This window comes from Cnephaeus nilssonii (assembly GCF_951640355.1).
Source record: "Cnephaeus nilssonii genome assembly, chromosome: 6".
Lineage (NCBI taxonomy): Eukaryota > Metazoa > Chordata > Mammalia > Chiroptera > Vespertilionidae > Cnephaeus > Cnephaeus nilssonii.
Window position 1 is genome coordinate 4,260,318 of NC_137077.1, and position 136,153 is coordinate 4,396,470.

General features: G+C 43.7%; 1 protein-coding gene across 2 annotated transcripts; it reads right to left on the reverse strand.

The window, feature by feature from the left end:
• Window positions 1–12,690: 12,690 nt before the first annotated feature.
• On the reverse strand, window positions 12,691–80,948 carry EP300 (EP300 lysine acetyltransferase). 2 transcript variants are annotated; one of them, XM_079774126.1, is made up of 31 exons: window positions 80,560–80,948; window positions 64,079–64,698; window positions 55,360–55,536; window positions 53,978–54,239; window positions 52,585–52,698; window positions 51,091–51,336; window positions 49,108–49,201; window positions 48,426–48,563; window positions 46,427–46,544; window positions 45,604–45,778; window positions 42,186–42,263; window positions 41,658–41,767; window positions 40,011–40,148; window positions 38,731–39,168; window positions 37,055–37,234; window positions 36,674–36,818; window positions 34,594–34,712; window positions 32,912–33,151; window positions 32,408–32,496; window positions 30,780–30,860; window positions 28,657–28,713; window positions 28,060–28,137; window positions 25,820–25,887; window positions 24,605–24,755; window positions 24,353–24,499; window positions 23,622–23,735; window positions 22,676–22,841; window positions 21,325–21,489; window positions 19,942–20,103; window positions 16,441–16,722; window positions 12,691–16,005 (listed from the first exon to the last, which is right to left on the reverse strand). In XM_079774126.1, exons 1-31 carry the CDS (start codon window positions 80,651–80,653, stop codon window positions 13,810–13,812), a joined length of 7,242 nt encoding a protein of 2,413 aa, XP_079630252.1. In that variant the 5' UTR covers window positions 80,654–80,948; the 3' UTR covers window positions 12,691–13,809. The 2 variants fall into 2 exon arrangements, with proteins under 2 accessions (XP_079630252.1, XP_079630251.1); XM_079774125.1 differs by lacking the exon at window positions 37,055–37,234 and having other exon boundaries at window positions 80,560–80,797.
• Between the last annotated feature and the right edge of the window lie 55,205 nt (window positions 80,949–136,153).

Genomic DNA, 136,153 nt, shown 5'->3' on the forward strand with positions numbered 1-136,153 from the left:
TTATTTCTTCAAAGGCCCTATCTTCAGATACAGTCATAGTCATAGTGAGGTACTGCGCGTTAGGACTTCAACATGTGGATTTGAAGGGGGGGACATAATTCAGCTCACAGCACGTGACATCTGTCTGATCCCGCACAAACGGCTAACTTGAGGCAGTTTTTGCATTAGCTCGCACTACATTCCTTTTGATAATGTCATATCTATTCGAAGCTGAGGTTTTTGGACATGGTTGTGACAAAAAGCAAGTATTGTGTACAAATTAATATGGAACAAGAAATGATAATGGCAGTGTCCTATGTGATTCTGAGGTTCAAGAAGGTGTGCGGTGTCCCAAAGGCATTAAGTTCTTAGGACATAAATACTGTTTCTTTGGACTTATCTTCTTTTTTTAAAAAAATATTTTTATTGAATTCAGAGAGGAAGGGAGAGAGAGAGATAGCAACATCAATGATGAGAGAGAATCATTGATTGGCTGCCTCTTGCACGCCTCGTACTGGGGATCGAGCCCACAACCCAGGCATGTGCCCTCTACTGGTATCAAACCTGGGACCCCTTCAGTCCACAGGCTGATGCTTTAACCACTGAGCAAAACCAGCTGGACTTATCTTCTTAATGAACAGACTGTTAGTTATTTCTGTAGGCCTAGGAATATCATGAAACAGTTATTGAAACATCAAAGCCACTGTGAATGAAGAATACTTGGGAACCTTTACTCCAATAAGTTAGTGGATCCCAGAGATCAGAAACACCAGGGGAAATTTTTAATTATACAGATTTTGTTTCAAGACCAACCCCAGACCTATTGAAAAAACATTTGGGAGTTGATCCTAGGAACCTGGGTCAGTTTTGGGATCCTCTGGTCTAGTCGAACTCCTTCATTGAGGCCTACAAAGGGATATTTCTTGCCAGAGGTCATACAGCAAGTTAGGGGCTGAGCTGGGACTAGAATCCAGATTCTAATGGAATCCATCAGATTTTTTTCCTCTTCATCAGTATTTCTGACACCCACATGTGCAAATGTTGTCATGACCATCTGTTACTTTGATGAAAGATATCAAAGAATTAATTAAACAGATATTCCATGTTCATGGATAGGAAGACTCAATATTGTCAAGATGTTATTTCTTCCCAACTTGATCTATATAGATTCAATTCAATCCTAATCAAATTCTCTCAATAAAATCCATCCAGTTAAGCCCTATCCAGTTTGGCTCAGTGGATAAAGCATCGGCCTGCGGCCTGGGTTTGATTCCAGTCAAGGGCACATGTCTGGGTTTTGGGCTTGATCCTCAGTAGGGGGCGTGCAGGAGGCAGCTGATCAGTGATTCTCTCTCATCACTGATGTTTCTATCTCTCTCCCCCTCTTTCTTCCTCTCTGAAATTAAAAAATATATTAAAAAAGAGAGATTGCCAGTTTGACAGATTGCCAGTTTGATTCTTGGTCCGGGCATATGCCTGCATTGCAAGCTCAGCCCAAGGTGGGAGGCAGCCTATCGACGGTCCTCTTTCATTGATGCTTCTCTCTCCCCCTCCTCCTTTCTAAAACCAATACAAATATTTTTTAAAAAGTAAACAAAATTCAGTTCCCTAGTTTCACTGGGCATCTTTCAATTACTCAGTAGCCACATGTGGCCAGTGGCTCTGTATTGGACAGGGCATATCTAGAACTTTTCCACCATCACAGAATGTCCTATCTAGAGTTCGATGCAATGAAGTGTATAAACGCAGCACATGGCATGGAGTTCAACAAGTGGTGGCTGGGATTGGTGGCCTGGGGGTGGGGGGCGGGCACAGGGGAGAGATTAGAGAAGAAGGGGCCCGTGGCCAGGAGGTTTGTCTAAAAGACAGGATGTGTCTTTGTGAATCAACCCACCATCAGATTACAGCACCCCGGAGGGGCCGTGTGCTGTGTGAATGGAAAGATTCCTCCGAGCCTCACTGAAGCTTGCAGGGGGCAGAGAGGGACTTCACCTGTGCTGGAGGGTGTGGTAGGGTAGGCTCCATGGAGAAGCTGAACCTTGAGCTGGGCCTTGCTCTAGTTCTTTAAGAAGGAAACCATCCAGACCTCTCCTTGCACCGGCTGTTCCTTTGTTGCTGCTTCTAACTTCAGATTTTTTCCTGGAACTCCTCAGCTGCAAGGGAAAATCTGGGCCAAAGTTCTGACCCCCTTGGCTGCCCTTGTAGATTTTCTCTGCACTCCCACTGGCTAGGGAAGGAAGAAGAAACAGGGCTGATGTAAAGAGCATCAGGGATCTCTGAAGGTGTTCGTGCAATGATTCTCCCGTTTCCATGGCAACTGCTTGACCAGGCCAACACTGTGATGGCTTATACAAGAATTTTCAGGCCCTAACCGGTGTGGCTCAGTGGATAGAGCGTCGGCCTGCGGACTGAAGGGTCCCAGGTTCAATTCGGGTCAAGGGCTATGGAGAAACAGATGAATGAGAGAGTGACTCTTTAGGAGCTCACAATCTAGCGGAGAGAGATTCAAACGCAGAAAGTTATCATGCAGTGTGATAGATGCTTACAGAGTGAGGAATATAGATGTCAAGTGTTCTGAGAGCATTGAAAGGGAACATGGAACTAGGTCCTGAAGGATGAGAGGGGATTGTTCACCAGGAAACAGTGGCCAAGGCATTGAAGACAAAGGGAACAGGAGCGCAGGGAAGAGAAAACACATCCGAAGCACGTTTTAATGAGAAAGAGTGGATGCTTTCTGGGTTGGAATTGTTGCAAGATGATGTTGGAAGAAGGTGATAATGGAGAAGTAAGCAAGACCGGATGTGAATGCCATGCTAATTTGGAATTTGGAATCTGACCTATAGGCAAGCTATGTTCTAGAAAGTTCTTAATCAAGAGAATGACAAAGGTAATCTGGACGTGGTTAGGAGTATGCATTGGAGGGAGAAGGGCTGGAGGTCAGGAGACCAGTTTGGAAGTTACCATAATAGACTAGGAAAGAGAATCTCTGAGGGCCTGACCCAGCTCAGTGTGGGTGGACAGAAGGGGACATTTCATGAATGACTCAGAATAGGCAAGACTTGGGTGGGGGAACTAATATGAGGGAGGAATACAGGAAGACTTCCTGGTTTCTTAGTTGTGCAGCTGAGCGTCAGTGGTCATTGATGGCCCCCAGGGCATGTTTAAGGAGTAGGTGACGGGCCTGGTATAGGGCACATGGAGTTGGAGGTGTCTACAGCACATTTGAGGTGGAGCTGTTTCCCTTACCTTTGGGGAAAGTGTGGGCCTGAAGCTTATGGGCCAGATCTGGGCCCAAGATAGAGGTTATTATGTAAAACTTAGAAAGTGGAGGAGGTCAGCCAAGAGAGGAGCAGCAATCTAAAAAACACCAATACTTGAGGGATTGGCCAAAATTGTGATGTGGATTAGAAAAGGAGAAATAAAATATTTCTTTTTGCAGATGACATGATGGTCTATGTAGAAAATCCCACTAGGCCTAATAAATGAGTTTAGTAAGGTTACAGGATACAAGATAAACATACAAAAATCAATTCTATTTCTATATACTATTCATGAGGCTGAAAATTTAAGAACCTTAAAAATAGAAATATCCGCCGAAACTGGTGTGGCTCAGTGGATAGAGCGTCGGCCTGTGGACTCAAGGGTGCCAGGTTCGAATCTGGTCAACGGCATGTACTTTGGTTGCGGGCACATCCCCAGTTGGGGGTGTGCAGGAGGCAGCTGATTGATGTTTCTCTCTCATCGATGTTTCTGACTCTCTCTTCCTCTCCTATCCTCTCTGTAAAAAATCAATATATATATATATATATATATATATATATATATATATATGAATATATATAAATTATATATATATATATATATATATATATATATATATATATATATATATAAATAAATGTCTTAAACATCCCCAGTGGGGAGTGTGCAGGAGGCATCGGATCGAAGTTTCTAACTCTCTATCCCTCTCCCTTCCTCTCTGTAAAAAATCAATAAAATATATTTTAAAAAAAGAAAGAAAAAGAAATTAGGTGTAAATGTAAGATAACATGTCCAGGACTTGTATTCTAAAAACTACAAAATGCTGATGAAAGAAATCAAAGAAGATCTAAATAAACAGACATTGTATTCATGGATTGGAAGATTCAACATGGTAAAGATGTCAATTCTCCCTCAATTGACAAACAGGTTTATCACAATTCCTATTAAAACTACAGCAAGATTTTTAAAAATATATATTTTTATTGATTTCAGAGAGGAAGGAAGAGAAAGATAGAAAATCAATGATGAGAGAGAATCATTGATCAGCTGCCTCCCAGCAAGGTTTTTTTGTAAATCTATATAAGGTTATTCTAAAATTTATATGTAAAGGTAAAAGAACTAGAAGAGCCAAAACAATTCTGAACAAGATTAATGCAGTGGGAAGAACCACTCTATCTGATTTTAGACTTATAGCTACATTATTCAAGACTGTGGTTGTATTGGCAGAGGGATAGACCGACAGATCAATGGAACAGAATGGAGAACCCAGAAATAGTTCCACACAAATACAACCAAATGAGTTTTTACAGTGGTGGGGAAGCAATTCAATGGAGAAAGTATAATTTTTTTAAAATATATTTTTATTGATTTCAGAGAGGAAGGGAGAGGGCGAGAGAGAGAGAGAAACATTAATGGTGAGAGAATCATTGATCGGCCGCCTCCTGCAGGCCTCCTACTGGGGATGGAGCCCAGGACCCTTCAGTCCTCAGGCTGATGCTCTATCCACTGAGCCAAACCAGCTAGGGCCAAAAGCATGATTTATAAAAGAAAAAATGATAACGTTATTGGAGTTCATCAAATGTAAAACTTTACTCTGTAAGAACCCGGCTAAAAGGATGAAAAGACAAACCATAAACAGGCAGAAAGTATTTGCAAACCACATATCTGACAGAGATTCATATCTGGAATATATGTTTTATTTTCTGTTAATTGCTGGTATATAGAAATGCAAGTGATCTTTGTAAATTTTTCTTGTATCCTGCAACCTTGTTAAATTCATTAATTAGTTTGAGTAGCTTTTTTATAGATCTTTAGGGTTTTTTACCTATATGATTATGACACCTTTTCTACTTCTTCCTTTTCTACAATTTTGTCTTTGATTTATTTTTCTTGGTTTATATTGCTGGCTAGAATATCCAACATATATGTTGAAGAGAATTGGTGAGAATGGAGATTCTTCCTTCCTTCCTAAGAGTAGGGACAAAGCATTTGCTCTTTATAGTACATACTAGAGGCCCGGTGCATGAAGTCATGCATGGGTGGGGTCCCTTGTGGTGACCTGCGGGGATCAGGCCCCAGCTTGCACCCCAGGCTCACAGCCCCAGCTCATGCCCCCAGCCTCGCAACCCTGCAGCCCCACCTGGCACCCCACTGTGGGCTGGCGCGGCCTTCTCACCTCCACCATCCTGCCTGCCGGGTGCTCAGTTGGGGTGATTGGGCCCCTGCTCGCACCTGCCTTGGCCTGCTCACCTGCTCCACCATCTCACTGCAGTCCTGGGTCGGCAGCGCCTCCAGTGCCGCCCACTGCCGGCACAACATCGCAGATGTCTGCCATGGTCCATGCCGCCCCCTGGTGGTCAGTTTACGTCATAGTGAGTGGTCAAACTTCCAGTTGAACAATTTGCATATTAGGCTTTTATTATATAGGAAGGATGGTGTTAATTGTGGGGTTTTTTGTAGATGCACATTTTTAGGCTATGAGGTTCACTTCTATTCCTAATTTGTTGAGTTTTTATTATGAATAGGTGATCTATTGAGATGATCATATTGTTTGTCTCCTTCGTTCTGTTAGTATGGCGGATTAGACTGATTTTTGAATATTAAGCAAACCTTGAATTCTTGGGATAAACCCAACTTGATCATGATACAGTATTTTTTTAAATATATTGCTGGACTTAATTTGTTAATATTTTGCTTAGGATTATTTCATATTATGTTCATGAGGGCAATTGGTCTTTTTAAAAAATATATATTTTGTTGATTTTTTACGGAGAGTAAAGGAGAGGGATAGAGAGCTAGAAACGTCAATGAGAGAAACATCCATCAGCTGCCTCCTGCACACTCCCTACTGGGGATGTGCCCGCAACCAAGGTACATGCCCTTGACCGGAATTGAACCTGGGACCCTTCAGACCGCAGGCCAATGCTCTATCCACTGAGCCAAACCGGTTAGGGCGGGCAATTGTTCTTTAATTTTCTTATAATTAAAAAAAAATTTGGCATGAGGGTAGTGTTGATTTCATAAAATTAGAAGTGTTCCTGCTATTTTCTGAAAGAATTTGTATATGATTTATATTATTTCTTCCTTATATGTTTGATAGAATTCATCATTGACATAACCTTGGCTGTCCTGGAATTTTGTTTGTGGGAAGGTTTTAATTATAAATCCAATTTCTTAAATAGATTAGGAGCTATTCAGATTTTCCTTAGCCCCAAACCTTTCATTTAGTCTGTATTTTAAATTTGCTTGGAACAGGAACAGGACCCGTGTCATATGTATTAGTTAATTTGCAGCCATCACTAGGGCTTCTCTCCAGAACAGGAGATGACTTTGATTTTCTGATAAGCCTCTTACTGACTGAGATCTTGTGCACGTTGTTTCATCTTAGCTGTAGTTTTCTCATTTGTCTGTTGGGGCTGTTGGGGGATTTAGTAACTAAGTCAGTGAGAGCACCTGGAATACTGCCAGCCCCCAGTGGGTCCCTTCCTAGGTTGATAGGTTAGACACAGCACAATTTGTGGCTTTGAGCTCGTCCCAGCTCTTCTTTTTTTTCTTTTTTTTTTAAATAAATCTTTATTGTTCAGATTATTACAGGTGTTCCTCTTTTCCCCCCCTATTGCTTCCCTCCACCCGGTTCCCACCCCACCCCATGCCCTTACCCCCCGCCACTGTCTTCATCCATAGGTGTAAGATTTTTGTTCAATCTCTTCCCGCACCCCTCACACCCCCTTCCCCCTGAGAATTGTCAGTCCACTCCCTTTCTATGTCCCTGATTCTATTATATTCACCAGTCCATTCTGTTCTTCAGATTTTTTATTCACTTGATTTTTAGATTCACTTGTTGGTAGGTATGTATTTGTTGTCATTTTGTTGTTCATAATTTTTATCTTTACCTTTTTCTTCTTCTTCCTCTTCTTAAAGAATACCCTTCAGCATTTCATATAATTCTGGTTTGGTGGTGATGAACTCCTTTAGCTTTTTCTTGTCTGTGAAGCTCTTTATCTGACCTTCAATTCTGAATGATAGCTTTGCTGGGTAGAGTAATCTTGGTTGTAGGTTCTTGCTGTTCATCACTTTGAATATTTCTTGCCACTCCCGTCTGGCCTGCATAATTTCTGTTGAGAAATCAGCTGACAATCGTATGGGTGCTCCCTTGTAGGTAACTAACTGTTTTTCTCTTGCTGCTTTCAAGATTCTCTCTTTGTCTTTTGCCCTTGGCATTTTAATTATGATGTGTCTTGGTGTGGTCCTCTTTGGATTTCTCTTGTTTGGGGTTCTGTGCGCTTCCTGGACTTGTAAGTCTATTTCTTTCACCAGGTAGGGAAAGTTTTCTGTTATTTCTTCTAATAGGTTTTCAATATTTTGCTCTCTCTCTTCTTCTGGCACCCCAATAATTCGGATGTTGGTACACTTAAAGTTGTCCCAGAGGCTCCTTACACTATCTTCATATTTTTGGATTCTTTTTTTTTTTTTTTCTGGTTGGGTGTTTTTTGTTTCCTCATATTTCAGACCTTTGGTTTGATTCTTGGGGTCCTTTGATCTACAGTTGAATTTCTATATATTCTTTATTTCAAACAGTGTATGCTTAATTTCTGACTGGTCCTTTTCCATTTTTTTGGCATTCTCATTAAGGTCTTTGAAGGTCTCACTAAGCTTCTCGGAGGTCTCATCAAGTTTCTCGGCGGTTTTTAGAAGATTCTTGAGTAACCTTATAAATGTGGTTTTGAAGTCTATGTCCAGTAGTTTGCTTTCCTCCATTTCTTTCATTCGTGATATGTTTCTTTGTCTCCGCATTTTGCTGCTTCCCTGTGTTGATGGAGTGGAAGAACTGCTGTGTTGGAGACATGCTTATAGGGCGGGACTTGCTTCAGTGGGGCTTTGGTGCTCACTGAGTCTGCCTCTTGAATGTGTCACTTATGGATGTGAGTAGTTGAAATCTGGTGTCGTCTCACACTGAGCACTAGATACACTAGCTTCTGGATCTCCAATGGGGTGCAGGTCAGCTACTGTCTGAGGCCACCCAGCAGGAGCTACAGCGAGAACTACAGTTTTCTCCTCTTTGCTTGGGGTTTGGAGGTTTTGGAGCTGTCTGACCAGAGCTGCAGTTTGTTAGGTTAAGCTGCGATAGGGCAGGCCATTTACATGCAAAAGCCGCTGCGTGGAGCTTGGGTGGGTTTGTAGATTGTGCAGGGCGGGGTCTCAGGGAGGCACTAGGCTAGGGTGTGGCAAACAGCGATGGCTGCCAGCCAGCCGTCTCTGCGTCTCCGCGTTTCCAAGTCCCCGTGTCCCGTGCCCCAGCGCAGTAAACAATGATTGCTGGGCGCACCTCTGCAAGAAAATCGCCCTCACTTTCCGACCCGATGGCCGACAGTCCAGCTTCTCCCTGTGGGAGTTTGGGTCCCCAGCGTCTCCCCAGAAACTGGAGTTCAGAGTAATCGGGAGCTTGTCTCCCTTCGGGTTGAAGAAAGCAGCGCACCCAGACACCCGCCGCCAGCCCGATTCGCGCGCCTCTGTGTCTCAGCTTTTCAGCGCTTGTGCACGTCTCAGTGCTCTTTTCTCTTTCCTTCTAGTTGTAGAACTTCCACTCAGCCAGCTTTCCCATGGTTCTGGGTGATAGATGTTTTGTCTTTTAGTTGTCGTTTTGAAATTGTTGTGCGAGGCAGCAGTTTAGGTGTTTACCTATGCCGCCATCTTGGTTCCCTTTCGTCCCAGCTTTTCATTGTAGTAATTTTCAAATACACATTAGTATTGAAATTATGTTCTTGTATTCCTGACTCTAGAATAATCTATTTTGCCCCTCCTTAGCACCAGGGCTAGGACAGCTTTATTTCCCCCTTCCCATTGAATTACGTTTCTTCTCTCACTTCCGTGCAATATTGCAGTGAAATGTGGTCTCATGCTCCAACCTACATGTCTTTAGTCAGAGGCTAGAGCTATAAAAGCTGGAAATTTACTGCTTGGAATTCGAAATATTTCCCTTTTGGGGATTCAGATCCTGGGTCCCTAGTAACAGGAAGCAAAGTGGGGAGATGTCGTTCTGTCACAGGCATTCACCATCATCTAACATCTGGCCTCAGCCAAGTGGTTCTGAAGTGCTTTCCTCACCAGGATCTAATTCTGCACTCTTCTGGGTGCAGTTCCTCACTCCTCTCCAAGATCCATTTAAATACTAGCCTTTCCGGAAACGTTCCCAATTCCCATCAGCCAGGTGCCCCCGCCCCATTCTCTGAACCTTGTTCCTGCTTACACCCGTGAACATTCTCTATTTCATCTTATTTCAGCATCATTCTCTTTTCTAGATCTCAACCTGTCTTGCTTGAGGGCAGGGCTACATCTTGTCCATGTGTACTCTGTCTGGCCTGGAAGATTGTAGCTTCAGGTACATCTGCTGGACCACTGACCTGAGCAGGTGTGTGCTTGAGACATTTTCTGAGGAGGGCTCTAAAAATACTGACAAGTTAACCTCACATTAACCCTTTTAGTGCCAGCGGGCCGATCTATCGGCCAGGTGTTTTTACGCTCACGCCTTTTCTTTTCTGTGCATCCTATAGGTTTTGTAGACATATTTTTAGTACCTGTCATGCTTCCTAATCATTATTGACTAATTTTCATTGTGAAAATTAAATACATGTTCGGGTTTTTTTTGGCTAGAAGAACATAAGGTATTTTCTGCTTTGTAGCGTACCTGCTTTTACTGCGGAGCGGATGCCATATCTACATAAGTTGACCTTGTATCATCCGTCTTTGTATTGCTATCAAGCTCGTTCCTCTTTTCGTAAACACTTCCGATGACCTCCCCTCTGAGAAAAGCCCCATGTCTCGTTTGGATTTTACTATTAGTATTGTTGAAGATCTTGGGAATGAATGGCTCCTAGAGAAAAATAACAAATGTGGGAAATCGGAGGAACACGTGAGACAAGACAAGAAGCCGTTAAAAACCTTACCTGGAAGAAGGAGGAGGACTGTTGTGTGTGCAGCAAAAGGTGTGAAACGGGGAGAGGGCAGCGAAGAAGCAGCCGGGCAGTGTGTGGTGAATGTGAACAAGGTCTTCCTGGTGCATGCTCTCCTGAACAGAAGTGCGCGTGTTAAATTGTGTGGGGGACATTTTAGTAAATTCAATGTTACTATTTAAAAAATAATGGCAAAGTATAAAAATTGTTGGTGAGCTAATAAATAGTAGTAGAAACTAATGCTAACAAAATTAATACTGTCAAAAAATACTAAAGAACAAATTTTCTAATCTGAATGTAAAAGTTTAAATTTTTTAATAATAAATTTTAATATTTATTTTTTTCATAAATTTATAGAAGATATAACAACATAAATGAACTTTTTTTTATCATACCTGAAAGTATTAAGAGTGTATGTAAAAAAAACTAGCTTCAACAAATAAGTATTAAGCTTAATATAAATTTCTTAGTACAAACGTGCAAATTCGTCAAAAAAGCCGTGGCATTTTTCACGTATACCAGGCCTAAGAGGCTGGCACTAAAAGGGTTAAGATACTAGTTATTTTTTATGAGACAATATAAAATAGGAATAAAAAGGAGTTTGAATAACAAAAACAAGACCTGCCAAATGTCAAAGCAGCTTACTAACGGTATTCTTCTAATTTTTCAAACTTGTTCATAGCCAATGTAATATGAAGTTGGAGGATCAGTTATCTCTCATTTTTTATTTATTTTTTAAAATATATTTTGCCCTAACCGGTTTGGCTCAGTGGATAGAGCCTTGGCCTGTGAACTGAAAAGTCCCAGGTTTGGAGGCAGCAATGAATGATTCTCAATCAACATGGATGTTTCTATCTCTCTCTCCCTCTTCCTTACTCTCTGAAATTAAAAATAAAAAAATATATCGATTTCAGAGAGGAAGGGAGAAATGATGAGAATCATCAATCGGCTGCCTCTTGCACGCCTCACACTGGGGATCGAACCCACAACCCGGGCATGTGCCCTCATGGGAAACTGAACCATACCTCCTGGTTCATAAGTTGATGATCAACCAACCACTGAGCCACACCAGTGGGGCAAAATTTTTTTTTAAATTAAAAAAATTTTTTTAAATTGATTTCAGAGGAAGGGGGAAGAGAGATAGAAACATTAATGATGAGAATCACCAATTGGCTGCCCCCTGCACGCACCCCCAGTGGGGATGAGTTCACAACCTGGGCATGTGCCCTTGACCAGGAATCGAACTTGGGACTCTTCAGTCCACAGGCCGATGCTCTATTCCAGTGGTCGGCAAACTCATTAGTTAACAGAGCCAAGTATCAACAGTACAACGATTGAAATTTCTTTCTTTTTTTTAAAATATATTTCTTTATTGATTTCAGAGAGGAAGGGAGACGGAGATAGAGCCATCAATGATGAGAGAGAATCATTGATCGGCTGCCTTCTGCACGTCCCCTACTGGGGATCGCGCCCGCAACCCAGGCATGTGCCCGTGGCCGGAATCGAACCCGGGACCATTCAGTCCGCAGGCTGACGCTCTATCCACGGAGCCAAGCCGGCTAGGGCTGAAATTTCTTTTGAGAGCCAAATTTTTTAAACTTAAACTATATAGGTAGGTACATTGTTATTAACTTAATTAGGGTACTCCTAAGTTGGCCTTTGCTAAAAACTCAAGGGGCCAAAGAGCCACATGTGGCTCGCGAGCCGCGGTTTGCCGACCACTGCTCTATCCAGTGAGCCAAATCGGCTAGGGCTTTTTAAAAAATTCTTACCTTAGGATATTTTTTCCATTGATTTTTAGAGTGGAAGGGAGAGACATGGAAGTAAGAGACATGATTGGCTGCCTCCCACACAAGCCCCTATTAGGACTGAGAACCTGCAACTAAGGTACATGCCCTTGACCAGGAATCGAACCTGCGACCTTTTGGTCTGTGGGCCAACACTAACCACTGAACAAACCAGCCAGCACCTCAGTTCTTTTTAATACCTGGCAGTACTGGTCTCTCTGTTATAATTAGCTCTCTTACTTAGCCTTCCAGTCTTATTCCCACCCATTTTCTTTTCCTACTAGACCCCATCTCCTCCCCACCCCTTGCCTTCTTGGTTGGCAGTTGGCAACCACAGAGTGTGACAGAAGAGGGATGTATTGTAGCCCTTTAAGTACTCCTTTTCCAAGAAACTACTGTGACTTAGTTGCTCGTTTTCATCCCTGTAAGGTAAGGTTGATTGGAAGACCATGAATCATCCATAGGGGATCACAGAACATGTTCAACGCTAAATCATATAAACTCAAATAGATAAAATTGGCATTTGGCTGGTACTTGCAGTGTTTTTCCCTGAATGTTTGACAAATTTACCCAAGTCCGTTTTTAAGTTCACTTGAATATCCAGAGAGGCTAGGCTGTAAGTTAGTGGTTTTGCTTTTTCCTCTGAACCCTAATGCATCAGGCAGGGACTTAAAACTGATGTCTTCTAAGACAAAGTTGTGTCGGAAAAAAGTGAAACAAAGTTAGCTGTCTGTCTCACACAGTTTATTTAACAATAGGTAATAAGAAATCAAATTTAACAGTCTATACAGTGATCCAAAGTTCATATTTATAAGTAATCAATTTTAATTGCATGATTTACAACAGTTGAGGGTTTTTGCTTTCTATTTTCAAGTTTTACAGAAAGTGTGTGTGTCAGGGGGCAGGGTCAGGAGGAAGAAAGCAAGCAGAGAAACCCCAGGGACATTTGCAGGTTAAATCATCCCAATGGAAGTGTTTCTTACCCTCTTTTTAATTTTTTTTTCTGTTAGATGTAAAAATAACAAAAAAAAATCTTCCGAGAAACAGAACCACAGTATATAATACATCAATTTGGCAGCTGCCCCTGTATATTTTGAAAAAGTCATTTTTCTCTCTACATGTACAAATTATTTTAATACTTGAAGTTTTTACGCTCAGACTTAAGGAATAGAAAATTTTCTGGAGCACAAAAGTTGACTTGAGGGGAAGGAAAGGATTTTTTTTTGTTTTGTTTTACATTTTAAAAAGAATGAACATCTTTGCACCCAGAGAAAAAAATTGGTATTTTAATATATATTTATATATATTTATATATATATATATATATATATATATATATAGAATGTAATTTTAAAGTAACATTAACCCCTTTTGTCCTCTGGTTTTAGAAATGTTCTTTTTTAACTCTTCCATAAAGTGAGGAAAATAGGGAAAAATGTCAACCATCTGCACCAGTAAATAATAACTATTAATATTACATATTTTCATTAATTTAAAAAAAATAATAAAACCTATTGGAGGTGCAAGGCAGGAGCACGTGGGTGGCTTCACAGGCCTTGGCGTCCTCCCAGTGCACACTTGAACCACACACACAAAGGGGAAAAGGCTGGTGGTAACCAGCACTAACAAAAATATATTCTTTGTGTTCTATCATCCCTCAGGTTCATCTTGCATGTTTGCTTTAAACCACAAACAGCTACTGCACAGTTCGTATGTGTTCCAAGGAAAATTGTCTTTTAGGCTAAGAAAGTTTCAAAAAAATTGTTTTCAGTACAAAACAGTCTTGTTAAGAGAAAATAATTTTTTTGCTCCCAAAATACTACAAGGTGTCTCTAGTGTATGTCTAGTGTACTCTGTGAGAGGTTTGAATTCAAGTCTGAGTTATCGGTGCTGAGTCCCAGGTCCGTGGCGCTTGCACCATGGAGGTTTGCCATGCCTGGATTGCCAGTGAGCTGAGAAAGCATTGAATTCTGGTCCGGGCTGGCAAAATGCCCTTGTTCCATGGGGTTGGCCTGGGCAGCTACCAGTCCCGGATGTGGAGAACTGGTTTGTGGGGAAACGTGGTGTGGAGAAGGCTGAGGCTGCATCCTCGGGGAGGGGCTGGAGTGGGGGGGCTGAGACTGCGGCCGTGGAGAAGGGACAGGCTGGGGAGAACGCACTTGATTGGAGAGAGAAGAAGGGATCTGCTGGCCTTGTAGGTGTGGGGACTGAGCCTGATTTGGGAGCATATGCTGTTGGGGGCTCATGGGGTTGGGCTGAGCAGGGGACCCCATCTGTTGCTGAAGGAGTCGCTGCTGGTAGGCCTGCAGACTGGCTCCAGCCTCTGCTCCCAAGGCCTGGGGGAGCTGGCCCATCTGTCCCATGTTTCCTTGTTGCATCTGTTGCATGTGATGCTGCATCCTTTGTTGCTGCTGCTGCTGCTGCTGCTGCGGGGGGTAGCCAACTCCTTGGGGTTGCTGGAACTGGCTGTGGTTGGCCATCCCAGGGCCAATTCCGGGCCCTGCTCCCTGCTGCTGCATCATCTGCTGCCGCCTCAGGATGTCTCGGAACTGTGCAGGCATGGTGTTGTGGTTCATGTTCATCTGCTGAGCCTGGGGACTCATCCCTCCCATGGGTGGCTGCATTTGCTGCTGCGGTTGCTGCGGGGGCAGGCCGGCCCTTTGGACACCCGCCTGCATGGGATTCATGTTCTGCATGGCTGGATTGGAGTGGACCCCCTGCTGAACAGGCATGGCAGGGGGCTGCAGCCCTGGCTGGCCCTGGGGCATGCCAGGCTGCCCAGGGAGGTTTTGTGGATTAGAGTTGGCGTACTTGGCAGCCCGCTGCTTGATGAACGCAGCCAACAGCTGGGGGTTGGCGTGAAGGATACTAAGCACCTGTTGCTGCTGGAGGGGAGAGCTGGGAGACCTGAGAGTCCGCAAAAGGTTTTGTAAGGCTTGTTGAGACACAGTGCCTGGTTTGAGAGGGCTCACACCGACCTGGCCCAATCCTGGTTGGGGAGCCATGTTCAAGGGCTGACCATGCTGGGCCACTGACATCATGGCAGGCCTTGGCATCCCGGACTGTAGTTGCTGGGGCTGAGGCAATCCTCCTTGGGCCCACGGTGGCTGTTGCTGCATCCCGGGGGGCCCCATCCCTGGCTCCAAATGTCCACTGGGGCCTCTGGCCATGGGAGGTGGGTTCATGCCCATGGGGGCCATGGGTGCCATCTGGGGCATCTGGTGCTGGATTGGCCTTTGGAAGATCTGCACGTGGGCCATCTGGCGCTGCGTCTCCGCTGCCCTCTGAATCTGCATCGCCACTTCCACTGCTGCAGGCGGGGGCCCCGGGAGGGGTGGCTGAGCCGTCTGAGGGGGGGTCGGAGGGGTCACCTGGCCGGGTGCTTTACCTTGGGACACAGGGCCAGCAGCTTGAGTCCTGGGCAGGTAGGGCGGCATGCTGTTGGGAGGGGTGGGCTGAGGCTGAGAAGGGGGCTGGGGTTGGGGCGTCTGTGGGGTGGTGGGCTGTTGGCTGGTCGGCGTGGTGGGGGTGGCAGGAGTCGGGGAGGGCAGGCCCTGTTGCTGTCCCACCACACCCGTCCGCTGCATGCTGGCCATCCTCCTGCGGAGCATCTGGGCCTGCTGGAGCCGGTGCTGCAGCTGCTGCTGCCGGAGCTTCTGCTTGATGTTGAGGCAGAAGGGCACAGGGCACTTGTTCTCCTGGCAGTGCTTGGCGTGGTAGCAGCAGAGGGCGATGAGCTGCTTGCAGATGGGGCACCCTCCGTTGGTTTTCCGCTTGCAGCCCTTGGTGTGCTGCACAACCCGCTTCATCTTCTGGCAGGAGGGCAGGGAACAGTTGGCATTCCGGCACTGGCAGGCGTGGACCAGAGACTGGATGCAGCGCTGGATGCTCAGGCGGCGAGAATCTCCTGGGCTCTGGGTGGCCGCGGCCTGCTGGTTGTTGCTCTCATCATCTAAGCCGAGACCTAGTTTCTCCATCTTGTGGTCATGGTTTTTAGTGTTATAGCAGGTGATACACAAATCGTAATCCTAGGGGGGGGGGAAACACAGGTGTAAGGTCAACTGTCCAAGACTGAAATCATTCAAAAGCATCTATATGTACAAAAGCCTAAGCGACCATCCAACCAGTAGCCATGATGCACACTGACCACCAGGAGGCAGATGCTCAACGCAGGAGCTGCTGAGCTGCGGTGACCTGGCAGCTGTGGTTCTCGGGTGACAAACCCAGAACCGGAGAGGAAGGAGCCCGATTCCAGGGTGTGTCACCCAAGAACCACCCTCTCACAATCCGGGATCCCTCTGGGGGATGTTGGAGAACCGGTTCAGGCCTGATCCCCACTGGCCCGAGGGACCCCACTGGTGCATGAATCTGTGCACTGGGCCTTTAAGTTTTACATCTTCTGCTCGAGCTCAAAAGCCCCTTAGTTCTACCACCCCAATACGAAGCCAGGCCCCGGAGCCCACCTCGCAGACCGTGCAGTGCCAGCGCGTCTCCACATGGTGCTTGCACTCGTTGCAGGTGTAGACAAAGCGGTCCTGGCTCTGGGTGTGCAGCTCCACCAGCATGCACATGGTGGACCACTGCGCTCTTCGGAGGGATGAGAACTCCAGGTGCTTGTCCCTTGCGAGGGTGAGAAAGGCGTCCCGCCCATCCATCAGGTCGCAAGGGATGAGGGGGTCAGGATCAATGATGGGAGGCAGGGAGTTGGCGGCAGGGCCAGCGATGAGACGGATGACAAAGAAAACCTGCAAAACAGATGATCTCATTCTGACTCTGGAACTAGAGCACCACACTGAGCTGGGTCAGTAACAGTGGACAGGTGAGTCAGACTGGACCTTGTGAGGCCGACGAACACCGAGTCAGTGATATTGTCCCCCTCCTGCTTCACATGTCTCTGGTCTTTCTCTGAGACTGTCTACAATGGGCCTGAAATCTACACCTGATCTTTTCTACCCCATTCAATAATTTCTTTAAAATAAGAATAAACAGGTCAGGTACAGTACATGTACAGTGGACATTTCACCTCAGAGAAGTCTACTTTTAAGATGCAACCCATGGTTTAATCTGAATCTAATCACGAGAAAGAAAAAAAAAATCAAGACAAATTTTACAAAACAATTGGCCTGCGCACTTCAACAAAATGCCCGTATCATGAAAGAAGTAAGGCTGGGAGCTAAGGCATGGCAGCTCAACATACTCCTTAACTGGGTCATACAAGGACCAGGCATTAGATAGTGACACTGAGTACGAAGCCATCGCGTGGCCAGGCAGAGGTGGTCTTCTTTTTTAGAAGGTACTCGCTGAAACAGATAAAGGAAATGCAGCAAAATGGTAGCCACTGGTGCCTCTCAATGACGGGGGTGGGAGAAGGTCCTTTATGAAGTTTGAAACAAAAATGGTGGGGGTAAGAAAGATAAAGCAAAATCTTATTCCTTGCTGTAGTAGCAGCAGCAAATGTTTTTTGCTCATGGAAGTTTGAAAACACACAACACCCATTAATTCTCATTACCATTAGTGGAAAGGCTGCACTAAGAAGCTGGTATATATAAGTTTGAAGTTAATTAGTATATAAACTATAAACTCTTATTAACCTAATAAAATGTAAAATGGTACCTTCCTGAGACCAGGATGCTGTGAGCAGGTGCTGTACTGCCCTCTGAACTGTGCCAGTTTTCCAGAGACTAAAACCTGTGCAAACTAGCAGTGAGACTCACAATAAGCTTGGAAAGCTATGTTAGCATGAAACAAATCATTTAAGATAAGATACACAGAAAAGAGCACACATGGAGTAGAGGCAAATACCAAACAGATGCCAGAAGTTAAAAGCATAAAGGGAGGACTGTGATGGGGGTTAAGATTGTGGCTCAAAGGAAGCACTCATAAAGCAAGAAAGCGTTTGAAAATGTGACAGAGGAAAACACTCTAACAAGTGGGGAATGCCTAACCCATTCAAAACAGAGGTGAACAAAAACCAGCTGGTGACTCCCTAGGAGATCTGCTCCATGGCCAACCCTCTAATAACAACCATGATTGAGTCCATTGTATGCCACTCTAGCTAAGACGGTACTGGAATTTAACCTGAATCGACAACCTTAGATTTTCATTCCTAACAAGTGACTACTACCACCTACATCTTAAATAGTGGGTATGTGCTATGGCTTTTGTTCAATCTAAGTCAAACCTATTACAACAGGACCTTTCCCAATTGCTCTGTTAGAATTTTGTGACACTACATATTGCTCTAAATAGCTGATTATCATCTCAGAAAGGCACCCATTAGAACTAAGAAACTCTTCCGTTTCACTAGCATGGCTGAGGCAATGGTATTAGTCCTCTATCATTGTAGGCTAGCCTGCTGACCTTACTTCTTTAGGCTTCAACAAAGAAGGGAAGGGCGGGGGGGGGGGGGGGGCGGGGGATCCAGCTGGTGTGATTCAGTGGTTGAGCATTGACCTATGAATCAGAAGGGCACAGTTTGACTCCCAGTCAGGGCATATGCTCGGGTTGCAGGCTTGATCCCCAGTAGAGGGCATGCAGGAGGCAGCCAATCAGTGGTTCTCTCTCATCATTGATGTTTCTCTCTCTCTCTCTTTCTTCCTCTCTTGAAATCAATAAAAGAAAACACACACATATACAGTGAGCGGCCAGATTATGATCTCTGAACGCGTAATAATCTGGCCACTCAGAGTGTGTGTGTGTGTGCATGTGCGTTAGAGGCCCGTGCATGAATTTGTGCATGGGTGGGATCCGGCCAGCCTGGCCAGGGGGAGGGGCCATGACATGGGTGGTTGGCCGGCCTGCCTGCTGGTCAAACTCCTGGTCAAGGGGACAATTTGCATATTAGCCTTTTATTATATAGGATGTACACTGAGTGGCCAGATTATTATGATCTCTGAATGCATAATCTGGCCACTCAGTGTATATTTAAAGGCACTGGGGGTAGAGTAGTGGTGTATGGGAAAAGATACTTTCAAAAGCTGTATAGGTCAATACCATTACAATAAGTACCTCTAAAACTCCAGCCTTCAGTTCCCTCTCCACGTAATTAGCCACTTCCTATAAGAACTTGATTATGATGTCTGAACAGAATTGAATTGAGATATTAAAAATCAGATATGAGTTACCCTTCTCCTCTCACCAGTGATGATGTTGAAAGGAAAAAGAACCCCAGCACACCCTACAAGTAGGTAATTTAAATGATGAAATAATTCAAAGTTTTAACTTCTCTGAGAAGAGGTTACAAGTGTATTTATGAAAGTTTAACTTTTCACCTCCCAATTCACTTTCAGGAAGGTCAACATTCTGATTCCTTTGTTTGGCCAAAGGCCCATTACAGACAAACTGGAACAGCCACTGGTGCTCTAAGGAACCTGATTGAAGACAATCTCCTGAACAACGGTGAGCCAACAAGATAGACTGTGCTTTCAAAATCCACTGTCATGTGCCACCTCACAACTGGGATCTATTCTAAGAAAGGCATCATTATGTGACAGTCATGGTGTACTTATACAAACCTACATGTACATGCTATACTACTTTTATATGCCTGGCAGCACTGTAGGTTTGTTTACACCAGCATCACCATAAACCTGAGTAATGTTGTGCTATGACATTACAACAGCTGTCATGTTGCTAGGTGACAGGCATTTTCCAGCTTCATTATCTTATGGGACCACCATTGTAGATGCAGTCCACCACTGGCCAAAGGTCACTAGGCAGCACATGACCGTGTAAGACACAATCCAACACCATCTAGATGTACGACAGCTGCAAATCAAAGCAACCTTATTTTCCTGTTCTTATCACGCAGCCTAGCCATCCTCTTCTTCCTTCCTCCTCATTCAAACGACTTCTTCGTTCTGAATTTCCAATCTGGGGCTCACATCGTCCATGCCAACCACGGTGGGCAGTTTTTTTAGAAGTCCTGCCCTGCCTTTCTCCTATTCTCGGAGGCTCCACCTTACCTCTTTGTGTTTCTCCATGGTGGCATACAGTTTCTGCGAGAGGTCGTTGGATACATTGGGCATGCCTGGCTTCTTCTTATTGCCTCTGCTCAGGCTGCTCTTGTTTTTGCTGGTTTTCTTATTATTCTTCTTTTTAGCATTTTTGCTGTCTCCCTTTGTCACCTGCAGGATAGCAGAAAGGAGACAAGAAAATGTTAATGTTTTGTTAGGAAGTGATTGGAATAATACGAATGGTAAAAAAGACTCCTTTCTTTGAAACTAGAGATCATATTATGTCTTCCACCAAATGCTCTGTACTCTGTTTTTAAGCTGCTATTTACAGTAAGCATTTCCTCCCAATGAAGAATCCCTGTACTGAGACCCTTCATTAAGGCAACGGCAGTCTTAGCTTTTTGACCAGGAGAGCCCCATAGTTTGGAGACCCTTCAGATCCAGCAACCCTGTCTCAGAAACAAGGAGTGGCAGTGTGGGGCAGTGAAGGTGCACAGAAGTGATGAGCCAAGGACTTGGACTCATTGCCATATACTCACATTCTAGAATTTTATGGACCTACTTGAAAAAAACTCCTGAAAAACATCCAATCAATGAATTTAAACAATAAGCTGTAAAGAGTTCTACAGACTATGTAAGGATGACTTTAGAAGGCCAAACTAAATGAGGGCCATTCTAGACATGCTGTAAGTAACAGACTGGAAAAGCTCCTCAGATGATCCTCCTACAAACCAGGCTCTGTACACAGGGGACTAGTAAACTGTGGTCAGGCCTGTTTTTGCTATTAAAAGGAAAAAAAAAAAAAAAAAGCGTCGGAGACAATATATGGCCTACAAGCCCCCAAATATCCATAATCTGGACCTTTAGAGAAACTGAAGTTTACCAACTCCCTTCTAATTTTCAGTTACCAAGGTTATCAGTTACTCAAGGTTTTCCTTCTGTTTCCACGATCAGCTTCCATACTGGAAACCCAAGATTCCGTTTACAAAGGGGGTCCATGTTAGGAGTTTAAACCACAGAACTAGAACCTCGGTAACTTAGCCAATATTCTTGCCCAATTTAAAGAGGTCTTTCGGCCATGGCCAGCGCTGTTCAATGGACAGAGTATCGGCCCCAAACTGAAGGGTCATGGGATCGATTCCAGTTAAGGGTACCTACTGGGTTGCAGGTTCCCTGCCCTAGTTGGGGAGGCAACCAATTGATGTGGCTCTCTCACATTGATGTTTCTCTCTCCCCTCCCCCGGCTGCCTTCCACTCTAAGACAAACAAAACATTAAAGAGTTCTTTCACGAAACCTGAGAGCTGTAAGACCAAGCTGGAAGTGTATGCTCACTTCTGGTTTACAGATGAGAATCAAGGTACAAGTCGGAAAGGAAAAGGAAAAGCCCTTACATCTGTGCTCTCATTACTGGTGTTTTCCTCTCGCTTCCTCTCCTCCTCCTCCTGTTCCAGTTCCTTGATGCTCTCTTCCAGAACATTGGGCCAGAAATCACCTTCAAAGTAGGGCAATTCCTTGGCACTTGTTAACCGATCTTCAGTAGCTTGTTTAAAAATATCCTGTGAAAATACCCAGGCACAAAATGAAATTTCTATTTTTTTTTTAAAGGCATGCATTATACAAAAGCAGTCACAGCTAATGCACATACGAAACACCAAAGATTAAAATGTCTTCTAGTCCTGGCCGTGTGGTTCAGTGGCGAGTGCCTGCCTGTGCACTCAAGGGTCGTGGGTTCAATTCCCAGTCAAGTGCATGTACCTGGGTTGTATGTTCAATCCCCGGCCCGGGGGAGGGGTGCATGTGGGAGGCAACCAATCACTCACATCAATGTTTCTCTCTCTTTCTCTCCCCCATCCATTCTTTGAAAACAACAACAACAAAACAGTAGAAAAAATACCCTTGGGTGAGGATTACAAAAAAAAAAAAAAAAGTCTTCTAAAATGATGGCAGAGATTTTTTTAAAAAAAATCTAAGCATCATGCCCAGGAAGACATTTAGTGTCATAAATAGTAAGAGGGCTGTCTCAAGTTAGTACTTCTGGTTTTCTTTTTCCTCTACCCACAAAGGCAGGAAGATTATCTGCCTTTATATAGCCAAGTGGTAAATTATCCTGCCAGGAACAATGGCAGAGGCATCGTCATTTACGCATGGCTTTGACCACTCCTGATGACAAAGGCAGCACCATGTGAGGCACGCCTGCCTCGGATCCCTCCTTGGGAGTTCCAGCAGCTTTCACTGAGCAATATGTTCAACACAAAAACTACAAAGACCAGGAACTACATGGCTACAGAGATTCTGCTGTGCTGCTGGGAAAACACCCAGCTAATGATTTCCTCCCCAAGAGTAAAAACAGGTAAGAAATTCAGTACAAGTTCTTATTTTGAGAGACCCTATTATTAACAAACGGCTATTAAGAATACATTCTTAGTCAAATCTTTAAAACAGAAATTTGTTGATCCAGGATTGTTGTTTTCCTTACTTTGAAAAAGTTTGACTATAGAAAAGAGAATATTAAACACTGATACAATCAACTGACTAGATTTAACAGTTTTTAAACATTTTGCCAGATATAAGTCTTCTTAATAATCCAAGCAAAATAAAAACACTTTACAAAATTAGCATAATTTTATAAGTTACATGGAAGAGGGAGAACACACAGAAGCTTTTTAAGACATTTAAGTGCAGAATACAGAGCAGCAGGATTAGTAAATTTCCACTTCTATCACTCCCCCCACTCCTCCTGACCTTGTAGTCATGGACAATCCGCTCAGATACGGACTTGTCAAGCATCTTTTTGTACCACTCCTGTAGTCGCTTGGGCTTGGGTATCTTCTGGTCAGGTGGATGGCAATGGAAAATATAGTCGTCTCCTTCACTTGGGGGACATGCCCAAATATGCCCTGTTGTATAACTAACAATAAAAAGAGAAGGAACATTCAAGAGAAATGATCATCAATTCTGGGAAGAATGCCACACTAAACTACAAGGTGAAGTCAAAAGAGAAACCAATGATTCGCCCTCAAGACAATACAAAGTAGATAATCCAGCATTAGATCCAAGTTCTTAGGCCAGAACTAGCATAACCCCAGCAGTAACAATGGAACTCACAATGCCTAGTGCTTCTTAGAGGTTTCATGGCGGCTAGTTGTTGGGGGGAGGGGGGGGAGGAGCCGGGGAGGGGGGTGGGATCCAAATTTGCATTTTTTTTTTTTTGCATTTAAAAATCAAATGAAAGCTACAATGCAAAGGGAAATCGATCCATTTCAGTAAGAAAGCTAAACAAAATGCAAGTTGTTGCTAAGAACAGCCTGCAAGGTGAGGTGTAAGGAACCAGTCTGACAAATTTCCATATCCCGATCTCCAGACCTTTGCTTTTGGTTTTGATTCTCAGGTGTAAAAGGATCAATGCAAATGTTCAAGGTTCTGGTTCTAAACGAGTAACAATCAACTCTGAAATAAAACTGTACCAAACAGCTTAACTCAACAAAATAAAACTAATCTGGGATGGGTGTAACATCAAAGCTCTCCAGCGAAAGTAAAGTTCCAATTCTATTAGATGAAAACCAAAGCTGAGAAAAAAGGGTAAAAAGTTATATATTTGTACGTTTCAATTTATATCTTACCACAATACCACAGTGGTAATTAATCTAAACCATTTTTAAAAAATGCCATTTGTTATTAATACGCTTACCCTAGTTTCTTGACATATTCTAAATATCCAATTAGGATTTCATAATAGACTGCGGTCCTTAAGCATTTCGGGCGGAAGAAGTGAACACTGTCGAGATATGATATGTATACTCTCCTGTAACAAGTGGGGAGAAAGAAACCACGGCAGGTCATCACATGATTTCTTACCAATGTGGCTAAAAATACATGCTCTCCATGTTTTTTAAAGCTCACCTTGTCAACATGGTATTATTGTCAGGTATTTAAATGACTAGATTGTGAATCCTTTAGGGGAGCTTAATGAGCCTAAGGCTCTATTATAATCTCAGCACCCAGTAGTGCCTGAAACATAGTGTATCAATCAATATTTATGGATCCAAATGTATTCTGGCAGCATTCTTATCCTGACCTTTATACTATTTTGGAAACAAATTCTAAGCCATATTTCTACCTGATCTGCATGACATTCGTTCACATACCTCTCAGCAAGGTACTATCTAGATTTAAGCCCATTTTCTGAAAAGGAGTGTTTGTTTCCCATTCCAGGCTGCTATTCACTACCCTTTCCTTATTATTATGACCACAGAAAAGCAGTACTGAGCAGTACTTTGTGTTTTTGGTTTCATTTCAATACTACATTTGAGAATTTGCATTTCCAAACCAAGCACACCAAACACGTTCTTTTGCCCATTTTGCCTTTCATCTAACTACAAGCTTCCACCCACATCAGAAGGCAGCCCTAGTAACCCTTACCTCTGGTTGGGTGGAGGGCAGTCGGAGCCATACTCCTGAACATGCATGCCAAAGAAGCACAAGTCAACACCATCAATCTCTTCAAAGGCAAAGAGGGCTTTAGTTCGATAGGGAAAGGACTCTGCCATCTCTCCACTATCCACAAACCTACACAGTTCAGATGGGAGGGAAAAAACACAACACGTCATTCCGATTAGAATCATCAATAGTAACTGGGGGTGAGCAAGTGTGGATCCACAGAGAAGATGATACCTTGCTTTCATGCCTGGTTTGACTTCCACAGTTTTGTCAGAAGCATGAACGACACGAACAGTGACTTCTCCTGACTCAGGGTGGTTTTGTCTCCTCAGAAAATCATTCACACGATTCTCTAGAAAGGTGCCAAGCCTAGTGGATGGCAACCCTAGGAATGTAGAAGTTTAAAGTTCAGTAATAACCAAGATGCAAAATTATTACTGTTAAAAGCAAGCAATGTAGTCAATTTCCCCCCATGGAAGACTTCAAGAATTTGCATTCCTCCTTGCACAGGGGCCATGCTGATCTTGTCTGAATCATTCCAATTACAGTGCATATGCAGTCAAAGCAAGCAAGGTAGTCAATACTTTTTAAATGTTATTTCCCCCAACTTCTTATTTTGAAAACTTAATTTCAGAAGTTAAAAAATAGACCAAATATCCATATACACTTTGCCTCGATTTGCAAAACTAATTAAAAAAGTTTTTTATTTTAGAGTAAGAAAAAGATACCAATGTGAGAGAGAGAGACATTGACCAGTTGCCTCCTGCACACACCCCAACCTGGGACCGAACCTGAAACCCAGGCATATGCCCTGACCAGGAATTGAACCAGCACGGGATGATGCCCAACCAACTGAGCCACACGGCCAGTGCTGCAAAAATAATTTTTAAAAACGCTGGATATTATGAGAAACCTTGCAGGAATAAAAGTGACCTGCAGGTCAGCAAAGAATTGCAAAGGCACTTACGAAACTACACGAAATACTCTAAGATAAATTTATACTAATATAAAATTTTTAACCCCCCCCCGTCCCCCCGCCGGCCCAAACCCTCAATTGAAAAGGTCACAGGTCTCAAAGCAGCCCCTGCTAATGGTATGGACAAAACTTAAGAGAACCACTCATGGAATGGCAATTCTGGCCAAATATTTCCACACCTGGCCCCCATTAAAAAATGGTCCAAATATGGAGAAATGCAGAAACAAGAAAACAAATTCTCCATTTTACAAACTCTTATGCCTAAAATGTTTTTCTTAGGTCTAACCAATTTCACATCAAAAAGTACACTACAGTTCAATTCTAAGTACATACATTATAGAAACGTTATTTATTTTTAGTTTGGTTAAATATTTTAAATAAGATTGAAACAAAGCAATTCATTTTACATAGCTTATTCTTAACTATGCTTCAGTGAAGTTTTGCCAAGCTGTACCTGTAAAAATGAAACTTACTCTTAGCAGAAAACTTATTTTCTTTCCTAGTTCGTGCAGTTTTCTTTAAACAGCCATCACAGACAAACCTAAAATGTAAACAAGACTTTGCTTACAAAACTTCGAGAAACAAAGTAATGGATACTATATAATCTAGCTTATGTACTGGTCTGTGTCAAGTTAAAATTCAAAAGATGACTTGGGAGAAATAGAAACATTTCTAAATATATAACAAAAAGTTAATACAAACAGTATGTGAAGAGCTTGTAGATACCATTCACATACAAAAAGGAAAAACCTAACTGAAAAATAAAAGACATGAAGAAATGTGAAGGGCATATAAACTGCCTTACATGTGAAAATGACAAAGGATTACAGGTTAAGATAGGAATTTTGGTTTTTGGCAAAATTTTGGTATCAGTCTGTTTGCTTCTGATGGATATTTAAGTGAGTACACTCAGAAGTACTAATAGATTTAAAATGTACATTTTTTAAAATCCTCACCTGAGGAGATTTAAAAAAAAAAAAATTGATTATTTAGAGAGAGGAAAGGAGAGGGAGAGAGAAAGAGAAAAAGAGAGAAGCTGCCTCCCACACAGGGATCAAACCCGCAACCTTGGGTAAGTTCCCTGAATGGGAAATCGAATCTGAGACCTTCTGATGCACGGGACAACATTCCAACTAACTGAGCCACACCGGCCAGGGCCAAATGTACATTCTTTTTGTTCCTGCAGTTACATAAGGATGTGTACCTGAGCTGAATTTCTTACAAAAACCTGAGAGGTCATCAGCTAGCTGAGTGATCAGAAGTTGCAGGAATCACTGCCAACCTGTTAATTATTCTCACGCACTCTGTAATTAAGGAGAACACTAAAAATCATATCTAAAGACAAGCCACATAAATATCAACTACTACGAGTTTCCTGAGTTATTTTCTGGAAACTTGTTAGCCTTCTCTTTCCTGTGACCTTCAAACCAGCATCAATAATCCAAGAAAAGAGCAGAGGAAAGCATAGGTAGAAATCCCATCCTAACAAGTCACTTGATACACAGACTCTCCTCCTCGTCCCCTTCCCCTTGGACAGAGTGGGGACTAGCCCCGTTATTGGAGAGTGAGAAGTGGTCCATAGCAGTAGCAGGTTAAGTGTCCCAAAATATCCACATCAAAGTTAGTGAAGATGGGCAGCTTGGATAAGTATGTGCAGAATATTCAGAAACAGAACATTGGCCCAAGAACAACTAGTTAACTGAAGTCTGTATCTAGTCACTTTATGCAACTCTGCCTTTCACTGAACAACAGCTATGTGCCTTATTACTATAGCCATTAACCTTACTGCCCAACCTCCCAAAAGGTGTTTAAGTCTAATCCTAACCAGGGCCACCATTAATATACTATTCAGTGGAATGTTTTCTCAAAGGGAAAAAGAGGTGTTCCCTTAGCACCCTTCATATCTGTATCTTCTAATTTGTCTAATGCAGTATAAGCAAACATTCAAAATTTGGTAAATTTAATTGCATCTAACACCTCCTTGCTAGATTCCAGGTGCTAGAGATTTCTTGTTACCTCTATTCATAAATCTTTAAAAAGCATTTACTTTTAATGTAACCAAAGATCACAAAATAATCCTATATAATAAAAGGCTAATATGCAAATCATCCAAAAGGTGGACCGACTGTTCGCTATGACATGCACTGACCACCAGGGGGCAGACGCTCAACACAGGAGCTGCCCCCCTGGTGTAAGTGCACTCCCACAGGAGGAGTGCCGCTCAGCCAGAAGCCCTGAGCCGGACTCATGGCTGGTGAGCACAGCGGTGGTGGTAGGAGCCTTTCCCACCTCCACAGCAGCGCTAAGGATGTCCACCTGCAGGCTTAGGCCCGCTCCCCACGGGGAGTGAACCTAAGCTGTCAGTAGGACATGCCCCCGAGGGCTCCCGAAGGACAAGAGGGCCCAGGCCGGGCTGAGGGACACACCCCCCTCCCCCGAGTGCATGAATTTCGTGCACTGGGCCTCTAGTTTAAAATAAAAACCAGTAGAATAATTGTATATGGATTAAAAAACTGCATGCAAACAAGAGAATGATTTTTTTGATTCTAGGTTATTTAATGTTTTAAATCTAGGTTTAAATGAGCTTTTCCCAATCCAAATAACAATTTTCAGAGACAGTAACTTTAAAGATATGATATAATCATTGCAAAGACAAAAAACTCATTAAGACTCATGATGAAGAAAGAGTCTAGATAAAATACTGGTGTCTCACCCAGATGGCCAGATGATCTCATGATGAAGGACACAGATCTGATGCATCTTTCTTCCACATTCTGTACATTCAACAAACCTGGAAGTAAAATGCCAAAATATCTAAAGACTCGAAATAATAGTTTTTAAAAGATCTTTACTGTTACAGGTAGAACAAATTTCAAAGAAATGTGACATTTTAAAATGTGACTGGAAAGGCAGTAAAATGTGAATGATTCCTACTTCCAAATGAGTCTGACACCACCCAGCCACTCTAGGAATGCCTACCACAGTGGCACATGTCAGCGCTCTGAAAGGCCTTACCACAAAGGAGGGCCTGTGAGCTTGTTGGAAAATGCAGAGGACAACAGGGATGGAACACATGGCCCTGGGCAGAGGTAGCTTGGTGCTCCCCTTGGGCCTATGCAACACCAATATTAGGTCGCTTTAGTGAAATGTAAACAAATACTAACTGTAATGTAAACATCTACATTTCTACCATCTATGTTAGTTTTATGTATGTAGATTCAACCCAATATAGAATCATCTCACTGGCCATGCAAACCAAGAAAATGAAGGAAAATCAAAGTGTACTGACTATTCAAGGAAATCTACTTACAGTTCAGGATCCAGTGTGTCATTTTTTCTCTTGGAAAACTGTTCTTTATTTATTGTACTAAAGAGAGAAGAGGGACACAATGAGAAAAAGCGATGTAGAAAGGTGAGCATTCTGACCACTGTTCTATCCTAAGGAACAAATCTCATATGATAAGTGGTTTATTTAAATCTTTTGAGAATATACTGAGCATACATTAAGCAGGTACATTCTTGGCTCACACAAAAAGCATGTTTACATAAAGGAATACCTATGTTTTTGGGAAGGACTTTAGAGTAAATCTATTTCTCTTTGTAGGAAGTGGAGAAACCAGGAAGAACTTAGAAACATGAGGTAATTCTCCTTTTCCTTTTAAAATCTTGCCTGTTATTCTTAATTTTATGTATTTTTGCCTTTTAATCATTTAATGTTCCTAGACTGAACTATAAAAGATAGTGTTAACAGAGGCAACTAAATCACTATTTAAAAATAATACTCATTTTTCAGGGAAGTCTAATCAAATAACTTTTTATAATTATAGAAAATTTCAATATCAAAAAACGTATTTTAGTTTTAAGGTTAAAATTCCTTATTTTATAATTATTTGAAAATTTTCACATGGCCTCCCAACCATCCAGAACTGGCACACCACACTGACAGCCTCACAAATACAGAAGCTAGCACTTTTATCATTCTCCATCCACAATAAACTTAAGAGGGCCCAACTCTGACTGCTGTGATTCTTCTTCACAAAAATGAGGGCACGTCCACATTTAAATGGTTTCCTACTAGTTATAGTCCAGCAACACATCTCTACATGGCTTGAGACCTTGCTACTCTGAAGACCAGCAGCATAAGCCGAACTTGCTAGTAATGCAGACTCTCTGGTCCGCAGCATTGGAAGGCGGTTTCTGCACTCTTCCAACCCACAGATGCACTGTGGGAACATGTGGTAAGACACTCACGAGTGCCAATAGTAAGGCTGCCTTCCTTTCCTGCATCAGGGAAACCTAGCCAGAGGCCTGACTTCCCTGGGTTAGCCAAATGTCAGGAAATCTCCTTAAGGCTCAAGGGACCTAGAACCTACTCCCCAGATCAAAGCCTGACTGTACCACATTGTACTTCAGTGGTGATTAAAGTTAAAGTGCAACTTCAAAAAACCCAATTTGGAAAAATTAATGTTTTTCAAAGAAGCCCTATTTTACTAGTAACATAACAGTTCCATATTTTTTTTAGAGTGCTCGGTGCTGCGTCTGTTTATTATGGGTTAAACCAGAAAAGAAGCTGAAGAATATTAAAAGTACACCAAACAGTTCTTTCTTCCTAAAACAGTCCAAATTTGAAATACAATGTCTGTCTAAATCTCTGAGCCCTGACCAAAGTCAGGGTGCGTGTGGGAGGCAAACAATCGATATGTCTTTTTCACATTGATGTTTCCCCTCTTTCTCCTTCTATCCCTCCCTTCCTCTCTCTACAAATCAATGGAAAAAATATACTGAGGTGAGGATTAACAAAAAAAACAAAACAATAAGTACAATGAGGCAGTTCGGGACATGTTTGAAATTTTTTTCCTTGGCATTTACCAAAAAATAAGAACTTGTTAAGATCTCAAAAAGCCCAACGAAGTCTCTAATTAAGTCACTCTAACAAAGGTTGTTTAATACTATTCACAATTATAGTGATTTCTGTATTATTAACTTAGATGAGAAGGCTGTAAGATTTCGTTCAATTCCCCTCAAATTCAAAACTGTTAATAACGAAGTTCACTGGCACTACACACTTTCAACATCTAGGAAAGAAGCTAAGTGTTTCCTTATAGAAGAAATATATCTAAAATGACCATCCAGTACTGATGTAGTCCCTCAATCAGCACTAACAGAACCGATAGAAACTTCCTTTATCTGTGCTAATCAATATGGCAGCCACTAACCACAGATGTCTATTAAGCATTTAATAAGTAGCAAGTGCAAGTGAGAAACAACTTTACATTTTATTTACTTTTAATTAGTTTGTGTTTAAGTAGCCACCTGTGGCTAATGGCTACCATATTGGACAGCATAATCCAAGACTACTCAGAAGCCTGAGCATAATCACCTGATAACAAACTGAGACTAAGATGGCACTTTTGAAAATAAGCAGGTACTTACGTTTGAGGCTGGGAAGGGTCATCCCCCAAAGAAACGCTCTCCCCTTGGATTTCATTGAAACACTTCTCACAGAAATGATACCTGTCGGCAAGAAGGCCATACTGGGGTGAACTGTTCCGTTCACACAACACAGCCCAAGCCAAGCAACGAAGCCACCAATCACAGCAGGCCAAGGAGGGGGACGGGAGCAGAGAGCAGGTCATCAACGGCGACAAGGACATTCAATGATGCAGATTTATGGGCCCCACAGAATGGGTTTTGTTTTTGGTTTGTTTTTTTGTTTTTGTTTTTGCAATCAAAGCCAAATGCAGACAACGACAAGCATGAGGGAGGGAAAAAAAACAAAAAACAAAACAAACGAAGAAATGAGGGATTGCAGGATAACAAAACAATGCAAGACAAGACAACACAAAGCAGAAAGCCAAGGCAAAGCACAGATTAGCATTAAATATCTCAAATGGGATCACAAGTAGCAAATAAAAAAGTTTCACTTACACAGACCTACACCCTTCATTTTAGTAATTAATACTCATTGGTACAAATTAATCAGAAGAAGGAAGGAGGATAAATATACTGGGGAGAGAATAATTGCCATCCTGTTACCTAAACATCGTTTTCACACACTTCTCCCCACTTCTTAAAAAAAAAAATAAAAAAATCCATTATGGATATAGTACCAGGGAACAACTTATCCAAAAACAATTGTGGGTTGAAAAATTTTCTTTTTGATCCCAAGGAAGTCACATTAAAAACACACAACGTTTTTCAATGAAAAGTCTGCACAAGCAGTTAAATACAGATTGTAACCATCAATTGGCATAGTTAAAAAGATAAAAGGAAGGCAGTAGTGTGTGTAGATTCCTTGGTAGAAAGATTACAAACAATGTAGATTGATGTTAAAAATACAAAAATGGTATGAATGTTAAGATTGTAGCATGAGAAGGAAAGTTTCATGCTGGTTGTTACTTGCTTTTTTGAACATAAGGTGCTTAAAACAACCTGAGACCCACTTTTTCCAGGTTTTAATCAGTAAAACACTATGGATACTAATGACTACAAAGCACTAAGGGAGTGCACCTAACTTTTTGTAAATAAAGCAAAAAGTTTAAGTGACTCTTTCAAAGCTAGAACTGCATCTGTAGCACACAAGTTCAGAAAAAACACCACCACGGGCTTGGTTTTATTACAGAAGAGTGTTAATCACTAGCCTTGCTCTTGATTGTCTCAGAGCCCACGGTAAACACTCTAATACTGAAAACAGGAGACGAATCATGGTTAAGATAACAGTGAGTGAATTTCTGTAATTACTGCCAAAAGGAAACATTATAGAGAAAGGGTGAATAGTGGTATTAAAATATTTCTTCTAATAAATTTCTTCTCAATGTGCACGAATCCGTGCACTGGGACACTAGTATTTTTATAAACCAGGGGCCAATTGACACAAGGCTACTTTCTGCTATAAAACTGTGTATTTCTACAAAGGCAAATTGCAAAACCAGAGCTTGTGCTGTACAGCTGTTTTCAAGCAAGTTACACATGAACTATGACCTTATGTGTGTTGGTCCATGTGCATGCACTCTCTAGACATGCACACACATGGACCATGGGCCACACATGGTCAAGCTTACCTGTTCTGGTAACTGTAATATGTGGCATCACGAGGGATTGTGCACAACTGTTTGCCATAGCAACAGAGTGTCTGTGGAGAGAATTCCAACTGCAAAAGAAACCATTCATTAAATAGTACACAGGCCTGAAGGACAAGCTAGAATATTTACACAGACAAATAAAAAACCAAGTCAGTGAAGTCTTAATTCTCATTTGTGTTAATCATAGTGTGCTGTTTCCAAGACAGTTCACAGAACTAAAACCATTCTAGTTTACTTATGTATTATTTCACCACTGAGTAGACTTAGTGGTCATATCCTCTCATGACTTACCAAAGAACTCAACAGGACAAGAGGAGCTTAATGTGAATTGGTATGCACAGGCAAACCAGGACATGACAGGTAGTATGCACCCACAGGAGGTTATGATCAAATCCCTACTCCAGATGAATTTATAATCTAATGATTCAGGATTCTAATTAGTCAAGTTTTCAACACAATTTTTATCTGTGCAAAAATTCTTACCTTTCTACCACAACAATATCCAAGGCTTTGCATGACTGGGTCAATTTCTTGTTCAAAGACCTCAGACAGCTTGGAGCAGTATTTGTACACCCGCGATGTTTTCCGATTATATAACCAGGCATTGTTGAACATAAGCCAAATGTCATCCACATACTGCCAGGGCTCCTGATACTGTCCAGTGTCTAACTTCCTCTTGATGGTGGAGAGATCCATGGGGCTCTTCACAATATCAAAATAATCCTAGGACAAGTAACACCAAGCAACATTACTCAAAGCCTCAGTATATTTAGGGTACATGGCCTCTCTTCCTATTATCATTAATTTTCCAGGTAATGTTGAGTCTTTGACCTGTCTATATTTCAGAAGAGTTGACTGATCCAACACCCTTTAAATCATTAGTCTATGTGGAGCAGGTCAAAGGAAAGAGTGGAGAACAGAGCTACCAGACTTTCCATACGCCAGGCTATGGTCTACAGGAACAGCTGCAGGTGCTGCACTACACAGTATATGTGCACTCAGTTTAAAGACCCCTAACATTTCAGTACTAGGAGGAAACTAAGTCCACAACATCAGTGCTCCATCTAAGGCCACAGAAAAATATAGGAGGAGGGGAAGTTCCTGACGGATTTCCACCCCTCGAAGCACTCCATTGTCTTATTCAATACTACTTAAAATCCTCAAATGGAACCTGCTAGCAGACTGGTGTAAAGGCAACTTTAAAAGCAGATGAAGCTGCCTGGCCGATGTGGCTTAGAGGTTGAACATCCACCCATGAACCAGGAGTCACGGTTCGATTCCCAGTAGGGTTCGTGTAGGAGGCAATCTCATCATTGACGTTTCTCTTCTTCTCTCCCCCTCCCTCTCTCTGAAATCAAGTAAAAAACAAATAAAAAATCCCACAAAAATCCTCTGGAGAACTTAAGACAGCAGCTGATTCAAATAGGCCGTTAAGGTCTTCCAGTTAAAAAAAAATAAAAGCTGATGAAGCTAATTTGGGTTTATCTTTTCCATAAAAAAACACACAAAACAAAACAAAACAAAAAACAACCAAAAACAAAACTGCTACTCCAGTGATAAACATAACCTATATGACTCAAGAAGCCCACTAAGTATATATCCAAGAGAAATAAAAACATCCACTACACAAAATTTGTATGCGAATATTCCCAGTAGCACCAGTGTCAACAGTAAAAATGTGTAAACAACCCAAATACCTAACAAAAAATAAACTGGTGAAGAAAATATGGTATAGCCACACAAAGGAATATTCCTGGGCCCATAAAAAGAACTGAAATAACTGACTTGTGCTAAACAGGATGGACCCTGAAAACATTATGCTAAGTGAAATAAGCCAGTTACAAAGTACCACATACTGTATAACTCCATTTAGTGAAATGCCCAGAATGGACAACTCAAGAAAGCAGACTTATGGTTGGCTGGGGGTACAGGTTGTGGGGTTGGGAGGCAGATGGGGAATGACTGCTTATGGATATGGCATTTCTTTTCTTTGGTGGGCTGATAAAAATGACCCAAAACTGTGGTGATGGTTACATAATTCTGTGAATGCACAAACCATTGAATTGTATACTTTACATTAATGACTTACACCATATGTGAATTATATCTGAATAAAGCTGTTAACAAGTTAAAGAACAAAATCAGAAGTACCACCACATACTTACAGGGATTCCTAGAAGCTGAGGGTCCACAGGTTGACGAAAGGGGAGGGATTCTGGATCCTGTCGGTAAAGTGCCTCCAATGTTGGCATCAGTGCCTGGCGTAATTCTTCTGGTTTGAAAACTTAAGAGTACATTTAAAATTAGTTATTAACCATAGAAAGAGAAAAAGTTCAAGTCAAAGCTATGAATATATCTCAAGAATTACAAAATACAAAAACGTCTACGTTGTCCCCATGGAAGTATCACTAAGGGTGGGGAGCACCTTCAAAACACCATGTCTTGTAATCCTTAAACACCTTTTATGGCTCAGCTAATTTTTCAGTCAGAAATTTAGTTAACGTTTTTTGTTTTGTTTTGTTACTCCCTCACCCAAGGACCCATTCATTGATTTTTAGAGGAAGGAAGGGAGACACAGAAGCATTAATGTGAGAAACAGGTTGGTTGCCTCTAGTATGTGCCCCATCCGGGAAGGAACCTACAACCTAGGTATGTGCCCTGACCAGGAATTGAACCTGGGACCTAGGTACGTGCCCCATCTGGGATTGGAACCCGTGACCTTTCAGTGTATGGGATGATGCTCCAACCAACTGAGCCAGAGTAGTTAAGATGGTCTTGACCAAGTAGAAAAAGAATCCCAAGCCTTCCAAAAATTTATGAAGAGACTTGTCAAAATAATATAGGAAGAGGAGGAGGCTATCAAGTAAGAATAGAAAGAACTCAGTCACAACATCAGTATTTAACAAGATAGAAATGGGATCTGGTATTGTCTTATTGCTGAAGGTATCAGAAGCACTCAAAGAAGAGTCCCTTATGTTTCAGAGCTTAGGAGGAAGGCATATTTACAATTTTAATGGCAAACGTTAGGTTTAAGTTTAAGGAAACAGACTGAATTGTTATTGCCAGAACACTGGACTCAGTTTACCAAATTATGTTCAAGTGTGTTTTGCAAAAGTCAGAAAGAGTTGCGCATGTGTCACAAATGGAATCAGTTTAAGCTGTCATTCAAGAAGCTAGCCTAAAAAGTCCAATTTTGAGCTTTAAAATTACACTTAGAGCACGGGCCTTATTTCTACTATTTACAAATAAATTTTGTCTTCAGGAGGGTATATATGTTAGCACTTCAGGTATTTTTCACCTCATTATGGGGGCTGCCATAACAATAAAATCAGACAAACAGATGGCTTCTTTTGTCTCTCATACTAAGTTGTATTAAAAATAGATTTTGAGCAAACTTGTGTGATTAGCTGTTTTAAAGAGAATCTGAATAGGAACATTGGGTTTGTTGCAGCCTACATTAAAACAACTCAATATATACAACCTTACTTTTAAGTGAAAATAATTTTTTAACCCCAACATTTTAAAATACATTAATGGAACACTTTTATAAACATCCTCTCCAGGAGTCAGGAGACTCTCCCTTGAGATAAGCCCTGCCTGTGCCACTGAAGAGGTCACTAGAGTTACAGTAAGTTCTAGCCCTACACTAGTTAATTTCTGTGGGAATTGTTTGAGTTAAACACTGTGTTAAGCAGCACTGCTTGGTCAACTTGATTCATCAATATTCAGCAGGGTGGTTCAAAGCAGAGACTGCATAGCTGACCTGGGTTCACTAAGCTGAGTAAGCTGGGGCAAGTTACTTGTTGAGCATCAGTTTTCCTGCCTGTATAATGGGATCAACAGCATCAGAGTTTTTATAAACTTATCAAATGAGACAATGCAGGTGTGTGGCATAATGCCTGGTGCAGAGTAGGTTAACAATGTTATTAATGCTATTATTTTTTGCATTTCAAGAATATTACTTAATTTCTCTCCTCTGAAAAATCCAATTTTGACAGGGTGTTAACCACCCAACAATGAAGAAATGATGGGTATGACTGACCCAGTAATTCCAGGAAGGAAATATACCTTTAAACAAATAAATAAATTCTTTTCCAACATTAGTTAATGAAAAGACCAGGCCAAGGGCTCCAAGCTTAATGAAACCACATTAGAGTCCATTTCCGAGGTCCAAGAAGCCTGAGCCCACTCTTCTCAAGGTCTTTGTTGTTCCCTGCCTTCAGGAACACAGAGCCTGAGACTTACTCTTCTTCTTTGACTGTCCTGGAGCTGGAGACGACTGAGTAACTGAAGTACTCGGCTGGTCTTCCTCCTCTTTCGTTTCAGTTTTTATTTCAGTGCCTCTCTCTTCTGTTTCTGTAGGTTCCACTTTACAGTCTTCTGCTTTAGTCTAAAAGGCAAGGTAGGTATTATAGTATTCCAAAGACATGCAACTGGAAGCAGTAAAGATCACTGACTGACTGTCGCCGCCTCCCCCAGCCCCCCCGTATGAGTATCTGAAGACCCTTTTCTCAAATGGAAATCAATGAAATGAGATCTAATTATCAGTATACGTTCCTGTAATATGTTTAATTGGGTTTCTAGACTGAGTTCCTTACCAAATCACAGTAATTGCCCTACTCTCACCTCTGGAATATCCTCTGGCTGAGTATCTGCTGGTTCTGGCTGATCCACTTCCATTTTAGCCTCCATTTTCACTTCCTGTGAAGGCTGCTTCTCAGGAATGGCCTGAGAATTCACTTCTGTGCTACTAGTAGATGGTGGGTTTGACACCTGCCCCTCAATGCTTACAGCTGGCTGGGAAAGCTGGGCAGAGAGGGGGGGACGACACAAAAAATTTGCCAATTATACAACCAGAATTTAAGCTACACAATAGGATGGCATGGTTAACCCATTTCTAGGCTGGTATCATTACATCCTTTTATAGAGCTTTAACTTACTGCCTATTTCATCCCCTTGTAATAAATCATGCTTTATTTTATTTTAAATCCTCACTCAAGGATATGCTTAAAGAGAGGAGGGGAGAAAGAGAAACATCAATGTGAGAGAGAAACATGGATTGGGTGTCTTCCGCATGTTCCCTAACTGGGGATCAAAACCATAACCCAAGAATGTGTCCTGTCTGAGAGTTACACCAGCAACCCTTTGGTACATGGGATGACGCTCAACCGAGTCACTCTGGCCAGCGTACATTATGCTTTGGAACAGGAGATTGAGGACTGAGAAATACTGGTTCACCGTTTGCACATAAAAGAGCCACCAACTGGCTTTTTGGTGATTCTCATTCTGTGGTAGTGTGTGAGGGGGGAAGGTTTCAGAGATGACTGCCAGGAGGAGCTCACATTTATAGAGAAATGGAAAGAAAAGAAAAAAAGGTTGACTGCCTGTCTTGTTTTGTTTTTAACACTTCTCGTTAGGACATTTCAAATGTACAGAAAAATAGAATATAATGAGCCCTCATACTGCATGGCTGTTTGGAATAATCAAATTCTAAAGGATAAATGTCCATTCTCCTAAGTCTTCCAATAAGAAACCTCATAATGAGAGGTTAGCATTTTCAGGAACTACCCTACGTAGAATAAAATCAAGTTTCCTTTTGCACTCTGCCCTCTCTTGCCCATCAAAGGCCAGATGATCCAGTCACTAGTGAACAGTGTTTTATAAAGTAGACTTTTAGCTCAATATTGACAGAGAATGAAAATAGTATCAGTAATCAAGTAGAAGGCTCTAAGCCTTCATCCATCGAGTTCTATTAATAAGGATGCAACTGTTAGATGTGAATTTAGATGTCTACTATACATAAAACGAGCCTCTCACAAAAAGCTACAAGTTGTTTCAAGCCCATACTTTTCTCTCATTTTAGATCATAATTTTCTAACTTCGGCTAGGACCACAAACACCCATAAATTCATGATTTTGTTTTGATCATTTGCTCTCATATAATACAGCTCAGGCTATTTGAAAAAGATTCTTTAAAATTCATGTGGGTATACTAAATGTACTTGAGTCTCTCCCCTGATGGTCCCCCTTAGGTGCCTTAAAGCCTCAGAATACAATATGAAACAGCATGGTCAACATCAGACCTAAACAAAATCTCTGAACTCCATCTATGCTAGGTACTACAACAGGAAAAAGAAATTTAAAAAGGGTAGGGAAAGTAAGAAAGAAAAGAAAGTCGAATCTAGTCTCGCTGGGCAGACAACAAGAGATGAAACAGTAGACAACAGAATTAACACGGCACAGAAGTACTTTAACACCACGGTACAGCGGAACCAATTCCGCCCAAACCCAAGTCTGCTTACTGGAGTGGCAGGCTGCGGAGGCAGCAGTGGTGCCGTCGGGGTGGGAACAGACGCTGACGTGCTCTGCTGTGAGAGAGGCTGCTGCTGCGGCTGGTCAGCTGAAGCAGCAGCAGGAAGTGAAGGCTGTACTTGGGGAGGAAGTTGCGTTGGTGGAGGTGTAGGTGTCTGCCTTGGAGGTGGATGTAGAGCCTGGGACTGTGGTCCAGGTGGCATTGCTGGAGGTGTAGGAACAGGAGCTGGAATTGCTGTTGCTGGTGGCTGCTGAGCCCCTATGCTTGGGGGAGTGTGGTGAGGGGTGGGAGTACGACTAGGTACAGGAGAGGGTGAATTCTGATGCAGAGCTGGTTGAGGGAGAGGAGGACAGTGAATGTGGCTCCCTTGAGACCCTGGAGGCATTATAGGAGAGTTCACAGGGCAGGAAGAACTGGACATTTGTGCCTGTTAAAATGAGAAACAGAGTAAGATGGAGATTAAGAGAAAGCAATATTTACACAGGCAGGCTATATGCATTTAAGGACACAAAAAATGCAATGAATGCCTTCATTTAAAAATGTGATAAAAACTGTTATTGGGGGCATATATCTTTGGATAATATAGTACAATTAAGTAAACTTCAAAAAATTCAGCTGAATGGCCTCAGTCTCTACAGGGGCACGGAACAGGTGAGTACACATACACAGTGGATTTTGGCCTTCCTATTCTCTCTTCAGCTCGAGTTCTTCATTCTGCACAGCAGTTGTAATGAAGATTTCATTTTAACATGTTCACTACTTTAAAAAATGGTTAATACTATCAATTTGATTTCCTTCCTGGTTTATAACAATTAACATGGCTATGCCACAGAGTAATCACTTCATTGTTCAGAATAACACATGTCTATACTGTTTATTTTCAATCCTCACTGAGGACATTTGTCCATTGATCTTTTTAGAGAGAATGGAAGAGAGAGGGGAAGACAGAAATATTGATGTGAGAGGAACACATCACATCGATTGGTTGCCTCCTGCACGCGTCCTGACCAGGACCCAGACTGGGGAGGAACCTGCAGCTGAGGTACATGCCCTTGACCAGAAGTGAAACCCGGGCCTTTCGGTCCGTAGGCTAACGCTCTATCCACTGAGTCAAACCTGCTAGGGCTATACTGTTCTAAATAAAAACTTTGAAAAAATCATCTACTCTTATCCACTATTGCTGCCACCCTTCCCTGTATAAAACCTAGACCAGAGGTTCAGGTTCAAGAATCACAAAACCAAGTAAGAAAATCCATTTGTGAGACATACTTGAGACACTGGTGCTTGACCTCCAGACGGAGCCAAAGGCATATTCGTTACATTCATTCCCTGTGTTGAGAACGGAGTCTGGGGAAGGTACTGGCTCTGGCTGGAAGGCTGCTGCATTCGAGGCCCATAGCCCATAGGCTGCACACAAAAACACAGCACCAAATAGCTTCATTACAGTTATTCTACTAGAGCAGCTGGAATCACCAACTGGTCTGGCCCTGCTGTGGGGAGGACGGGGTAGGGCAGGAAAGGAAGAAAGTGTTGCAACAGCTGTATTCATGCCAAGATAATGGAGGAAAGTCTCACAGTTTACCTAATCCTACTTTAGAGAAATTACAAGAGGTGACAAACAAATTCTCTGCTATACAAATGCACCCAAAACTGACAGAGTAAAGGTAATTGTTTCTTCACAAACTCTGCTTAAGGAAGAAGGATGAATCAAAATTTCAGACCTTTGCTCTTTGCTTATGTCAGTGATATTGTAACAGAGTAAACTGTAAGACTCCGTAATGGGTACAAAGAAGTAAAATATTACAAGTTGTGCTGAACAAGGTGCAGCATACATGGTCCCCAATGAATTGTTACATTTCATTTATAAAATTATCCCAAACAAGTACAGGCCTTTAATGAAGAATTATGGAGTACCAAAGGCCCCAAAACACCATAATCTAAGAAAGGTATGGACATATTAAAATGAAGACTAGTAAGCCTCCTCATTAAATATGGAAGACATTATGCTACACAATGCTAAAGAGCCTCAGGAATTAGAGTCACTAGCTAACGCAAAGACAAGGTAAGGGTTGGGGCCAACCAAAGGTTGTTAATAGGTTTAGAGTTTGCAATAGGAGCAATGAGATGCTAAGAGTCCTTCTTCTCCAGTCTCTACGAACAGGCAACTGCCCCTCCATTGCCAAAGACAGTTACCTTCCTGGGGAAGACAGACATTATAGAAGAGAGGTGAATATGTCTATAGTGTATAGGCTACCAAACGCTGAGATTCCAGCGAAAGGTGACTGACTGGCCATTCTTATAAGCTTTTCAATACTATGACTATGAACAGTAGTTGGAAGCAAATCTTTCTTATAGTATTTTATATAGATTACAATCAAGACAGTTCTTAACATATATATTGAATTCCAGGACATATATATATATATATATATATACACTTTAGAAACCTGGTTTTTCCATTTAAAGCTTTCAAGCCATTATAGAAGTTCTGACACAGAGCATTCCAATTTACAGATGTACCATAATTTGACCTAACAAATCCCCTAGTGCGCATTCAGGATATGGTTTTATTTCAAAAGAGAATATATAATGTAACATCTTTCACACAAATCTTCAAAGTATATCCTTTTAGTATCTCAGTGATTATTTCTGTAGGATAAATTCTGAAAAAACAATTTATAGATAAAGAGAAAGGTGAAAATTTTAGTGTCCAATGCCTATTTATCCTCATTTCTGAAATACATACTCACTTAATAATGTCTATATTAGGGCCATAGAATACAAAAGAATTACACAAGAATCACTTATAGTCAGCTGTTTAAGCAAGTGCCAGAATTTTTATATACAAAGTAAAAACAAAGAAAAAAAGGATTTTAAATTGTCAGGTATAGGTCAAAAGAGATGACCCAAACTTACTGGGTTTAGAGTTCCAGGCTGAGCTAACTGTCCATGGTGCTGAAGAGGAGAGGTTTGCCGGGGCCCAATAGGGGGCTGGGGCATATTCATCTGGCCAAATTGATTCAAACCTGTAAGTGTAAAATACTAGATTTGAACACTTTTAGGGGATCAAAGGATAAAAGACAGTTCTTATTTCTGATTCTACATCCTTTTATAAGGACAAATGAACCTGTTTTCAACTGTGAATGAATCTGCATAATTCACAATAGCAATAGAAGGGCATTGTTATCATCAATTCCATCTTCGTCCATTGTTTTTAAATGGATTCTTGATCACTTTAATGCCTTTTGCCTCTCAACCTGTCAGCCAACCTGCTCTTCCTCTCTGGGCTCCAAACTTCAAAAGGATTTCAGATTTCTCAGGCAAGCAATTATGATACCTATTGCTGGCCTGGGGCAAGAATCAAGATGCAAGTATAATCTCGTAGTACACCAGGGACTCTGTTAGAGGTCACAATTAAATACATGGTTTTCTTCCATAACTTACCAGGTTGAGGAGTTATCCGAGGCATCATCTGGTTTGGCACACTGCCACGGATCATAGACGGATCAGGTAAAGGGCCGTCTAGAGTGGAATAGAGAAATGGTTAGAAAAGCATCTTTCAGTTAAGTTTCTTTCCCTTTAAAAGAAAAAAACCCCACATCATATTTTTAGTTACATCTTGAAGAATTCAGTCTGAATCACACAATAACAAAAATTATGACTCAAACAGGAACTGGAAGAAAATGTTAGTTCTGAAATATTTTTTAAAATGCTTCCAAAAGGTTTTAGTACATGCCTTTATGAACTATGGTGCTTTCAGTATGGTCAGGAAAATATTAAAAGAAAAAATGCTATTATAGCATTTAATATGCTATTTAACTAACCCCGATTCTTTGGTTTGTATGCAGCAGAATACCTCCAGAGACAAGGGCCACAGATTTTGTCCAATAACAAAATTTGATTGTGTACCCTAATAATGTTTTTTTAAGTGCAGGTATATTTTGGCTTTAAATAAAATACTTATTATACAGAATTATATATTATGCACCTCTTAAAATAAATACAAAAAATAGATATAATTAAAATATCCTATATAATAAAAGGCTAATATGCAAATGGACCGAACGGTTGCTATGATGCACACTGACCACCAGGGGACAGACACTCAACGCAGGAATTGCCTGCAGGTGGTCAGTGTGCTCCCACAGGGGGAGCACTCAGCCAGAAGCCCTGAGCCGGGCTCACGGCTGGTGATTGCAGTGGCAGTGGTGGGAGCCTCTCTTGCCTCTGGGGCAGCACTAAGGATGTCCGACTGATGGCTTAGGACATCCCCTGAGGGCTCCCAGATTGCAAGAGGGCACAGGCTGGGCTGAGGGACCCATGCCCAAGTGCATGAATTTCGTGCACCGGGCCTCTAGTGAATAAGGTTCTAATATTTTCTTAGATTATGTGCACATCCTCTATTGCAACATTCCCAACCCATTTCACACCATAGTGCACAGAGAAAATAATATTTCTATAGCACTGGGGGAAAGGCAGAATGCTTGGGAGCGAACCAGCTCTATCCTATACACCCCCGACCCAGTGTTGTGTGCTCAAACATTAGGAACACTTGTGGCACACTGTGCTCTAAAGACAAACCCACCACATCAGACAACTCTCAAATTTTACTGTCACTTTTGTTCATTTAATAAAATGATCCCACAACTATGTAGCTTATTGCAATTCAAGTTACTAAATTCATAAGGACTTATCACTAATATTGCTCCTAATAAAACAATAAGATAGTCAAATTTAAAACTGAAGAATGCTGAACACTTAGTCATATAATTTAACTGCAACTGTGCAAGACTTACAAAATTAATGTGTAACCTGTGTTCACTATATAAAAATTTAGAGAACATAGCAAAAAGAGATAAACCTCCATTAATAGTTTTAATCTTCCACATTATATATTCACATACACTTTATACAAAAAAAAGTTTTCACTTAATATAAGTGGAACTTTTTCTCTTGTCAATAATATGCATGGGTACTCCAAGCTAAATGCTGGGGCACTTTCAGGATATTTCTGATGTTTCCACACAACTTCTGTGCAATTATACCATTATTGCTTGGAATTAAATTCCTAGAAATGGAGCAATTAGATTTCAGAGAATGAACTATTTAAATTCTTATCAACAGTACATATTTTAAGTTATGTCATCACTATCACCCATTTTAACCTTTAGAGATCCAAAAAGGTATGTACTGACTTTACTTATTCTTTAGTTTCCTTTTCCTACTTTTCTTTGTAAATGTTTCTTCAATTAGTATCTTCACTACTGAAAATATTTTCCTTGAGCCCTAACCGGTTTGGCCCAGTGGATAGAGCATCGGCCTGCGGACCAAAGGGTCCCGGGTTCGATTCCAGTCAAGGGCACGCACCTCGGCTGTAGGCTCCTCTCTGGCCCTGGCCCTGGCCCGGGCTCATGCAGGAGGCAACCAATTGATGTGTTTCCACTCACATCAATATTTCTCTGCCTTTCCCTCTCTCTTCCACTTTCTCTAAAAATCAATAGAAAAATATCCTCGGGTGAAAATTTTTTAAAAAAAGAAAAAATTTTTCCTTGGCTTGTCCATTAGTTTTTTGTTTAAAGTTTAAAAATTTTAAGTATTTACTATTAATTTCTGTGTATTGGGTATGGTAGGAATCTCCTCCTTAATCTTCTACAAAATGTCAGATTTAGTATAAGCTAAAAGTCAACATATATTTAGGACTACTTGGTTCTACTAACACGTGATCCTGCATTAGGTACTATACTGTCCTTAACACAGCACTACAATTTAATATGATAGACTTTAAACTTGGCTCAAATTTCTAAAGAACTCAAATAAATTCACCACACCCAAGTATCTCAAGTTTGTCCACTTGTCTCTGTAACTTAGTTATGCCCCTAGTTCAAACCATTAGCACTAAAGCAGTCTCAACTCTAGACTTGACTTTGTTTCTGAACATCTGTTCTCGTACCTACTCAAAATATACCTGCACTTTCATTTACCAGTGGGCCTTGTGTATACTATTTCTTCAGCCAGAAATGTCAGTCTTCTCAATTCTTTTCATATCATAAGCCAATGAGAAAACGTATCTAGCACGTGGCAGTTAACAAATGAGGTTGCTACAGGCCAGTGGCAACCAACTGTTCTCCACTTGACTATGTTGAGGCCTGAGGAGGATGAATTTCTAAATCCATATATAAATCTATCAAAGGCATATAGAGTTGGTACCTGTTGGCTCAGCTGGTGAAGAAATATAGCGTTTTCCCTATCACAGCCTTTCTTCACGTGATTTAAATAATCTATATTCTTTCTCACCATTGTGTACCTAACACCACTGCTTGGAACCCACCAACCAGTCAATGAATGAATAAGGAAGTAAACAATCCTGACTATCTGGTTAAATCATCAGGCTGAGAAGGCTGCTATAAACCAGAACACAGTGTCAAGATGAATTTTAAACAATGCTTCTAAAAAATAGTTCTTAGACTTTGAACATATTGTGTCAACAGAAATAACTTGTGTGTTTAGGATATATGAAAACTGGTGGGGCCTTTGAACCTGCTCAGTCTACATTTATTGGTTGCTACTATGTGCAAGTTAGTGAAAACCTGTGGGCTAGCATTTCCTAAGTGTCACTATGAGAGAAGGGTATCTGGGGCTCTCAAATGATGCCAGATTATCAGGACATGTTAAGTAACTTGCTCAGAAATCTTAAATGTGCTGCTCAGCTACTGTTTTTACCAGAGGATAAATTTTCTTTGCATAGGCAAAAAATGCAAAGAAAACTAGAATAGCTGCATAAGCTTATGCAAATTAATGACTTTGGTGAGAAATCATTTATTACCAAATTTTCTCCAAATCAAATATAACAAAAAGCACTTACTAGAAGTCATTCCTGGTTGTGGTTGCCCCATGTTAGGCCCTGGATTCATGGAAACTGGCACCATGCCTGCAGCATTTGGTAGCATGTTTTGTTTCTGTAGTCTAGTCCTTCGTTTTTCTTCTAGTTCTTTCTGGATTTTATAGATCTTCTCAGCTAGCAGGTGGTAGTATTCCGCCTTTATAAATTTTGGAAATAAAATGGAGATGAGGAAAAAAGAACTACCATTTGGTAACAGAAAAAATGAACTAAGAAGATATTTTAGCTGCACTTAAGTAGGCAGAAACCAAAAGTGGGAAGAACCTAATCTACTTTGTTGTATCATTCCAAACATGAGCTCATTTTGGAATGATCATGTGAAAAGCAGCTTCATTATGAATCTATAAAATAAGTATGACCTCTCAAAGTCGGTTTACAAAGTATGTTCTGGCAATTTACAGCACATGCAAAGACTATGCTACATTTTTAAGAAGTGCCAATTTAGAGAAGAAAGTTCAACTGATTCAGAAACTGCAATACTACTTGACTAAGCAGCTGATTCACCATATTCTAGTGAAAATAGCACAGAGCTGGAAACAGCTCAACCACTTTCTAAGTTGACAGAAGGACAACCCAGATAAAGTGCCACATGAGTGGACTGTATTACTAAGAGGAAAAACGTAAAAGTCTTGATGATGTACACTTTAAGAAAATTACTTTGTTATCTTGACTATGCACAATGAGAATAAGACAGGATAGCTAAAGGTATCTTCTGAAGTACATATTACGAAGAGGAATAAATACAGGGCCATTTCTGACTTTCTATAGGAAAAAAACAGGTGCTCACGCGATTATTTGCAGATTCATACATGTCCCCTTCCACTTTCCGGGCATATGCAACTAGGTTTTCCATCCGTCTGTCTTTTAAAGCAGCAGGATCCGGAGTAGGAAATATGGCTTGAACACTAAGAATAGAGAATCCTAACACTGTTATATCACAAAAGCTTTTCAAACTCATCATAGAAATATACTGTACTTTAAATTTTCCCCTCATTTTTGTACAGTGTTCACATTAAATGAAATTTAAAAGTGAGGGGTGAACCTGGTAAGTCTGGCACAGTAGGTGAGCGTTGACCTATGAACCAGAAGATCATGGTTCGATTCCCCGTCAGGCACATGCTGGGGTTTTAGGCTTGATCTCGTGTGGGGTGTATAGGAGGCAACCAATCAATGATTCTCTCTCATCACTGATGTTTCTCTTTCTCTCCCTTCCTCTCTAAAATCAATAAAACAACATTTAAAAATAAAATAAATAAAGGGAAGGGGTGGAATGTACTCTAATATAAAATACTGACCAAGATGAAATTATCCTTTTATGGTAAACGAAAGGTTTTCCTGATCAGAATAAAGAAATGACTCCATAAAAATACTCTCTCTTGCCGAAACCGGTTTGGCTCAGTGGATAGAGCGTCGGTCTGCGGACTGGAGGGTCCCAGGTTCGATTCCGGTCAAGGGCATGTACATTGGTTGCGGGCACATCCCCCGTGGGGGGGGTGCAGGAGGCAGCTCGTCGATGTTTCTCTCTCATCGATGTTTCTAACTCTCTATCCCTCTCCCTTCCTCTCTGTAAAAAAATCAATAAAATATATTTAAAAAAAAATACTCTCTGGCCCCTTTCTATGACTGTAATTTGAAACAAACAATTATACTGTACAATTTGCATAAAGGAAGTGAGGAAACCTGACCTTTGGTACATTATCAATTATCAACAGCCTTCAGATCCTTCTACTCTACTAAATGTATTCCGTTTAGTAAAATAAAATCTAATCATCACTATGAAATCTTAAAATATAAAAAACTTGAAGTAGACGGGGCAGAAATGCATCATAATTCTGCTAAAAGTCTTTTACTCTCTGGCAATTTCCTACAAAATGCTTAGCATTAGTATTCCTAAAAATTGACCAATGTGATTTCAAGCCACTAATTTTATCATCTGGCTATCTCATGTTCAGTTTAATAGTACTTGAAGATCCAGAAGAGGAAGAAATAAGTGGAAGTTTAGATGAATACTTGAGTTGGTAAAAAAAAATAACATCAAGTCAGATGATCAACCCCAAATAATTATCTCTGTTCATTAAGTAAAAATGTGGATGGGATGAACGAAATCCCTCTATTAAGTGGAGAAAAGATAATCAAAGACTGTTTTCTCCAAAAATAAAAATGCTGTGTATTGAAGTGTAAGTTCTGTAATCAGAGAGGTCTAGGCTCTATCTTTTTGATACTGGGTGCATTACATTTTCCCACTCTATCTGCCTTTCCCCTCTTTATTCTGACAAGCACTCTTTAAATAAGACAGTGTTTGTCAGGCAGAGTGCCTGAAATATATAAACTTTCCAACGAATAGGGCGAACTATTACACAAATTATTGATATATATACTATTGCAGGATCAGAAAAACATCCTACCAGATTTAACTTGTCAACATAATAAAAGCTCAGGGATAACAAAAAATTGTTGCCACATTCTAATGAGCTGAGATCTAGGCTTTCTTTTGAAATTATGAATTTTGTAAAAGCAGTAACAATAACGTGAATAATTTTTAACTAATATATTTATTACTGTCACTAGGCAGAATAGTTAAAGCTGAGACACTCCTAACAAAGACGATGAAAAACTTGAGGAGCAGAAACTAAGAAGCAAGAAAGCCACAGGAGCAGAAGAATATTAGCAACAACAGCCAAGCTAGAGAAAAATCAATAATATTCCTCTTGTGGTTAAGTGCCTGGCAGATTAGAAGCATGCTGACATGGTAACTCTTTATGACTAAGACATGCCTACAATCTTACAGTTTGTGAACAAGATGATTTCGAAGATCCTGAGTAATATCTTCATGCCATTGTTTCCGAATTCCAGTACTGGATGGTTGAGCTGCTGTTGGCATAGGACCCAGGGAGGCCACACTGGCATTTTCACTCATCATTGGGCTTTACAAAGGAGAAATAGTTTAAGTGAAGATGACAGGAGCAAGATCTCATTTAAGTAGAGTGGAAAGTGATGCCTGCAATGGGTCTAATACACTGTGGCAGGTCTATTTATTACATAAAGAAGGTGGGGTGGGGTGGGGAGACAGTATAAATGTGTTAGTACTTCTGTGAGGGAAAGTGTTAACCCACAACATTTCATTATGCGAAGGGGAGGAAGACACCTAACTCTTATATTGTAAGACTATGCTGATATTTTGACACAGATTATCTCAGGGAATTCGATGGGCAATGGATTAATTCTGAACAATGGAATAGAGCAAATTCACTTTTTAAGTAGCTGCAGACTTGCAACTTTCTACAGCAAGTATATGGGAAGTTGTAGATTTCCCCAAATAATTAATACGATTTCAAAAATGTTATAGAAAGCCTAAAAGTATGGTCTCAAACACTATATTTGCCTTTATACATCAAGAATTATCTTCGAATCTAAGAAATTCTAACATGTTTAGAACACAACACAGACCACATCCAAAATAAAACTTACTTTTGAGAATTTATGGCTGAATGCAACATCGAGTCAGAAAGAAGATTTGATGTTTGAACGCCTACACCTCCATTTACTCCCATAGGACTAGCATCTAGGTTAAAACAAAAGAAAACAAGAATATTTTAAATACCAGTAACAACAACAACAAAACACCAAAAAAGAAGGAAAAGTTATAGAAGTGTTGAAGAAATTATCACAAGAAATTTTTATCCTGACCATGACCTCCTGGTTCAAAGGTCAACAGTCAACCACTGAGCCACACCGGCTGGGCACTAAAAAATCTTTACAGAATAAGTGAATTCAATAGCAACTAGAAGATTGAGAATGTGATTGTGGAAGGTTTACAGCGAAAATCTCTGATTTGGGGCTCCAGAGGGGATTCCTTCTTCGCCTCCCTGCTACAGAATCTTGATAACCTTACATATAATAGAGATCCTGTAGTTTTGTCACTTACCCGCCCATCCAGACTAGAAATGTTACAAAGTAAAGAACAGGTCCCTTTGGTATGTTTTTCAGCACAAAGCACATGTGAATGAATGTTGCTTATTCAATTATTCAAATGCTCTTGTCAATCAAAGGTGCCTAAAATTTTTAGCTCTGAGAATATTCCATCCAGCATTATAGCCAGTTCTGCCACGGAGACACATTTGTAATATCAAGTTGTTATGGTGAATATAGTTTCCCCATGAAAGCATCAGTGTAAATGTTTACTTAGGTGTTTCATCCTCCCCAGTACTACTCAGATAAAGATGCTATGACACAGACCCATAAACAAATACTTTCTCTAAAAATCCAGCAGCTTGGAAGCATAAAATAGAGATCATATCTACTAAATAAATGAGATACAAACTTTCATTTATTTATTTTTAAAAATATATTTTATTGATTTCAGAGAGGAAGAGAAAGGGAGAGAGAGATAGAAACATCAATGATAAGAGAGAATCATTGATTGGCTGCCTCCTGCACGCCCCCTACTGGAGATGGAGCCCGCAACCCGGGCATGTGCCCTTGACCGGAATCGAACCCAGGACCCTTCAGTCCGCAGGCCGACGTTCTATCCACTGAGCCAAACCAGCTAGGGCGAGATACAAAACTTTTAGAAGAGGATGCAAAACTCGGGAAGTTTTTGATGGTAATAGTTCCAGAATTTCCATAAAGTAGCTGAAAAATAGCTAACACCAAATGGAGTAATTAAAATATAAACTGTACATTACATGACATTAGTGAACAAATGTTGGTCCAAATTAAAATTTAGAAGAAAATATACTCAAAAAGGAGAAGTCACCAAAATACTACTTTGTTCCTTAAATCTGCAATGACTATTAAGAACCCAGAATATATATTATTTTTAAAATATTTTTTATTGATTTTAGAGAGAGAGGAAGGGAGAGGGAGACAGAGTTAATATCTATCGGCTGCCTCCTACACACCCCACACTGGGGATCAAGCCCACAACCTGGGCATGTGCTCTGACCAGGAACTGAACCATAACCTCCTGGTTCATAGGTCGACGCTCAACCACTGAGCCAAGCTGGTGGGGCAAATATATATATATATATATATATATATATATAAATAACAACAACAAAAGACAAAGAAACAAACAAAAATCCTGGAAATCCAAATATCCATCTGTTAGAGATTATTTTATACAATGAAGCACTATACAACCACTAAAAAGGACATAAAGAAATTGTCTTATAGAATAACACATGGAATTCTAGTCTAGAAATTAAAGTTACACATGCTTAAAAGGATTTAGAAGGATATAAACCAGTAGCAGCTGCCTCTGGTATATGGATTACAAGGCACTTACAATCTTAAAAAATAAAATTACTTCAAAAGTTAAACGTGACAAAGAAATTGAGGGTAGGGGAGAAAGGTACAGACACATAGGGTAAATAACCTAAAGAGTTAATCCTATATGTATTACGTGGCATTTATAGACACATCACATTTTTCACTGGGACACAAACTTACTCATGTTGCTCATGGGCCGCATGCCTTGGGGAGACTGCCCCGACGGCTGATTCTGCTGGCTCTTTGCTTGTACCTGGGGCTGTGTCGGCATTTGATTGACTTGATAGGGCAGTCCAAGGGCTGCATAGGCTCTTTCTATAGAGCTGGGGTCAATCTGACTGACGGTGCTGAGGCTGGGTGTAGACTGCTGACCCACACCTAGAGAGCTAGTATTTCCAAGTCCAACTGGTGTTCCAGTCAGAATTGCTATAGAAAGAAAAAGAATTACAATATTAAAGATGGTTAAAAAAAAAAAAAGGACTAACATGTTTAAATGTATTTTTAAAACCATAAAACTATTGTTTTGTGAAACATCTCAGTACATGCATCTTTCCCCCATTATTTCCCTGGAAAAAATTTCTAGATGCAGAACTGATTGGTTAAAGGGGATCATTGGCATGAAAAGGCTTTTGATCCAAAATACCCAAAATCCTTCCTGCAAGCTGTATTAATGTCCCAGTAGGAAGCCTCAGAACCATACCCACGCCAACACTAGAGAGCAGCATTACTTCTGCCGAGGTGATGGGAGAGATGGTACTTCATTTCTTACTTTACAGTGAACTTTTTGGTATTTCCTCCGCTAAGCGAACTGTTTCCTAGTCTAAATTTTCTACTGGGCTCCTTATGATTTCCTCATTCATTTATGAAGTCTAATTTCTTTTCCACATGCTCTATATGTATCTCCGAATTTGTCTTTCAATCCTAAACGCTTAATGTTTTGTTTCTAGAGTGGAGATGTGTTAGCTGCACTTCTATCTTTCTACTCGACTTGCCTTTTCTCTATGAAAAACACATTATCGCTTCAGGTTTCTAAAAATAATTTCCAATTTTTTTCACTTTTAAAATAATTTCAAATTATATAAATATTTAGATCACAGATATAGAGGAATGATTTGCCCAATGTTAAAACATTAATCTTTTACATTTTCATGAATTTAAAAATAGAGCATAAATTCACCCATCGTTTTTGTTTCAATGTTTTTATTGATTTTTAGAGAGGAAGGGAGAGAGATAGAAACATCATCGATCAGCTGCCTCCTGCATGCCCCCTTTTGGGGATTGAGCCTCAACCCAGGCATGGGCCCTGATCGGTAATCGAAGGGGTGACCTCTTGGTTCCTGAGTCGATGCTCAACTACTGAGCCTCACCACACTGAGCCACGCCATCCATCATTTTTTATAAAAAATGACTAAGTTTCTGGATCTTATTTTAGGTAATAAACAGTTCACATCTAACTTCATTAATATGAAGTTAATGAAAAGTGAAAACAACTAGGCAGCCACAGGAACTTCACGTAATCAAATACTCTAAATCCCACCAAACTGTATGAAGAGAGTCTAGGAATACTTTTGGTATAAAAGATTTAATTGCTTTCTATCTCTCTCCCGTCTCCCTTCCTCTCTGAAATCAATAAAGAAACACACACACACACACACACAAGATTTAATCGCTTACACTGCTGATTTCTCTTATCCCCCGCATTTTTCAGGGGGAGACACACAGGACAGTCATGCCTCGTACAGTTCTTCCAGTGGGAGATGATTTGTCGAGAAGATGCACAGTGGGCCACTAAAAAAAAGAAAAATAACTTTTTTTAAAGTGCAGGTTACATCTTTACATTAGTGCCAGCTAACTTATTGACTACTTAACAAGTGTCACAGATGTTATTAACTGACTTCATCTTTATAACAGTCCTACAGGGTAGCTATTAGTACTCATATTTCATAGTTGAGAAAGCAGGCAAAAAGTGGGTAATGTGCACAAAGTCAGAGAGTACCCCAAATGGGATTCAATCTCAAGCAGTCTGGCTCCAGAGCCCATTAAAAAAAAAACACACACTTTTTAAAAATCCTCACTTGAGGATATGTTTTTTTTTTTTTTTAAACATATATTTTACTGATTTTTTACAGAGAGGAAGAGAGAGGGATAGAGAGTTAGAAACATCGATGAGAGAGAAACATCGATCAGCTGCCTTCTGCACACCCCCTACTGGGGATGTGCCCGCAACCAAGGTACATGCCCTTGACCGGAATCCAACCTGGGACCCTTGAGTCCGCAGGCCGATGCTCTATCCACTGAGCCAAACTGGTTTCGGACGATATGTATTTTTTGAAAAATTCATTTTTAGAGAGAAGGGAAAGGGGAGGGAGAAATATCGGTGAATTGCCTCCACTGTGCACCCCGACAGGGGAAGGAACCCACAACCGAGGTATTGTGCCCTGACCAGGAATCAAACCCGCAACCTTTTGGTGTAGGGCAGGAACTCGGCAAGGGCCAGGCCCCATATTTTTCACCACCAAGCTGTGCAGTGTACTGTATTCTATAAAAGTAAATTTCTAATGATTCCACAAATATATAAATTGTATGTCAGTTAGCAAACCCTCAATAATACTTTAGGTGTGCTATGCTGGGCAAATCAAAGTCAGTAAGTATCAACACAAAAAAGAAGTCCTTAAACTTTCTTCTCCTACCACATCACTAGATACTCACTTACAAATGATACTGTATTTTAGAATATCCTGCTATAGTGGTCGGCAAACTCATTAGTCAACAGAGCCAAATATCAACAGTACAACGATTGAAATTTCTTTTGAGAGCCAAATTTTTTACATTTAAACTTCTTCTAACGCCACTTCTTCAAAATAGACTCGCCCAGGCTGTGGTATTTCGTGGAAGAGCCACACTCAAGGGGCCAAAGAGCCGCATGTGGCTCGTGAGCTGCAGTTTGCCGACCACGATCCTACTACACATAGGAAGACATCAGTAAAGGAGCCTCAAAACAGTTGACCATATTTTCTCTCTGCTGTAAATATTAATTGCTGAGCACACAAACCCTGTGAGAACTCACCTTGGCAGGACTTGCCTGACTGGCAGTGTGTCATGTGGTTTAGGACGTTCTTCATCGTGCGACAGTGGGGAAGGTTGCACTGCCTCACCTCCCCGTTAGCCTGCTCCCGGCGCTGGCACTTGTGAGCGTGCAAAAGGAGGACAAGCTGCTGCTGGATGAGTTTGCGCTTCTCGGGATCAGCCGTGTGGGCTCCAGAGCCCATCCCTTGGGCTACTGGCGTCACAAGGCCTGGCTGCTGGACCTGAGGGGCCTGCTGTTGGCCCTAAGGGAGAAAACCATAAAGATACACTTAGTGTTCGGTGTTCCAATGTACTATCTCTAATAAATACAAACCTGGATATTTTCAGTTAAAACCTTTAAGGACAATCTACTATAAGCCAGACTCCATTTTTTGATACAGGAGATTCCAAAATAAATGTTCCTTCCATTGAGAAGTTCAACTTAGTAAGAAAACAAAATACTGTATTACCAAATGATATAATCAAAGAATGTATAATACAGAGAGGGAAAGAAAGAGGAGGACACGGTAAACTCCAGGGGAACAGGGAAAAGCAAGGAATCGGTAGTGAAGAGCATGTCCAAGTAAGGTTCTGAAGAACAAGGAGCTTCTTGGGAAGCAGATCTTTCAGGTGGCTGAAAAACTAGCTTTTAAATATTCTGGAAGAAACTTGCGGGTTTTCTTTTTCTCCCCAGTAAAAAGGCAAACATTTCTGGGGACAGAAATGCCACATTTTAGTCATCCTTTTAACTTCACTGCCTCACTTCCTAGAGTATCAAATCTAGGCGGCATTCAATAAATATATGACGCAAAGCAAAAAACTAAAAATATCTGAGAAAAAGTATTCCCATAGGACAATTTTTTCCAAAAAGTGAATGTGGACAACCCGACACATTTACAACTAGAAATAGTTTTACTTCAGAAAAAGAGCAGTGTTAAAAGTGTTAGAAATTTTTCTCCAAAATAAATAAATAAATAAATAAATAAATAAATAAATAAATGTTTAAAACAACGCGTAACTTTAAGAGGGTGCTCCTTTTGTGTAGTAGTATTAGATTCAAATCAGCAGATCCTTTCATTAGGAGTTGGAATCCTTTGCCAGAGATCCTTCCCAGGGAGAATGGTTCCGCTTTCCTATCCTACAGACATGCTCACAAGCAGAAGCTTATCGCAGACCTCCAAAACTTTCACTTTAGCAACCCTACTCACTCCTATTTGGACCTGCCCCCTTACTGTTCACAAGTGACAAAATACCATGTGAACTGGAAGGGGGGTACAAGTCTCCTCAATCACAGGGGTCATTGATTGTAGTGTGTATACTAACGTAATTCTTCTGTTTAAAATGCCAATTTGAAGACAAATTTGTAAATAGATTACTACCCACCATGTTGGGCATTCCTCCACCAGGAACTGCTTTTTTGTCCATTGCAAATGGAGATAAGCTATTTGGCAGTACAGGCTTTGTCTGAATTTGGAGACCAAGGCCACCGGTTCCAATCTGTTGTCCAGAACTCTGAGTGTACGGTGAACCATAAGGATTAGGGTTGTTCATCATTCCCATCTAAGAACAAGAAACAGAAAAAAATTAAATCTTATTCCCCATCCTATATAATAAAAGCCCACCGACCAAATGGCAGAACAATCAGAACGACTGGTTGACTAGTTGCTATGACACTCACTGACCACCAGGGGCAGACGCTCAATGCAGGAGCTGCCCCCTGGTGGTCAGTGTGCTCCCACAGTGGGAGCGCTGCTCGACTGACGGGAATGGGTGGCCCACATGCTGCATAGTGGAGCCACCGGCGCCGCTGAGCTACAGAGTTAACCCTGGAGGCTGGTTCGTGGTGCCATGGGACTGAGGCCTACTCCATTGCCTCTCGGTGCTATTGTCCCTGGGTCCAGCCCCAACTGGGTCCCCTGGAGAGATGAGTGCTCTGGCTCCACGCAAGATGCTGGACCAGGGAGCAGCCACTCAGAGGATGGGTCCACAGCCGCTCTGCTGACCGGAATGAGCGGTGCTCCCACAGTGGGCCGATCCCCACAGGCCATGCCCCGCACCAGTTTATGAATCCCGTGCACTGGGCCTCTAGTATTAATAAAACAGTAATAAACCCTTTCATTTTTCACTTCCTAAATTACAAAGAAAAATTTAAAGGACACCTTCTGCACATATGAACACATTGTAGAAGTATGCTCATGAAAATAACAATTAAGATTTAGGGTTCTAAGGTACAGTAAATTTACAGGGCTATCTTCTGTAAATATTTGAGATAAATGCGCTTTAGAAAAACTTATAAACTTTTTTATTTAGCTATACCTGCTAAGCAAGGTTTATCATTCATCTCCAAGTTTTTTTGTTTTTTTTTAAAATATGTTTTTATTTATTTCAGAGAGGAAAGGAGAGGGAGAGAGAGAGATAGAAACATCAATGATGAGAGAGAATCATTGACTAGCTGCCTCCTGCATGCTCCCCACTGGGGATCGAGCCCACAACCTGGGCATATGCCCTGACCAGGAATCAAACTGGTGACCTCTTGGTTCCTGGGTGGACGCTCAACCGCTGAGCTACACCCGGCTGGGCATTCATCTTCACTTTTAATGAATTAAATGCACTTTCATTTAATGTACAAACTATGGGCTTAATGAATTCAACTAAGTAACTTGCATAATCCCTAAATATATTAAGAGTTTAATATGTCAAAGCATTTGAATGTTTATTCCAGACATTTTGTTTATGTAAAAGGTAGAAAACTGATCGATTCGAGGAATATGTCCTTTTTTATTTAGGAACACGATGGCACAGTGATTTAAACTTTTTGAATCCGAATCCTTTATTCAGAGCATGTAAACTTCAGAGTCCACACCATTTCTTGCTCTCTTAAACCTAGCTTCTTTATTCATTTAATTACCTACTTGGTACTTAAAAGTAATTTGATTTTCTTTGCAACCGTTATGTACTTTAAAAAAGTAGTTGCCCCCCCCCCCCCCAAGTCCTGTGTTTATGTAAGTTCATCTGGAGCCATCATACTGTATACTAATTACTTGAAACAGAGTATTAATTATCAAAGAGCCAAATGTTTTGGTGATAACAATGCAAGCAACTTACAATCCTATTCTTCCATTAAGTTCCCACCATGAGGCAATCATTGCCTGCTGGAAACATACAGCAAGCACTCAGTAGAAATAAGGACACCACAGCTACCGCCCAATTAAAAGGAGTCATACCAGACTTTTATCCTTCTCAGGCAGATCCAATTCTATCAAAGGGTCCTTCAAGTTCTACCTCTACACCACTACGCCCAAATCCTTCCCATAAATCCATGCCCACTGTCACTGTCTTAATTCAAACCCCTCATCGCAGCCTATGGAGGCTGTGTCCAACAGGTTTTCTTGCCTTCTGTCCTCACTTATTCAATTCGCAAGGGGGAAAATCATGGTATACCAGAGCCTTCATGGTGTGCATGAGGCCTGGCTACTTCTCCATGGTATCCTATAACTTGCAAATCTGAGGGCATCATGCTTCTTAAATCTCCAGTATTTGCCTTAAGCTTTTCCTTTTCCCTAAAACTAGGCAGAGGTATATCTTCCTTTCCTATTTAACTCCTGAATGTTAACTATAAAAGAAATAAAAGTCAAGTTCATAAAGAGGCAGTCCAATTTTCATTTTTTGGTTGCTTACTCAGTTGGTACAACTATCACTAAGCAGGAGCTACATATTCTACTCATCCAAAAGTTACCATCTATGTGAAGCATGTTTACTGTCCGAAACAGCTCAAGAGCTCTCTTTCTATCTTCATACAAATGTTCATGCCTTTATTTATGATACAATACAGGTGATAAAATAATTTAAAATGCATGCCTCTATTCCCAGAACACGTACAAAAGGGGAAGAACCTTAATTTATCTTTGTAGCACCATCACCATAACCTGATTGACAATAGAGCTTGTTACCTCAGGAAAACAAATTATAAAAAGCATAAAATAAGTGGCATACACCTCTGTAAATAAAATTCAGTTTTTAAAATAATATGCAATATCTATACTCTGCAAATTTATAAGAATATGACATATTTGTCCATTCAAAGGTTTGCCTTTAGTGGAAAGGCAAAATAATAAAGAAAAAATTTTAAGTACATTCATATTTTCCAGATGAGACTGGAGCCTAGGCCTTAAGTAACTTGCCTGGTGCTCTAATGATTAAAGGGAAGTGGCATGGTTTGGGTGAAAGCATAAAGAATGGGGCGGCGGGGGAGAGGGGTAAGAGATTAACCAAAGGACTTGTATGCATGCATATAAGCATAACCAATGGACACAGACAGTAGGGGAATGAGGGCCTGTGCTAAGGGGTGGGAGCAGATCAGGCTGGGAGAGATCAATGGGGGTAAAAAGGAAACATATGTAATACTTTCAATAATAATTAAAAAAAAAGAAAAAAGAAAAAAAGAATGGGCAGTCTAAAGGAAAAGCATCCAAAGTAAAAAACTTGCTGATTCGGTCTCCAATAATTGGAATTTCCTGTGTATCTGGCCAGTAAGATTATAAGGACAATCAGATACAGAAATATGCTTCAATGCAATTTAGGTTTCTTTTGGTAGTTTCAAATGTGGCTGCAAGTGCTGCTGCTGCTACATATGCTTTTAAAGTACTAATATTTAGCCTAACCGGTTTGGCTCAGTGGATAGAGCGTCGGCCTGCAAACTGAAAGGTCCCAGGTTTAATTCTGGTCAAGGGCATGTATCTTGGTTGTGGGCACATCCCTGGTGAGGGGTGTGCAGGAGGCAGCTGATCGATGTTTCTCATCAATGTTTCTAACTCTCTAACCCTCTCCCTTCCTCTCTGTAAAGAATCAATAAAATATATAAGGCATGCCATGTCTCTGACACACATTAGTACATATGTGCTCAAATTACTAATATTTACACTAATACTAGAGGCCCGGTGCTTGGATTTGTGCGGGGGTGTGTGTGTGTGTGTGTGTGTGTGTGTGTGTGTGGTGGAGGGAGAGTCCCTCAGCCTGGCCTGCACCCTCTCACACACACCCCCCCCCCCCCCCCCCCCGGGATGCAGCAGTGTGCCAAGCCATCAGGGAGGAGCCCGACTTCTGGATGAGCGGCACCCCACCCCCACCCCGTGGGAGCACACTGATCACCAGGGGGCAGCTCCTGCATTGAGCGCCTGCTCCCTGGTGGTCAGTGTACATCACAGCGACTGGTTGACCGGTCGTTCTGTTGTAATGGCCGCTTAGGCTATTATATATATAGACATTTCCAATAACATGCACGCCTATACCTGGAGGAGTTATATTTCGCTCGTGTTTGCTATTAGCATGGAAATTTGTGCTAGACATAACATGAAAGCCATTCTATCACAGAACCTGCATGACAGGCCATAACACACCAACAGATAATAAGTTATGCTTTTTAAGTGTCCATTATTTACATAAATGAAATGCAGGGGATTTATAAGCTGCCTTAATGTCTCGTAAGCATAATGTCTTTATTTATTCAAATACTACATCCCAGCAGAATCTGGTCCTTCATATTTGTTCACATATAGTCACTGACTTGCCTGCCTATACTGAGTTTCAATTAGTTCCTTGAATTACTTGTTTCCTCAATCACAATGCATTACCTAGAAATTCCAAGTTTACTCTCTAGCAGACTGGTCTCAAATATACTGACTGCTCGTCAGTTGATAGTATTCATTCCCCACACTTCTGGTCACTCGGACCAACAGACTCAGGCTTTAGTTTTGCCGTTTCCTTCAGAGTTCCTCAGCCCATTAGAAAGTAACCCCAGACCCAACCACTCCCTCACCAAATGTAATTGGAAGGGAATATACTGTATTTAATTTCTGCTACACTAATGATTTGATCTTGTTCCCTTCTCTATAGCGAACATGATCAAGATGACCAATTACCCATCACCTACCTAGACCACAGCAATACAGATAACTACCTAAACTGAAAAGGCAAATGACCAGGAAATCACAAACAGTTCTAGGAAACTAAAACAGAAAGGACATACAGGGGATTATTTTTTTTCTTTCTTTAAAAATAATTTGAGCCCGGCCAGTATGGCTTGGTGGTTTGAGTGTCACCTTAATCACAAGCTATTTCATAGACAGAGTTATTTTGTATTTGTATAAAAACCAAAATCTAAAAACTCCAGAATATTAATGAGCACTTCTTAAATAAATAACCCTTAGTTCCAAAGAAAGTAAACTTTCCTTCAAATATATATATTAACACACTGAAGTCTCTACTAGTAGCATCTTCCACATCCTCCAGTCAATTGCTGTTCATGTGGTACATCAATTTATTCTCCATTATAGCTGACAGCTGCCCTTCTAAAAGACTGTAACTTAACCATATGATGTAGTTTTGATTTCTTTCCTGCCCCATAAAAATGTTTTAAAACATCATCAGAGAATGGCAACTACAATAATACTGGACACTTGCTACTCCTACTGCACTAGTAAGTGCTCACTATATGCCATGCATAAAGAGCTTATTTTATCAACTCATTTAGTTCTTCAATAGTGCTGAGGTAGTTTACACCTCACTCTGACTGCTCACATTCTACAGATGGGAAAACAGAGGCACAGCAGGCAAATTGCCTGATGTAATATAGCTACTATATAAGTGGCTGATCCATTTTTAACCCAGGCAGTGTACTTCCATAGTCCACACCATTAATTATGATGTGTTTATTAGTTAACTTCATTTCTTCTTTCATACACAAAGGACAGCTATTTAAAAAAATAATTTTCAAATTTCTTTTGTTACTAGCATTTTTTAGGAGGCAGATATATCTTGTGAAATGATTTAACCAAGAAGCTTCACAAAATGCAGCTAAATTTAGAGAAGGATGTGGGATAGCCCATATCCTAACTCAGGTAATATGGTTCAAAATCTGGGCACTCATTTAAAACAAGGAAATATATGTGTTTTTTTAATCCTCACCCGAGGATATTTTTTTCCATTGATTTTGAAACAGAGTGAAAAGGAGGGGAGGGAGGGAGGAGAGAGGCAAAGACACAAAGACACAAAGACACAAAGACACACACACACACACACACACACACACACACACACACACACACACACTCTAGAGGCCTGGTGCACAAATTGGTGCACCAGTGGGTCCCTCGGCCTAGCCTGTGAGATCAGGCCAAAATGGGCTCTCTGACATCCCCTGAGGGGTCCTGGATTGCGAGAGGGCGCAGGCCTGGCCAAGGGACCTTACTGGTGCACCATCAGGGCCAGGGAGGGATGTGGGAGGTTGGCCAGCCGGGGAGGGATCGTGGGAAGGCTCCAGGGCATGTCTGGCCCATCTCGCTCAGTCCCGATTGGTCAGGCCCCAGCAGCAAGCTAACCTACAGGTTGGAGCGTCTGCTCCCTGGTGGTCAGTGCACATCATAGCAACTGGTTGACCGGTCGACTGTCTGCCCCCTGGTGATCACTGCACATCATAACAAGCGGTTGAGCAGCCTTAGCTTATCATTAGCATATTATGCTTTGATTGAACAGATGATTGGACACTTAGCACATTAGGCTTTTATTATATAGGATATATCTATATCTATCTCTATATCTATATATATACATACATACATATAGAGAGAGGGGGGGGAGGAGATATCAATGTGAGAGCAGCACATCGATTGGTTGCATCCCACGGCCATGGCTCCAACCTGCAACCAAGGTATGTGCCCTTGACTGGGAATCGAACCCGAGATCCTTCAGACGTTGGGCCAACGCTCTAACCACTGAGCAACTGGCCAAAGCTAAAATAAGGAAATATTTTAATAATAAAGTTTTTATATTTGGATCCCCCCTTCCTGTGAAAATAAAGCTCCACAAGGACAGGGAATTTTGTCTGTTTTATTCATTGTATACACCCAGTTCCTCAAACAATGGCAATGCAAGAAATCTGTGATTTTGCCCTGGTCAGTGTGGCTCAATTAGTTAAACGTCATCCCATGCACCAAAAGTCCAGGAATTCAATTCATGGTCAAAGCCATGTCCAGGTTTCGGGCTTAATCCCTGGTAGGGAGTGTGCAGGAGGCAGCCGACCAATGTTTCCCTTTCTCTCCCTCTCCCTCTCCCTTCCTCTCTCTCCAAATATAGATTTTAAAAATCTTTTAAAAAAAGAAAAAGTAATCTGTGACTTAGATTATAAATAAAACATTGCCCAACTCCCAACTGAGGCATTCTCCCCATGATCCTTACCCTTACTTTATTTTTCATAGCACTTACCTGGAATACTATACATTTACATCTTATGTGAACACTAGAAAGTAAGTTCCATGAAATAAGTTTTTCACTGCTCTATCTTCAGCACCAAAACTGGGACTCGATAAATATCTGATCAATCAGTGAAGATTTACTGTCTGTCATCCCTCTTCTCCCCAATGGAATATAAATATCAGAAAGGCAGGGACTCTTCACAACTACGTTCCTAGAACCTAGAAGAGGTACCTAATAAATATTTTACCTCTTGTTTCTGGTTTTCACTCCAAATATTCTAGGTAAACTACATCAACACAGCAACATAAAAGTGCCAGCAAGAGAGAATTACAGCATAGGTAGGGATGCCAAACAGAATCCCTTCCCAAGTTTAAGATCAATATTCTTTTTTTTTTAAAATATATTTCTTTATTGATTTCAGAGAGGGAGAGCGAGAGAGAGAAACATCAATGATGAGAGAGAATCACTGATCGGCTGCCTCCTGCACGCCCCCTACTGGGGATCGAGCCCACAACCCGGGCATGTGCCCTTGGCCAGAATCGAACCTGGGACCCTTCAGTCTGCAGGCCGATGCTCTATCCACTGAGTCAAACCAGCTAGGGCAGGTCAATATTCTTTACTGTGTAGTAAAAAAGCTGTAAGGACTTTTCATACAGCTACATTTGACCCTAGTTCCCATATTCCTGATTCATGCCTATGTCTTAATTTAATCCTAGGGCTCTCACCATCACGATTCTCAGGAGCACGAAAATCCTAATGCCTGCTAAAAATTATTCCTCTTACAGAAAAAACCTGCTCTTGACTCCTTACGCATCTCCAATAATACCTTTCAAGCAAAGCCATCTCTTTCATTCAGCAAATATTTACTAACCACATTCCAGGCAGTGGCAACAATAGTGTGATGCCATTTTAAGAAAAAAGAATAAAATATACAGGAAAAATATGGCAGAATAAGCATCAAGAATCTGTTTAAAATGTCTTAATTATATAGCCAAAACCGGTTTGGCTCAGTGGATAGAGCGTCGGCCTGCGGACTGAAAGGTCCCAGGTTCGATTCCGATCCAGGGCATGTACCTTGATTGTGGGCACATCCCCAGTGGGGGGTGTGCAGGAGGCAGCTGATGGATGTTTCTCTCTCATTGATGTTTCTAACTCTCTATCCTTCTCCCTTCCTCTCTGTAAAAAATCAATAAAATATATATTTTTAAAAAATGTCTTAATTATATAGAGAGAACTCATTTTAAGGTTGTTTTTTTTAAAAATATACTTAGCATTCTCTAATCCATAAAACTAAAAGTAGGCATTGGAACACCTGGAATATTAGCTAAGTTTTCATACTAAATGAATACACCTTAATTTCCATCAAGCAATAAGGAAAAATAACATTTAAAAAAAATCTTATAAGAAATATCTCTTAAAAACCAGGGACAGTCAAAGCAGTGGAAACAAATGAAGTCTACTTGAAGACAGTATAATGGCAGTTATCTCAAAATGCATTTTTATAAGGAGGCTATGAAGGCTAAAGTGGGTTTAGAAATAATATGAAAATATTCTAATACTTATGCCAGAGAGAATAGGAATTAGCTGGCAATAATTTGTAACAAACTGTGAAGGTATACCAATAAGCTGTGTAAAATGTTTTACTTAATTTAACAGAAGAGCTTCATAAAATTTGTGACAATACTTAGGATTTATAGAGCCTTACCTTAGCAAAAAAATATGTGGAAAACGCTACACAATGTAAGAAGATTAAATGTGAACAATAAAAATAAATGACCTGACCTCACCCCTCCCTCCAACACTGAACACTAAGAAACATACCGATAGTGCATACAAGCCAAGCTGCACTCACCTTAAGAGGCTGGGGGCCTCTTAGTCCCGCCTGTCCTCCCATCTGGGGAGAGCCTTGCTGCAGGGGCTCAGTTATTAAGTTGCCAGCATTTCCCATGCCTGGGTTTGGGTACTGCATATTAGGTCGCCCCCTGCCGGCTCCAATTGAACCGTTCATGACTTGATTAGGCATCATCCCCTGTCCATTGCCTGCAGTCAACATTCCAGGATTCATGCCAGCATTCATCCCTGTGTTCATTCCCATGGCAGGTTGATTTACTGGACTGTTCATCATACCTGTTGCAGATGGTGGTGTGGGACCCTGATTTGGTCCACTAGTGCCCATCCCCATGTTGGGGATTGGGCTTTTGACCATGCTATTTATCAAACCTAATCCAGGACTGTTCTGTTGGGCCTGGCTGGCCATGCCTTGGCCTGGGCCACCAACCCCCATATTGAGGTTAGGGGAACTACCAGACCGTAGCAATTCTGACAGTTGTTTATGTTTAGAGGCTGCATCTTGTACCATGCCAAGACTTGTCTGAAGCTGACTAATATCACCACCATTGGTCAGTCCCAATTCTGTAGAGTTGATTAATTCATCTGGTAAGTCATGCTCCAAGTCAAATAGAGAGCCAAAATCTGAAAGCAAGAGAAAAGGTAAAGTTTGACAAAATCAAAATTCAAAACTGCTTTATATTTTGTTATTGATAAACATTACATTTCTATACTGCACTCTATGGAATACTATGTATTTGTATTGAGGTTTTTCATGTTATACTAAAAAGCCTTTTTTGATATCTACATATTTAAAAATAGGAAAATGTTTGATCATACCAACAAGTTTAAACACTTAATGAACTGTATTTAAATAAGACCAAGGAAAAAGGACTAAAATCTCAGTACAATACCCATTATGAGTTGCTAAAAGTTTGTATTAATAGTCATGAAAAAAGATGTACAATTAAGTTAGATAATATTCCAGAATTCCATAGAAGAGGTTAAAATAATTTACCAAATGCAAACTAATTCAGAACAAAAGGTTTAAACTATCATAATAAAAAGACAAATGACACAAAAGACCCTTCATTTGTAGAACATTCAGTGTGAGCTCCATGAAGCAAGGGGCTGTCTACCATTCTTCGCCAAGTTCCATCACAAAACAGATCCTCAATCTGCTGAGTGAATTTGCTTTCACCTGACTTCAGCCTACAGATTAGATTTCCTTAACCAAAATCTAGCTGAAATAGGATATAAAAACATGCCTCTAGCTCCTTTAACACACAAATCACTCCCACCCTACCCCTGGCCCCACTGCCGCCAAAAGAGGATGAATCAGAGATTAGCCCAGGTTTCTCAATCTTGCTACTATTAAACATTTTGGGCTGGATAATTCTTTGTTGGGAGGGAAGGGAGCATTGTTAAGATAATCCACAGATACCCACTCTCTTTTCTCAATGCCATTAGTATCCATACCCCATCTGTGACAACCAAAAATGTCTTTAGTATCACTAAAATATCTCTTGGAAGGGCAAAACTGTCCCTGGTTGACCTGTTGACAGTCTTAACTCATTTTATATATTTAGGTATTTGAGTTTGCTTTTTTTTTTCTCTCTCTCTACTGCCGAGTTTTCTTCCCTTTTAATTCTCCAAGTAGTTTTCATATTAAATAGGCATTACTGGGTATTTAATAATTAAATATACCTGAGTCTACAACTGACTATCCCCTTAAAAATAGTTCATTGCTTGAAGAAGATTCCACTTTAAATGATCTATTTGGTCCAATCAATCTTGCTTTTTAAGCACAACTCCTTTACATGCCCTTCCAGTTCTTATAGCCCTCTATCATAGCACTGAAATTGTTAAGTCTGTCTTTCTCTCCCCTCCCCACCCACGCCTGCACCCATGTAGCTCTTTGGAAAGCACACATCTTATCACTTACAGACCAACTCCTTGCCTAATGCCTAACACAGTTAAGCATTCTGGTCATATTTTAATTGAACCAAATGGTCCCAGGATCTCAGGACATGATTAGAGTCCAGACTTTTACAGAATTTCTTTCCTTCTGAAAAATTATATGTGCCCATCCATTATAATAAAGGGTGTCTTGCCCAGGTGGTGTAGCTCAACAGTTGAGCATCGAGCCAGGAACCAGTTCAATCCCAGTCAGGGCACATGCTTGGGTTGCGGCTCAATCCCTGTGGGGGGTGTACAGGAGGCAGCCAATCAATGATGATGTTTCTCTCTCATCGAAGTGTCTCTATCTCTATCCCTCTCCCCTGCTCTCTCTAAAAAAAAACCCAAACAAAAAAAAATACAAACCAATATAATACATTTTTTAAAAAAATAAAAGGTATCTTATGAATAGTTTTGGAATATAAGTCTCAAAACGTATCTGATATCATTACTCAAAGAAGACTTTAATATATTGATATATTTCCTTAATCATTTTTACTTACATAACTCACAAAACTGGGATCATACATACTTTATGAGCAATTTTGCATTCTACTTTTCCCCTGAAGTATACAAAGAAATGTATTTTTACAGTTGCACAGTTAGGGGAAAATAAAAATCTCTGCCCATTTAGAAATTTTAAAAAACGTACATATACCTAAGTGACATATTAAAGACGAAATCAGAAAAGAAACTGAATAATAAAAACACTAGATTTCAAAACTTAAAGGCTTTGTTAGAAAATAAAGCTAAAAATTAATGAGTTAAGTATCCAAATGATTATGTTAGATGAACAGCAGGAAGATGATCAAAGATAAAAAGCAGCTTGGCCGGTGTGGCTCAGTCGGTTGAGCAAGGTACCCTATGCCAAGAGGTCAGGGATTTGATCCCAGTAGAGGGCATGAAGGAGGCAGCCAATCCATGTTTCTCACCCTATCTCTTCCTCTCACTTAAAAAAAAAAATCCAACATATATTTTTAAAAATATATTTTTATTGATTTCAGAGAGGAAGGGAGAGGGGAGAGAGAAATAGAAACATCAATGAGAGAGAATCATTGACTGGCTCCATCCCACTAGGGATCAAGCCCACAACCCAGGCATGTGTCCTTGATCAGAATCGAACCCGGGACCCTCAGTCCACAGGCCGGCGCTCTATCCACTAAGCCAAACCGGCTAGGGCAACATATTTTTTAAAAAGATAAAAAGCAGTTAATTATCAACATGAGAAAGACAGAGATACAACTGAGAAGGTATTAACAAACCAGAATTTGGTTATTTGAAGGAGTAATAAAGATAAACTTCTGGGAAAATTAAGAAAAAAATAAAATGAGAAAGCAACAATACTAATCAACTTCATGCAAAAAAATTTAAAGAGACATAAATGAATTCCTGATAAAACACTAACCAAACCTTATCAAAAATAAATTATAAAGAATAAATGTCCCAGTTTCTCCAACAAATCAATGGCAAAAAAGAGAATGAGAGGAGATATTATCAAATAAAAGAGTCAACAACCAGATATACCTTGTTTAACTTCTGATTCAAACCCGTTGTAAAAAGAGGGGGGCGGGGGAAGGCACACAAAAATACTGGTAACTTGAAGTAATATGCATATGGAAGTTCTCTATCCTATTGAATTGAAATTTCCCATTTAAAAAGTTCAAAAGGAGGAGATATAGAAAGCCTGAATAATCCCATTATTATTAACAAAAATTTATCATTGGTTAGTCTTTCCATAAAGAAAACACCAGATCTAAATGTTTCTACAGACATGTCCGTCAGAACTTTCATGGAAAAGACAACTTCATCTTACACAAACGCTTCTAGAAAACAGAAAGAGCCCTGGCTAGTTTGGCTCAGTGGATAGAGCGTCAGCCTGCAAACTGAAGGGTCTCGGGTTCCATTCTAGTCAAGGGCACATGCCCGGGTTGTGGGCCCGATCCTCAGTAGGGAGCGTGCAGGAGGCAGCTGATCAATGATTCTCTCCCATCACTGATGTTTATATCTCTTCTCTCCCTTTCCCCTCCTCTCTGAAATCAATAAAAATATATCTTAAAAAAATAGAATACTCTAAAAATCATACATGGCCAGTAAAAACCATGAACAAAGAAGCAAAAACCCTTGAAAGAAAAGAAAGCAAACCAGTTCATTAGTGCCTTAAAAACGTATTGTCGTGATCAAGTTGGGATATCTCAGGAATCCAAGGGGGAAAGGTTTGCAATGGAACCTTAGACTCTCTGTAAGTATATAGATGGGCATTCACCATATTAACGAAGAAGAAAATATAAGGTTCATCTCAATAGCTATAAGAAAAGCACTGGAGGCCCTGGCCGGTAGCTCACTAGGTAAGAACATCATCCTGATGCACTAAGGTTGTAGGCTCGAACCCCTGGTGAGGGCACATACAAGTATCAACCAATGAATGCATAAATAAGTGGAACAAGAAAAGCACTGGATAAAATTCAATACCAAATCACATTTTAAAAAATCAAGAAAGTGATGAAAACTTCTTTAAATTGGTAAGTTTCTTCCAAAACCTAAAAACTGACAGCAAATATGCATAATGGACCAACATTAAAAGTAGTCTAGCATCAGACCAAAACAAAGATACTCATGACAGCCACTTCTACTCAATCTTGTACTAGAGCAGTGGTGGGCAAACTCATTAGTCAACAGAGCCAAATATCAACAGTACGATAGAAATTTATTTTGAGAGCCAAATTTTTTAAACTTAAACTTCTTCTAACGCCACTTCTTCAAAATAGACTCGCCCAGGCCGTGATATTTTTTTTAAAATATATTTTATTGATTTTTTACAGAGAGGAAGAGAGAGGGATAGAGAGCTAGAAACATCGATGAGAGAGAAACATCGATCAGCTGCCTCTTGCACACCCCCCACTGGGGATGTGCCCGCAACCAAGGTACATGCCCCTGACCGGAATCGAACCCGGGACCCTTGAGTCCGCAGGCCGACGCTCTATCCACTGAGCCAAACCGGTTTCGGCCAGGCCGTGATATTTTGTGGAAGAGCCACACTCAAGGGGCCAAAGAGCCGCATGTGGCTTGGGAGCCGCAGTTTGCCGACCACTGTACTAGAGTATCTAGCCAAAGCAATAATATTAAAAAAAAAAAAAAAAAAAAAAAGATAAGTTAAAAGACTGAGAAGAAACACAACTTATTTTATGGAGATAAATCAATATAGAAAATCCAAAGCAAAGAAATGGAAATAGTGAGAGGTTAGCAGTGATTAAATATACCACAAATACTAAAAAATTAAACTACATTTCTGTACATCAGTGATAAATGTTTAGAAAAAATTTTTAATACAATTTATGATAGCATGGGGAAAGCTTAGGGAAAAAAACCTAACAATATGTTACTATAAAATATATGTAAGTTGTGAAAGTAAAGACTACATAAATAGAATAATATCCCAAACATCTGGATACAAATCCTTGATATTATATAAAGACATCTATTCTGCCCAAAAGATTCAATGCAATGCCAATAAAAATCCTTACAGTTTTTAGTGTATACAGAAGAACCTAGTTTCCAACTCTGTATAAATAAGAAAGTTATGGCCAGTAAACACCATGCATTGGAAATTTCAATTCAATAGGATAGAGAACTTCCATATGCTTATTACTTCAATACTCATAGGTTATTTGTGAAGATTAAATGAGTTAATATATGTAAAGTATTTAAAACATTGCTTGGCACATATTAAAAATATGAAAATGTTATCGAGTATTATTATTCAATAGAATCATAACCTTATTAGGAGTTAAGACTGGTTTATAATAGTAAGAGCAAACTTTCATCAGGCACTTTCAATGAGGCAAGCATTGTTCTTAACACCTCAATAACTGTATTATTCTTATTAGTCCTCTCAATGTCAGAAGTAGGTAACAGCCATATACAGAGTTCACTGAGGAGAAATTAACTTCAGTAATATAGAAATCTTACTCTAGGCCAGTGATGGGCAACCTTTTGAGCTTGGTGTGTCCAACTTCGCCAAAAAACTGAGCATAACTCGGGTAGTGTGTCACTTTGAGGAAAAAACATTATTTCGCAAATGTTTCATCCTCAGGAGCAGCAAATGTTTCATCCTCGGCATGCAGCCGCCTCAGCGGCCACGTGTCATCAGAAATGGCTACGTGTGTCAGTGCTGACACGCATGTCATAGGTTCGCCATCACTGCTCTAGGCCCTAGAGTCTTGATGATTTTCATTTAACTTACTAGAGGCCCACTGCATGAATTCGTGCACGGGTGTGGTCCCGGCCAATTGGGCTGGGGGGAGGGACCACAGACGCTTGGCCAGGTGGCCCCGCCCCCAGTCAAACTCCTGGTAGAGGGGACAATTTGCATATTAGCCTTTTATCATATAGAAGGATTCTAAAGCTGAAGGCACTTGGTTGTTGTTTTATGTTTATGCAAAACGTGATCTCACATTACAAAATTAGGCTCCATTCTGAAGCAGACAGGAGGGTTTACATTGGTAGATCTTGAAAAATAAAGGTTTAGGGTCATTCTTTTTTTAATGGCAATCCTGTACATTCAACAGACCTAACTGTAGTTACCACTCAGGTTTTCAACTCTGGCCCCAGTAGTCCTATTTCCCAAGATGTCTCACTTTGTTACAACCTCAACTATGTACTTCGTATCTTCCATCTTTTGTTACAGCTAAATAATATTTGTGTACATCTTACTTCTTTACCAAATTATAAGTATCTGAAAAAGGGGTCTCATTTATTATTTACATTTCCTATAGCACCTAGGATATGCTCATGGAATAAGATGTTTCTAGCAATTCTACAACTGCATACTATAATTACTTGTATTTGATTTGGTATAACTTTATAAAAAGTTCTCTTACATCAACTTTAAACCATTTACTTTTAACTATTGATTAAAACTGGAAGACTAGGTAAAAAAAGTCACATATACTTTGACCTCCAATCAAACAGACCCAATTATTTCATCTGTTATCACTGACTGTCATTATTACTCTTTTGCTATTTTGATTGTTCCTCAAAGTTCTGGGCATTTATGATTCCTAAATGCCATCAGCAACCACTGGTATCTCTAACTTGGCACTGCTCAAGGAGTCTAAAGACCTGGATTTAAACCCAAGTCTTCAAGCTGACCTCATTGAGCTGTCACGTCCCAACTGTGGTAGTAAAAATACTTATTCTACCTCCCTCCCTCATGGAATTGTTTTAAGAACCAATAAACCCAGCCAGCATGGCTCAGTGATTGAGTGTCAACCTATGAGCCAGGAGGTTGCAGTTTGATTCCCGGTCAGGGCACATGCCCGGATTGTGCACTCAATCCCCAGTAGGGATGTGCAGGAGGCAGCTGATCAATGATTCTCTCTCATCATTGATGTTTCTATCTCTCTCTCCCTCCCTCTCTGAAATTGATAAAAATACATTAAAAAATAAAAAAGAACCAAATGAAATGCCTCTTAAAGATTCTAAAAGATTTTAAAGCATATAAATGTGTAAATTTATTAACCTAGAGCAAAAGGATCCTTCAGGATCATCTTGGTAGTGTTTATATGGAAAAAACACACACAAAACAAAAAAGCAGAATAGTTTTGGCTGAAGAGCAATTGGGAAAATAAATATCCATCCTGCTCAGTTCTCTTAGAACACTGCCCCTGCTAGGGAAGACCCGTGTGAAATGACTGATTCCTCATTGTATAGCTGCAGTAACTGGCGCTAACACTGGCTTCCCCCTAAGATTATACTATTTTGTTATTGAATATGAACCCTATTAACTCAACCTGTAAATAATCCAACTCTGTAGTGGTAGGATTATTCTATAATTATGTCAACTGTTAAACAAAACTTGTTTTTTTTTAATCCTCACCCAAGGATATGTTTAAATCCTCACCCAAGGAAGGGATCGAGGGGGGGGGGGGGAGAGAGAAACATTATGTGAGAGAGAAATATTGATCAGTTGCCTCCACTACACGCCTGGACCAGGGACCGAACCCACAATCTTTTGGTGCACCAGATGGCACTCCAACCAACTGAGCAACCAGGCCAAGGCAAAACTTGGATCTTAAAAAAATTCACTTTGGTAATTACAAATGATAAATGCATTTCAAGAGATAAATGACATACCCATGGTCCTCTTACCATTAGGTTCTTTTCCTGCTACTGATTCTGTACACCATGACCAGAATTAGTCTTTCCACTTTCCCTGACCATGCCACTCCCCTGGCTCATAGATTTTTCTCCTGATGGTAAGATAAATGTCAAATTCCTTAGCCTGTTTTTTCATAAAAGGACCCCAACATCCTTTTCAATCTGTCTCCCATTTTATGGTATTTACTCTACCATACAGTCTGTATTCCAGTCACATAAGAACCACTTGTATTTGGCCCTGACTGTGTGGCTCAGTTGGTTGTAGCATTGTCCTGTACACCAAAATGTTGTCCGTTCCATTCCTGGTCAGGGCACGTACCTAGGTTGCAAGTCCAATTCCCTGTTGGGGCATGTGCCGGAGGCAATCAATGTCTGTCTGTCTGTCTGTCTGTCTGTCTGTCTGTCTCTCGCTGTGTGTCAGGGCACATACCTAGGTTGCAAGTTCAATTCACTGTTTGGGGCAGGTGCTGGAGGCAATCAATGTGTGTGTGTGTGTGTGTGTGTGTGTGTCTCTCAAATCAATGACTATATCTTCAATAATAATAAAAAAAGAATCACTTGTATTTGTTCCACCTGAAATACCCAACTTTTCTTACTTCTATGAAAAAGTAAGTTACCCCTCAAGCTCTCCTAAATTTTTTTTTTATTTTTTACAGAGAGAAAGAGAGAGGGCTAGAGAGCTAGAAACACTGATGACAGAGAAACATCAATCAGTTGTCTCCTGCAAACCTCCTACTGGGGATGTGCCCACAACCAAGGTACATGCCCTTGACCGGAATCGAACCTGGGACCTTTCAGTCTGCAGGCCGACGCTCTATCCACTGAGCCAAACCAGTTAGGGCTGAATTTCTTCATAAAGTTTTTCCCCAATACAGTAAGCCCACCCTGTTAGAAATAATTCCTATTCTCTGCCTTTATTCAGATTATTTCAAAAACTTATCAGAGTATAATTTATGGAAAAATTTTGTATACATGTATACCAACCCCATCACATCCTAAAGGATTTGAGAGAAGAAACTACACCTTAATTCATCTTTAATTCAGAGTGCCTAAAACTTGGTGAGTAGTAAATGTTTCTTGGCTGAGATGAAAGAAAGGCATACCAAATAAAAACAGTGACTACTCAATTTAGGAGAATCACACTTCAAAATGTCCAAAATTTAACTCATCATATCCACCCCCTCCCATAGCTATACACAAATACTTCTTTTCATATGTTTGCTATTTTAGTAAATGGCATCCTCACCAATCCAGCTACCCTAACTTGAAACTTATCCTTGATTCCTCCATTGCAATATCCTAACATCTAAATTCTGTTGACCATCACCTTCCCTCAAATCTTTTTCACTTCTTTCCATCTTCTAATCCAGACCACCCTCATCACAGCTAGAATCCTAATACAGCCATCTCACTGGTCTCTCAGCTTCATATTTTTCCCTCTTCCTATCCAAATAATTCCTCACTTAGCCAATCATCTAAGGTACAATACTGCTCCATTCATTTAAAAGAGCTAAAATGGAAAGTCTAAACTCCAATAAGCATTATAAGCTCTGCATAATCGGCCCCTTGTTCATCTCTCTGGACATTTCTTGCTCCTCCCAGCCAAATGGAACTTACAGGGGACCTGAACAGGCCATACTCTCTTGTTTCCAGCTTGGTTCGCTCTTACTAACTATAACTAACCCTAGATCTATCCTTCAGATCCCAAGATAAGACACCAATTCCTCAAAGATAGCCACCAGAGTAATAGTATTACAGGTTAGGTCTTCCTGTTTCTCCCAATATACACTGCACTTCCCAAGTACAATGCTGGTCACATCAGACTTGAATGTTATTCTCCTCCCCTATCTATAAATTCCAGGATACTCTGGATTATCAGAGTATTCCCTGTACTGAAGACAAATACCTAGCATAGAGAAAATGTTGGTCCAATACAGGACAACTGTTACCTTGTCACCTTTTCTAAGTCAGTATTTTTCAAATTGTGGGTCATAAGCCAATAAAGGGCATGAACTCAATATAGTGGGTCACAACTATGAAATGCAATTATTACAAATAAAAATGCAAATATTACAAAAAGGGTAATATTATGTGTTCACTTGCTAAGACAGGGTCTCTGTTTTTACACACAAAATACAGTTCTTGTGTGTAGTCAAAAAAATTTGAGAAGCACTGCACTTTTCCTTCTACTTTCCTTCCTCCTCCTTTATAAGAAAGTATTCTTTTAAGACCCAGATAAGCAAATACGTAACAGAAAAAATAGTGCTCAACCACACAATTCTTTAGCAAAAAGCCATTCTTATCGTAAGCATTTCCAAGAAAATCTGTTTTCTGATTTATCATTATGCCTTAAAATTTTGTTGATTTTTAATTTCAATTACATAAACAAGATATCCAATGTGACAGTAGTATATGTAGTACTTTTATTTTAATCTTTGCTGCCACATTCTTATATTCTCAAAAAACTTAATCTGAGTAGGTGATCTATAGGCTAACCCTGTACCATAGCCTTACTTCTAAGACTACTCTCTGAACTTCATGCACTTGGCTTTCTTTTTCTAGTCTCTATATAGTCATTAAAAAGTCTACCACTGCCCTGGCCGGGTACTTAATTGGTTAGAGGATCGTCTTGATATGCCAAAGTTTTATGCAACCAATGAATGCATAAAAAAGTGGGACAACAAATCAATGTTCCTCTCTCCCCCCTTTCCTCTCTCTATAAAAAGCAATAAATTTTAAAGGTTTTTTAAAAATCTACCATTATTTATTACTTAGTAGTGAAGTTAAAAAGTTAACAATTCTGCCGAAACCGGTTTGGCTCAGTGGATAGAGCGTCAGCCTGCGGACTCAAGGGTCCCAGGTTCGATTCCGGTCAAGGGCATATGCCTTGGTTGTGGGCACATCCCCAGTGGGGGGTGTGCAGGGGGCAGCTGATCGATGTTTCTCTTTCATCGATGTTTCTAACTCTCTATCCCTCTCTCTTCCTCTCTGTAAAAAATCAATAAAATATATTAAAAAAAAGTTAACAATTAATGAGCACATACTATGCTACCTTAAGCATATGATAAAGAGAATTCTCATTTATTCCTTGCCACAATACTACAGGGGGGTACTATAGGTGAGGAAGCTAATACAGAGAAGTTATGAAACTGGCCTAAGGTTCACAATGAATAAAGGCAGGTCTGGGATCTGAACTCTAGTACGTAGTCTGACTTCAAAACCCAATCTTTTAACCACTCACTTTTCCCCCCCAGTAGTTTTAATTTCTCTCTCTCTCTCAACTAAATTACTTCTAATTACTTTCTTGGCCATTTATTTAAAAAGATCTACATCTAAAAACAAATAAGATCCGAATTGTTTAGAAGAGGCTTAACACCTCAATTAATATTTATTCTCTTAAACCTGTTTTTGAGAACTGAATAATAAAAAATTCCCATTAAAAATTTAAAAGAAAACGACCATCCATCACATGAAAAAAAATCATTGGCAAAATTCAGTGTTGTAAAAATTTTACACTTGGCATAATTTAAGTTTTAACTTACTCATTAATTTCTTAAACTTATTGATTTTTAGAGAGGAAGGGGGTGAGGGAGGGAGGGAGGGAGGAAGAGAAACTTGTTGTTCCACTTATTTTTGCATTCATTGGTTGATTCTTTCGTGCTCCCTAACTAGGGGTGGAACACACAACCTTGGTATATGGGGATGATGCTCTAACCAAGCGGTCACCAACCTTTCGGACCTCACGGACCACCAGTTGCCGACCACTGCTCTAACCAATTAAGTTACCTGGCCAAGGTTCATTAATTTCTCTAATGTAAGCCACATTAAAAAATTCAACTTCAAAAATTCTAAAAGGAGAGAACCCTAAAATCTCAACAACAAAAAAAGCCACTAAAGAAGCATGTCTTATTTTTCCATTAATCTATGGGTGTTTAGCAGAATAACTCCTGAAATACTTTTATAAATATACCAGGAAGTTACACTCCTACTGTATCTGCAACATTTTTGCTATTTTTTTCCTTTCTTATTTACCACTTAATGCCCCTACAAACAACACTAGGCACCAATTCTCAATTTATTGTTTAATCACACACCCTTCACCCTTTTTATAGACTAGACTAAGGAGAAGGTAGAAAAGCAAAGTAAAACAGGAAATACCAAAAGGCAACCAAGGCAGAAACCCTTTCCTCCATCCCCATCATCCTTTCACTGGATATGACAATGCATCTCTTACCTCTGCAACAGAACATGAACTTATGCTGGAAAGGGCACCCGTATTGTAACACATACAAGATTACAACTTAACAACAGGCACTTCACCTCACATCAAGCACAGATAGCCTTCCTGAAGCCCTATACATGAACTTACAAAGCTTTGAGAATAAGCAATAGCCAGAGTTCAAGGCACTTGGTAAAAGGTCTTGCACTTTAATTTTAACAGTAATATCTCACTGGGTCAAAGAGCTGTAACTGAAAAACTCCAGAAGCAGAACTCTAACGTAAACATTAATGTGTAAAAACTAAAACATAATCTGGCAGGTTTAAGAGCTGAAAAAAGAAATGGCTTCCACCAAAAACATTGGTTAGGATGATAAACCACTAATATACAATGGTATTTTGAGGAAGTAAAATTGACATTTAAAAAATCCTTGCCACGCCCTGGCAGGTGTTATTCAGTGGTTAGAGCACTGGCCCCAGTCAAGGGCATGTACCTGGGTTGCAGGTTCCATCCAGGGCATGCAGTTGGGTGCATGCGAGAGCCAACCAATTAATGTGTGTCTCTCTCTCTCTCACACACATTGATTTTTCTCGGACCCTTCCTCTCTTTACCTCTCTCCCTCCCCCTTACACCCAACCCACTCCCTCACTCTTTACCAAAAACAAAATAAAATTAAAAAATCCTTGCCACTTCTCTATTGTGTACATTAATCTAGTGGTTAAAATGCAGTATATTTTAGCCCAGCTGTTGTGGCTCAGTGGTTGAGCGTCGACCTAGGAACCAGGAGGTCATGGTTCGATTCCTGATCAGGGCACATGCCGGGTTGCAGGTTCGATCCCCAGTGTGGAGTGTGCAAGAGGCAGCCACTCAATGATTCTCTCTCATCATTGATGCTTCTCTTTCTCTCCCTTCCTCTCTGAAATCAATAAAAAATATATATATATTTTAAAAATGCAGTATATTTTACATTCTAGCTGTCCTGTGCCTTTAAAATGAAAAACAGGCATGAAACTCAAACCAATTCTGACACAGGAGTACACAGTAGGGACACAAAACTATACCAGGACCAGAAAGATCTTTACCTACTTAGTATGCCAGATCCTAGTGCTGTTTGCTGTCACCCATCGATCCACAGTCTGTTCTCTCAGTGCATACAGCATTAAGTGTTTACAGAGCAGTGACAGAACATGTCCAGTGGGCAATGAAGGCAACATGTAATTCTCATCATTCACATCACTCAGGTTATTATTAGAAACAGGTTCAAGAAATTCTTCCAGGACTTACCTGTTAACTTTTCTGTCAATAATTTTACCAAATTTTTTTACAAGTGGCTTTTATGATCTTTTGGGGGGAGAATAAGTCATTTGATTTGTCAAATAGTTCCGACCTAACCACAGTAAAGGAAAACTTTCAATGACTCAAGTGCAAATATTGAAACAGGAACATAAAGATGCAAAAGCTAAAAAATAAATCTCTTCCTACTCATTCCAACACATGAAAACTTAAACTTAATTCAAGTTATTTGAATCAACCTGGAAATTTTTTAGAACAATTGTTGAGTAACACATTTTTATTCTGCACCAGTCCTATGCTAATTTGTTTTGTAATGCTTTCGAATGTCAACCCAATTGGATTCTAGTCTTCTGTCCTATAAAACTGGCACAAGCAAACTCTTGGTAGGTCTACCTAACACTATTAAGAAAATAAAAAGTTTCTGTGGTCTATAATTATGGCATCATTTTGACCAGTTCTAGATAAAATTCACAACCAAGTATAAGGAACAACTTACTTTCACATTTATAAAATATCTAGGTGACAACTCAAAACTCAAAATGTAGAAGTTACAAGTTTGAAAATTTAAAGTTGTTAAAAGTGAAATATCTCTCTGTTAAAAGTTGCTTGCAAACTTATACTACACACTAGTGGACAAAAAAATAAAAATGTAATGGGAACCAACTTAAAAGTTCACAGGGGGACAGTATTTTCTTGACACTTCCCTCCCCACCCCTACAACAATAACAAAAACACAAAACAAAACCCAGACTATTAAGATTTAAAAAATGAACAAAAAAAATCTTAGAATAGAATCTTAATTGGGGGACTTGGGGTGTTTACGGGGGTGGGGGTGGGAACCAACTTTCACAATAAAATTTAGAGAAAGCTAACTAAAATAAACACTTAGTACCAAGACTGAGTTAATCTCAATGTTGAGAGTTTTTTTTTTTATTATAAAAACCCACTTGATACATTTAGGTCTCACAACTATTCAAAGATATATCAAGTAGCAAAATAGTTTCTGTGTAACAGACATGTGAAACACTATAACAGAATGAGTTAGCTGAAGTTACCAACTACACAGATCAAGTATGGAGAACGCAGTAGTGCAACTGAACAGAGGTGTTTGGAAGTGGAGCAGAGCCTTCCTTTCAGGCCTTGCATTACTCCAAGACTAAGCTACTCAAATAAGGAGTCCTCAAAATAATGCATAGAAAAGGAGTTTTTTCTAAAATATCCCAAGTCACTGGCTAACTCAAATGTAAAATCCATTACCACGTTACACAAAAATTAAAGAAACAATCCAAAAATCGATATGTGAAAACATGTCTAATCGTGATCTATAAGAATTTCTGAGTGACTTTAATAAGTACAAAGGAATACAATATTTATGTGCATAAATTGAGAAAAAAAGACAGGTTAAGAAAACCCCTGAAGACTACAGAAACTTCAAGGAATAAGGACAGATCAAAGTTCATGCATTGCCAATGTTACAATCCTGAAGTAGAGGAACTCTGCAAAAATCCTCAAATTTTTCAGGTTATCTTTCTTATAAAAACAAAGAAACGAAAGCGTTTGCTATAGCCTTACATTTTCACCCTTTACAATGAAGCCTACTTAGAAACGTGCTCAGAAGTTCTCTACAAACTCGAAGGGTACATTTAACTCCATTAAGCACTCTCACTGGTAGATGGAGGGATGACGCTGAGCCGGTTCTTGGGGCCTTAAAGAGATGCTCATAGGAAGGGGAACATCTTGTGGACTGTCAGACGGCCAGCCATTCTTCCCCTTCATTATCCTGGCACCTCAAACAACTGTGACAGCAAAAAAGATCGGTGGCCACCAGGGTGGCACCAAACGAACTGTGAGGAAGGAATGATGGAAGAAAGTCTCCCTGAATTCTCTCTTGAGAAAGGGCTAGTCCACAACTGAGTGAAGTCAAGAATTCGTAGAGCTTTTTAAACAGAAATCTCCAAATATTGTTTAAAGCATAAAAAGGTAAAAACACACAGATGCTAAACCTAATGCACATTTCAAACATGTTCGATCAATTCATGTTTGCAGTTCATATTTGGGACTCTTTCCATTTCTTATCTTGATTTCCAAGTAACTCATTCCACAAAATCAGTTATCTCTTTTCTTCCCCACACCAAAGAGAAAGTGACTACAAACTGCAAAGAAAATATCCCTCTCCCCCCCAACCCGAAAACCCAGAGTTTCAGACATTTTGGTCCTAAACCGAAGAATGGAAGATGTAAAATGAACTACGCTCCATATTGATTCTTAAAGAAAAAAAAAAAAAGCTAGGAATGATAGGTAAAACAATTCAAACCAAATTTCACATTTGACGTTTAAACCTCACGTCAAACCTGAAATCCTGGAACACACACACATAAATAAAACAAAGATTATTTTTTTTACACCCTCATTCTCAACAGAAAAATCTTGTGCAACGAAAATACTGAAAAGGAAGAGTGAAAAGTAGTGGAAACAGAGTAAGAGAAACCGAGGAGAAAAAGATTTGCAATTCCTCATTTACCAACAACAACAAAATTAAAAGTAAAATTGTATAAAAAAAAAAACACCCTTACACACAAATGCATTGGCATTTCCAACATTAAACTGCACGGGAGCAATAATAAAGGCCATTTCTGCAGCACCCCTAAAGAGCCCCAATTCCAGGACACACATCGGTATGACATAATGTTGCAACGAATGTATTAGGAAGCAGAGAAAATGGTTGGGCTACTGGACGCCTTCGACCAGCTCATTCAAACACCTTTAAAATTAATCGGGAGAGAGAACTGAGGGGGAAAACACACACACACGCAGAAGAATAAAGGTGCCGGAGCGACAGGGCGAGAGGGGAGGTGGGAGGCGAGGCCCCGCGGACCAACCTGTGCCGTCGCTGGCCGACGCCGAGAGGGCCGGAGACGAGAGTTTAGGCCGCTTGGCTGAAGGCGGCCCCGGTTCCACCACATTCTCGGCCATTTTTAATTCTTTCGGAGATACAGGCGAGGAAAGCGAGAATCCTCGGGAAATCTCTTCTTCAGACGGGGTCCCCGCCCCGCTCCTCGGGGTGGGCTCGGGGGGCTCCGCCGGCCCCCGAGGGGGGTTGGGGGAAGTTCCTTTTTCGCTCCGCCGGGGCGCGGGGACCGGGAAGGGATGCGGAGCCGACGGAAAGGTAAGGGCAAGTGCGAGGGGCCGGGCCCGGGCGCAGGCCCGGAGGAGGGCGCGCACACCGACCCGCCGAGCGAGTCCGCCGCGGCGAATTCCCGAGAACTCGCGGCTCTAGCGGCGCAGTCCCCGGCCCGCCGCGGCCGGTCCCCGCCGAGCCGAGGTCTCTCGGAGCTCCGCCGCCGCCATCAGCCTCTTCCTCCTCGGCGCTGTCCTCCTCCTTCTCATCGCCACAAGGAGGCGGGGGCGAAAAGGGGGGAGAGGAGGAGGCGACGAGGCACACTCACCTCCTCCCGGTGCCCCCTCCCGGACCTGCGCCCCCACCCTCCGAGCCCTCCTCCTGCCGCCGCACCGGCCCCTAATGGCCACACGGAGCTCGCCCGAGCCGAGAGCCAGGCTGGCGCCGCCGACTCACATCGCGCGGCGGAGGCGCGGCCAGGACGCCGGGCGCGGAGCTCCCCGGACCCGAGGGCCGGGCCGAACAGCGCCGCCGCCCGAGCGGACGCCGAGCCACCGAGGAGGCCCGGCGACGGCGGTGGCGCAGGCAGCCTCGGCTCGCTCCGCGCTCTCCTTCGCCCTCCTCGGCCGCGGAAAATAAATACGGCCGCCGCTCCGGCCCCCACCCCCGGCGGCCAGGTGCCGGGAGCGCCCGCCCCCCGGGCTCCGCTCGGGGCCGCCCTCGGCGGCGGGGAAGGCGCCGCGGGGCGCGGGGTTATGTAATGGTCCCCCCTAGGCGTCGACGCCGGCCCGGCTCCCGAGCCGCGGTGGGGGTGTGTGCAGGCGGGGAGGGGGCTCGGGGTCGGTGGCTTCGGCTCGTGCGCCCCGGGCCCCCCGCTACTGTCGCGGCCCCTGCCGCCTCTCCCCGGCCCGGCGCCCCTCCGCGCTCTGGCTCCCGCAGTCCGCACTCAGCCCGGCGTCCCGCTGGCCCGCTGGCCCGCTCCCTCGCTCCCCCCGGCCTAGCACACAAACAAGATGGCGGCTGTTGTTTCTTCCCTCCGCCGAACCCTCCTGACGGGCTAGCGGTAGCGGCGGCGGCCGGAAATGAGCCAAGGGGGGGGTGAGAAGGGGGCGGGGCCGGCGCTCCGGGGGCGGGGCGGGGCGGGGCCTGGGCGCGAGCGGCTCGCACAATGGGGGAGAGGGCCGGGGGCGGGGCCAGCCCCGCGCGGGATCCGCCCAGGCCCGGCCGCGGCCGGCGCTTCCGCAAACTCCCCCCGGAGTCGCCCGGTGGCTCCCTTTAAAGGGGAGGATGTGCAGGGGGCCGGGGACGGACTCGGCATCTATTTTCAGTCGGTAGACACTTACGGGGGAAGGTCCCCGGGTAGGGTCTCCGCGTAGAGGACCGTAGGAACCGGGTGGCGGAGTCCGGGGAGGCGCCAGTCGCCGCGCAGGTGGCGGAAAAGGAGATGGCCCTGCGCCCTGGGCCCTGGGGTGGCCGGCCCTTCGAACCCCGATTGAATCCGTCCGTCAGGGGTACCCTGCTGCCCGGTGTTCCGGGCCGGAGACCTAATGTGTCCTCTCCTCCCCATCGCTTTCCCAAAGCGAACGGTTTACTCCCCAAAATCACACCGATTGCGAGTTGTTTACTTTTTCTCTGAATTTTAACCATTATTTTGACAACGAACATATATTATTTTGAGAATCGGAAAGCAAAAATCACAGCAGTGGGAAGACGTTGTAGGACCAGACCTAAATTCGTTTCTTGCCGACCACGTGTCCACACGCCCCTCCCCGAGATCCCCGCCACCGAAGGGGCCTTGAATTATTTTTTCTGATCTCCTCTGGGACCTGAGGTCATTTGAAGACATTTCTTTCCACCCACCCCCAATAGGCCAGCTTAATAAAAGACCACGTTTATGCAGTGCCTTCAAGATAATGTAATTATGGAAAAAAGCAAAGACGTACTGTGCTAAAGGTAATGTAAGGATGGAGGAGATGCTTAAGTAAAGTGCGCTGTGCGAGACCAGAGCTCTGCAGAGGAGGGCCGCCGCCTGCTTTCACATCCCGGCACATTCCAGGACTCCGCGGGTTGGGCCTGGGGTAAATTGGTACTTGAGAAAGTCGTTAGTGCTCCCCAAGGACACCCCCAAACCAGCATCTGTGGAGAGAGTTAAAAGCTTTTTAACATGCTTAAAGTCTTATGCGCCTCAGTTGGTGTTTGCTTATTGTTGAGTTCACTTCAGTTTTTGTTGTTAGGGTTTGCATTTTAAACGAATGATGAGAGTAAAGGAGGACCTAGGAGTGAAAATCTTAAGCTGAAACTCAGGTTGCCAACAAGGATAAAGTAAGTTGTGTGACGTTCAGGCCTAATTCATCCAAACTGCAGTAGAAAAGCAGCAAATGGAAAAGGGCAATACCCGCTTATAAAAGTTGCTATAGGCCCTAGCTGGTTTGGCTCAGTAGATAGAGTGTTGGCTTGGGGACTGAAGACCCCAGGTTCGATTCCAGCCAAGGACACGTGCCAGGGTGCGGGCTCCATCCCCAGTGTGAGGCAGCTGATCCATGATTCTCTTTCATCATGGATATTTCTCTCTCTCTCTCCCCCTCCCTTCCTCTCTGAACTCAATGAAAATATTTTTAATAAAAAAATAAAAGTTGTTATAGGATGGATCCAATATGTAGAGCTAAGGCCAAAGTTGGCCTTCAGTTATTGTATTTTTTTAAAATATATTTTATTGATTTTTTACAGAGAGGAAGGGAGAGGGACAGAGAGTTAGAAACATTGATCAGCTGCCTCCTGCACGGCCCCCACTGGGGATGTGCCCACAACCGAGGTACATGCGCCCGACCGGAATCGAACCTGGGACTCTTCAGTCGGCAGGCCTACACTCTATCCACTGAGCCAAACCAGTTAGGGCGGCCTTCAGTTATTTTTAATCGTTTATACCCACATTCACAGTAAACAGAACAGAGGAAAGAAATGTGGGCAACGCCTGGAAGTATGGCCGATAATTTCCTTGTGGGAGGTTGCTCACCTGATTTTTTGGAAGAATTTCTAACCTTTGGAAAAACCTTTTGCAGAGGATCCATCTTGAGTCTCAGCAGCATTCGAACATACCTGTCCAGCTCAGCCAAAACTACTGTGGGACCAGGTACAGGAAGCCTCTCGAAGATCAAAGGAAGGTCTCGAGTCAGGAGCCATGGGCCTGGCTCTGCTGTAATCGGGAATTCTGCTCCTTCCTGGGGTGCCCTTTTCTGCATCCTTACCTGGAACCCTGAAGTCAGCCGCGTTGGAAGTGGCTGGAGAAAATAGAATCACACTAATGCAATCAAGATGAGACGTTAGATGGTTTCAAGAAAGCAGAATTGAATCATCGGCATGGATTATACATAACCTAATCAAACGGCAGTGTAACCAGTTGTGTAGATTAAAAGTGCATTCATGAAGAAGGAATTGTCTGCCAGGAGCTGGGGGCGGGGGGCGGAGTTGGGGGGGGGGGGTAGAGAAACACACATGAGATAGTAGAGATTGTCAGGTAAAAGCAGTTGCACTGAAGTCAGGCAGGACTGGGTTTAAATTCTGGTTCTGCCAGGTAGCAGCTGTGTGACTTGGGCAGGCTCCTCATCTGCAAAAGGGATTTCTTGAGGAGATCTACTTTATTGTAGCGAAGAGTAAGCAGGATAGTTTATGGATAATGCTCACCACAGTGCCTGGCAAATAGTAAGCACTCAAGATACCTTAGCTGCTTCTAGTCCTATTGGTTCTAAAAGGGAAAGGACCTTACCTCACGCAAAAGAGTTGCTAGGAGAATGAAAATGTGATGGCTGCAGGTAGGGAGCTTAGCAGTGCCCAGAGCCTGGCAAATGCTCCCGGGCTATCACCGTGGCTTCTCCATAGTCAGAAGGAAATGTCTCACAGGATCACCCCTCTCCTTTAAGGCATTCTCTGTTCACCTTGAATCCTCCTGATGACTAATGCAGCTTTCCAGGTGCCCTGATTGCCAAAAAGGAGACCCCTAGATAGTGGGCACAAGAATAGGAGAAAGGTATAACCTCTGGATAAATCCATCAGTTGCATATGGTCAAGATGCTACCCATATGACCCACAGGTACCTTAGCCTTAGCTTGTACATACCCCCTCCCCCAGGTTCTACACCGTATTCCTATTCATGGTCCCACTGTCTCCCTGCTATTCCAGCTGGAAAACTGGACGCCATCCATGAATCCACATAGTCCTCCCTATTCCTTCTTTCACACACCCAGTCAAGTCCTATGGGTTCTACTTCCTGAATCACCTTCCAAATCAAATGGACGTTGAACCATGTGCAAGTGTTACCTGTGAACAAAAATTAGAAAGGGTTCTCATAGGAGTGGCCTCAACAACATTTTTTCCAAAATACTTGTCAAGGGAAAAATGGTTCAGGAACTTGGGTTGCTGCCACAAATGTGAATGTGCTCAGGATTGTGAACATGGCTGCACATTTTTTATAAGAAATTATCGATTTAGCCCTAACTGGTGTGGCTCAGTGGATAGAACATCAGCCTGCGGATCGAAGGGTCCCAGGTTCGATTCCCAGTCAGAGGCACATGCCCAGGTTGCAGGCTTGATCCCCAGTAGGGGGCGTGCAGGAGGCAGCCAATCAATGATTCTCTCTCATCATTGATGTTTCTATCTCTCTCTCCCTCTCCGTTCCTCTCTGAACTCAATAAAAATATATATATATATATAAAAGAAATTGTCGATTTAGATACTGTTCTACAATGTTGCCAGCATTTGCAAGAATACATTTTTATATCACACCTTTAATAAAATCTGTTCTTGAGCCCTGGCGGGGTAGCTCAGTTGGTTAGCGCATTGTCCCAACATACCAAGGATGCGGGTTTGATCCCTGGCAGGGCACATACAAGAATCAACCAATTCTGTTCTTGAAAAAATTTTAATAGCCAATATTAGTGAGGGCATGGAGAGTTGGTGCTTTCCTACACTGTTAGTGGTAATAACGCATGGTATAAACTTTTAGGTTCATGCCAAATGTTTGTAGACTTTGAAAATCCCGGTATGTCTAGGATGTATTCTACAAGTGTACAGAGATGTATAGGTAGTCTCTCTTTATCACAGTTTAACTTTCCACAGTTTCAGTAACCCTTGGTCAACCATTGTCCAAAAATACTAAATGGAAACTTACCAAAATAAACAATTCATAAATTTTCAACTGTGCACCGTTCTCAGTAGTGTGATGAAATCTCACTCTGTCCCGCTCTGTCCTGCCTGGGATGTGAATCATTTCTTTGTTCAGCATCTCCACACTGTATATGCATAGCTGTCTCAGTTATTAGATTGACTGTCGAGATATCACAGTGCTTGTGTTCAAGTTATCCTTATTTTACTGAATAATGGCCCCAAAGTGCAAGAGTAGTGATGCTGGCAACTCAGGTATGCCAAAGAGAAGCCATAACATGTACATAGTATATATAGGGTGCGGTACTGTGGTTACAGGCATCCACTGGGGTCTTGGAATATATGCCCCATAGATAAGGGGGGATTGCTGTATATGAAAATGTTCCTGGTAGCATTTTAGTAGTCTCTCCCTGACCCAAGGAAAGAAGAAACAAACCAACAGCCCATCTCTAGATGAATGGTTGAAAAAAACACCATGGATGCCCTGACTGGTTTGGCTCAGTGCATAGAGTGTTGGCCTGCAGACTCAAGGGTCCCAGGTTCGATTCCAGTCAAGAGCATGTACCTTGGTTGCAGGCACATACCCAGTGGGGAGTGTGCAGGAGGCAGCTGATCGATGTTTCTCTCTCTCATTGATGTTTCTAACTCTCTGTCCCTCTCCCTTCCTCTCTGTAAAAAATCAATAAAATATATTTTTAAAAAAAGAAGAAAGAAAAAAACACACCATGGATTTGATTCCACTTAAAGTGGTCATATTCATAGATTCAGAAAGTAGGACGGTGCTTGCCAGGGGCTGAGAAGAATGGGGAGTTATTGTTTAATAGGGACAGAGTTTCAGGTTGGTACGATGAAAAACTTCTGGAGATGAATGGTGGTGATGGTTGTACAACAGTGTGAATGCACTGATTGCCACTAAACTGTGCACTTAAAAATGGTTATGATGATACATTTTATGTTTTGTGTGTTTTACCACCATTCATTTTAAAATCTTAATGGTCCCAAAGGGTAACTTTTTAAAAATATATTTTTTATTGATTTCACAGAGGAAGGGAGAGGTAGGGAGAGATAGAAATATCCATGATGAGAGAGAATCATCGATTGGCTGCCTCATGCGAGCCCACAACCAGAGCATGTGCCCTTGACCGGAATTGAATCTGGGACCCTTCAGTTCACAGGCCGGCGCTCTATCCATTGAGCCAAACCAGCCAGGGCCCAAATGGTAACTTTTATGTTACATGTATTTTATCACAGTAAAAAAATGAAACAATGACTATCCCATAGGCTTACGACGATGTAATATTATGCAGTAATTTAAAAATGAGTAGTTCCATATGTACCGCCATAGAAAGATATCCATATATTGCTAAGGACAAAAAGAAAAGTAAAGAACAGCGGGTATAGAATGGCTCTATTGTTATAAGTGTAGTAAATAATAACAATGAGTTAGAAGCTGAAAGAATATGCACCAAACTGTTAACAGTGTTGGGGTAAGAAAATTACTACTGGGAGCTTCCATTCTACATACTACATTTTTGGTGAGGTATGTGAAATCAGAACCAACAAGCATTATAAAACAAATAGAACAACCTTCCATTGTTCCTCTTTGCTATCAGAATAAAATTTCATGTGCAAGAGATGGCCACTGCTTACCTATCTCATTCCTCTCATCTTCTCTCCTTATAGCCAAGTGGAATCGTTTCTATTCTGCTTGTGCCATGCTTTCTCTGTCCTTGGGACATTCATACATATACTCCTTCAGTCTGGAATACTCACCACCCTCACCCCTTTGAATTAGGTGGCAATTCCAACACCCTTCAGGGGCTTACACATCCCTTTTCATGTAAAGCCCTCCCTGATTCCCCCTGAATCCTGGTTACACCTTTCTCCTCTGCCCTCCCATGGCTAACGTCCTATACTTCCAAATGACCTCACATTTCACACTGAGTTACAGTCCTTGTCGGCCTTTCCCTGTAACAGCCCGGAAGGGTGACCATGTTGTTCATCTGTCTACCCCCATCTCCTAACTCAGGACATGATGCATAGTAGGAACTCAACTCAAACTTCTTTTTAAAAAATATATATTTTATTGATTTTTTACAGAGAGGAAGGGGGAGGGATAGAGAGTTAGAAACATCAGATGAGAGAGAAACATCCATCAGCTGCCTCCTGCACACCCCCTACTGGGGATGTGCCCGCAACCAAGGTACATGCCTTGACTGGAATCGAACCTGGGACCCTTCAGTCTGCAGGCCGACGCCCTATCCACTGAGCCAAACCAGTTAGGGCTCAACTCAAACTTCTTGAACAAATGAATAGATAGCATTGATTTGTGAATCTGGTCTGGCTGGGTGGGTCCATTCTACTGCAGCAACAGGACTTTTGGTCCTGAAAAAGATGTGATATATATCCTTCCTGTCCATCAAGGTGCCGGCCAATCTCCCTCTCTCCTGGAATCTTGAATATCTTGACGCGAGTCTTTATAATTACAACATAAAAAGAATAAGAATTTGTATTCATTAATGATCTGGGAAACGAGGGCCCTAAAGCAAGTAAAATGACCTTCATGAGACCCCAAGCCGAGGCAAAGGGAAAGCCCGAACTCAGGTCTTCCAACACCACATACAGGCCCCTTACCGCTGAACGTTTAGGCAGGAAGCAGGTCCTCCGCTTCCTCGAGTCTCTGGTCCTAGTACAGTAACTGCCACATAATTCATAGCCAATGGGTGTTCGTCAAATGAATGAATGAAGGTTTATACGTAAACACACACTCGCAAACACACACATACTCACAATATCTTTTCTGTAAAATTAGAACAAATAATGCCAAAGCCACCAAAGCAGCCACAGAACATGTAGCTTTCCCTGTTAGTAGGCATGGTGTCCCACCATCAGGACTGAAGTGGACTAGCAGAGCCTACGGTAACCAAGGAACCTACACTCTTTGTACCCTGCACCAACCTTTTACTGGGCATCTTCTCTGTGCACTTTGCTGGGTACTGTGGATTTCAAGATGGACAAGCCACTATTCCTGTCCTCTGGGCACACTATCTGGTTGGAGAGAAACTCATAGAGCTAACCGGATACCATACAGAGGGATGGAGGCTCTCTCAAGGATGGGTACTTTGTGAGTGAAAGCACTTGTCACATTGGTGCCTGGATGCTGCCCACCAAGCCTGAAGCATATGCTAATGGAGCACGCAGGTAGGAGAGGATATGGAAAAGGGGGCCCAGCCAGGCCACAAAGGACCTTCTGTGCCATGCTAGGAAGTTTGGGCTGAGGCCTAGGACTTGTTTTTGTTTGGAATCTGTGGTCACTGGATCTATACATCTGCACATCTGTACAGCAATTCAGTAGTATTGTAAATAAAAATCTGATTGACTTCAAAATAGGAAAACCATGGTCTCAAATTTGGTCCTTTGTATTCTAAAACAGTACTCCAAAGGATGGCAAAAGAGACAGATATGCAAATAAGATATTCACTGCCTTGTACCCCTAAGCTGATGGAAACTATCGCCACAATGTGTGGGCCTATCAGAATGTGACTCTACCTAAAGGATCTCAAAATAGCTCTGCTCTGCGCTCTGCGGCAGGCCAGCGTCTGCTCTATTGGGTAGTAGCTCATTCTTTACTATTGTTGCTATGTGACAAACTATTGGCTCGGTGTTAATCCAAGCCTGCCGGAGGAGGGCGGGAAGAGGGCTTTGGGAGAAGCATCTTTCCTAGAATCTAATGGAACAAACACGTCCTGAGCATTTCCCAGGGACCCTTACGGTACCTGCCCCTGAAGATGCAGACATCCAGTTCAGCTCAATGAATATTTACTGAATGGCTCCTATATGAGAGGCACTATGCTGGGCTCCAGGGATGTAAAAATAAATACAATTCACATGCTGTCTGCTCTCAGTTGCTCACTAGCTAGTGGGAGAGAGAGTCTTATAAACAGAAAAGTGCAACCTAACACACGAGATGCAATGATAGAGGCTTGGGTGCTATGTTGACGCTCAGAGGGGGTACTTCAGATGGACTCAGCGTTGGACATGGTGATGTGCTTGTGGAAAACGCATATGGAGGTCTCCCATGGACAGCTGGACGTACAGGTGAACAGGGAAATCAGACCCAGTCCTTGCCCTGCAGGATCTTGCTATCGAGTGAGAGATAGAAATGTAAATACAGCCCTAGCTGCTTTGGATGCTCAGTGGATAAAGCATCGGCCTGCGGACTGAAGGGACCCCAGTTCGATTCAGGTCAAGGGCACATGTCTGGGTTGTGGGTTTGATCCTTAGTAGGGGGTGTGCAGGAGGCAGCTGATCAGTGATTCTCTCTCATCATTGATGTTTCTATCTCTCCCTCTCTCTTATTCTCTGAAATCAATAAAAATATTTTTTTAAAGAAAAGTTACTAGATTTATTTTAAAAAAGAAAGAAATGTAAATACAATAAATCAGTTACAATACTCTGTGCTGAATGCTAGCATGGAGGCTCATAAGAACACGATGGCACAACTACTTGGCCTGGAAGTTTGGATGTTCCTCCAGGAGACAGCCTCGGAGCTGAGCGTTGAATGATTTGGAGTGTAAATCCTGGTGGGGAAAATAATAATAACGGAACCACTCCTTGGCTCTGCAGTCCAGGCACGAAAGAGAGAGTGCCCTGAGCTGGCACAGCAAACACCGTGAAGCCCAGGCCTGGACAATGGGCACCAGTGATGTGGCTTACCGGGGAGCTGAATGTATGGCATTACCCAGCCACATAAGATGTTTTGGGGTGTTGAGGTGGTTAGAGGCATACAGAGCAGCGAACCACAGCTCCGCACTGTGCCCACCTGACAGACATCTCATTCGCCAGGACTTCAGGTGCCTCTCCCTGAGACAGGTGGAGTCCCTGCCGTGGCCTCCTCCCTGCAGCCTCATTGCAGGTTTATTCTTTGCACTTCTTCTTTTTTTAAAATCTATTTTCTTATTCATGTCAGAGAGGAAGGGAGAAGAAGATAGAAACATCAATGGTGAGAAAGAATCATTGATCGGCTGCCTCCTGCATGCCCCCAAGTGGGGATCAAGCCCGCAACCCGGGCGAATGCCCTGACTGGGAATCGAATTGTGACCTCCTGGTTCACAGATTGACGCTCAACCACTAAGCAACACTGGCCAGGCTGCACTACATCTTTGACTCATCTTGGCATAAATCAAAGTCAGAGCAATTTCAAGTCAAGTTCAAATCCATGTTCTCACCTATCCTTGAACCTCAATGAGATTCTGGGCTTTGACCCTGCTTAGCTTTCCAGGCAGTGGAACAGGCTCCACAAAGGCCTGAGGAAGTCACTGTTGCTGCAGCTAAAAGCATGTAGGACATTCATCAAGGCTTTTACTAATTTACCAAAATGGACCAACCCGTGTGGCTCAGTGGTTGAGCATCAACCTATGAACTAGGAAGTCACAGTTCAATTCCCAGTCACGGCTCATGCCCAGTTGCGGGCTCAGTCCCCCATAGGGGGCAGGAGGCAGGAGGCAGCCAACCAATGATTCTCTCTCATTACTGATGTTTCTATCGCTCTCTCCTTCTCCCTTCTTCTCTCTGAAATCAATAAAAACATATTTTTTAAAAATTTATCATAAATGTATTGAACTGGCACCTCACATGTCAAAAAAAAAAAAAAGGGTCAATTCATTTAATCCACAGAGCTCTTGCAAATGGATGAGGAAAAAAAAAAAAGGAAAAAAAGTGGCAAGAAAGCCTCCTCAAACAATAGTCACTTGTGGTTGACACACCCTCAGGTGACTCCCAATAATTCCCACCCTGGTGTCCACACCTCTGTGTTATGCCCTCCTCTAAGTGTGGGCAGAGTCTGTGACTCACTTCTAACCAGTGGAATATAGCAAAGGTGATGGGATGTTACTCCCAGAACATGCTGTGTTAGGTAAGATGGCATCAAGTCTTAGGTAAGGTTGCATCAAGAGATGCTCCTTATCAGCAGATGAGTGGATTAAAAAACTGTGGTACATCTACGCAATGGAATACTACTCCTGATGAAGGAACTTTTACCACTTGCAACAGCATGGATGGAGAGCATCCCTGCTAAGTGAAATAAGCCAGTTGGAGAAAGATAAATATCACATGATCTCACGCATATGTGGGATATAATGATCAACATAATTTGATAAACAAGAATAGATCCAGAGACAAATGGCAGGGGAGAGGGGTTAGAGAACAACCAAAGGACTTGTATGCATGCATATTAGCATATCCAATGGACACAGGCACTGGGGCGGTGGGGGCTTGCCCCGGGTGGGAATGGCTGGGGCTGGGGGTGTCAACTGGGGAAAAGGGAGACATATGTAAAACTTCAGACAATAAAAAAAGAGAGAGAGAGATTTTCTCCTTGCTGGCTTGATAAAGTTAACAGCCACATTAAGAAGCCTTTACGCCCTACCTGGTTTGGCTGGATAGACCTCCGCCTGCAGACTGAAGGGTCTCAAGTTCGATTCCGGTCAGGGTCACATGCCTGGGTTGCGGGCTCAATCCCCAATAGGTGGCGTGCAGGAGGCAGCCGATCAATGATTCCCTCTCATCATTGATATTTCTATCTCTCTCTAGCTCTCCCTTCCTCTCTGAAATCAATAAAAAAATATATCAAAAAATAAAAGAAGGCTTTATGGGGTGGTCTCTAGGAATTGCAGGTCAACAGACAAAAGCAACAAAAGGCTGGGGCCCTCAGTCACATAGCTATAAGGAAATGAGTTCTGCCCACCCTCTGAATGAGTATGGAAGCAGATTCTTCCCCCTTTGAGTCTCCGGATGAAAATGCAGCCCAGCATACTCTCCCCACCATTCTCCTTCTTCTTTCCCTTAGCCCTCTTCTTCCCCTAAAACATAAAATAAGATAAAATAAAATAAAATAAAATAAAATAAAATAAAATAAAATAAATTCCGCCCAATCAACACTGATTACAACTCTGGGAGACCCTGAGCTGAGGACCCAGCTAATCTATGTGGACTCCTGACCCACATAAGCTGTGAGATAATAAAGGTATAAATCATTTGAAGCCACTGAATTTATGATAACTTATTATGTAGCAATAGAAAACTAACACAACAGATCAGGAGAGAAAATACAAATGGGACTTCTTTTTTTAAAAAAGAAAATGTATTTTAAAGTAGGTAATATATTAACATGGTTCAACACTTTATAAAAGGTGTATTTTTCCTCCTACCCGTGTCCCCTAGTCACCCAGTGCCCCAGCCCAGTGATAATCTTTGTTACCAATTTCTTGCATATGTGTCCAGAGCTAATCAGTGCATATTTGAGCAAACAAATTTATATTTCTTTATATTTTCCTTACTTACTATATATATGCTGTTCTGAACCTTTTCATTTAAAAAAATTTTTTTTATTGATTTCAGAGAGGGAGGGAGCAGGAGAGAGAGATAGAAATATCAATGATGAGAGAGAATAACTGATCGGCTGCCTCCTGCACTCCCCCCCCCACACACACACACACACATACACTGGGGATCGAGCCTGCAACCCAGGCCATGTGCCCCCAACCAGAATCGAACCCAGCACCCTTCAGTCCACAGGCCAGTGCTCTATCCACTGAGCCAAACCAGCTAGGGCTCTTTTTTTTTTTCTTCAAATTATAAAATACAGCATACACACAGGAGTGTATGAAACATGTATGTGCTATTTGAAGACAAAGCCAACACTTGTGTAACCCTCATCCAGGTCGTGAAATAAAATAGAGCCAGTGTCTTGGAAGCCCCGCCCCTGGCCATGTAGCCTCTCTTATCACACTTGCTTCTCTGAGGACACGGCCACCACCACAGCGACTTCAGCCGTTAGCATTCCCTGGTCTTTTTCATATAGTTTCTTTTTTTAAAAAAATATATTTTATTGATTTTTTAACAGAGAGGAAGAGAGAGGGATAGAGAGTTAGAAACATCGATGAGAGAGAAACATCGATCAGCTGCCTCTTGCACACTCCCTACTGGGGATGTGCCCGCAACCAAGGTACATGCCCTTGACCGGAATCGAACCTGGGACCCTTGAGTCCGCAGGCCGATGCTCTATCCACTGAGCCAAACCGGTTTCGGCTTTTTCATATAGTTTCTTCCTGCGATGCATGCATCCTCAGATGCTGTACAGCAGTTTAATTTAGTCCACTGTTGACCTTCACATAAAGGGAAACATACTCTTCTTTTGTGACTTATTTAGCTCAACTTTTTTTATGCAAACTAGCCATCTTGATGCATGAAATTATAATTTGCTCATTCTCTTGCTGTCTGGTTTTCCACTGTGCTAATAAACCACAATTTTTTTTCCACGCTACCATAGATGGACGTTCAAGGCTTTCCATTTTTGTTCTATTAGAAACAGTTTTGTTTTGAACATTCATTTACCTGACTCCTGGTGCGCATGGGCAAGGCTTCTTTCAAGCATTCTTGATACGAGGAGTGGAATTTCTGGGGTGTAGGACATTCATATCACCAGTTTTACCAACTTACACTCTGCCAACAGTGTGAGAGTTTCTACTGCTCCACTCCATCCCCAACATTTGGTATTGTCAGACTGCTTCATTTTAACCACTCTGCTGGGTATGCAGTGCTGTCTTAGTGTGATTTTTAAAATATATATATTTTTATTGATTTCAGAAATAGGAAGTGAGAGGGAGAGAGAGATAGAAACATTAATGATGAGACAATCATAGATTGACTGCCTCCTGCAGGCCCCCTACTGGGGATCAAGCCCGAAACCCTGGCATGTGGCCCTGACTGGAATTGAACCGTGACCTCCTGGCTCATAGGCCGATGCTCAACCACTGAGCCACACTGGCTGGGCCTTAGTGTCATTTTAATTTGTATTTCCCGTTTATTTTTTTAAAATATATTTTATTGATTTTTTTACAGAGAGGAAGGGAGAGGAATAGAGAGTTAGAAACATCGATGAGAGAGAAACATCAATCAGCTGCCTCCTACACCCCCCGCACTGGGGATGTGCCTGAAACCAAGGTACATGCCCTTGACCGGAATCGAACCTGGGACTCTTGAGTCCTTAGGCCGACGCTCTATCCACTGAGCCAAAACGGTCAGGGCTAATTTGTATTTCTCTTAATGTCCATTTGGATTTCTTCTTTTATGAAGCACCAGTTCAAGTTTTTGTTCAATTTTCCATTGGCTTGTTTGTCCTTGTCTGATTAATATAATTTGTAATATCCCATTTTGTTATTTGTCCAACTTTGCAAGTGGATCACAAGTATGATAAGATGCTCACCTTCAAAGATAAAAGAGATAGCAAAACTATGATGGTGTTCTTTATTCTTTTTGTCACTATCAGATTGGCCCAAGATCAGGCAGCTTGATAACACTGTGTTGGCAAGCAGGTGAAGAATGTTTAGTAGTACAGTGCAGGTTGGGTGTGTACATTGGTGAGTTTGTACGGCGATCACTTTGGCATATCTAACATACTATGGAATGCATGTACGGTTTGACTCGGCTATTTCATTTCTAAGAATTTATCCTGCGGCTACCTACATTCACTTATGTGTGAAGTAACATGTTCAGGGATACTCATGGTAACACTGTTTATAATAACAAGATATGAGAAACTGAAATACCCAGTGGCTAAGGACCACTTAAATAATTTATGATACATATTTACAAGGGGACACTAATGCATATTTTAGAAAATTTGTATATGGGCTGAAAAGGAATATCTTCCAAGATACATTGTTAAATGAGAAAATAACCAAGTGCAGAATACTGCTCCCACACCCGCAGTCTATGTGCATGATGCTTGCATTCGCGTAGAATATCTTGGAAGGATACGTGGAAGGTGGTTGGGGAATCGGGGTGGAGAGGGGCTTAGTTTTCACTGTAAGTCCCTTTGCACCTTTGGGATTTTCTACTAGGTACATGCGTTACCCATTACAAATAAGTTAAATACACTTCAAATGTGTGGCGCTCCCCTTATGGGCCAGGCCTTTGCTAAACACTAGAGACACATACGGTGGTGAGCAATAGAGACGTTGCCTCTCGGAGCTCCCAGTCCAGTGATGGAAGGTAGTCACTGGAACATCACCGTGGTGCCGGGTGGCAAGGGCTCCCGTAGGGGACACTGAGGTGCTGTGGAGGAAAGCGACACCAGGCAGGACCTCTCACAGAGTCCTGGAGGTGGACAGGCGGCCCGCCGTCTACGTGGGGAGCAGAAAGGAGAGGGAGCCGGCGGGTGGCGGTGGCTCACAGAGGCCGGCGGCCCCAGCAGAGGAATCGGCCTTTGTTGAGGGGGAGCAGACCTCTGTCCCTTTGAGGAACTGAAAGTCCCGCTCAGCCGGAAGCTGACACGAGCTGAGTCTGTTTCCAGAAAAAGACACCCTAGAAGTATGGAAAGAAGATTGAAAGCGGGCAAAAGTGGAGTCAAGAAGACTGGCTAAGAAGCGTCTGCAGTCATGAGGGGACAAGAGGCTGAATTAAGAAGGTGGAAGCCCTAACCGGTTTGGCTCAGTGGATAGAGCATCGGCCTGCGGACTGAAGGGTCCCGGGTTCGATTCTGGTCAAGGGCATGTACCCTGGTTGCGAGCACATCCCCAGTGGGCGGTGTGCAGGAGGCAGCTGATCGATGTTTCTCTCTCATCGATGTTTCTAATTCTCTATTTCTCTCCTTTCCTCTCTGTAAAAAAAAAAAAGTATATAAAAAAATGGAAATGGGGACAGAAAGGTTAGGACAGACTTAAGAGGTAGTGAAGATGTAGAATCTACAGATTAATGGCTGGGTGATGGGGTAAAAGGAGAGAGAGGATCATTATAATAATAAAGGCTAATAGTTGGTAAGGATTTACTAAGTGGTAGCACCTGCCCAGAATTTGGCTTGATTCTATCATTCAGTCCTTTCTCACTAATCCTGTTGATGGGAAGATAAGGCTGGCAGCAATGCGGAAGATTGGCTGATATGGAGAAACAGGTAGAAAAAAATCCAGCACATGCAGCCATGCTTTCCTTTAGCACCTTCCCAGCATCACCGAATACTTTGGCCAGGGACCACCAAGCCCAAGAAACAGAGACAAACCAGACCCCATCCTGGACCTCGTGGACGTTCAGGGCCAAGGAGTGAGGTTAGTGAGCCTCGTGCTTTGAGAGGAGTAGGTGGCCACAGGGTGCTGTGGAGAAAGAGGCGGGAGGGATCTAAATCCGCTTTGGGCAGGGGTTCCTTCATAGAAGGTGTGGCTGGAGGTAAGTCTTCATGAAGTGACACACGAGTATAGAGCCAGCTGTGTGTGTGTGTGTATGTGTGTGTATGTGTGTGTGTGCGTGTGTGTGTGTGTGTGTGTGTATGTGTGTGTGTGTGTGTGTGTATGTGTATGTGTGTGTATGTGTATGTGTGTGTGTATGTGTGCGTGTGTGTATGTGTGTGTGTATGTGTGTGTGTGTATGTGTGTGTATGTGTGTGTGTATGTGTGTGTGTATGTGTGTGTGTGTATGTGTGCGTGTGTGTATGTGTGTGTGTATGTGTGTGTGTATGTGTGTGTATGTGTGTGTGTGTATGTGTGTGTGTATGTGTGTGTGTGTGTGTGTGTGCGCGCGCGCGCTCGCTTGCCCTTTCCAGAAAGTTTGCTGATCCTACCCTCGAGGAGGCAGGAGCAGGAATTGGGGCACAGACGTCAAAGATGCGGGTGAGTCTGGAGAGAGAATAATGGCTTCAAGAGAGTGATGGTGAGGCCACGCCCAGGAGGAAAAGCAGCATGATGAAGGCGGGGAGGGGGGGAGAGAAAGGAAAGAGGTTCAGGGGGAAGAAATGGGGGGCTGGATGCTTCTGAGAGGCAGAGGGGGCGGTGGAGTGGGACAGCTAGAAGGTCGTTAGAGACTAAGATTCCTTTTTCCTTTTTCCCCCCTTTTTTATTTTTTAATTTATTTTATTCATATTTATTTATTTATTTATTTATTTTTAAATTACTTTATTGATTAAGGTATCACATATTTGTCCTCAGCTCCCCCCCCCCATTCCCATCCCAAACCCCTCCACACGCATGCCCCCCCTTTTTTATTGATGTCAGAGAGGAAGGGAGAGGGAGAGAGAGAGAGGAATATCAATGATGAGAGAATTGTTGATCGGCTGCCTCCTGCACCCGTCCTCCCCCAGAGATGAAGCCCGCAGCCCGGGCACGTGCCCTGACCCGGAATCAAACTGTTACCTCCAGGTTCATAGGTCGACACTCGACCGCTGAGCCACACCGGCCGGGCCCATCTAGGCTGGGGACTGAGATTTCTGAGAGGCTGGGACCCTCCTGTGGCTCCCACGGTCCGTCACCAGCACCTTCAGCTCTCGGGGCCCTTTGCTTCGCGCTGCCTGCCCCTGACGGGCCAGATGCCTGGTTCTCCAGGGGGTGACAGGGTGACAGGAAAGGAGACTGAGGAATAGAGGTGAGAACTAGCAAGGGGAGGCGGCAGGGGAGAGCCCGAGGCGCAGGAGGTGAGGGAGCCCCGGGGCCTCAGCTCCTGGGGTTGCTGGGCCGCAGCCAGGCTGGGCCGCCGTGGAAACGCCGCTGGAGGAAGGGCTTGGTTTGCCACGGAAGGGGGAGCCGAGGGCCAAGGAGAAAAGGAAGGAGGAGGTGTGAAGGGCGAGGCCCTCAAAATAGATTAGGGTTCAACCAAGCAAAGAAAGCCAGAGCCCGGGCTGGATGGCCACACACTGCCTCCAGGATCAGTCACCTACGGCGGGCGACCCCACTGAGAGCATCACAATCATCCGTGACTAGCTGCTCAGAGCACCTGTGAGAATTAGGAGTAGAAAACCTCGGAACAAATAAAGTCCACAGGTAGGAGGCCCAGGGCTGGTGTTAGGGACTTCCGCTGGCATCAGGGACCCAGCCTCCTTCTACCCCCTCTCTCTGACTGGGCACCTTCTTTTCCCGCGTTAGCTCTGCTCCAGGCTCCAGCAGCCATCGCACGACAGTCCCAGCCGGAGAAGGAGGAATGGGAGGGGAGGCGTGCCCCTCCCGGGAGGGCTCTCCCTGAAGCTGCACTGCCTTACATATCCCAGAGGCCGGCCAGCACCTAGTTCCATGGCTGCGCCGGGCTGCAAGGCCGCCTTGGAAGCGTGGGTTACCTACGTGCACACCTACATCTCACAGACCGAGTGTGGAACACATATTAGGGGACAAATAATCTTCTCTGCCACATTCCACCCATACATATATCCATGTCTATGAAAGATGACATCCCAATTTGCATGAGATAGTCATGGTTTACACTGTTATCCCCACATAATTATTAACAGCATTCCTTTTCACTCAAAAGTAAAAAAAAAAAAAAAGTTTGGTGGTTCCTCATAAAGTTAAACATGGAATTACCATGTGATCCAACAATGCTAGATGTAGACCCAAAAGAACTGAAAGCAGGGACTCGGATACTTGTGCCCTCCTCTTCATAGCAGCATTATTCAAAATAGCCAAAAGGTGGAGACAGCCAAGTGTCTATCAACAGATCGAAGCACAAACAAAGCATGAAATATATATGCAATGAAATATTATTCAGCCAGAAAAGAAATGAAGTACACCCCGGCCAGCAGGGCTCAGGGCTGAGCGTCCACCTAGGAACCAGGAGGACTTGGTTCGATTCCTGGTCAAGGCACAAGCCCGGGTTGCAGGCTTGATCTCCAGTGTGGGGCGTGCAGGAGGCAGCCGATCAATGATTTTCTCTCATCATTGATGTTTCTCTCTTTCTTTCTCTTTCCCTTTCCCTTCCTCTCTGAAATCAGTAAAAAAAAAAAAAAAAAAAAAAAAAAAAACGAAGAGAGAGAGAGAGAGAGAAATGAAGTACTGATTCATGCTACAACATGGATTAACCTTAAAAACATTATGTTTAGTGAAAAAAAGCCGAACACAAAAGGACAAACATTGTTTGATTCTACTTTTATGAAGTACCTAGACTAAACAAAGTCATAGAGACAGGAAGTGGTTATGAGGGGCTGGTGAAGGGAAGGGGAATTATTGTTTAACAGGTATAGAGTTTCTACTTGGGATGCTGAAAAAATTCTAGAAATGGATAGGGTGACGGTAGCACAACAATGTGAATATACCTGATGCCACCTGAATACTTAAAAACTGTAAAAATGGCAAATTTTGTGAAGTATATTTTACTGCAAACAAAAAAAGTTTGAGATATTTACCCAAGAGGAAAAAAAAGCATATCTGTCCATACAAATACTGACTGTTCAGAACAGCTTTATTTGTCATAGCCCAAACCTGGATCAACCCAAATGACCATCAACAGGTGAAGAGATAAACCGTGGTACATCCATACAGTGGAATACTACGCAGCCATAAAAAGGAATAAACTCCTAACGCATACAACTGTAGTCCAACAAATTAGATGACTTCGATGAAATGGACCAATTATAGAAAAACACAAATATTAAAACTGACCAGTGCTTGCTTCAGCAGCACATATACTAAAATGGGAATGATGCAGAGATTAGCATGGCTCCTGAAAAATCAAACGACTCTCCAAGAAACTGAAACTCTGAGTCGGTTTATAACAAGTAAAGACATCAATTAAATGTCTACTTAATTAATAATTAAAAACTTCCCACACAGAAAAGTCCAGTCTCAGATAGCTTCACTGATGAATTCTACCAAACATTCAAAGAAGAGTCTGGCCAGCGTGGTTCAGTGGCTGAGCGCCGACCTATGAACCAGGAGGTCACGGTTCGATTCCCAGTCAGGGCACATGCCCGGCGGCTTGATCCCTAGTGCGGGGCGTGCAAGAGGCAGCTGATCAATGATTCTCTCTCATCATTGAAATTTCTATTTCTCTCTTCTTCTCCCTTCCTCTCTGAAATCAAGAAAAATAAAAAGAAGAATGAATACTAGTTGTGATTCATTTTTAGGCTGAACAATGGTTCCCCAAAGATATCCATGTCTTAATCTGAAGAACCTCTGAATGTTAATTTAGAGGACAAAAAGGATTTTGCAGATGTGATTAAGAATCTTGAGATGGCCCTAGCTGGTTTGGTTCAGTGGATAGAGCATCAGTCTGTGGACTGAAGGGTCCCAGGTTCGATTCTGGTCAAGGGCACATGCCCGGGTTGCAGGCTTGATCCCCAGTAGGGGGCTTGCAGGAGGCAGCCGATCAATGATTCTCTCTCATCATTGATGTTTCTATCTCTCCCTCCCTCTCCCTTTCTCTCTGAAATCCATACAAATTTAAAAAATAAAAACAGAAGAAGAGGGGACACTTTCCAATCCTTGTATGAGGCCAGTATTACTCCGATAGCAAAACCAGACAAAGATGTTACAAGAAAAGAAAAACTACAGACCAATTTTCCTTATGAATGTAAACACAAAAATCCAGAACAAGATACTCGGGAACTGAATCCAACAATATAGGATGTTCCAAAAGAATGTGGTATACACACACTTTGAATAATTATAAAGGCAGTGTTTATTAAAATACATTTCACTTTCAGAATGGAACTATCAGCTGTTAAAGTGTGTAGCAAACATTTTGGGGGGACACCCTGTGTGTAAAAAAGAACTATATACTATGATCAAGTGGGGCGTATCTCAGGAATACAAGGTTGATTCAACATCTTGTGCAGAAAAGAGTGAACACGTCAAGCGTGAGAATGCCGCCTTCGAAATCCTGCGTGTGAGTTTGGCCCGTGGCTGCCATCTGGGAACATGCCATCGGGATCGGAAGGAGGGGCTCACTGTACCTCCATTGTCTGTGCAGACAATATGGTTTATGCTGAATCCCTAGTGTCCTCTGGTAGTCTGGAGTCCTGGTACATACTAGGCCAGTGGTCGGCAAACCGCGGCTCTCGAGCCACATGCAGCTCTTTGGCCCCTAGAGTGTGGCTCTTCCACAAAATACCAAGGCCTGGGCGAGTCTATGTTGAAGAAGTGGCTTTAGAAGAAGTTTACGTTTAAAAAATTTGGCTCTCAAAAGAGATTTCAATCGTTGTCCTGTTGATATTTGGCTCTGTTGACGAATGCGTTTGCCGACCACTGTGCTAGGCAGAGGGTGCTCACATGACCAGCGCCTATGAAGACCTTGGGTACTGAGTCTCAGGTGAGCTTCCCTGGCAGACAGCATGTCACACACGCTGTCACGGCTGTTGAAGGAAGGGGCCTGTCCTATGTTGACTCCGCTGGCCGAGCACGCTGGGAGCTTTTGGTTTCCTCTGGACTTTGGCCCATGCGTTGTTTCCCTTTGCTCTTGTGCGCTGTACCCTCTCACTGTCCTAAAACATAGCTGTGAGTGTGACTGCATGCTGAGTCCTCTGACTCCCCCCTGTGACTCGCTGATCCTGAAGGTACCCTTGGGGATCCCCAACACACATACCAAAATCAATTCATGTTCTGTATCACATTAATAGAATAAAAACCCCAGCCGGTTTGGCTCAGTGGATAGAGCGTCAGCCTGCAGACTGAAGGGTCCCAGGATTGATTCTGGTCCCGGGGACATGCCCGGGTTGTGGGCGTGCAAGAGGCAGCCAATCAATGATTCTCTCTCATCATTGATGTTTCTATCACTCTCTCCCTCTCCCTTCCTCTCTGAAATCAATAAAAACATATTTTGAAAAAAATAGAATAAAGGACAAAAATACAATCATCTCAATAGATGCAGAAAAAAGCATTTGACAAAATGAAACATCCTTTCATGATAAGAATATTCAACAAGCCCTGGCCGGTTTGGTTCAGTGGATAGAGCATCAGCCTGTGGACTGAGAGGTCCTGGGTTCGATTCCGGTCAGGGGCACGTGCCCAGGTTGCTGGCTCGATCCCTGGTAGGGAGCGTGCAGGAGGCAGCCAATCAATGGTCCTCTCTCATCATTGATGTTCCTATCTCTCTCCCCCTCTCCCTTCCTCTCTGAAAGCAATAATATATATATATATATATATATATATATATATATATATATATATATATTAAAAAACACAATATTCAACAAACTAAGAACAGGAGGGAACTTCTACAGGGTGGGAAAGGTGTATAAGAAAAACACACAGCTAATGTCAAACTCAATGCTGAAAGGCTGAGTGTTGCTCTCGTAAGATCAAGAACAGACAAGTATGTCCTCTGTTACCACTTCTTCTTAACATTGTTTGGAGGCTCCAGCCAGGGTAATCAGGCAAGAAAAAGAAATAAAATGCACTCATATAGACTGGAATAAGTAAAACTATCTCCATTTACAGATGACATGATCTTGTATATAGGAAATTCTAAGAAAACCACTAGAAAACTATTAAAACTAATAAACGTGCTCAACAGATTGCAGGATACAAGGTCAATATGTGGACATCAATTGTGTGCTGACAACGAACATTCCAAACATGAATTTAAGAAAACAATTTGTTACAATAGCAATGAAAGAATAAACAGAGTTAACAAAAGATATGGAAGACTTGTACAATGAAAGCCACAGGACATTATTGAAAGAAATTAAATAAAATGCAAATAAATAGGAAGACATTATACATTCATAGATCAGAAGACTTAACATTTTAAGGTTGCATTGTACCCCAAATTAATCTACACGTTCAATGCAATCTCTATCAAAATCCCAGCTGACTTTTGAAAAAGAAATTGGCAAGCTGTTCTTAATATTTAAATGAAAATGCAAGGAACCAAGAATAGCCAAAATAATCTTGCAAAAGAAGAGAACAGTTGGAGGACTGAAACTTTCTGATTTCAAAACTAAGGATAGGCATGTAGATCATTGAAAGGGAATTGACAGTTCAAATACTGTGTGGATACAGAAGTCCCCCTTATCTGTGGATTCCTTTTCTGCAGTTTTATTTTTAAAGTAACATATTTTGTTCAACAGCTTTTATTTTATTTATTTATTTATTTTTTATGGATTTCAGAGAAGAAGAGAGAGAGATAGAAACATCCATGATGAGAGAGAATCATTGATCAGCTGCCTTCTGCACAACCCCTACTAGGGATCGAGCGCGCAACCCAGGCATGTGCCCTTGATTGGAATTGAACCTGGGACCCTTCAGTCTGCAGGCCGACACTCTTTCCACTGAGCCAAACCAGCTAGGGCCCCTTTCTGCAGTTTTAGTTACCTGCAATCAACAGTGGTCCAAAAACATTAAATAGAAAATTCCAGAAGTAAACAATTCATAAATTTTAAATTGAATGCGGTTCTAAGTACTGAGATTAAATCTTGTCCCATCTTTTCACCCAGGAGGTGGGTCATCCCTTTGTCCAGCATATCCACACCGTGTATACTATCCGCCCATTAGTCACTTAGCGGCCGTCTTGGGGTTCAGATCAGCTGTGACGGTATTGAAGCGCTTGTTTTCAAGTCACCCTGATAGTAACCTAGTCACAGTGCCTGCGCCATTCACCTCACTGCATCTCATCACACAGCCATTGTATCATCTCAGATCTTCACAAGGGTGAGTGCAGCGCAATAAGATAATTTGAGAGGCCACATGCACATAACTTTTATTACAGTCTATTGCTATAATTGTGCTATTTTATTATTAGTTACTGTGCTAATCTCTTACACTGCCTAATTTATAAACTGAACTTTTTCATGGGTATGTGTGCATAGGAGTTAAGTACCATCCACGCTTTTAGGCATCCACTGGGAGTTTTGGAATGTATCACCCGCGGTTAAAGGGGGACTTCTGTATACTAAAACCATTGAATTATTTGCTCTCAGTGGATGAATTGTATGGTATGTGAAGTACATCTCAATAAATTTGTTAAAGAGTGTTAAGGGTTAATGATACTCTCTCATCATTGATGTTTCTATCTCTCCCTCTCCCTTCCTCTCTGAAATCAATAAAAATATATATTTTAAAAAAGCCCTAGCTGGTTTGGCTCAGTGGATAGAGCATTGGACTACAGACTGGAAAGGTTTGGGTTCTATTCCGGTCAAGGGCACATGCTCAGGTTGTGGGCTCGAGCCTCAGTAGGGGGCATGCAGGAGGCAGCCAGTCCATGATTCTCTCTTATCATTGATGTTTCTATCTCTCTCTCCCTCTCCCTTCCTCTCTGAAATCAATAAAAATATATATTTTAAAAAAGCGTGTTAAGGGGAGAGTGGGCGTGCCCCCTTAGAGGAGAGGCTGGAGCAGTAGAACCAACTTTAGAAGTTATCGGGTCACACATGGGTGAGCTCTCACTGAAAGGACTCACTGAGGGTCAGAGGGTTCGGGATCAAGTCCTGAGACGCTTCCTTGTTGGAGGGAGGAACGAAGGGGATTCAGGAAAGAAGGCTGACTAGGAGCAGTCACCAGGGTAGGAGAAACCTGGGTAAAGTGGAGCAGCTGAGGCCAAGAGAGGAGTGTTTTGGGGAGGGGGATGGTTGCGCGTCAAGGCAGCAAAGTGGGCAGGAAGGTGCAGGTAGGAAGCAGGGCCCAACCCAGACTGTCCTACATCTTTGGCAAAAAGTCAGTGGTGGTCACCGCCCCCCACGAAGTATTAGAAGGTATAGAAGGAATAGAAAAAAAAGCACCGAGTCTGGTGTCCAGCACAACGGACAATCTCAGCTCTGCCACCCACTGCTTATGTGACCTTTGGAAGGACACAGCCCGCATCCTCGGCTCCCAAAGGGGGCCAGTGGGACCAGCAGGTTGCTGGCCTGTTAGGGTGGAGGAGGAGCTTGGTAGAGACTGTAGCCTATGTAAGCTGCCTGACTTGAATGGGGCATGTTAGTTGTTAAAAAAAAACAACCAACTCTGGCTCCAGACAGGCAGCTCGCTGTGTGATCTTGGTCAGTTTCCTTAACCTCTCTGAACCCCGGTTTTCGGAAGGTTCAGGGGAATATTAGCAAAATGAACCTCACTGGCTTACGGGGAGAATTAGATGAGAAATTGCAAGCAGAGCATTTGGCCCGTTCCGTGAAGAAAGAGCTGGATGTCCCCTCTGCTCTCAGCCCTTGCCCTGATGCGTGCCTTTGCTGGGTGACATCCGGTGGCAGCGGGAGCCATGGGGGCAGCTCGGACAGCCCACTTGGGATCCTGCAGGGCTGGCTGGCTGAGGGTCAGGCCTGAGAGCAGAGGTTCGGCCTTGGCTGGAAGGGGGTGAGGTGTGCATGTTGGGGACGTGGGGAGCCTGCAGCCTCTCCTTAGCTGGCAACACGATCGCCCCCTCGACCCCGAGAGGCAGCAGCTGCCCTGGGGCAGTCCATGGCAGGCGAACCCCACGGAAGGCCTCTTAACCTTGAGCAGCTGCCGAGTCCACGCGAACAGCTGGGCCCCGCGGGCCATAAATCACTGATGACACAAGCTGAGCGTGGTCGCCGGCTGCTCCAGGCCGTGGGGGAGGGGGAGGGGGAGGAGCAGGCAGGCGGGGGCTCAGAAACACTCTCCCTCCCCTCAACCCCCAAACCCCACTGGCTGCCTCCAAGCCCAGGTTGGCGGCTTTGCATCCTCTGGGCAAACTTTTCTTAACCCCACAGCTCTCTCCACACCACACAACAGGGGCACCGTGGGCTTATGGGGGAGGCTACGTGTGTACACGCAGAGCTGGAAACTGGAAAGGCTGCCGTAAAAATCCCTCTCACACACTGTGGGGCCCGCAGGCCTGCAGGCTCTCCTGGGCTGGGGAAGTGGACCTGGCGAATCCGAATTCCTCTAACCCGCACCACGCGCTGGAGCCCAAGGCGAGGGGACCGCGGCCCGGGGACCAGGCCCAGTCCTGCGTGTTAGTGCAGGCTGTCAGAGGCAGCCTGGATGGGCCCCTCATCTCCTGAGGGTGGATTCCAGGCAGTTCATGGCTTTTACTTTGCTCCGGGGTGGTTCGTCCAGAAAGGTCTGTAACGGCCTTTTCCTATGAACACTGGAACAGGCAGCGGAGAGAAACACACTGTAAGGAGTATCTGTCATTAGGTTAGGAATGGCAGAGAATCGGCAGGGGGTGGGACAAGCCTGGGTGTCACCTGTATTCTGTCAACGACACCCTTTTACATCCTGAAAAGACTCGCAAGTAAAGTACAAACGTGGAAACCATTGTTTCCGGGTGCTGGAAGCATTTGCTTATAATTGTCCTCGGCAAAACAAGAATCTGGGGGGGGGGGGGGGGGCCAGAGTAATGGTTGCCCTGGGGCGGGGTGGTGACGGGGCAGGGTTTCTGGGGGTGCAGGTGATGGTCTTCCCTCCACTTAGGGGAGCGTTGCTCTGTGGATCTGTTCACTTTATTCACCAAGCTTTTCTGTGTGTTATCCTATATAGTAAAAGGCTAATATGCAAATAGACCAAACGGTGGAACAACCAGAACAACCGAACAACCGAACAACCGAACAACAGGTCACGATGACGTGCACTGACCACCAGGGCGGGTGTGCGGAACATGGTGGGCTTTGGGCGCAGAGGGATGGTGGAGCAGGTGAGTGAGGGCGCCAGACCAAGGCAGGGCACCAGTCGCTGTCATTGGGGCAAGCCTCTGGTGGTTACTGAAAATTCTTTGCTCTTGCGTGCCGCAGTCCCGCCGGGCACTTGTACCTGCTGTCGGTGCCAACCCCGCTCGTACCCGCTCCTGGTGCCCGGTGCCGGGCGCCGGTCCCAATCACTCAGCATCATCAGCGGGTGCGAGCGGTGGCTGCTGGCCCTGATCACCCCTGAGGGCTTCTCCACCTCCCCCTACTCCTGAGGGGCGATCGGGGCAGCAGCCACTGCTCACACCCGCTGATGGCACTGGCCCCAATTGCTCCGCGCCGTCAGTAGGTGCGAGTGGGGCCTGTGCCGTCAGGTCAGCGTGTGGGAGCAGCAGCGGCAGGAGCTGGGCTGCAAGAGCAGGGCTGTGGCAGACAGAGGACCGGGCTGGGGCGGGAGGGGCCGGGCGGGGCACAGAGGATGGGCTGGAACCCGCCCCTGTGCCTACTGCAGCCTCACAGCCCACAGTTCCTTTCAAGGTGCACAAATTCGTGCACTGGGCCCCTAGTACTTCAATAAAATGTTTGTTTTAACAAAAATCTGTGAATGATATCTTCTTTTTTGTAGACAATAAAATATTTTCGAAGGCCCTCATAGGGTGAAAGGGACTTTAGGATTACCCATCAAATTCCATGCTGTACTGATGAGAAAGGCAGGCTCCCGGAGTCAGGGGCAGCACCAGAACTGGGTCTTCGGAACCTCTGGGTCCCCATTCCACTGAACTCGGTGACCTCAGCAAGTAAGTTTACTTACTCATTTATGTTTTCTCAGTAAGTAAGTTTGAATTAAGAAACCTTTTAGAGGACCAGGGTTTTATTGATTTTTAAAAGAACAGTGATTACCTTTTGGCATCTTTTAAAATTAAATAGTCGTTATTTTAGTTAGTTTTGAATTAGTTATAGGTGCCAAAGCTAAAAAAAATTAAAAGAACACACACACACACACAACAACACCAAAAAAGTACATAATGCAAAACCTCCTTCTCATGGTTTCTTAGGGGCTTTGCCCCACCCCTGCCCCAGGTGCCACTGTAGGGACTTCTGTGCATCTTCCAGAGATAGTCTGTGCATGATAAACGTGCTCCCCTCTTACTCCCACAGAAGGGAACATACTGGACACACCATGCTACACCCTCCTCCTATCAGTTAACAACACACACGGAACCCTGAACATTCTCTGCATTGGTTTGATTTTTGATTTTTCACTATGAGAACTGTCTCTCCATATCCTCTGTCCATTTTTCTAGTCCATTTTTTTCATTGGGTTGTCAGTTTTTATAAAAACCAAATTTTTACTTAGAGAATATACTTTATAGAATGAAAAAAATCGTACCCGGTCAGCACAAAAATCACAGTTACTTTTGGTGTGGTCCTTTGATGCTCTTTTCTATAGGCATGCATATTTAAAAATATATATTTTCTATTGATTTCAGAGAGGAAGGGAGAGGGAGTGATAGAAACATCAATGATGAGAGAGAATCATTGATCGGCTGCCTCCTGCATGGCCCACACTGAGGATCGAGCCCACAACCTGGGCATGTGCCCTGACCGGGAATCAAACCATGACCTCCTGGTTCATAGGTTGATGCTCAACCACTGGGCTAGACATACATATTTTTACACTGTTACAACTGACCATAATAATATCTACCATTTATTGAGTGCTTCCTGGGTGCTAGGCAAACAACTGTAGAGGTACATGAAATTTCTAGTTCTGCTTTTTCACATAATGTAGCAGGAGTGATTTTTCATGTTGCAACATAATGCTGAGGATTCTCATTTGTAATGGCTGCTTAGCATGCTGTCAAGATAGCATATATACTATCATGTAATTAGCTGTTCTGTGATTGTTAACTTTGAGTTGCTTCTATTTCCTTATCATTTCTGATTAATACACCCTTCAAATCTATTTTAAAAGTTAAATTCCTACGTTGATGTAACTTGCACCTTACTTTAATGTCAAATAAACATCCTTAAATATTTATACATATTCAATCATCATAATTAAAATGTTTGCCTTATGAAGTAGAGGGAAATAAAATGGTACAAGTAGTAGCGGATAGAAAGGGCGCACACACGTATATCTCACATATACTACTTATTACCGCTTATGATTTAAAATTTTGGATGGAAAATCATATCACTCAGTTTGCTGCAGAAAGGTTTCATTTCGCTCTTGTCTTCCTCCCTGCCAGGTAAACTCAGAGAGTCCAGCAGAGGGAAGCGCCTGGGTGGAAAGGAGGAGGGGTACGGAGTGTCCATGGAGAGACTCAGCAATGAGCCAAGGCGCGATCTTTCACTTCTTTTTTCTTTTTGTTAATCCTCACCTGAGGATAGTTTTTCCATTGATTTTTAGAAAGAGTGGAAGGGAGAGAGAGAGAGAGAGAGGGAGAGAGAGAGAGAAACATCGATGTGAGAGAGACACATCAACTGGTTGCCTCCCACAGGGCCCTGGTTGGAGCTAGGGATGGAACCTGCAACCCAGATACATGCCCTTGGCCAGGAATCCAATCCAAGACCCTTGGGTACGCGGGCTGACACTCTACCCACTGAGCCACACCGGCCAGGGCCCACTCTTGCTGTGCAAACTCCTCCCTTGCTGATGCCATCAGCACAAGGTCACACCGCTTGGGCAGCAGGGCTAGACACGAACTCCAGTGCTCTGATGTCCCCACTCACTGCCCTTTTCACTGCTCCGAGCTGGGGAAGCTGGGGAACCACAGAGGAGGTGGGCCTCCAGGGAGTGTGGGAGCAGCCGAGGGTCAACGCTCAGCTGCATCGCCCTTGGTGCCAGGCCACGCCAGCCAGGCTTCCTTCCACCCCAACCAGAAATGACAGATCCCGGAGCCCAAACTCGCAAGAACCCATTACCTACCACGTTGTCTGCCTCCCAGTAATGGAGGCCTGCTTTTGTTTTCCTAGCACCTCTTTTTCCCCTGGCAGCCTGACCCCACCCCATGGCATAGTGGGATGGTCACTCACAGGGCATCGACTGCCACCTAACTGTGGGACTGGGCCCTGTAGTCAAGGTTTGGACGATAATGGCGCCCCATCACCTGTCAAGAGTGACTAGTCAAAGGGGCATGCAGTTCAGTCGGAGCCCATCAGTTCTTCCCAGTCCATTTGCTGTGGGAACATTAGGAGGGACAGGATTCTTCTTTTAGGTTGTGAATTTGAGAGGAGAGAGAGTCTGGCTGTGGCTAAAAGAAATGAGACAAGCATGAAAAGAGAAATAAGAACAAGCAGAGTCAAGAAATGAAGAGCCTTAGCCTTGGCCCTGGCCGGGTAGCTCAGTGGGTTAGAGCACTGTCCTGATACACCAAGGTTGCTGGTTTGATCTCCGGTGAGGGTACATACAAGAATCAACCAACGAATGCGCAAATTAGTGGAACAACAAATTAATGTTTCTTTCTCTCTCTAAAATCAATCAATCAATTTTAAAAAATGTATAAAAGAAAGAAATGGAGAGCCTTATCTACCCTGTACCATCCAGCCATGCCTACAGCCAATACCTCCCCTCGGCTTCATAATTACCTGGATCCACAAATTACTACCCAATTTCTACACCAGTTCCTGATTACAGTTCAAGATGAGGACCAAGTATATTTCATCTGACAGGTTTCCAGGATCACCAGTTATTATTTAGAAAAGTAAAATGTCCCAACCTCAGTGAATAAGTAGAGGAATTCTTTATTTTATTTTATTGATTTTTTTTTTTTTTTTTTACAGAGAGGAAGGGAAAGGGATAGACAGTTAGGAACATTGATGAGAGTAAAACATCAATCAGCTGCCTCCTGCACACCCCCCACTGGGGATCGCGCCCACAACCTGGGCACGTGCCCTTAACTGGAATCAAACCTGGGACCCTTCAGTCCGCAGGCCAACGCCCTATCCACTGAGCCAAACCGGTCAGGGCTAGAGCGGAATTCTTAAGAGCATGGTTCTGAAGCCAGGTTACACGGCTTTGTAAATCCACTAGCAGGATAAATCTGGCTATATTACTCCACTTCCCCTAAGCTTCATTTTCCTTATCTGTATTTACTACAAATACATGTGTTAGTATATTAATTGTCGACTACTAGTATGTGCTACAATGAACATTTTTTGAAGTCTTACTGTGTGCCAGGCCCTGTGCTAAGCCCTCTCCAGGGAATGATTGCACAGCAGGTGAGCGTGGGGGGCACGCCATGTTTCCAACCCCCTCCTCGCGTGGCGGCCTCCACTGTAAAGGAAGGTGTTTCCATCCAATTGCCCACAAAGAACACTTCCAGCTTTTCTTTCTCCCACTTCCTTGCTTCTCCTTACAGGAAGAGGAGCTAACCCAAGGCTTAGAGTTAATCATTTATTAGTGGGTGGGGTCACGTTTAAACGATGGGCAGGTGCCGGTTGCCTTTCTGTCCGCCCTGTCATAGCTGTGTGGGACAGAAGGCTGGTCTCCCTCTCGCGCAGCTTTTCCACCTACACCTGGCAGGGGTCCTCAAACTTTTTAAACAGGGGGCCAGTTCACTGTCCCTCAGACCGTTGGAGGGCCGGACTATAGTTTAAAAAAAACTATGAGCAAATTCCTATGCACACTGCACATATCTTATTTTGAAGTAAAAAAACAAAACGGCAAAAACACCCGCATGTGGCCCGCGGGCTGTAGTTTGAGGACGCCTGTAGAAGGTGAGTCAGTTCGCACTGTAGGCCCAGCTGATGAGAGTAGAAAGGCCGGACGTAGGCCCAGGCCTAAGCCAAATTCTCAACACAGTTAACCAAAAGCCCTGGATTGTAGTTATAGATTGCCCAGTTGGATAGAGTACTTTTATCAGACGCTCAAGTAACCTATGACGGACGATTCAGATACATGGGCTCGGCAAATACAGAAAGGAGAGACTGAGAGAAAAACTAATGATTTGAATAATAGAGGGGATTCTACCCATCATTCATCTCAGTGAGTTTCTGGACCAGAGGGGGAGAGAGAAGACCCAAATCTGCAGTTGCTGCAATCTGCTCAGTTCCAACATGCCCCTGGAGTGCGGGCAGCTCACCTCACTAAATGTGGCTCTAACGCCTGCGGGTGGGTATTTTCCATAAAACATTAGATGCCAGCGGAGAGGTATCCTCTGGTGCTCACCAGTGATTTTCTTCTCCAAAATAGGCGGGGAAATCGGTTGTGTTGGACTCAGTGTGGGACAGGACAGTTGCCCACATGGCACCTTCCTAGGGATTTTGAAGAGCACTTTTTAAATATATATATATTTATTATTATTATTATTAATTTCAGAGAGGAAGAGCACTTTTTAAATATATATATATATATTATTATTATTATTAATTTCAGAGAGGAAGGGAGAGGGAGAGACAGAGAAACATCAACGATGAGAAAGAATTATTGACTGGCTGCCTCCTGCATGCCCCACACTGGGGATGGAGCCCGCAACCCGGGCAGGCCGATGCTCTACCCACTGTGCCAAGCCAGCTCGGGCTTGAAGAGCACGTTAAACCACAAACAGCTTTCACCGTAACCGCCAGCTTTAGTGCCCGCTCCAAGTCAGACTGCTGTGTTCACCCTGTGGGTCAGAGGCCTGGAGGAGAGAAGAGGTGAGAAGCATCCTGGGCACCTAGACGACGAGTTACTTGTGCTCAGAGAGGGTGAAGTGCCCCACCCGTGGTGGTGGCGCAGCTAAGTGGCAGAGCCTGGATTCAAACCCAGGTCCGCCTGGAGGCACAGCCTCCGTGGCCTGATTTAGTAATTCACTCAACTTTGCTCTAAGGAAGCACGAACCAGGGAAGCTGGAGGGCACAGGTAAGCATCCAGCACAACCACGCACCCAGCACGCTGCACTTTCTCTGACTTTTCTAAACCGATTGTAGCTTCCTGTTTAGAATTGGCATGTACATACACACATATCTACCATGGCCTATATTACAACTTTTTAAAGAATAAAATTGCTTTTCTCCTGCCCAGGTTATGACCTCCTTTGTGGCCTCATTCATCCCTGTATCTTCGTTCATTCATGCAACAAATCTTTTTGAGTCACTTCCTTTTCCATGCGTGGGAGCAGCCCCATCAGTGTCTGTGGAAGGGATGAATGGGTTGGTGAGTGGTTGCTACCCTGATGAATGCTGTGTTGCTAGGTGACTAGCTCCAGTGATGGTTAGAGAGGGAGGGGGTGAGTGCTGCTGTGTGAGATGAGAGTACGCCTCTCCACACCTTCCTGCAGGATCAGGGAAACGTTGCGGGTGGGAGTTCCACGCTTCAGCACTGCCAACGAGGCAGGGGTGAGGCTGGGCTTCTGACAGCGGTTTTCATTGTGCACGGGGAGAGGGAGGATGGGAGGAGGGAGCTGTGTCAGAATCTTCCCAGTAGAGAAGAGTAGTTGGAAAAATCCCGAAGAGGCTATCTTCCCTCTACCCTTCGAGTGGAGAATCATGGAGTTACAAGCTTTCTACATAAGAGTAATGAAGAAACTGAGGGGGCAGGTTCAACACAAGCATCTACACAGACCCCTGCGAGGGCCCGGAAGGCGGAAGTGAGAGAAGCTGCCCGCAGGAGCATGTGGTTCGTGCCCGGAGGTAGCCACTGCCCCCCAGCGCAGAGACATGGTCACCTGGAGGAATGGTGGGCACAATGTTGCAAGACTTTCCAAATTTTCAGGAGAGGCCACACGTGCAGGTTTTAATGCATAATCTCCCAATTTAAAAAAATATATTTTTATATTTTTGTTGATTTCAGAGAGGAAGGGAGAGGGAGAGGGAGAGATAGAAATATCAGTGATGAGAGAGAATCATTGATCGGCTGCCTCCTGCATGCCCCACACTGGAGATGGAACCCGCAACCCAGGCATGTGCCCTGGCCAGGAATCAAATCGTAACCTTCCTGGTTCATAGGTCGATACTCAACCACTGAGCCATTCTGGCCGGGCTCCCAATTATTCAATGTTAAAAGAAAATTAAGATTTTACAAAGCTGGGAATTTTCAGACTTGGTCTCCCCTGGCCCAATACTGCTATAAGCCCCAGCTGGAGAACACCTTCCCAGGGAACCATGGCCAGCACAGTAAGTCAGAAGCACTCACTCCTACATCCTAGATCAGCGGTTTCCAACGTGGGGCACATGCCCCATCAGGGGGCAATTCGAGAATGAGTTATTCACAGTGAATTTTGTGCATTTCTTACGGTTCTAGGGGCCTCATATACAGTATATACATATATTATGACATATTTATGCATTTCAGTTCTCTATTATGTTTCGAAACTTGGCTATTTTTTTCATATCATTCATATTATTATTATTATTTTAACCATTTTTTAGTGATTTCTTCCTCAGTACGTCAACTGTCCTTTTGTTCTTTTATTTTTCTCTTTCATGGATGCCATGTTCGTTGGAAGCTTGTTTAGACGAAGATAATGGCCTTTTAGGTTTCCTCCACGTGCATAGGAGTTCACTTTTTGAATAATAAGAATTCTATGTCAGGGTGGTGGTGAGGGCATCAGGATTTAGAGATGCTTAGGTGGGGCATGGCCAAGAAAAGGTTGGGAACCGCTGTCCTAGATGAAATGGTAAAGATTAGTATCCTGCCCTAGCTGGTTTGGCTCAGTGGATAGAGCATCAGCCTGCAGACTGAAGGGTCCCAGGTTCGATTCCAGTCAAGGCCACATGCCTGGGTTTCGGGCTCGATCCCCAGTAGGGGGCGTGCAGAAGGCAACTGATTAATAGTTCTCTCTCATCATTGGTATTTCTCTCTCTTTCCCTCTCCCTTCCTCTCTGAAATCAATAAAAATATTTTTTAAAAAAAGATTAGTATCCTGTTTAATTCACTGGTATAGCCCTTGCAAAAGCCAGATGTAGCATGGGAGGTGACAGTGGGCTACCATAAGGTAACCAAATGCTAGCCCTAACCACAGCTGCTGGGCCAGATGTAGTATAGTTACTGTGATAGAGCAACACAGCTTGTGGCGCTTGGTAGGCAGATATTGATCTGGCAAATGCATTCTTTCCAATGGCTACCAGGAAGGAGGCACAGAGCAGACTGCATTCACCCGTGATGAACAGCAGGCCACATTCATAGCCTTACCCCAGGGCTAAGTTAACTTTGCTGCTAAATATAGTCCTAACGACTCTTTATCAACTTGACATGGATCCTACCATACACCACATCATCATGAAGCTACTGGTCTAACAGCATGCTAGCATGACCTCTGAAAGGCACAGCTGCAGTGGTTTCTAGCTGCTACAATCCTCTGTCTGGGGTCTGTAACCGCTCAGGAGGCGGTGGTTAATATTTATTAATTCCTTCTTCCTCTACCCACCCTACGCTTCTTTTGCCCACAGCCAAGACTTCGGCATATTCCTTACCTGGTAGAGTGCCTCAAAACTTCATTTCTAAAAGGTCTGAATACTCAGTGGTCCTGCTTATTGGGGTTGCTTTAATTTCCCATTAACTTTTACTTCTGAGCATGAAGGTCATAGAGGTGGCGCATAGAATACCCTGGGTTCCAAATGTAAATTTGCCGCCCCCATTGTAAGCAACAACATGATTTGGTAATTGGGATGAAACATCTCAGCCAGTAGAATAACCTCTTTTTCACCAAATGAGAAATGCAAAATGTCTGGATTTCAATTCAATGGGACCACAGTTGTGTCCCTCAGATTAGGAAATATTTCTCCTGTAGGAACTAAGACCCCTCCTCCCCATCAAGCTGAAAGTTGTGGGAGCAGGATTTAACAGTAGATGTAATAATGAGAGTCAAAGAACACCATCTACTGATCACTGGTTCAAACATTGTGTGAGACACACACCATCCTTTCAGGGTGTTTTTCTCAATTGATGCCTGAACAAAATCCTCAGTAGGTCGTTCTATCATATATATTGATTTCAGAGAGGAAGGGAGACGGAGAGAGAGAGAGAGAGAGAGAGAAACATCAATGACGAGAGAGAATCATTGATCGGCTGCCTCCTGCACACACACAACCCAGGCATGTGCCCTTGACCGGAATCAAACCTGGGACCTTCAGTCCACAGGCCGAAGTTCTATCCACTGAGCAAAACCAGCTAGGGTCATTCTATCATTCTTTCAGGCCAGCTGCTTCTGGGTGATGGGTTACACGGTAATATTAGTGAATTCTATGTACACACTAGAGGTCCAGTGCATGAAAATTCATGCACTGGAGAAGGGGGGGGCCCTCAGCCCAGCCTGCCCCCTCTCACAGTCCAGGAGCCCTCAGGGGCAGGAGGCAACCTGGTGATCAGGGGAAGGCGATGCCCCATCACACCTCGCTGTTGCCACTGCTGGCAGTGCAAGTCTTGGCTGGCCCTAGTTACCTGAGCCTCAGGCGGCCCTGGGTGGCTGGGCAATCGCCATCTGAGGCTTGCCTGCACCTTGGGCCAGCCCTGGGCAGCTAGGGGGCTGAGGGGACTGGGGGACTTCGGAGGCAGGCATGCGGAGCGGCCGGGCCTGCCCCTAGGGGGCTGAGGGGACTAGGCACCACCATCTTTGAGGGCATGACAGTCAATTAGCATATTCCCTCCTTATTGGCTGTGGGCACCTCCATCTTTGCGATGGCATGAGGGTCAATTAGCATATTCCCTCTTTATTAGATAGGATGCTCACAGCTGCAATTCTTTTCCTAGGAAATTATTCCTTTGATCAGAAGCACTGCTGTGTGGAATGCCATGAGGGCACATTAGGCATTCCAGAAGTCCATGGATGGTGGCCCTGGCAGGAAGTCTGCAGACAGGGAAGGCAAATCCTATCCAGAATGCATATTTATTCCAGTGAGGGCAAATTGCTGCCCCCCTCATGAAGAAAGGGGTCCAACATAATCAACCTGCCAACAGATTGACACTGATCCTACTGGGGGATGATGGCATATTGGTGGTTAGTCTCTGCTGTTGGAAGGTTAAACACTGAGGAATGGCAGTAGCCAGGCCTGTCTTGATAAGGGGATGTCCTTGCTGTTTATCCACCATCTCTGCCACCTGGACCCACTGAATAAATGCCAGGGTGGCCGGTTAAGAGGCTGACTGACATCCTCAGAATGAGTCACTTCGTCTACTTCACTGAGAGTCTCCTCTGCTGTGGATGTCCTTTGAAGAGCATTCACGTGGGCCACAGATATGTCCACACGGTGCCCAGCCACATACTTCATCCCTAGGTTTCCCTTACCCACCTTCCAGGCCTGTTCCTTCAAGTTTCTGTGAACCAATGAGCATAAGTTCAATTTCAGGTCATCTCTAAGTTCTGCTCCTTGGGAGAATTTCTCTTCACCATTGTTTTGTCAAGAGCACTCTTGATTGGGGTTGCAATGCTGATGGGTGAACAGGTGAAATACTGATGGGAAACTTTATACTGGAAGGATCTGGCAGAAACCACCCTTATCAGTCACAAAGAGAGACAACCAGATTTCATGTGATAGAATGGAAAGTTCACAGCACCATTATATAAGGATGCCATCAGCAAAATCCAGAAATGTGGTAAATCCTCAAAGACAAATTATCTGGTTTCTTAAAAAGCATTTAAAAGGAATGAAGGAAATAGATTAAAAGAGGTTATAGATTGCCCGGCCAGCATGGCTCAGTGGTTGAGCATTAATCCATGAACCAGGAGGTCAGGGTTTGATTCCTGGTCAGGGCACATGCCCGGGTTGGGGGCTCGACCTACAGTGTGGGGTGTGCAGGAGGCAGCCGATCAATGATTCTCATCATTGATGTTTCCAACTCTCTCTCCCTCTCCCTTCCTCTCTGTAATCAATAAAAAAATATTTTTTTAAGAAAGAGGTTATAGATTAGAAGAGCCTTAACAGACATATAAACCAAATGTGATATATTTGGTTCTTGATTGTAACAAACCAATTATACAAGAAATTATTTATATGGATAGTCAGGAAAATGTGAACATGTATGACTAGATGATATTAATGAATTATTGTTAGTATTTTTAGGTGTGATAATTATATTGTGGATATGTTAAAAAACAAAGTCCTTGACTATTAAAGATCAAATCCTTATCTGTTAGAGATACATACTGGTCTGTTTATGATTGAAGCAGAATGAATTCTGAGATTGCTTTCAAATAACCAGGCAGGTATAGATAGAACAAAACTAGCTTTATGTTGAGAATCATTGAAACTGTGTGATGGGTATGGGTCCATAATGTTATAGAATAGTAAGAAGCTAGGAAAATTCTAGGACAAGCGGAATAGGGAAACTAAGAAAAATAGTTAAACAGCAGTTTACAGCCACCTAGTCAATCCTATTTTCCCTAAACCAAGGATATTTAAGAGTAAAGGGTTTATACTTCTCCTCCCCAACCAGAGGGTAAAAAGCTTACCATAAATCACCCTTCTCAAGGAGACAGATGACAGAAATCCAATTAGTGCCATTTGCCAACCACACCCTGGACAGACAAATTAAGAGAATAAATTTCATTTCAGTACATCAGCATAAAGCTGATGAATAATTCCATTTTTTAAAAAAAATATATTTTTATTTATTTCAGAGAGGAAGGGAGAGGGAGGTAGAAACATCAATGATGAGAGAGAATCATCAATCAGTTGCCTCCTGTACAACCCCACTGGGAATCTAGCCCAAATCCCGGGCAAGTGCCCTGACTGGGAATCGAACCTCGACCTACTGGTTCGAAGCTCAATCACTGAACCACATCGGCCCAGCAAATGATGACTATTCTATTGATTCTCCCCCAATACCTGCCCTAAATGCCCAGCCTTTAAAACATCTGAAAACAAAGTTCCCAGCATGCTCTCCCTACAGAGCATGCCCGTGCCTTTCCCTTCCTGCTCTCCACAAGCATGTATCTCCTAGATTCCAAGGGACCCCAGTGGACTTGCACCCAGGGGAACCATGGGCAGTGGCAGCTCGTCCTGGGCTAACCCCCTGAACCTACCTCCAAGGTCCCCTTTTCTCTGAATGCTCAGTGAGCCAAACAAAGAGCCCAGTGTAGCTCTCCTGTTGCTTCTCCCATGCCCTTCCTTGTTCCACTGTCCTAAGTATATATATTTCTAATATATATTTATTGATTTCTGAGAGGAAGGAAGAGGGAGAGAGAGAGATAGAAACATCAATGATGAGAGAGAATCATTGATCGGCTGCCTCCTGCACGCCCCCTACTGGGGATCGAGCCCGCAACCCGAGCATGTGCCCTTGACCGGAATCGAACCTGAGACCTTCCAGTCGGCAGTCCAACGCTCTATCCACTGAGCCAAACCAGCCAGGGCCTAAGTATATTTTTGCTAGAGTTAATTATTGCTTGCTTTGTCTCTTGATTGGAACCTTTCTGTCAAGATGACAAGAATAACAACAACAACAACAACAAAAACACATAAAAAAAGAAGACAAGAACCGAGATCTCATCATCTCTCCAGTAACAATTACGTTCTCTCTACTTTGGTGTAAACTTTACATTTTCCATATTAAAGATGAATTTTGTTTTATTTTGAAATGTGCCTTGACTTTATGCCCTCTTCAGCCTCATTTCTTTAGTGTCTCTTCACATCAAAATTTCTTCAAAGATTAATCTACCACCGGCTCACTGCTGTTCTCCAAGGTTTGGCTTTTCGGCTCTGTCACCCCTTTGCGATTGCTCTTGCCAAGGGTGTCCATGTTACTAGATCCAATGCTCACTTTTTTTGGTCCTTTTTCTTCCTTGACCTCTCAGTGACATTTCATACTGATGGTCCCTCCCTCTTTCTTGGAACCCTTTCCCCCCCTTGACTTCCGAGAGCCCACACTCTCCTGGTCTCCCTTCAACACCCCTGGCCACCGTCCACACCACCTCCAGCCCCATGGTTCTGAATACACTACCTGCTCTCAGCTCCTGGATGTGTATCTCTAGTCCTGCTCTCACCTCTGAGAAATCTCTCCAAAAACACCCATCTTTGGGATATCTTCACTTGGATATCTAAATGGCAGCTCAGCTCTAGCACGGCCAAACGCTATTTTGATGTCCCCCATTCTCTTTTTTAAAATATATATACATTTTTAAATTTCTTTATTGATTAAGGTATTACGTATGTGTCCTTATTCCCCTATTACCCCCCCAAACCGCCCCCCCCAATTCATGCCCTTACACCCCTGTTGTCTGTGTCCATTGGTTAGGCTTATATGCATGCATATAAGTCCTTTGGTTGATCTCTCCCCCTTACCCCCACCGTCCCCTACCTTCCCTGAGGTTTGACGTTGTGATCGATGTTTCTCTGTCTCTGGATCTGTTTTTGTTCATCAGTTTATGTTGTTCACTATATTCCACACATGAGTGAGATCATGTGATACTTACCTTTCTCTGCCTGGCTTATTTCACTTAGCACAATGCTCTCCAGCTCCATTCATGTTGTTGCACATGGTAAGAACTCCTTCTTTTTTACCGCAGCGTAGTATTCCATTGAGTAGATGTCCCACCGTTTTTTTAATCCACTCAGTCTTCCCCAGCACAGTTGAAAGCACTGCCATTCACAAACTTCCCATCCTTGAAGCTTCTCTTTCCCTCACTCCCCAACGCCCCCCAGAGACAGATACAGGGCTTCCCCCCTTCCCGCCCGTCCTCCCACCCCTCCCACCGCGTTTCTCTCCTTTATCTTCCTCCCCACTCCTATCAGCATCTTTATCTCCACTCCTTAATATGTTTAATCTACTCAGCTTTTTAAAAAAAAGTTTTCTAAACAATGAGCTTTTCATCAAAACCCAGTGATGGTTTCTGGGGGCAGAAAGGACCGTGGCCTGGTGCCGGGATCTGTTTCTCAACAACCGGGAGGGGCGCTCCGTGTCCACCGAGGGACGGACAGACCGCGGCTGTCAGTGCGCTGATCCTTGTATCTGGGTGTGCGCGTCTGGGGGCTCATTTTACCGCCGCGACTTTCGTTTATGTCAGAATTCTCCGTAAAGAAATTTAGCGGAATACCAAGATGACCAACTCCTCCGTAACCGGCTTTGTGGACGGGACTCTCTGACCAGGTTCTTAAACTCACACCTCGTTACGGCGATCGGCGATCGGTAACGGGGGCTCAGGGTTACGCACGACTAATGGTGCGGCCCCGGGAGCGCATCCCTCCAGCTCCTACCGGGCGGGGCGAGGGGTCTCCAGCCGGGGGCCCGGACACCTTTGTGCAAACCCGAGCGAACGCAGCGCCCTCCCCCCTCTCCCCGCCCCCACCGCAGGCCCGGGGCTCGCGGCTCCGCGGCCGGATTCGCGCCGTGACTGCGGGCGGGCGGAGAGGATCGGGAAAGTTCACGGTGCAGTCCAGGCAGAGCCCTGGAGGGGGGGGGGTGGGGTGGCCGGGGAGCTCCGTGGTTTCCGCCGTCACAAAGGTTGGAAGGGAGAGCCCGAGGCGGGTCCGCCGGCCCGGGGCTGGGAGGGCGGTGCCGCCCGGTGGCTGCACCCCGGACCCGGCTCCTCCGCCCCCGGGACGCCGGCGCGCCCGGCCCAGGTGTCTGCCTGGGTGTGGCCGCCCCCGGCCGGCCTCGGCCGCCCCGGTCTCCCCGGTTGGGTTTGCGGAAGTCCCCGGGCGCTGGCGGCGGGGCCGGGACGCGCTGCGGAATGTCAGCGCCGCCTCCCCGCGCGCCCCGGCCCCCGCCCCGCCCGCCACTCCCCAGCCCTGCGCCGCGGCCTTTGTGTCTGCGGGTCTGCGTCAAGGAAACCAAGTCGGTTTTGTTTCTTGTCCTCCGACCGAGTTCCCCTTTCCAATCCCACCCGCGCCTTTGGCGGGGCCGACGCCCTGGGAGGCCGGAGCAAACACTTGTTTATTTAAAAACAATCGCGTCCCAAGCGGAGCTGCGGTGGCGTCCGTGCCCTTGACGCGCCGCCCCCATCCATGGCGCCGGTGTCCCCACTGCAGCCAGGTCACCATCAGGAGACAGGTGTGAGCGTGGCGGCCTGCCTGCCAAGCCAGGGGGACCCAGTGTGTGCGTGGCTTCCCCACCCACGGGCATTTCAGAGCTGGGTGCTGGGTGCTGGGCGCAGGGTTGGAGGGAGGGGGTTCAGGCAGAGTCCAGGGGCCTGTGGTGGTGGCTGCGGCCAGCGGTGGCCAGGGGATGGAGACCTGGGCTGGGTCATCCTTCCAACCCCGGAACGGAGCGGCCTACCCTGACCTCAACACTGGGCTACTGGACCGAAAGGACGGGGACAGAGTGGACAGGACACTGATTTCGGGGCAGGATCTGTGTGAGCTCAGCAAATCGCGTCTCTGTGCCTCAGTTTCCTGGTCTCTATAATGGGAGTTTCAAGGGGAGCTTTGGTGCTTGGCAGCTGCGGTGCCGGGGGAATCGTCCCTGGCCTCCTTGCTCTGAAGGAACAACGTGCCGTAACACACTGCAGTGCGGGGCAGACCCAGTCACACGGGTTTTCCTTCCTTCCACCCATGAAGTGCTCAGGCTCCTGGCACCGGGCCTGAGCTGGGCGGAGGCTGCTGGGGAAGGCAGCAGGCCGGGCCTGGAGAAGCCAATAAAAGCCCTGACTCTTTCCTTCGGACCAGGAAGTAGGCCCTGGAAGCTGCTGGAAGCCCGCCCGCCAGGGGCCCTGCTCTGCCTGAGCCCTCCCGGGTGTCAGGGCCCAGGGCAGTGCCCTGCACTGGGAATATCTGCTCCCTGGCATGTTTTGTAAAAGGCCCTGCGGCCCGAACACTGTTGGTGTTTCTTCCAAAAGGTGTTGCGATGCTCAGGTTAGACGTGGAGGAGACGGACCCCGACCCCCCGGCAGGCCGTGAATGGTCCCCTTTGCTGGCCACCTCTGCACTGAAGAGCTCTGAAGGGCACCGCTTTCTCTCCAACTTCCCTACGTCCTGCGGGGCTTAGTGCCTGACGCAGTTTCCACACCGGGGCTTAGCTGCTCGGTCCGGGCCTGTCCCAGGTGTTCTGTGCGCAAATATCGAGTGAGGGGAGGGCGTCTTCCTTTGTCTCCCTCCCAGTGCTCCCCGCAGAGTCACAACAAATTAATAATCCCGGGCCCCGGTTAGAGTGCCTCTGCTGGGCCAGGTTCTATGCTGAGTGCCACATTCATGCTCTCGTGTCAGCGGGGACATAGCCAAGTCGCTCCTGCAGGGCGACTCTGAGGGCAGTGGGCTTCCCGCCCTGCCCTGCTGGGCTCCCTCAACGCCAGTGGCAGCTGAGCAGCCTGGCACGCCCAGAGCCAGGGCCAGAGTCAGCACAGGGGCCTGGACTGTCATTCTGGAAGCTCGCAGGACCATCAGCTCAGCCAGGATCCAGGCCTACCAATTCTACCCCTAATGTCACTCAAATCCATCCAGGTCTCATCAGGTGTCCCCATATCACCACACAGAGCATCCCCCCTCCCGCCCCCAAACAACCCCAACTGCCAGTTCTCCGTTTTTCATCCATCCCTGTCCTGCAACATCAAAAAAACAAAAACAGCTCTAGCCAGTTTGGCTCAGTGGATTGAAGGGTCCCGGGTTCGATTCTGGTCAAGGGTACATGCCCCGATTGTGGGCTCAATCCCCAGTAGGAGGCATGCAGGAGGCAGCCAATCAATGATTCTCTGTCGTCATTGATGTTTCTATCTCTCCTTCTCCCTTTCTTTCTGAAATCAATAAAAATATATTTTAAAAAAATAAATAAAAAACAAAAAACAAAACAAAATTACACCCTTAAGCCCCCTAAAGGTGGCCCTCTGCCCTCTGAATAAAATCCACACTTCCTCGGGCGGCTTATAAGGATCTGGGCCACATTTTCAGCTTGTTCCCAGCCACCCCACTGTAGGCATTAAGACATAGCAGCACTGGACAGTTCTTACGTCCTTGCCTCGCACAGCTGGGCCTCCATTGGGGTGCCCCTGTGTCACTGGCTCCCCAGGCAGCACTCGATGGCTGGATGCTGCCAGGTGGTCACCTGTTTGCTCTTCCGGTTCCTCTGCAAGGACTGGGAGCTCCTTGAGGGCAGGCCTGTCTTATTACACGTGGACTCGCTAACAGCTAGCACAGCATGTGCTGAGTCGAATGAATGAAAGAATAAATGGCTTGGCCGACGTGGCTCAGTGGTTGAACTTTGACCTATGAACTAAGAGGCCATGGTTCGATTCCCGGTCAGGGCACATGCCCGGGTTGCGGGCTCGATCCCTAGTGTGGGCCTGCAGGAGGCAGCTGAGCAATGAGTCTCTCTCATCGTTAATGTCCCTATCTCTCTCTCCCTCTTCCTTCCTCTCTGAAATCAATAAAAATAAAATAGAATAAAAGGATGATGGGGTGCAGGTTGGACCCGCTTGTTTTCGTGGCTGGTCTCCAGTGAGTTGCCAAGATTCACCTCAAGCAATTAATCCTAATGTGGTTGTACTGCCACCCACAGCCGCAGAGACCAGAGGCCGGCGGAGGGTGGGAGCTGGGCGGGCCACCCGAAGGTCCAGGAAGCCCCTGGCCGGCCAGAGGGAGCTGCCGAGGCCCGTGTGAGAGCCGCCTTCTCTCCCTCTCTCATCTCAGGCCCCTCTGACCATCCCAGAAAACTGCCCTGCACCCCAGTGTGGCTGCGCTGTGTGAAAACACCTCTGGGGTTCCTGTCGGACTTTTCTGCAGATGGGTGAGGGGTGTGTGTCTGAGGTGATTGGATATCAGCTAACATTTACCACATGTATGACCTCACTTACTTCTCACATTTCCATTTTTCCGTTCAGGAAAATGAGGCACAGAGAAGTTCAGAAACTTGTGAGGACAGACAGGGTGAGAGCTGGGATTTGAATGTAAGTTGTGGCCCTCCGCTGTGATTTGAATCTAGGATAAAAAGTGGGCCTTTTGCCTGGCCGGGGTGGCCCAGGGCTTGAGTGACAACCCATGCACAAAGAAGTCTCTGGTTTGATTCCTGGTCAGGGCACATGCCTGGGTTGTGGGCTCGTTCCCCAGTAGGGGTGTGCAGGAGGCAGCCAATCGATGTTTCTCTCTCATCAATGTTTCTCTCCCTCTCCCTTCCTCTTTCTCTAAAATCAAAAGAACATTTTTTAAAAGAAAGTGGGCCTTTTCTCAGTTCACTGGCTTGCCGGGGCCATGGGCCACCTGGCGATACATTGGCCTTCCCTCCCTCTCAGTGTGGTATAGAAGGAGAGTCTGAGGGTACCTGCAAAAGCTACCTTGTTACCATGGCAACAGCCCTGCCACTGCAACTGATTTTGCAGGTGGACTATCAGCCATACCTGCACATGCCTGGCCCAAGGGTCCGGGCATCCCCAAAGTGGCCACACGTACTCAGATTCCAGGGGGGTAAATGGGCTGGCCCAGGGGTGAGGGGCCCTCCAGGCCAGGCCCAGGCCCCTAGAACCTTCAGACTGAGGCAACTTCTAAAATACAAAATGTCAGAACAGTGCCTATCAGAGAGCAATTGCTCATCTATGGAGAACTCTGCAGCAGCTCCAAGTACTCTGCCACACTGGTAAGTCACCCCTTCGGGACAAATAGAATGGGGACGGGCCGAAAGGTGTGGAACAAATACCTAAATTCTACCTCTGTGCGCCCTGAACAGTGGTTAGAGCATCGGCACCGGCACCGAAGGGTTGCAGGTTTGATTCCTGGCCAAGGGCACATACCTGGGTTGCAGGTTCGATCCCTGCCCTCAGCTGGGGTGCGTGCAGGAGGCAACCAACAGAGGTGTCTCTTTCCCCTTCTTCCCTCCCTCCCTTCCACTCTCTAAAAATCAATGGAAAAAAATACCCTTGGGTGAGGATAAAAAAATAAATCCCACCTCTGCAAACCTGCTCCCATTTGGACTCCTTTTTCTTCCCCCACCGACCCCCCCCCCAAAAAAAAATCACAACTATCACTAACCAAGAGCAGACCTACATTCATTTCACCTTGATCGCTGTAATAACTTCACTATTCTGCCCCTACAAGCATCCATTTGCTCAAGTAATATTTCTTCAACCTCTTGCTCTTAGCCGGAGGCAATGCTAGGAGCTGGGGACTCAACAAGGAGCAAAGCTGACCCCTCCCCACCTCCTGGAAGAGAGCGGTCCTAAGATCCAGTCCTGCTGAGTGTAAGGAGCGGGGTGGGGGTGTGGGGGGGAGCTCCGTGTCTGAAATGCTCAGAAAGACAAGGTGAGCAGCCGGAGGGACCGGGTCCAGATGAAGAGATGAAAGAAAGAAGAGGCTTGAGGGCCGGGCGGGGCGGGAGCCTGGAGGGCATCCTGTCCGTTAGTCTGCAGGCCGTGAACGCAGGGCCCACGCAGGGGAACAGAGAGGCTAAAGCTTTGTTCAAGCTCTAACCGGGCTCCATCTCCACGGAGCTGACCAGCGTAGCTCTGGGACCCACAGCACGCGCCAGCCTCGGTCTCCTTTGCTAAAAGAGCGCTGGGTGAGAGAGTCTTTAAGCCTTTGAACAATTTTAAACCCTAGAAAAAGGTCAGATTTGCAACACAGACAATACCTCTGCTTTTCCTGGAGCTTAGATTCCAGTGGAAGAACACACAAAATGAAAAAAGAAAGAAACATAGGAAAAAATACACAGTGCTGTGGAGGAAAGGAAGTAGGCAGTGTGGGAAAGGGCCAGTTGGGGGTAAGGTGGTCAGGGAAGTTCTCGCTGAGGAGGGTGACATTTAAGACCTGAAGGAAGAAGGGGACTGGGGAGCCACAGAGACAGGTAGGGGAAGAGCAATCCGGGCCAGTGCCAAGACCCGGCCTCCCAGGCACGGAGCCAGTGCCAAGACCCGGCCTCCCAGGCACGGAGCCAAGGTGACTGACGGAGGGGCGGAGAGGAGAAGAGGGCGGAGAGGAGAAGAGGGCAGGGAGGGGGGGCTTAAAGTAAGTAGCCCCTGAGACCATTGTAAGGCTTTCGGCTCTTACACTGAGTGAGAGGGGGGAACTTCGCAGGGGCTCTAGGGCAGCGGGGTGTGCCCCAACCTATTCAGATTTGCATTGTAGAAAAGTCACTCCCACCAGCACTGGGGACACTTTGCTGGCCTGTATAGTGTGTTCCAATAAAGATTTATTAAATATAAATGAATAAGACAGCCCTAGCCAGTTTGGCTCAGTGGATAGAGCATGGGCCTGCGGACTGAAAGGTCCCGGGTTTAATTCCAGTCAAGGGCACATGCCTGGGTTGCAGGCTCGATCCCCAGTAGGGGGCATGCAGAAGGCAGCCAATCAATGATTCTCTCTCATCATTGATGTTTCTCTCTCTCTCCCCCTCTCTCTTCCTTTCTGAAATCAATAAAAATATATTTTAAAATAAATAAATAAATAAATAAATAAATAAATAAATAAATAAATAAGACAAGTTCCACTTCTAGTCTCTCCTCTTCTTTCTCCTTCCCTGCTGGCCTTCCTTTCTTCCAGACGCATTCATTCAAAGCCTGTTACACTAGCTGCAATTCTGGGTTATCCCCCACAGAATAAAATATCCGAAAGTCCTTACCGACATGAATAAATAAATAGGGGCAGGGAGGGAGGGGCAGCTCTTTAATACTGAAGGATCCTAATTAATAAATGTGAAAGGAGTGAGGGACATAGGTGCTCACCATTGGAACACCATAATAATAGTCATTGCAGGCAAGACCCAGCGATGGAGGTCAAAATCAATGGGCAAAAGTTTGAGGAGAAACAGAATATTGGCATTGTCTGAAAAGCTCCTCCCCCGAATATTTATTAACTGCAAATGGAAAAATAATAATCGGACGGTAGAGAAACCTGGAAGACACCATCTTAACCAAATGAAGCTAACACCTCGGAATGAGACAGGTCAATGTCATGTATGTACCCCGATGCACCCAGAGGGGACCACATCAGGTTATTCTTCCCCAGAAGGCGTGACCTCAATCTCAACATGAGAAGACATGAAACACACCCAAACGGAAGGACATTCTCCAAAACACCTGAGCAGTCCTCTTTAAATGTGTCAAGGTCATGAAAGATAAGGGACTGTTACAGGTTAGAGGGGATAAAGCAGACGTGGTAAGTAAATTCAGCGTGGGGATCCTGGATTGGATCCTGGGACAACAACAAAAAAGGACATTAATGGAAAAGTTGGTGACATCTGAATCAAGTCTGTAGTTTAGCAAATATTATGCTCTTGGTTTTGATCATTTTACTTTGTATGGTTATGTAAGATGTTAACCTGAGAGGAAGCTCGGTAAGAGGATATACGGGAACTCTTGGTGCTATTTTTGCAACTTTTCTGTAACTCTAAAATTATTTCAAAATAAAAAGTAAAAAAAAAAAAAGCCTGTTATAACCCTAGCACTCAGCTTGTGATCTCTAAATACTATTTCCCTCCAAGTTGGAGAGATTTCCATAGGCCAAAAATGGGATAATTTGAATATCAATAATAACAACTGTAATGAACTATAAAGTACATTAAATGGTTAAACCTATAAGTGTAAATCCACAATGATATAAAAATAATACTTAAAACAAACAAACAGCCCTAGCGGCTTTTACTGAGTAGATAGAGCATCGGCCTTCGGACTGAAGGGCCCCAGGTTCCATTCCATCCAAGGGCACATGTCCAGGTTGTGGGCTCCATTCCCAGGAGGAGGCGTGCAGGAGGCAGCGGATCAATGATTTTCTTTCTCATCATTGATGTTTTTCTCTCTCTCTCTCCCCCTCTCCCTTCCTCTCTGAAATCAATAAAAATATACTGAAAACAAAAAAACACTTGAGCCCTAACCGGTTTGGCTCAGTGGATAGAGCGTTGGTCTGTGGACTGAAGGGTCCCGGGTTCGATTCTGGTCAAGGGCATGTACCTTGGTTGGGGGCACATCCCCAGTAGGGAGTGTGCAGGAAGTGACTGATCTATGTTTCTCTCTCATTGATGTTTCTAACTCTCTATCCCTCTCTCTTCCTCTCCGTAAAAAATCAATAAAATATATTTAAAAACAAAACAAAAAACAACAACAAAAAAACACTTGATTTGTCCCCATTGGCGGGTGCTAGAGAACCAACTCGTTAGTTTGAAGACTAGTAAATGAAAGGCAAGAATGAAGCATTTATCCTGCCCTTCCTTCACAATTTGTACTTCAGAGGAATGAAAGGGGTGAGGTGGGAATTTTCTCTTCAGAGAAGTATTCCAGCTAATAGTAGAGTGAGAACGATCAAATTCAATGGTTTTCATCTTGCAACCCCCCAAGAATTCAGGGATCTAAGTATTGAACAGCAATGGCCATGTATGTCGCACCAAGAAAGACAGCCAGACATTATTTGCCTCCTAATGAAATCACAAAACACCTCCTATGAATTAGTCTTGTCAAAAAAACCACTATAATCTAAATCTAATCAGACTGTAGATTAAGCTAACAGTTTACAAGAAATACAAAGGACAGAGAAGCTTGTTAAATTATGTCTCAGGGATGCAATCAGCAAGATCCCAACTGTGGGATGAGAAAGGATAAATCATGTGTTTGCAAAGAAAATAAAAAGAGAGGGAGGGCAAACTGGATAAAAGAGACCTAATACACACATCAGCTAATTGAACAGTGCGGTCCTTATTGTTATCCTGATTTTTAAAAAACTGTAAAATGAAACATCGATGCCATTTATGAGACTATTGGAAATCTGACCATTGACTGGACATTTGGTAATATTAGGAATAATTATACATCTTTTAGTTGTAATGGTATTGTGGTTTTGTTGTCTATGTTTTGTTTGTTTGTTTGTTAATCCTCACCGGAGGATATTTTTTCCATTGATTTTTAGAGAGAGTGGAAGGAAGGGGAAGAGTCATTGATGTGAGAGAGACACATTGATTGGCTGCCTCCTGCATGCAACCCGACAAGCCTGCAACCAACCGAGGTACATGCCCTTTACCGGAATTGAACCTGAGACCCTTCGTTCCGTGGGCTGACACTCCAACCATTGAGCCAAACTGGCCAGGGCTATGTCTACTGATTTGAAGACATGCTTATTGATTTGAGAGAGAGTAAGAGGGAGAGAGACATCGCAGTGAGAGAGAAACAATCAGTTGCCTCCAGTATGCGCCCCAGTTGGGGATCGAACCCGAAACCTAAGTATGTGACCTGATGGGGAATTGAACCTGCAAACTTTTGGTGTACAGGACGACGCTCCAATCAACTGGGCAACACTGGCCAGGGCGTACACTGCAGTATTTAGAGAAGAAATGGTTGATGTGTAGGACTTACTGCCATGAAATACATCACGGAGGTGTGGATGGGCATGTCAGGCATGGGCTGATTAGTGGGCTAATGAAGGCTCATTATCCTATTCTGTCTGTTTTCCCGTGTACGTACAATATTCTATATTGTGAAGTCTTTTTTTTAATATATTTTATTGATTTTTTTTTTTTTTTTTACACGGAGGAAGGGAGAAGGATAGAGAGTTAGAAACATCGATGAGAGGGAAACATCGATCAGCCGCCTCCTGCACACCTCCCACTGGGGATGTGCCCGCAACCAAGGTACATGCCCCTGACTGGAATCGAACCTGGGACCCTTCAGTCCGCAGGCCGATGCTCTGTCCACTGAGCCAAACCAGTTAGGGCTGCAAAGTCTTTTAAAAACATTTGCAATCTACAACTTAAAACAACTATTAACATTTTGTAGTCTACTTGTGTCAGTCTTTAAATAAATATATATATATGTGTGTGTGTGTGTGTGTGTGTGTGTGTATGTGTGTGTGTGTGTTTATTTTATAACATTTGGATCATACAACATATAACGTTTTAGTAACCTGTTTCTATGTTACCCTAGCAATAAATATCCTACCACTGTATAATTTAAAAAATATATTTTTATTGATTTCAGAGAGGAAGGGAGAGTGAGACAGAGGTGGAAATATCAATGATGAGAGAGAATCATTGATCTTCTGCCTCCTGCACACCCCACACTGAGGATCAAGCCCACAACCCGAGCATGTGCTCTGACTGGGAACTGAACTGTGACCTCCTGGTTCATATATATGTTCAACCACTGAGCCACGTCGGCCAGGCCTACCACTGTATAATTTTAAAACTCTTTCATGCCCTAAGTGCTGCAGATGTGGATTTAAGCCTGATTTCCTATGTCCAAGGCAGCCTTGGGTCTAGGGGAGTGAGCAAATTCACCTCTGTGACTCAGTTTGTTCCTCTATATAATGGGCGCGCCCTTTCTACCTCCCAGCTGTACAGTTTCAAGGACAGAAGTTCACTCTACTGCCCAGTCGCCTCCAGGCCTCTGAAGGACAGTGTCCTTGGGTGTAGGCACTTAACAATAATGAGCTTCCCTTCAGAGCCCAGGGCCTCATTGGATCACGTTATGTTAAGGTCATGTACATCTTTCCCTGGGCAGGATCCTGCCTTCCAGGCTGCATCTCGGACTTCTCTGGGGCCCCAGAGCCCCTGGCACCTCCCATAGCTGCGAAGTGGTGTCCCTGGCCTTTCTCGCTTCTCCAGGAGACCCCGAGCACCTCAGGCCCCCAGCACCCGGCAGAGGGTCGGGCACAGAGGAAGCTTTCATAATGTGTGCAGACTAAATGAAACATGAAAGAACAGCCACCCAGATTGCATGACCAAGGGTGTGTGTTTAATCAATTCCCAACCCGAATACCAACTCCTCAGCGACTGTACAAAAGGAAGTGCCAGGGCAGTTGAGGATTAGCTGCTGGCTGAGTTGTTCCCCGCTTTTCTTGGGAGATGCAGGGGTGAAGGGGGTGAATCGCAGCCAACAGCCAGGAGGCGGGACAGGGTGCAGAGCTGTGAGCTGGGGAGGAAAGGGAGCTAGAGGATGGGCCCCTTTCTCTCGGGCTGGTGTCTTCCCCATTTGGCAATCGCGATTGCTCCAGACCTAGCACTCCCCCTCGCCCACACTTCCTCCTAATCTTTCCGCCTTGCCTCTCTGCCTTCGCTTGCTCCTGTCTGGTTTGCCCTGGCCTGTGCCCACGCCCACAGCCTCTCCCCTTGGGGCTGTGGACCTGGCAAGGTGCAGGATGCTGTGGGGGGCCACACTCAGCCTGGGGGCAGGCAGGGGCCACACCATGAGAGCTATTTTGTTTCTGCTGTAAATGAGGGGCATCAGTTCAGGTGGACTCCCATTTAGTGGAGCTAATGAGGAGTTGCTGGGGAGCGGGAGCCCCCTTGCTCAAGTTTACAAAGCCCCTGGGGACACTGCTGCCTGGGCTGCGGGACCTGAGCTCCTCTGGGCAGGATCCATGACCCATCTGTGTGTGGGTCCTCAGTCTGGGCCTAGCATTTTGGCGAGAGAGGTGGAGGCGGCTTGGGAAATATTGAATGAATGAATGAATGAATGAGTGAATGAGTGAATGATGTTAAGTACAGCAGTGACCACAGGGCAAAGTAGAAAAGAGCTAGAGTTCCCAAGTCCAGCAGACAGACCTGGGCATTTCTCTGCCATGTACCGCGGGGCAAGTCACCTAAAATGTTCTGGGTCCGGGTTCTCAACTGGACGATGGAAGCCAACAATTCCGCCTTGTTTATGAGACTTACGTGGGACCTTTGTAGAGACTGTGGCACATAATAGGCTTAATAAATGGTCCCCATTATTATTACTATTGTTTACGAATTTAACAACTATGCATGAAGTGCCTACTGTGTGCCAGGCACTTGGACCAGATCACTGAGCAAAACACAGCAAGACCCTTCCCCTTATGGGGTTTACATTCAAGCAGAGGAGAGAGACAATCAACAACAAATGAGTGAAGGAAGCAGTGCATTGGAAAGTGATAAACGTCACTTTGGGAGTAGGAGTGCAGGGGGATGGGCTGGACTGCTATTTTGAATAGGAAGACAGAGTAGGCACTCAAATGAGGGTGTCATTTGAGCTAAGGCTGGAGGTGAGGGAGACAGACTTGCCAGAATCTCAAGGAAGAGAGTCAGAAGGGACAGGCCAGTGCCAAGTTCCCCAGGCGAAACGTGGGAGTGGCTGGAGTTGGGGAGAGGAAGTCAGAGGTAAGGTGGCCAGATCGTGTAGGTCATTGCCAGCCATTGTGAACTTGGCTTTTAGGCCAAGTGAAGAGGAGCTACTGCAGGGTTTTGAGCAGAAGAACATGATCCAACTTGCATTAAAAAAAAAATTATATGTATAGTTAATCCTCACCTGAGGGTATTTTCCCATTGATTTTTTAGAGAGTGGAAGGGAGAGGGAGATACAAAGCGAGAAACATCGATGTGAGAGAGACACATCAATTGGTTGCCTTCTGCACGCACCCCAACCAGGGCTGGGGAACCTGCAACCGAGGTACGTGCCCTTGACCAGAGCCCTTGACCAGAACCGAACCTGGGACCCTTCAGCCTGCAGGCCGACACTCTATCCACTGAGCCAAACTGGTGAACTGTGATGATTCACTATTCTAGAACTTGTATAACCTTTACTGTGTTTCCTCTTAGAATGTTCTTGAAATTTTACTTGGCTAACGATGGCTTAATTAAACTTCTCAACCTACTGTTCAGCTATACCCTGTGAACAAGTGATATGCCATTATAATTGTATACAAGCTGGTATGTGCAACAATGTGGATATTCCTTATCTTGTGTAATAAAATGCTTGAACACTGAAAAAAGAAATAAAAAAAAACTGGCTAGGGCCCAACTTGCATTTTATGTTTTTAATATATTTTATTGATTTTTTTTTTTTTTTTTTTTTACAGAGTGGAAGGGAGAGGGAGAGAGTCAGAAACATGGATGAGAGAGAAACATCAATCAGCTGCCTCCTGCACACCCCCTACTGAGGATGTGCCCGCAACCCAGGTACATGCCCTTGACTGGAATCGAACCTGGGACCCTTGAGTCCACAGGCCAATGCTTTATCCACTGAGCCAAACTGGTCAGGGCCCAACTTGCATTTTAAAAGAATAACCTTGGCCCTGGATCAGTGGTTAGAGTGTCAGCCCATGCACCAAAGGGTCTCCAGTTCGCTCCCCACCCCCATTGGGGCGCGTGCGGGGGTGGGGTGGGGGGTAACTAATTGATGTGTCTCTCTTACATCAATCTTTCTCTCTCCCCCCACCCCCTGCCACCACTTCTTTCCACTCTCTCTGAAAAAGCGATGGAAAAAAATCCTCTAGTGAGGATTAGCAAGAAAAACCTTGGCTGCAGGATTGAGCATCCTATATTATAAAAGCACAATATGCAAATCAACCGGACAGCAGAACTACCTGACTTGCACTGACCACCAGTGGGCAGACGCTCAATGCAGGAGCTGCCCCCTGGTGGTCAGTGCACTCCCACAGGGAGAACGCCGCTCAGCCAGAAGCTGGGCTCACGGCTGGCAAGCGCAGCGGCGGTGGCAGGAGCCTCTCCTGCCTCCACAGCAGCGCTAAGGATGTCTGACTGCTGGCTTAGGAGTGGGCCTAAGCCATCAGTCGGACATCCCCCGAACTGCAAGAGGGCACAGACTGGGCTGAGGGACCCCCCAAGTACACAAATTTTGTGCACCGGGCCTCTAGTAGACTATAAAGGGTAAGGGAAGAGGCCAGGAGAGCGGATGCTGAAACCTTGTGCCGGTACCAAGGGGTGGCAGTGGTGGGGTGGGGAGAAGTACATAGTCAGATTCTGGATCCATTTTGAAGGTAGCGCCAGCTTGGTTTCCTGAGGGGTTGGATGTGGAAGGTGGAAAGAGGATGATGCTGGGGTTTGGAGCCTGGACAAGTGGGAGCAATCAATCGCCACCAACTGAGATGGTGGAGGCTGTAAGTGAAATAGGTTTGGGGAGGAGATCAAGGGCTCAGTTCCGGGTGTATTCAAAATGTACAGAGCAGAGCAGGCACTTTGGACACCTGTGACATTTCAGTATGGAGCCACTATAGCCATGCCGGTTATGTCAAGACTGAGGTAATTGGGTGTAACAAAAATGTACTTAGGAGGGGCCTGGATTGCCCAAAGCCACAAGTCTGGACACTCGGATAAGGACACCATCTGGACACCGATATGCGAGGGAACTCCACCCCTGGGGGCTGTAAGAACTCAGAGCTCCAACCACCCCACCACAGTCACCCCTGGAGCCCTGCTGGACTACCCTGCCCCCGACGCAGCCGCCACTGCAGCCGCCCGGCTGGAGACTGACGCCCGCCTCCCCACCTGTGGACCCCGCCAGCCACGCGGACTTGGCGTTGGACGCTTGCTCTGCTGCTTCTATCATGTGAGCTCGTGTGTGTGTGTGTGTGTGTGTGTGTGTGTGTGACCTGGGTGTGGCTCTGTTGGCTTCATGGGGTCTCCCCTAAGAAAGCTGGAGTTGTGGAAAGACACACACGTGCGGACTCCCTTTGGGGATGCTCCCTGGCTCAGGGTACGGATCTGGATGCCAGATAGGTATCCCCACAAAGATTCTAACGGGCGGCTGATGTAAACTGGGGAGCTGTTAGAACTGCTCACTGTTTTTTGTTGTTGTTTTGTTTTGTTTTAATTTCTTTATTGATTAAGGTGTTACATATGTGTCCTTATTCCCCCATTACCCTCCCATCCCCCCCAAGAACGGCTCACTGTTTTTCCTCCCCTCTCATCCTCGGCCCTCGCACCAGTCAGTGAGAACGGTGGGGTGTCCTCCCAGCGGACAGAATGGAAGTCCTGTGAAGAGTGCGTGTCAGAACGGAAAGCAGGTACTCAGACAAAGATTGGCACAAAGAATGTCCATAGCGGCGCTATTCACAGCAGTCACAAGGTGGAAACAACTCAAATACCCATCCGCTAATAAATGGGTATATAAAAAGTGGCCTATCCCTGCAATGGGATATTATTCAGCCAAAAGGAATGAAAGACCAATACACGCGATAAGGCGGACGGACCTCGGAAACAACATACTAAACGAAAGACGCACAAAAGGCCACATGTTTCATGATTCCGTTCATACCAGCCATCCAGGCGAGGTCCATCTTCAGAGTGAAAGCAGATGAGTGGTTGGCAGGGGCCGGGGGAGGGGCAGTGGGAGTGACTACTTAATGAGCACAGGAGGAA

Bases quoted from the DNA above. Each gene is read 5' to 3' on its own strand.
- EP300 (XM_079774126.1), bottom strand. From the start codon at position 80,653: ATGGCCGAGAATGTGGTGGAACCGGGGCCGCCTTCAGCCAAGCGGCCT. The intron at 28,138-28,656 runs GTAAGTAGATTT...TTTTACTTCCAG, and splicing joins GACACACTGGATCCTGAACT to GTTTGTTGAATGTACAGAAT. The intron at 20,104-21,324 runs GTAAGGGCTTTT...GCTATCCTGCAG, and splicing joins CCAGTAATGAGAGCACAGAT to GTGACAAAGGGAGACAGCAA.